Below are 144,179 nucleotides of genomic sequence, written 5' to 3'. Positions count from 1 at the left end.
TCTTATCATGGCGCAGCCTTACCGTGTATCAGTCCTGATTACAGTTGTCATGAAGCGCTTGCTCAATCGGATTGTGAGCAACAAAATACCTGTCCGGCTTTGCCAGAATAAAAGAAAAACGTGAGTAGCGGGTAACTAAAAATTGCGCTTCCGCTTCTTGTATGGAGAGCCCGAATGGCTGAATAACTAAGCATGTTTCTTGAAAACTGACGCCGTGTCTCTCGATCGCTGCGCTTTTCATAGAGCTGCTAGTGAAAAAAACAAAAACATGATTGCAAATTTTTGCTCTCCCGTGAAGCTCGCGCAATTCTTTAGCAGCTGCTGCGAACAGTAAGGCATATTCGGTTTTCTAATACCGCTCACCTGGCAAACGTACGCTGGAGACAAGCTATCAGCTTCTATGCATGGTATAACACCCGTGCGAACCAAATGAAATTCATTCACGCAGGGAGAGCACGCTGAAAAGAAAAAGGTAAATAAGACTAGGTTTTGTGTGACTTGAACGGGTACGGTGCTGACAGTAATTCGTGTGTCAACATCGCAAAAGTTTTTAGAAATGTGCGTGCGAGGGCTTTTACTTACATCGATTCTCAAGCACGCGGTAACTTCCAGCCTTACTAAGGAATCCACCAGAGCGTCATGAAGCCGCTTTCTTTTCAAAGGCGTGTGCTTTATAGAACCGGCGTTACCACCCCCTCCTCCTGCACAACATACTGCTGCAGTACCATGTGTAGAATAGGGAAGGACCGAACAACGTGCAATGCTGGGACGATAAGCACCGGGTTTGCCTGCACTCCGCGCATAGCGCATATAGCACCTGTTTCAGGAGGTGTACTTGAAAAACTTGCCATGACATCAGAAGAAATGCTAGTCGTTCGATTTATTAGGATCAGTCCCACTATAGTGCGGTAGCACCTATACTGTGCATTCCCCGTCTTTATCCGATGTGTTTTTGTTTGCCTGTTTCGTGAGATTATGGAAGTAGTTGACCACGATCCCGCGAGAGAAAAGTTTGTAACAGCTGTTTCTTACCGGCATTAACCTACGAGGCAAAAGCGTGCTGGATACCAAACAGGCTTGAAATTTAATTGAGGACAAGAGAGCTAGCTAGCGGAAGAGCGCAGAGTGGGTCATAAAACAAACCGGGGTGAATGATAATCTAGCCGAAGTGAAGAAGAAGAAATCGGCTTGGTCAGGGCATGCAATGTGACGGCGAGATAACCCGCGGTCATTAGGGAACGGCGTGGATAGCAAGAGAAGGCAGGCGTAGCAGGGCACGGCAGAAAGTTACGAAGGCGAGTGAAATAAAGAAGTTTGAGGGGATACGGTGGCACCAGCTGCGAAAGGACAGGGTTAAATGTACAGGTATTGGAGAGGCCTTTGTCCTGCAGTGAACGTAGTCTAGTTGACAATGATGATTTGTTTTTTGGCTTGTCTGTTTTTCAGGAGTCTGTCTTGTGTCAGGTTGCCAACCGTCCTTCTGAGTTATGGACCTCCCGCTAGACGTGTATATGGCGGGTGTTTCAGCGCACACTTTAAAAAATTCAAAAATAGGCTTTTTAGTGTAAAAATATGGATTTGCGGCATATTATTATCAGATTTGGCGGACGCTACAAAACCGATGAATATTCTGTCGTAGTAAGCTGGTTAACTAAGTATTGGTAATTAACTTATTAACTAGTAAAACTGGGCACCTAGTCGCAACTGTAGCCGGTTGTTTTGCAGACGGTCGTTGGTAAAAGCCCTATCACAGTGTAGAATTTCGAAAACGCGCTTACTCTTGGCGCTGTCGCTCGTGAAAATTTGGCTTTTTTACCTGCACTGGAGGGGTTGCTTCGAATACATGCTTTCGAAAGCGCGTGTATTCTCGCACTGTGAAGCGAAATTGGCTCTCTTTCTCATTCAAGAACACCAGTGGAGTGCTGACACAATTATCCACTCTCTGCCGCCGCGGTGGCTACGCGGTTATGGTGCTCGGCTGCTGACCCAAAAGATGCGGGTTCGATCCCGGCCGCGGCGGCTAGAATTTCTTTGGAGGAGAAATTTTAGAGGCCCGTGTACTGTGCGATGTCAGTGCACGTTAAAGAACCCCAGGTGGTCGAAATTTCCGGAGCCCTTCACTACGGCGTCTCTCATAGCCTTAGTGGCTTTGGGACGTTAAAACCCCATAAACCAAACCATAAACCATAAACCAATTGTCCACTCTCTCAGCAATTTCAGAAGCTTCCACCATCTCCCTCGCCACTTTGTTCAAGTATTTGTGAACTATTGGGGTTGTTCCGAAGAAGAGCGGCAATTTTTTAGGAATGTAACCTGCACTGAGTTACGGATAGGGGGGTTTAACCCTGGGCCTCTTGGGTTCGTGCGTGATAGTTTTTTAGCCTGCGTTTTGCTTGCCTGCTCGTGGGAGAGTCGGTTTTGGTGCAACGTGATGCCGGTGCCAGATAAAGCGTAACATCTCCTTTTTCCTTTCATTGCTGCACATGCGCGCAACAGGGTATTTGTTTACGCTGCAAGCGGCATTAAAGTTTTGGTGAAGTCAGCGCTTTGTGGTGTTTCCATACTTTTCCGGGTTTGTCTTTGCGCTGTGTAGTTGTAAGCTTGGTTTTCCAACACGCCCAGCAAGTGCTGTTTAACTGGTTATAGTATGCTGCAAAATACACATCTTTACCCTAAAAACCTTTTTTTAGAAAATTTTAATTAGTCCCTGAAACACCTTGTATATATTGTAAAAAAATTAGCTAAGGATTAGCTCTGGTTAAACGTGCAAGTTGCGTAAGCAGCGTCGAGAGCGCGCGACAAGTGGCGCGGCAGCGGCGGCGGCGCAGCGACGGTCCTGCCGCCTGGTGGAGCGCGGCTGAAACGGTTGCTATGGCAACGGCTCTCGACGCTGCTTACGATGGCAGGACCGCCGCCGCCGCGCGCCTAGTCAAGCGCTATCGACACTGCTCACGCAACTTGCCCGGTTTAACATGAGATAAACCTCAGCTAATTTTTCGTTTCTGTTCTTATATTTATTCTTTTATATATTTTATTTTATTTATTAAACCCTTGCATTCACTATATGCGCCTTTATTAATGCTAATATCTTGAGCCTTCATGGCGGAGTGGTAGCGTCTCCGCTTCAAGTGCCAAAGGCCCTGGTTCGATTCCCAGCCTCGACAGAGTTTCTTTATGTAATGACGCCGATACGCTGAAACGGTTGCTATGGCTACGGCGCTCCTTCTCTGTGACCTCACTGCGGTTAAAGGTCTACCGTGACCACGACCGGGAGGTACGCGACGGCTCGAAACCTGGCGCAGTATTGCTTACGCAATAAATGAAGACGCAGATTTGAGCGAAAGACGAAGATGAACCTGCGCTTGAGCGGCATTGACATCGCCTCGTGTTGCTGTGCTTAGCCTGGCTTCTTTCCTTCTTCTTTACGACTTTTGTCTGCCTGCTACAGTAGATACCACTCTCCATTTACCAACCCGGCGTCTGCGAAATATACTCGTGTTTGTTAAATCGCGCAAGGTGCTGAACACTGCCGAATGATCTCCAGCTGAACCATGACTGACACCCAGCATCGCCAGAAATGCGTTTCTACTGGCCCGCTTGTGTGACTTTGGATGCTATCAAGCACCCTTGGACTGTCCTATACGCAGTGCCCACCATGACGGGTGGCAGCTCAGTTAATGAATGCTGTTGAGAGGTGCTCAGGAAGAGCAGCCTAAGTCTCTCATTTTCCAACGTTGGCACACCTGCCAACGAAGGGCAGTGCCGCATCGCTTAACCAATGCACCAGTGGAACCAGTGAAATCAATCCAATGTGATTTCCACGAAACATACACTTATTCTGGCTGACCTTTCTATGTGTCTAACGACCTTGCGCCTATGTCTTTTTCATAAAACGTACTTCTTTAATCCATTCCTGAAAGAAAATCTTTTCACCGCATCCATCTGCACCTCATCACGCATCAATCATCAACACAAGATTGGAGTGCCAACTTGCCGTACTAATTCGCACCATTCTTCCGTTTGGCCAAGAACAGCTACTGAATGGAACCGCCTTCTCGCCCACACAGTCTCCATTTGTGATGCCATTCACTTAAAGATCGCGGTTAAAGGTGCTTTAAAGTGTTTTTTGTTGTTATTGTTCTGCAACTAATGTTACAAACTCAACACTCCTTTCTGTAGTGCCAATGGGTCTTGAAATTTTACGCAATAAATAATTAATTAATTAATAAACTGGTCTGTTTAGTCGTCGCCTGTGAACTGACCGCAGCAATGTCTCTCGATAGCCCTTTAGCGGTCGCCTAGTATTTCCCACGAAGCGTTTGCGATTTGCATAGTGTAGCCACCTGTCACAGAGATGCATTCGCAATAAGGCGACTGAAATAGAAACGAAATTCGGCCACTTTCTCCCAATGCTTGCCAATGACGTGACAAGAATATCGGCCTACCTACAAACACATAGCTTAAGCAAGCATTTCCTGACATTAGGAAGAGTTTAGTTTTCCAGAGCTCCTCCCCGATTTCCACCAGCTTAGGCATTACCATGTTGTGGTCCATGCGAGATACATTAAAAAATCATTTCTGTTCTGCTCTGGAAACGACTTGAATGTTCGCCACACACTGCAGAGACGGCCACGAAAGTCTGGAATATTCCGTCAATTCACAATCATGCACGATGCTGAAAGAGCTGTAGTAGCTAGTCCTTGATTAACTACACCGTAAAAAAGCGAGGACGGTCAGGTCAAGCCCTTCCCCCGCATGGTCCGGTGTCCAGAGGCACGCACAATGAGGCACACTGACGCGAAGAACAAGTCTCACGTAATTATTTGCCATCGATCACCAGCGTGGAGTACGAAGCACTTCTAGGGCCCCCAGGTATAGCTCGCTACCACATCACGAAATGTGAGCGTTCGGGTTCTGAATTGCGCGGATCTGAAACCTAATATGACCACTTTATCCACACCGATAGAAGATTGGTTGTGCTAATCGCTAACTATTTCTGACAACCTAATATTATCGTGGGTATTGATTACAGATCCTGGAGTTTCTGCGGTGGCAGCGCCTTTTGCACTCGGCTTGCGAATGTGTGTGGTTTATCCCAGCAGATCAAGGCTGTTGGTCCTTCCGAGCTTGTCCAAAGTTACCTCGTGTACAGAACTCAAGGTATAAAGTTTGCTACAGCTTGGACGTCTCCCGGCGACACCCATCGGCTGATCCTGGTTCATATCTGTCAATGCAATAATAGTTCAAATGCTTTAACAAAACATCAAATGACACTGGCCAAGCTATCGTGTGGGACGTGGTCCGTGTGGCTGCTTAGGGAATATCTATATCAGCACGCTTGCTCACGGAATTACTCTGCAGTCACACGACACAACATACGATCAACCAACACGACACAATCTTCCAGGGATACACATGTTCCAGAAAACTTGTCGCAACTTAAGGCAGTGGCGCATTTTCTCATTATGGTGTGATCAACGGACCGGCAGGGATGATTAAGCGTCAATAGATTTTTTTTTCCTTTTTTCTTCAACCTTTGTCGAGTGTATTCCTTTTGTCAATCGCTTTTTTTTCCATGTGTAGAATTCCGGGGAACGCTGCGTTTCACCGTGTTTTCTGTCCTCGTCCACGTGTCGTGTGCAGCGCTGAAGGCTGAAACGCTGGTTAATTTGTTTTTTTGTGCACGTGACGATGTATGTTATACCACAGCGTAAGCTTTAAGAAATATGTAAACTATCACGTAAAGTCTTTCTTTATATTGATGGTCTCGCTTCCTTCGCCACTCACATCTGAGATTGTGCTGGTGTGTGCCGTCAAGCCTCCATGTTTTGAACGGATGACCGTCTGTGAAAGATACTCTACCACTTTATATCTATCCTGTTCAGGCAGGTGTGCACTTTTTTTTTAGTCCTAACATAATCTATGTACATTTTTCCTGTGTGGGACTCTTTATTCTTAAATCTTTTTCTTAGTCCCAAAATAATTTTTATATCGATCTTTTGCTGTTCTTCACCGAAAGCAGCTGCCTAATTGTTGCGTCACGGCAAGCGGTTGAAAACACAACGGCCTCACGAATAGCGATGATATGAACTAATGGCCGCGGGTATAGTACGTCCATAGTACGTTCTTTCCTTACAGTACGTCTATCAGTTGTCACAAACTAGGAGGAGATCACCCCCACATAATTGGGCTGACAGAAAGCCTGAACACGACGCTCGCAGATATAATTTCTATTTAGGTGGATGCGGAACACAAAACGTTCGATCAGATACTCCCGTACTTTACCTTCGGGTTTAACACCGCAATTCAGGAAATATCCTGCTTTACCGCGTTCCGTATTGTCTACGAGAGAGAAGTATAGATGGTGCTGTACGAGGAGCTCTCGAGCGCGGATGACGACGTCGCACCAGACGCGGGCACAATCGTCGCCCAAGCCGAACAAATGCGTCACTTGGCTCGCTTACTCATGAAAAAGCCGCAGAAGATGGACTCCCGACATTACAACCTCGGCCATACAGAAATTCCTATATCCCGTCTGACCGTACCTGAGTGTCGACCACTTTCCGCAAAAAATGGTGAAATATTCCTGCACTACTAATTCACTCTATATGAAGTCCTCGGCCACGTCGGGAGCAAGAATTATGGTGTCGTTCCTTACGGAACTGTTGTCGTCGGCGAGCACGAATTAATGCTGTGCATGTGGTCCACTTGATCCCGCAACTCTCACATGACTGCAGGGCTCCTAAGGCTGTATATTGAACACTTCTCCCGCCTTCTGCACATTATTCTGTCCTTTGTTTGTCTCAGCTTCTCATCCTTGTGAAATATGTGTCAGCTTTACCCTCTAATTTTCTTGTCTACATTTCTTTTTTTTTTGTTTTTCTCGTCTTTTCTAATTGATCCGTTCCGCAACGGGATGACGCTTTTCTTTCACGAGGGTAGGCTAGACTAATGCCAAAAGCTTGTGCCGCGCCACCTCCACCCTGAGGAGAGAGGACGACGATGCGGACACAGTCGCGTCAGGAGCCCTCGTGCTGTTCAGGTTTGTAGGATTAAACTCGACCGCTATGAGATCTCCCTCTGCATATGTGGCCGCCCTCCTTCTAGTTTGTGACAGTATTATTATTTAAAGACACTGCTGTCTGGGTACTTGACATTGCAGGGGTACTTGACATTGCATAGAAATGAAAATCCCGGTACATAAGTCGGCATTTGTTTCAAAAACTGCTGAGGTGGTAGCTGTCGGAACGAACCATCAAGTTTATTGCACATCTGAACTGTGTTCGGGAAAAAAGAAAATTTATTGCAACCAAGCAAAGACCTGAACGGTGTAATATTCATAAGATCGGTCCGGCACGTCACACGTGCAGAATGACTAGTGAATAAAATGGGGGCAGCTAAAGAAACGGACTTGTGCATAGTTTTGTGCAGCATGATAAGCCATTCACTTGCCACATAGCGCTAAACATACAGGAACACAGAGAGACACACAGGACAGGCCCGTCCTGTGTGTCTCCCTGTGTTCCTGTATGTTTAGCGCTATGTGGCAAGTGAACCGTCGCCCAAGCCCAAGCTTCTACTATGATAAGCCGGTCACACTACCCTCGATGCTGGAGGAAATTCAAGGATAACACATGGCAGTGATTTGAAGAAGAGAAGTTGCGATCTGAACGGTTAAAAATGAATGTGGTTGATTTTCTCTGTACCAACTCAACTTTATCTCTGTCATGAATTAGATGAGGTGACCACACGCCTAACGCCTATACAAGGAGAGGCCTCACCAGGGATCTATAAGCTGCTAGCTTTGCATTCATTCGTTGCACCTTTAAAAGTTATTTTCAGGTAGCCTATCTTTTGTTATGTTTTTGCGCATAAGTATTGTTGCCCTCGCTTTTCCATTCACGTCCGACAACTCCCTGGCTTCCCTCCACAAGCCATCAAGCTTTGAACGTATGGCCTTCTATGAATGGCATGTTTCCACTATATACAGGTATTTACCTTTTCCTGGCCTTAACGAAAGCCACTGATCACAATGGTTGCTTTAGGAAACTGGAACGTGTGTGGAAGCCGATACAGCGATGGAATGCATCTGCGCTCAAAGAAAGCATCTCCCGCCTGTAGCTGCCGTCGTGAGCACGTGCCACTTCTTCCGCTACTATCCGCTTGGCAGAAAAGCAAAAGCTAGAGTCCCCAATTACTTTCTTTTTGTGCCCGGCCGACAAGCGTAATCGAGTATGAGGGCAGGTCCTTAGCTTGACAGCCTGAAAGTACTTAGGATTATGAGGACAATAAGCTAGGAACATTTTCTACAGAGGCTCGTAAGCTAAGATATGGTTCAGAGAATTGCGTCGCACACTGTAAAAAATTTCACACCTTTAAAGGGAACATACTGACTAACACACCCTCGCACCCGACAAAATAGGAGTTTCTGTTACTCGTGCACCCGTCCTGCACCCGTCCTGCAACGTAGCATTTTAGGGGCGGGTGCATTTGGCCAAAAAACCCCCCAGTGCAAGCAAGGGTGTTCCTTTAAAAAATGTAAAGCTGGCTTTACCTCAGTTATGCATGCCGGACTAATTGGGGAAGAGAAATGTAAAAAGCAAAATATAGCTGTAGCTCGTGTGTTGTATGGGACAAAATATGTTGGCGTGGTTCCTGTGACAACAACACGTGCACGTGTGAAGCAGTAACATGCGTTTTCGGCATTTTATCCACGTTTCACTGATGCATCGACGCGATTGTTACGGCAACATTCCACATGGCGATCCCAACTTAACTAATTATGAAAGCAGTACAAGCGCTCTGACGGGGGCGATAGAATGCGCTTTTGAGGATTGCACTTTGAGGCATGGTTTACATCTTTCGCAGCCGAGAACATACATGCAGTGGCGAGAAACGATTGGTTCACTCGCAGCTGAAAAAAAAAAGTTATTGATTTGATTACAAATGCCAATAAAAATTTCTGGAATAATATCTATGCCACGAATGGGGGTGCTCATTGCTTGTTTTGATAATAACGTGCTCCTGTACTGAATCCATATCAAGGTGAAGCTGTTACGACTGCATCGCAGTGAATAGAAAAATCATTACGTTAATGTCTTGGGATAATACAGGGTGTTCCACGTAACTTGAATCAAGTATTTAAAAAAAGTGGTTAACTGCAGCCCGCTAAAACCAACGATACATTGTTCGCCATCATGTGGCACTCCTCGGAATATTTTTTATTGCGCTTAATTAGTTAATTAACTCAGATTAATTATGCAAATTTTCAAATATTCATTTTAGTGCCAAGACCGTTACGTTAGGTTGTAGAGCAGGTTTATAAAAAACCATTCCAGTTTATTGTAGCATGGTATTTCATACAGGGTTCTTTTTTCCGGCATCTAAAGAAAGCCCGCGAAATATGAAAAAATACCATGTGACTACGCTCGTGCGCTACCAAATTGCAGCGCTCTCAACGGCGTTTCGAGCAAACGCAGCGTGCCCGCTGACCGTGGCGAAGTGAACGGACGCCGCGCCGCTGCAGAAAGTGCTGACGCGCGGGCTTTTTTTAGATGCCGGAAAAAAGGACCCCGTATGAGATACGATGCTACAATGAACTGGATTGGTTGTTTATAAATCTGCTCTACAACCTAACGTAACGGTCTTGGCACTAAAGTGAATATTTGAAAATTTTCATAATTCATCTTAGTTAATTAACAAATTAAGCGCAATAAAAGAATATTATGAGGAGCGCCACATAATGGCGAACAGTGCATCGTTGGTTTCAGCTGGCTGCGGTGTACCGCTTTTTTAAAATCCTTGGTTCAAGTTACGTGAAACACCCTGTATGTTTCAAACGGAGTACTGTCTACGCGAAATCATTCTACTTTACACACGAAACTACGCACAAACAACAAGACCCAAATTAGCAATTTCTTGAAGCAACCTCTGTGTCAACTGGAAGAAAGGTAACTATGGAGACCTGAAGTTAATTAGGTTCCCAGAAGAGCTTGAGAAGCTCAAAGATCAAAGGGAGGAGAACAAAAACTGAACGAGTAGCAGAAGGTACCTGTGCAAACCCATTACAAAAAAATGCTGTGGTATACGGCGTTTAATGTCTGAAAGCTAAACCTGAGCTATCGGAGACACCGTAGTGGAGGACTACATACTATTTTCGGCAATCGTGGGTGCTTTAACGAGCACTGACATTCGCACAACACACGGACAATTTAGGCATTTAGTGCTTCCGGTTTCCGTTCTGTACAAACTAGCGAACATCGTCTATGCACAGCAGCGCACAGGACATAGAACATGAGCTAGAACTTTTAGAACCTTAAGCGAACATTTCCATCCTCCCGCTGATCTTGTAACAGGCGCGCCGCGAGTGGAAGCACGCTGTGCGGGCCCATGAGAGCGCCAAGGGAGCCGAAGGTCTACTTGATCGCAGAAACATCTGTCGCGATCAGACCTTGCAGTACGCATTCGGCCTTATGCGTTCCTCTCAATCACCGCTGCGTTTTGTTGATTAATTTAATTTTATGAAGAGCAATGCCACAGGCCTAGGGGCATTATGCCTATCCATCATAACCTAGCGCCCTCCCGCCCATCTTCTACCTCTCTGAGCTACCTCACCACGAATGCCCTGGCACCGTCCCTGTGCGGCGCTTCGAAGGTGTCGCTTGACGGTGAGGCCGCCGTCCTAAAATGTGCTACGACCTGCCTGCCATACATTTCATGCTCCCTCCACTTTCGACGACGATATAGGCTACACTTTTTTAATATATATTTTGCCACCACCGAATTGCAGCCGCTGGAGTGAACGTAAAAGAAAAAAACGGCAAGGGGGCCAATTCATGGTAACTTTTGAATCCGAAGAAATATATCTAATTTAATCACTTCGCATTTTCCGTAGCTGGTAACTGTTGGCAATCGTTGCGTATGCTGTTCCGGTGCTGCAAATACATTTTAGCTTACGTACGCACTGTAAAAAGCCCAATAAACTGAATTCAAAACTGAAACTGAAACTGCATTTCCGCCGCTAGGTGGCCATCGGTACCTTCGGGCCTTTGTTGATTTATTCCCGCCCTTCTTTCCTTCCTCCATGTTCCCGCCTGTTGTGTGTCACGTGGTGTGGCCGCGGCCTCGTGGTGTGCGGGCTTCAGTGGTTGACGTGAACTGCGTTTTCGACCGCATTTTCCGAGGTATCGCATTGAACTGAAGTGTTTTTTGTGCATATATAACTGGAGTAGTGCGTAGGTTCGTTCACTGCTGTCCATGTACTCGTATCTCACGTATCGGAACAGAAGCAGCCTTTGGAGGCTCTGCCGAATGCGTTTCTTTGTTGTAGATTGGCAGAAAGGCCGACGCTCGCTCACGTTTTAAAGGTTTGATATCAGGAAGCAAGGGCGAAGTTATAATGTGAGCGTGTTTATGCACCACAATGCATTTGTAATGTAGAAACGTTCTCCTGAAGTCGGCGTTAATGAAAAACACGAGCGTTGCGGTGGTTTGGAGACGTACTTCAGCTCGGCACGGCTACGCACCTGCCTCGAATGGTAAGCAATCCTATGTCTTCATGCATGCTGGTTTGCATTATTCAAAGCATATTTTACGGAAGAGCGGCCTCAAGGCTTGCCGCTTCTATTACCAAAGTGCCGAGATCTGCAGACAGGCAGCTCTTTCCGTGTATCCAGGAAGAGAAGCAGCACTGAACAGAGTTCGCCGAGAATCATTCTACTCAGAGCTGTTTTTGTTTTGACGAAACGAATGTTGCAGAGTACTGCCTCATGGTACTTAAGAGCTCTAGTATGTGTGTTCTGTCAAATTTAAAGCCGTTTAACGCTATTTTGTCAAATTCGTTGTTCTACGGTTTATCTGCACATGGTAATTTTTCCGCCCGTGCATAAGGTCTATTCTGTATCTCTGCGTAAAATGCGTTGCGTCAGCGGGACGTCTGAGATAAGCTTTCTATTTTGTGTGCTGCAGGCGCTGCCCGCTGGTCGTTTTTGCATCAGGCCAGGTTTTTGGATAAATTTGTTGACGCTGCTATCTATTTTGGTTTTTAATTGTTTTTACAACGTCATCCAGATAAAAGAATCCTGTGCTGTGCCAGCTAGGTATATTTAGCTTGCTTTTTCAAGTTTTTAAAAGCTTCATTGTTTGGCCATAGTGACCTAATTTCTGAATTTTGGCGGTCTGTAATCGTGATGGTATTAAATGGATGTCTGCAGGGGGAAACATCTACATCCACATGGGAGTCCACAGCCACAGCTTGCACCTTGTTGCCACTGGGCAATATTCATGAGCAGTATGGAAGCAAAGGTGCGTTTTAGTTCTTGCTGCAAGCTTCTTTTACGTTGTATGCTTGGTTCTCTTTTGGGCCATTTTCCCTTCTTTCCTTCATCAAGCTGCTTCATGAAACAGGGTACATAACCTAACCATGCCCTCATTTATTTGTACATCCTTGCTAGTTCGTTGTCAGCATAGGGTTATTGCAAACCAGTTTGAGTGTTGTTGAACGTAGTTTTCTCTTCATCATCATCATCCTGATTACACCCACTGCAGGGCAAAGGACTGCCTTTGCCAGCTGCGGCCACCATATCCCTGCGAACTTGGTACTAGCATTTGGTGATAAAAAGTGTGCTACCGCATAGTGTCTTCACCTCATCCACCCACCTAACTTCCTGCCGCCCACTGCTACGTTTGCCTTCTCTTGGAATCCTCTCCGTTACACTTGAGGACCAACGGAGTGGATTCCAAGAGACGGCAAATGAAGTGCCAAATGTGTGGATTGGTTTGTTTTGTATGATGTGAATGGGATTAGGACAAAAACTAGAGCTTCTTGGTGCATCTTTATTTGTGTGTCATGAAGTTGGGAATTTCTAAACATTGTCGTTATCAGTTTTTGATAATGGAAAATGGGTTGTTACAAAAAGTGCTGCAAAATAAAATCCTGTGCTAAAACAAAACCCCTACTCACTGGGTGCTCACTTTAAGACCTGCTTTTGTAACTAAATATATGTGGGCATATGTAAGGGTCTCAGTATGACAAATATAATGCAGATACACTCATTTAAATAAGCCAGTCAGAAGCCCAATGCAGAAGCAGGTATGAATACTTAGACAATCAAGAGTGATAATTAAAAAACAAAAACTAGACCCTTACTGTAGCATCAGCATTCAAGTTAGTTAGCTGCAGCTAGAATCAACTAAAAGCCATTGATAACGGTGGCATAGAAAGCCTAGAGGGTTAGTTTGTGGGACATCTGGCACTAAGAGCACACTTACAGATGTAGGCAAGAGCAAGCTGAATGGCTTTTTGGATTTAATACATCTTCTATTTCCTGTACAGTCACTTATGCCAGTCCGGTCTATGTTAAAGCAGAATAGCTAACTGTGTGGCTCATAACCCCACTGTTCTTTTTTTTTTGAGGTAGCAGTAGCTGGCATCACAATTATTTCAACTGCGCAGAGCATGGGCAATAAATAGATGAAAAACGAGCACTACCGACATGTCGCACTGCATCAAAGATTGACTACATAAAGCAAAACAAACATTGGTGAATCAAAACAAAAGAATAAAAAATGTTGAAAAAATTACTATTCTGCCTTCTAAGCTGCTAAGGTAGCCTATAGTCTGGGACAGCTTTCTGTGGCTATGCAGTGGAAGGTACGAGCACGCACCGCCAGCTTAAACACCTATCTCTGTCCCTCGTGACGGTGTGATAAGAGGCACGCTTGTAAAAGCCTTGCCCTCATAGCTTCCACTGCATAGCCACAGAAAGCTGTCCCCAAGTATTGTTCTTTTCGTGTGAGCACAACAGAATGTTTGCTGACACACTTGTCTTGCTCCTGATGGATCAAACGCATCAACAACAATCTCGTCTCACACGTGTCTCACAACTTGAAAAGAATAGGAGCTAGGGCCGGTGTGCGAGTAGTATTCTCAGCTCCAAGCAAATTGCAACGTCTCTGCAAGAGTGTCAACTGTGAAGGGTTGGCACCTGCAGAATGCGAAAATAACCAAGAATTCTCTTATGTACAAGTGCCCCAAAAATGTGGTGCACAGAAGTGAGCTATCCCGCGGAACGGGCTGTATCAGTCAAACAGGAGATGCCTAAACGACTGTCTGAGCGAACACAAGAGCTCCTTAAAACCACCTCCCGAAAGCAATATGGTCATATATTGGCTGTTGTGTGAAAATTGTGCTTCTGCTTTCAGCCAACCATACTGTGCACTTACATAAGGACCAGCACACGCGGGAGATTGTTGTTGATGCGTTTGATCCGTCAGGAGCAAGACAAATGCATCAGCAAACCTACTGTTGTGCTCACATGCAAAGAACTAGGCTACCTCAGCAGTTTAGACGGCAGAGTAATGGTTTTTCTACATTTTTAAACACTTTTTTTGTTTTTATTCGCCAGCATTTTTGCCCTTTGCAGACAATCTTTAATGCAGTGCCACATGTTTTGCAAGCAGGCAAACTGTTGCAAAAAAAAATGTTGGTTGTGCCCTTTTTTCACTTGTTTATTTTGTGGCGATCTTTAGATCGTCAGTCAGCGCCGAGTCTGTCTAGTTCTTTCATCCCATTACTGTCATGCTGTGCCCTTCATGCTGACGAACATGTACCGACTAGTTCAAGAAAGTAACTTTTTACATTGTGAAGCCATTTTACCAATTGCATTCGCATGGTTTGAATGAATGACCGTTCAGATTGCTATTGCATCTTTTTGGAAACGAACAAGCTTAAATTTTGCAAGCTTACCAAACTCTTAGGATGCTTATGTTTGTTATTAGCAGCATTAAGTCTCTGCTGCTCACGTCTACAGAAGGCAGAATGCTCGACTCATTATGATATTGCGGGGACTATATTTGGTAGACTGGCAGGAACAATGCCACCATCTAAGTAGGGGAGTGCGAGTTCTCAGTGTCAGGGTTATACATCTGTACAATGTAAAGATTCAGATTGGTGTCCTCTTTGTAACTTGCAATTGTAATTTTTCTAGTGTTACAGAAGGCTCTTAAAGTCCAGCCAATATATTGACCTATATGGAAGCTGCTATATGCCTGGTGATAAGTAGGCTGTGTATTTTGTTGCTGTGCAATACTGAATAAGGTGATTCCACGCCACCTTATCCAGACTTTTGCACTCGACTGCACTTGATTTCTTAAAGAAACAAAAAAATCATGGCTTATTTTATTACCATGACAAAGACTTTTCCAGCATGTTCTTGGCGGAGAAAAAGAAGTTTCATGTCGTGGCTACCGTCCTATGTTTACAAGCAATAGCAAAGCTAAGTCTTGCAAAAAAACATGTTAAAAATAAACGCTTTACGCATGACTGAAACTTTTTCATGTAAATAAAGGATGTGCTTTCATATCCAATAAATTGGACTCATGTATAAAACATGAAAGAAGGTACAAAAATATTGGAAATTGATATTTTTTATCCAATTTATGTTCTCATAACAGTCATTTAAACCATTTTTCTGGGTTATCCAAAAGGCAAAGGATGGAATAAAAGTGTTTCACAGATGAAAAAAACGCGAGGAATGTCAGTCAGCTAAAAAAATTTCTGTTTTTGAGGCATATTCAGCCACCAGTTGCACAGTGGGGTTGGCCTCGTTTACTTTCTAATGGCTGTGACATTTATAAAATTTTAATTGGAGCAATTTTCGTTTTAGGCGAGAAAATAATTTCGCAATTTGAGTCTCTACCTTCAACCCCAGCATTGCTGGCTGCTTGCTCGACACTGCGGTGCATGCTAGAGCCGGCATCAAGAAGACACAAAGCTTTGCTGCACGGTGCTCCATGTGGATGCTCCTCATATTTTGGTTTTGAGAAGTCTGCTGGCATGTTCGCTCAAATTTTGTCAGTTTAAACTCGAGCATGACTTACGTCCCGCATGCACCATTGAGAGAAAGATAAAGGCTTGATGTGGTGAAAAATGCGTATTCCTTTTAATGGTAGCACTTTTGTAAACCGCCTAGTCAGTTCACCTTTATTTTCTTGAATCATTTGTTGGAGCACCCAGAGGGCTACGACACTCTTAATGGTTTTCTCCGCCCATGTAAACAGCTTATAGAGGATCAGTATTTGACCTTTCTATGGCCTCTGAATGCTTTCTGTTGCTGCAGGGGGCCTCACACTTCCACCAATGCCGTTAAAGTGCTTCCCGGCTGAGTACTGTTTGTGTCGAGGAACGAGAGCCGTCCTGCCATGTGGCCACTTCATTTTTACTTTTTGTAAATCTATCCTTTAGCAGGTTTCTTTATTGCTGAAGCTGGTGGCATCGAAGACCAGCACACCATTGTATTCGGGCAGCGGAGTGCTGGTTTTGTGTAATTTACAGCTGGTGGCAAAGTGTGCTGGAGTGAAAAGGAAGCACTGAGCAGTGTCGATGTTGAACGCAGGGACTCAACTTTTAAGATTGTTTTCTCGTTTAAAACAAAAAAAGAGCTCCAAATAAACTAAAAATAAATGCCATTAAATAGTACTGTTTAACTTTCTTTCATAATTTAATTAAGATCAGCTCATTATGTAGTAGACTACTGAATATGTCACAAAAAGCAAATTTTCTCGACTTTAGAATGCTTTCGCTGGCTTGCCTTACGTGTTTTGCTCTCTCAAACATTTTTATCGCCTTTGCCTTCTCGACAGCTTAGAAAATAGAATAACTACTGTGAGAACATGAAATTTGATAAAAGATTTCAAATTTTTATATTTTGTACTTATTACATGTTTTATTTAAAACAAAATAAGTTCAATTTACTGCATTGGATATGTAATACCTTTAATTTAAATAACAGAAACTTCATAGTCCTGCGTAAGATTGTTTCTTTTTACAAATTTTTTTGCAAGGTTACGTTTGGCTATCACTTTCAAACATGAGATGGCGGCCACGACGGGAAAAAATTACTCCGCCTAAAACAAGCTGGGAAAATGTTTGCCTAAGTAATGCAATAAGCCATGAATTTTTTTAAAGAAATCGAAGATTCAGTGCTAAGCCTGGAACAGTTGGCATGGAATGACCCAATTGCGTATAAATGCCAACTGTGCGCTGATTTGAAGAAGCCTTTATATTATTTTTGTAGCTCAATTAATATTGCAGTGTAGGTTGAATGCAATTTTTTCTGCTTGCATAATAGGAATGGTTCCATATCATGCCATTTATTTCGCATCTTGTATGCAAACTTGTATTGCGTTGCCAATATTTTATGCTGCTAGCGTTCACCCCATATGAATATTGCTGCTCCTGAGCAGCATACTCAACTGATCCACTGGAATGGTATCACTGTGTGTACCTTTAGTAAATTTCTGGGAAAAATGTATTCATTCACCTGGCTGCTTGGTAGTTTCATGTTTCATTTGTAATGACAGATGAAATGCAGATCTGTCCTAAGGATGAATGTGGCCATTTGTTAACACCATTTTACAGTACTGGTATTTGCAAGATGATCAATTCTATTTATCTACTTTGTACTTTTGTTCACTACGTAGTGCATGTATGCCTCCAAGGAAGGGAACGCGAACCAGAAAGGAAACAGCTTGGTACCCCTTGTGGTCTTTTTCCAGATGTAGACTTCATCTCTTAATGTGTGATAGTATATTAGTCTAGGCAAAGCAGCGTGCAGGGTAACAGGGCACTGACAGGAAGACACAGGTACTGCGCTGACTAACAATTGAGAAATTTATTGCTTTGCTCACTATAAATACAGGAAATATCATCCAAAATACAAAAGACGGAAAGTCGTATATCATCATTTGGTCACATCTGTCGGGATTATTTATCCAGATAGTCAATTTCTTTTTTCGTTGGTGTTAGTGATGATGTGCTTCCATAGGTTAAACAATTCTTATGTGTCATGCATGTCTCTTATATCTCGGCATGAGCTGTTAATTATATTTCCTAAGAATTTTACATCATCGAAAGTGTGGAGTGCACTCACAGTTTGGCACATGTCTTGCTAGTTTGCTACTATATCCTGTCTCAGTATTGCCGACTTGTTCTATTAGACAAATGTTGACACACTGACCTTATTTCCCAACGTACGACGCTCCGCATGAGAGAAGGATCTCGTAAGCTAAGCCACAGTCGCATGCTGTGAATTTGTTTCGGTGCTTCATCTTGTGTTGGGCTGTTTTTGAAGCACCTTTACTGGGCGTGTTGCATGCTAGGTTCAGCTACTTTCTGCAAAAAAGCAAATGAATCCATCGCAAAGAACTTCCGCAAGCTGCAAAAGAAGGTCAAGCGCCAAACAGTGAAGAACGAAACCTAGAAACTTGTGTCAAGCCAACAACTTGTCCAAATTAGTGCTGGCTATGAAGAAAAGTGATGGCCTATGCCTGAATACCTTCGCTATTGCAAAAACACGCAACAATAACTGACCTTTCGGAGTAATTGTCGCTGAAAAAGGATCAAGGCAGCAACCCTTAGGGCAGTAAGAATTGCTCTCCTTGTTCACATTGGGAGACCTCTTCCTGGTAAAGAAGCCAGAAGTGTCCCCATTCCTCTCGAACAGCTGTACAGAAGAATTGTCATCTCATTCTGATCAACGACTTACATTGCACGCTGCTAAATGCTGCCTTGTTTGAGACGATAAGAGAAGGCATTAATTCAATGGGAGCAGTACAATTCCAGAACCTGTGCAGAATTAATGCGGATAGATTCCTCGAGTTGCTAACCATCTACTTCCGTTCTACCTATGTAAAGTTTAATGATGTGTGCATACAGTGGCAGGGAGTATGCACCAGTTCCAGCGTTGCACTAATTCTCATTGTGCTGCTAGCCTGTCAAAATAGCCAACTATTAAAAAGCTGTGCATGGCACCAGTTTGATAACGACCTTCCGATTTGTGGACGACTTCTTAGTAATCCACAAGCTTCATTACCAAGGGTAACACAGTCATTGTTGACATCTTCAAGACCTTCTCCGAAGTTCTTGTTAACTTTGAGCTGACCAAAGAAATGCCACTGGAGGTACAGCTTCCCGATCTATGGCTGTACTTTGTAGAGACCCATATGTGCTGGCGTTACTTCCCAGGGTCGAAAGAAAGGCTGTTGCTACTGGCGCACTGAAAAATATCCTAAATAGCTCGTGTATTGACCGTCAGCAAGAATGCCTTGAGGCCCACCTGACATGGCTACCTGAAGCTGATTTCCCAGATGACCTCATCTGCAGCCTTGGCTTCAGTTTAAAGAAATTTGCCTATCTACCTCTAAAAGGCTTCAGAAAGAACGGAACGTAGCTGCCATAGCATATTATGGGGTTTAGCTCAGCAGCAGGCGCGACAGGTTGCACTCAGAAGGCACCCCAAACCAAGTCACCCCGAGCGCTAGCTGCAGCGTCTCTGTTGTCGTCAACTGCCCAGTGTCAAAACAACGTCCTCTTCGCCTTGCGACTTGCACTGTAGCACTACCCCCTCCGCCTCGCGGAAGGAAGCACAGCCCCTGGGCGCCCTAAGGTGGTGTGAATGGTAGGGCTTAGGACAGGTGACGTGCACGAGCTTTGTGGAGGGGGCCGGGAGAAGAGTGCGGGAGTGCAGGGACGGGATTTCATAGGTCACATTGCTCAGTTGCCTGAAGAGAAGACGCGGTAAGGAACCACGCAACGAAGCAGCAGCTTCTCACCCAGGCCCACATGGTGTGCGGGAGCCAGAGGAGTACGTGGAAGCCAGTAGGGTAGTGGGCAACACGGTGATTAAGGTCATAGGTGCATGGTATCAGCCACGCACTAAAGAAAGTGGTCAGGCAGGCTGATGTGAACTTAGTATGCAACACGCCCAGCTAGGGTGCTTCAAAGACAGCCTGGTATAAAAGAAGGCTGTCAAATCCGCAGCATGCGACAGTGACTTAGGCACCTTGTTTAGTAAGTTCACACCAGCTCGCCTGGCTACTTTCTCTTGCGCGTGGCTGATACCATGCACATATGCCGTCACAGCTAACTTCCATTCTTCTTTCTGAAGCCTCGTTGGGGTGGATCAGCAAATTTCTTTCATTATCTTCAAGCGAAGGCTGCAGACGAGGTCATCCGGGAAACTAGCTTCAGGTAACTATGTTAGTTGGGCCTCAACGCTTTCCTGCCGACAGTCAATACACAATCTGTTTGAGACATTTTTTAGTGTGCCAGTAGCAACAGTCTTTTTTTCGACTGTGGAACATAACACCAGCACATATGGGCCTCTCTGATGTGCAGCCATAGATCGAGAAGCTGTACCTCCAGCAAGGACTTCGGAGAAGGTCTTGAATATGTGAACAATGCCGTTGTGTTGCCCTTGGTTATGAAGCTTGTGGATTACTTGGAAGTCGTCCAAGAATTCGAAGGTCATTATCAAATTGGTGTCATGCAAAGCTTTTTAATAGTTGGCTATCTTGACAGGCTAGCAGGACAATGAGAATTAGTGCAACACAGGAACTGGTGCATACTCCTTGCCACTGTGTGTGCAGGTCATTAAACTAAAATAATAGATGGTTAGAAGCTCGAGGAATCTATCAGCATTAATTCTGCATTGGTTCTGGAATCGTGCTGCTCCCATTGAATCAATGCCTTCTCTTACCGTCTCAAACAAGGTGGTATGTGGCAGCGTGTAATGTTAGTCCGTGATGACAATGAGAAGACACTCCTTCTAGACGGCTGTTCAAGAGGAATGCGGACACTTCTGGCTTCTTTACCAGGAAAAGGTCATCCACGGTGAGCAAGGAGAGCAATTCTTGCAGATACTGCCCTAAGGGTTGCTGCCATGAGCCTTGTTCAGAGACAATTACTCTGAAAGGCCAGTTATCATTGCGTTGTTGCCATAAAGAAGGCATTCAGGCATAGGCCCTAACTCTTTTTCACAACCAGCCCTAGTTTGGTCAAGTTGTTGGCTTGACGTTCGTTTGCAGCTTGTGGAAGTTCTTTGCAGTGGCTTCATTTGCTTTTTCACAGAAAGTAGCTGAACGTAGTATGCAATGCTCCTAGCAAAGGTGCTTCAAAAACAGCCCAGCATAAGACGAAGCACAGAGACAAATTCATGGCATGCGACAGTGGCTTAGATTACAAGATCCCTCCGTCACGCGGAGCGTCCTGTGTTGGGAAATAAGGCCAGCATGTTAACATTTATCTAATGCAACATGTCGGAATACTGAGAAAGGATATGGTAGCAAGCTACCAAGACACGTATCGGACTTTGAGTGTATATCACTCTTTCGACAATGTAAAATTCTGAGGAAATGTAAGAGACGTGCATAGTACATAAGAATTGTTCAACCTGTTTAAGCACATCATCACTAACTCTAACGAAAAAGAAATCAACTACCTGGATAAATAATCACGACAGATTTGACAAAATGACGATTCCATGACTTTCCTTCTTTGTATTTTGGATGATGCTTCCTGTATTCATTGCAAGCTAAACAATGAATTCCGAAGTTGTTATCGCTGCACCTGTCTTGTCTGTGTCCTGTTATCCTCCGTGGTTTTGCAAAGATTCATGCACCAACTGGCCGAGCTCCTTTTCTTGTAGTAGTTTAGTGGCCTTGTGCAAATTTTTCTTGATGGATTTTTGAGTTTACTGGCTGCGGACATGAGAGATATGTTAACTTAGCACTGTTGCCTGCCTTTCAAGATGTCACTTGCTTGCTTGCTGTAATAATGAATGCATGCTTTGTGTTAGTTGCAGCCGACCACTCTCATAGAAGGGGTCGTATTGCTGACTTTGATCAGATACTGTGCTTTCTGTTAGAGTGAATGTTGCACATTACTTGTCGTTCGGTTTATTGTAAAGCATTTTGAAGTGCTCTATTTTCGCCTTTGTTGTCATGGTGTTTTGTGCCTTTTATAATCAGTTGACCCGCCAGGCAGGCCAGTGGTTTGCACTAGCTTGTAGCAGTTCGTGCAGAATTAATGGCATGGCCTGACCACCTTCATTCCATTTCATAACATCTAGCTTTTTAGCTAAAACATTGTTTATATAATGCCGTTTAGAGCTATTTTTTCTAAACCACAGTGGCCTCTTTGGAATGGTTCAAAAAATGACAGCTGGCGCCTGCTTGCCACTTGGACAGATTTTCTTCTTTCTGTTAGCGTTAGCATGCATTATAAAGCACATTGTTAATGAGCAATATGTTGGCATTTATAAGGACCATTGAGCAGTGTAAACTGATATGAAATATTTTACTGTTTTTGTCTGAAATGCAGACTCACACCATGTATGCTGTTCACCGAAGACAATCCTGAGGTGGCTGAGAACCTGTTCGTCGAGGGAGGATGACTACTCAGCAGGCTTACCACTGCGGCTCACTCCACAACTGCCATAATGTCAGGAATATGGGTGTTCAGCATAAGCTGCCTTAAGTTTGCTTTTTTGCTTTTTCTGGGAGTTAGCGTCACAGTCCAAGCCTTCTTCAGGCTGGTATAGAAGGCTGCACAGGCATGAATTTTTCATTCTGTTTGCTCTGAAAAATTAGGAGGTAGAGTAAGTGCAATGGAACCTTATTCTTGCAGCACCATAAACCCAATAACAGCAGGTATGGTGCTGTTGTACCTTAAATTTTTAAGTTCTTTGGATGGCAGTGAGGAATTCATTGGAGAAGCTTCTTGTGCATTGTTTTATGGATGTGTTTTGTTCTAATAAAAACATTCAACATTTCTGCAGTTTTGTGAGTTTTGTCAATAAACGTTTTTCTTAGGTGCATACAGCCTGTTTACTGCTATGAAGAGCTCCAGTAATACAGGTATATTGCAATACGTAGGCATTATAATGGTAAATTTAAAGAACGCTTAAGAAAAGTAATAAAAGTGGGAACAAATTATGAACCCATTGCATGCTTTTTCCTGAAGGGTGTAGGGGTGTAAGAAGCATAAAACTCCTGTGGCTCGGTGGTAATAGCGTGTGATACACCTCAACACCTTTGGGTCAAGTTGTATCATTTTCGGGTTGGTTCTTTCATGAAACACCCCACGTTAAAGGTGTATTGAAATCACAAAACACCCTTCTGGGCCGGGTGCAAGGGTGCGAGTTATAGACACCTGGAAACTCCTTTAGAGGTGTTTTATTTTTTACAGTGCAAGTATTTGTTATACCTGATAACTTTACACAACGCATTTTTTTTCTTTTGTTTCGGAAGCGCTTGAAAATGCTTCTTAGGACATAAATACTACCGTATCTTCCACAAAAGTAGTGTAGAATCTCAACATGAAGAATGATGAAATGTCCTTGCGCTATGTCATCAGGACATCGCGCCATGGCAAGGGTTTGAAGTGAGTCATTAGATCAAACTATTCGTACAAGCGACACATATGGAATGAGATTTATCAGCAGCAGCACTCGAGAGCGCTCGGAGCGCTCCTCTAATAGAAGCACGCGAAGACTCTCGCGTCTATATTATTACGGGGATGCTACTACGGTATTACCGTTACAGTAAGTCTATATTGGCGGCTGCTCTGAGATGGCCAGCACTCAGCTCAGACTCCAAGGGCCCAGCTACCCACTGTCAACGTCGTCGTCGTCCAGCGCACCGTCACTTCTTCGTTCACGATTTGTTCACTTATTGAGTGACCTGTTCACCGGTAACACTATCCGCCTTGGCTGAAGGCAACGTCCCGGTGCGTGTTAGGCGTGCGATGTCGAGGGTAGATGATAGGGCTTGAGGCGAGCCACATGAACGACTTCGGATGTCAGTGGAGCGGGCGGGGACTTTGTGTGGAGCGGGGTGATCTCGTACGTTACGTCGCTCACTGCCCGTAATACACGATAAGGACCTGTGTAGCGCGGCAGAAGTTTTTCACATAACCCCACACAACGGGATGGTAGCCACAGCAAGACGAGAGATCCGGCAATGTAGCGCACATCACGGTGCAGGCCATCGTAGCGGTGTTTTTGAGCTTCTTGAGAGGCTGAGAGCTTGTGACGAGCAACCTGGCGGACGGCGTCTACTCGGGCGATAGCGTCTCGCGCATATTTAGTGACAGGGCCGGCTGTGGGCAGCAGAGTGTCGAATGGCAGTAAGGGATCTCGTCCAAAGAAAAGATAGAAGGGCGAGTGACCAGCAGTATTATGGCGCGAAGAGTTGTACGAGAAGGTGACCAAATGCAAGCTGATGTCCCAGCCTCGGTGATTGTCGGATACATACATGGCGAGCATATCTGTCTGCGTACAGCTGAGACGCTCCGTAAGGCGCAAGGTGTATTCTTGCAATCGCAGTTCCCACCGGCCAAGACGGGCAGTAGGTTCCTTGAGAGAGGAGAGCCAGCACAGGGCGTAGTGGTCGGTTATAACAGTGAATGGTCGACCGAACAAGTATGTGCCGAATTTTCCAATGGTCCAAACAAGAGCCAGGCCTTCGCGTTCTGTGATGGAGTAATTCTTCTGAGCGGAAGAAAGAAGACGGCTTGCGTACGCAATCACGCAGTGCTGGCCGCGTTGTCGCTGAGCAAGGATGGCGCCAATTCCGTGACCACTTGCATCGGTGCGAAGTTCAGTCGGGGCAGACGGGTTGAAACGGGCGAATACAGGAGGGTTGGTGAGGACGGCGATAAGGCTGGAGAATGCAGTAGCCTGCTCTGGTCCCCAGGAAAATAGAACGCCTTTCTGCGACAGATTGGTGAGAGGGCGAGCGACGGCTGCGAAGTTCGGGACGAACCGGCGAAAGTAGGAACAGAGACCGATGAAACTGCGGACATCTCTGGGCGAGCGGGGACAGGGAAAAGCACTGACGGCACGAACTTTACCAGGGTTAGGTTGTATGCCACTCGCAGTCACCAAATGGCCGAGGACTTAAAGTTCACGGCGGCCGAAAGTGCATTTTTTCGAGTTGAGTTGAAGACCTGCGCGGCGGAAAAGTGCCAAGATGGACGCAAGGCGAAGCAGGTGGGTTTCAAAAGAGGGCGAGAAAACAATTACATCATCTGAGTAACAAAGAGAGGTCGTTCACTTGAAGCCGCGGAGTAACGAGTCCATTATCGGTTCAAATGTGGCAAGGGTGTTACAAAGGCCGAAGGGCATGACCTTAAATTGGTAAAGGCCATCAGGGGTGACAAAGGCTGTTTTCTCGCTGTCTCTTGCGCCAACAGAGATTTGCCAATACCCGCTACGAAGGTCGATGGAAGAAAAGTAGCGGGCGCCATGTAAACAGTCCAGAGCATCATCTATGCGCGGAAGGGGATAGACGTCTTTCTTCGTGACCTTGTTGAGATGACGATAGTCGACGCAAAACCGCCAACTTTGGTCTTTCTTTTTCACGAGCACGACAGGAGATGCCCAAGGGCTGTTGGAAGGCTCGATGATATCGTTGGCCAACATCTTATCAGCCTCCCGGTGGATGAGCTGGCGTTATGGTAGCGACACACGATAAGGCCTCCGGTCTATAGGTCTTGCATCGCCGGTGTCAATGCGGTGAGTCACTGCCGATGTTTGACCCAGGGGAGCAGAAGCAAAGTAAAAAATGTCAGTGTAGGACACCAAAAGGTTGTGAAGATACTGTGCATGCTCGGGGCTCAGGTCAGAAGCAATCATCGCAGAAATGGATTGAGGAACGTTGGCCGGGATGTCGGGTGCTTTAGAGACAGTAGAAGGCGGTCCAGGTGAGAGAGCAGTGACGGTACAGTCGGTGAGAGAAGACAAAGTAGCAAGCGATATGCCTGCAGGAAGAACTTGTGGTGACAAGATGAAGTTGAGGACAGGAAGGTAGGTGCTATTCTTGGTAACGCTCACGATGAGGTGCGGAAGAACAACATTGCGGGAGAGAACGACATCGGCAAGTGGGCAGGCTAGATAGTCCCCATCAGGAACCGCAGGAAGTGGTGACATAAGCCGATAAACGGCAGAGTCGGGGGGCAGGCGAGCGTACTCGGTGGAGCGAAGGCGGGGCGTGGAGCTTGAGGGTGGGTAGGCTGAGCTGAAAGGCAGGTCCAATCTTAGAAGGCCGCTGGAGCAGTCGATAAGGGTACAGTGAGCGGTTAGAAAGTCTAGACCAAGGATCACATTGTGAGGGCAGTGTTCGAGGATGGTAAACAAAACTGGGATATGATGATCGGCAAGAGTGACACGGGCAGTGCACAGGCCAGTGACGGCAGCAGTGCTGCCATCGGCAACGCGAACGGTGGGCGAAGCGGCAGGGGTCTGGACTTTTTTGAGGTGACGGCAAAAGGATGAGCTAAGAACTGAGACTTGGGCACCAGTATGAATGAGGGCAGAAACAGGAACACCGTCCACAAAAACATCGAGCAGATTACAGGGCGAAGGCTGGGTCAGTAGAGGATTTTCAGGTCGAGGCACCAATGCAGCATCACCTCCGGAGCTGCACTGGCTAGTTTCCCGCGAAGCGGCCGGCAGAGGACGGTGAGTAACTGCAGTGCGGAAGAGGTGAGGGGAAACGGTGGGCTGTCGGGGAGGGAGAGCGGCTGGTTCCACGAGGAGGCGGTGGGGACTCGGCGCTGGGTGGGTCATTCCGAGGCGTGAATCGACGGGGTCCATAGTCATAACGGCTGTCGACGTAGGGCAAAGGTCGGGGAGGTGCGGACCAACGGCTGCGGCAGTGGCGAGAGATGTGGCCTACGCGAGAGCACGTGAAGCAGATCGGCCTGTCATCAGGGGTACGCCACTCATCTGGATTGCGATATCTTGGGTAACTTGGGGCGAAGGTGTTGCGGACCGTAGCGGTAGCAACCACGGGAGAGATGGGGCTCGCACTCCGAGGTTCCACGGGACGATGGCTGGAGGGCATGTCCCAGTTGGCGACCTCCTGACGGACGACAGCTTGAATAAGGGATATTGTGGCCAGGGTGTTGTCCGACAAGGGAGCGTTTGTCGTACAGGAGCCAGGGCCTCCAGTTCATGGCGCACGATGCGAGTCACGTTGTCTGGGTTTGAAGGCTGCCTCAGTGTCGGCAGATCCTCGCACGTGGAACTTGCAGCTGTGTTAGGCAGGCGGTCAAAGCGGTGTGCAATGCGCCGGTGCTTGGCCTGCTAGAAGCGTCGACAGACCTGCAGAACTGAGTCACCCGTAGAGAAGTCCCGGCATAGAAGAAGGTGGAAGGCATCGTCGGCAATGCCTTTAAGAATGTGGCCTACCTTATCTTCTTCGGTCATGTTGTGATCGACCTTTCGGCAAAATGCCAAGACGTCTTGGATGTATGTAATATAAGATTAAGTGGCCGGTTGGGCGTGAGCTGGAAGTTCTTTTTTGGCAGCAAGCTGACGGCCAGCTGGTTTCCCAAAGAGGTCACGGAGCTTCTGTTTGCAGACAACCCACGTGGCAATTTCTTCTTCGTGGGTTTCGAACGAGACGCGTGCGGTGCCGGAAAGATAAAATATCACATTGGCTAGCATCAGCGTGGCGTCTCACCTGTTGTGCTGGCTAGAGCACTGCACGGGCCTCAATTTGAGGCCCAAGCCCGGCCCGGGCCCGAGTCCTGAAGCCCGAGCCCGGCCCAGGCCCGCGGCTTCAAGCCCGGGCCCGGCCCAGGCCCGCTAAATTATCGCTCTAGCAAGCCCGGCCCGGCCCGTGAATCCCGGAGTAAAGCCCAGCCCGGGCCCGGCCCGGCCCGTTTCACAGTATCGCTTGAGGTGCTCACTCTGAGCAAGTAGACTGCTGCTAGACCGATAAACTGGCCGACAAAGGTTCTGAAACCACAGTTTGGCTTGCAAAAAGTTGGTTCTTTTTAACCCAGAAAGAAATGATTAAGAGTAGTGCTCGCCAGGATCATCTTTTGGACAGTGATCTCGTGTAGGTGCGCAAAGATAAACTCGGAAGTTCCGAGAGACAAATAAAAAGGGCCGCATACGCGCGTAATGGACTACTTCGCATTCCATCAAGAGTTTAATCAGTTTTATTTTGCCGCCCGCGAAGTATAAGCATTAAAGCTGCCTAGCAAGCAGTGGGATGACATTTTTTTAGTGAACGCGATCTCACAGGTTGAACTCATAGGCGAACTGGTCGCCTTTTAGCAGAAACGAAAAGCTAAAAGGCTTGAGTATTTCACGGTGTGTGTTTGAAGACTATAACCGTCCTAAACTAATATGCTCTTCCCGAATGCATTTCCAATAGTGTATAGATATGTTTTGGGATGACGAGCGATCAATAGCCAATTAAGACCGGTTGAATTTTACTCTTACTCGTGGAGCAGAAGATAACGCGCGAACCACGTGATAACTTACAGGGCTAAACACTTGTCATGACAACCAGGCGGAAGAAGCGAGGAGCGATAGATGTGGTTATGAGATGAGATTTACAAACTCTCGCGAGCTTTTGTGGCTATTTCATTTAGGTGACGTTCCCGTCAGCTGATCAAAAAGAAAACCAAACGCGCTTTAGTTTGTCAATTTTTCCACTTGAGGAACATATAAAATCTATGTTTTTGGGGCTTAAGGGCCTAAGGGGAGTCAGGCTGTGAGAGACACCGAAGCAGAGTGCTCCGGACCATTCCGACCCCCTGGCTTTGTTTAACGAGCAATGATACTACAAAGTACATGGTGTCATGCTTGCCGCCTAAATAGAAATACGGCCGCCGAGGCTAGGAGCACACCTTGGTTCCCCGGCTCAGTAATCAAGCGCCTTGACCACTAAGCCACCGCGGCATGGAAATAAGGAAATATATAAGTCAATGAATAAAGCTTAGTTGTTTTCTCAGCGCGTTCTATAACCCATAGCTCATCCGTGTCGCTGCTCCAATGCTGCAGTAGTGTACTTCACTCTGCAATAGTGAAGGAATAGTCGGACACCAGCCGTTTCTGTACGAACCCAAGCCCGGCTCGGGTCCGCAGCTTTAAGCCCGAGCCCGGCCCGGGCCCGCAACTTCAGGCCCGGGCCCGGCCCAGGCCCGGCAAAACAGATCATGTCCCGGCCCGGCCCGGCCCGCGGGCCGGGCCGGGCCCGGGCTTTTGGGCCGGCCCGAGCCCGTGCAGTGCACTAGTGCTGGCTAACACGCTCATAAAGCGAGAGCCAGTCCTCGACGGCCACGCCATCTGTACCGCAGAATGTGCCCGGGTCGCGAGGGTGGGCCACGACGACAGTTGGCATGGCAGGCGCAGATAGGGGGGTCGGATCGGTAGTGAGCTCGACGGTTCGGCTCGTCGGCTCGTCGGGTCGTCGGCATGTCAGCTCGAACCCGCGACCTCCACCAAAAGATGTTACGGGGATGCTACGATATTATCGTTACGGTAAGTCTATATTGGCGGCTGCTCTGAGATGGCCAGCACTCAGCTCAGACTCCAAGGGCCCAGCTACTCACTGTCAACGTTGTCGTCGTCCAGCGCACCGCCACTTCTTCGTTCACGATTCGTTCACTTATTGAGTAACCAGTTCACCGGTAACAATATGTATGTAGTGAAAAAAAAATGGTGCCAGTGAACTGATTACGTTTCTTACCTCATTGAGAAGCGCACTTCCAAACATTGACGAACGCTGGCTAAAGAGCTGCGCATACGCATCGAGAAGCGGCTCTTCAATGGTGGCTTTGCACATGTCAAATCTTCAATTTATGCTGCGTAGTTTCAAAGCAGCGCATCTCTGCCTTCTGGCCGAAGAGAACTTGTGGCGGCTGCCGCGGCTCCGGGAACTGCCGCCGTACCACACTCACCGTGCCGTATGCGAAGGCGTCCAAGCTGTTGAGCGCGACGAATTCCGTCTCCGGCGGATAGCATGGCTGCGCTGCTGGATGGCGCATCGCCAGTGCATATACGTGTGGCGGGTCCATTGCCTTGGGATTTCACCTGCTTATGATGAGTGTCCCGCACAGCTGATGTGCATTGCAGCTGCCTTGTGAATTGGGCATCGCGAAGCAACACTTGGCTGGACAGTGCACAGAACTGTGGTAACCGCCTGCTTGCGGACCGAAGAGCCCGACACAAAGTGCCGTGCATGTAGCTCTGTGGCAGGGGCAGCCCTTACTGGCCATCGACTATTCCGGCAACACCATTCAGCAGCGAGGGATGGTAGCTCTGCGCACGGCGATAGGATACTGTCCTTGGATGCTGCTCTGCGTGCATAAGAACAACATCGAGGACGTATACGGCGTCGCCTACCGTGCCCTGCGTGAGTGCCTATCGCAACCAGACGTCGGCTTGCCACTCCAAGAACCACGTAATTCTACGGTGGATTCCCGCACTGGAAATTCTGCAGCCTCTTCGATTGATGAAGGCAAGTATACGCAACCATTCAGGGATTTTTTTCTCCCCGATAACTTTTATATCTTTACAATATATTTGTAAAACTGACATTGCATTTGATATTGTTACGTGGCAGGAGGCGTTCACGCCACGAAGAACACTGGTGCACTCACGCTAAACAGAACACAAGCACAGGGCGCACCGGATGCCAAAACACAGGCCACCGTCCAGAATTCGGAGCCCGAGCACGCGCCAAGCGCCCTCTCACTTCGTCGGCCTCATCTTCTTGGAGTCGACCCGTAGCATGACCCCCGGGCGCAAAAGCACCGTCGCGGTGCTGCTTAGCGAGTGTCAGAAGAAGGTAGGTGGTAGGGCTTGAGGCGCGACACGTGCACAATATCGGAGGGTGGAGTACGGGAAGTGCACTCGGGGAAGGCAGGCTCAATCTCGTATGTGACGGCTGTGACTTGGCGCAGCACACGATACGGGCCCACATATCGAGAAAGAAGCTTTTCCGAGAGCCCTACACGGCGAGAAGGCACCCAGAGCAATACAAGGGACCCAGGCAAGAAGGCACTGTCCAGGTGGCGGTGGTTATAGTGCTGTTGCTGAGAAGCTTGGGAGGCTTGCAAGCGGGAACGGGCGACTTGGCGAGCATGGTCGGCATGGGCAATGGCTTCACGGGCGTATTCAGAATGTGGGGGACGAGATGTTCGATACAATGTGTCAAGCGGCAGTTGAGGCTCGCGGCCGTACAGGAGGTAAAACGGAGAGTAGCCGGCAGGGTCGTGGCGGGATGAATTATATGCAAATGTAACGTATGGGAGTGCGACGTCCCAGTCTCGGTGATCAGAGGAGACGTACATGGCGAGCATGTCGGTAAGCGTGCGATTGAGTCGCTCAGTGAGGCCATTAGTTTGGGGGTGGTAAGCGGTCGTCAACTTGTGCTTAGTTGAGCACGCGCGAAGAATGTCGTTTACCACTGCTGAAAGGAAGGTGCGGCCTCGGTCCGTGAGCAGTTGGTGGGGTGCTCCATGATGAAGAATGACTTCCTGAAGAAGAAAGTCGGCGACATCAGCGGCAGTACGCGTGGGGAGCGCACGTGTTATCGCGTACCGGGTGGCATAGTCTGTGGCTACTGCAACCCATCTGTTCCCAGAAGTGGACTCAGGAAAGGGGCCGAGAAGATCCAAGCCGACACGGTAGAACGGCTCCGGAGGGATGTCAATGGGCTGAAGATAGCCAGCGGGAGCAGATGCAGGGCGCTTGCGACGCTGACACTCATCGCAAGAACCAACGTAACGGCGCACTGAGCGGTAGAGGCCAGGCCAGAAGAACCGACGGCGGATGCGGTCGTACGTGCGAGTAACGCCTAGATGGCCAGCAGTCGGGAGGTCATGGAGTTCGTGGAGAACGACTGTTCGTAAGTGCTTCGGGACGACGAGGAGAAGGTCAGGACCAGTTGGTTGAAGATTCCGGCGGTATAAAATACCATCAACGAGAGCAAAGCGGTTCAGTGAAGGGTCGGTGTGGGCGGACGTTAGGCGATCGATGATGGAGAGAAGCTCCGCATCCCGACGCTGTTCTTCGCCGATAGTTGTAAACGGCGATAGAGAGAACAGGTCAATAGCGCTTGCGCTCGTCACAGTATTAGTGTGGGCAACAGGGTAACGAGAGAGGCAGTCGGCATCTTTGTGCAACCGTCCGGACTTGTAGATCACAACGTAGTCATATTCTTGGAGTCGTAGCGCCCAACGACCGAGGCGACCGATAGGATCCTTCAGAGAAGAGAGCCAGCACAGTGCGTGATGATCTGTAACAACTGTGAATGGCCTGCCATATAGGTAGGGTCGAAATTTGCCAACAGCCCAGACGAGGGCCAAGCACTCTCTTTCGGTAATGGAGTAGTTCTTCTCGGAAGGGGATAGGAGGCGGCTAGCATAGGCAATTACGCGATGTGTGCCGGATTGACGCTGGGAAAGGATTGCCCCGATTCCATGGCCACTAGCATCAGTACGGACTTCCGTAGGAGCTGACACATCAAAGTGTGCCAATACCGGTGCAGTGGTAAGCTTCCTTATAAGGTGGGCAAAGGCGTGGTCTTGAGAGGACCCCCAGGAAAAACTGACATCCTTTTTAAGAAGATCGGTGAGCGGCTGAGCAATGTCGGCAAAATCTTGAATAAATCTACGAAAGTAAGAACAAAGACCCAAAAAACTTCGAACGTCGTTGCTCGTACGGGGTACTGGGAAGTCCATTACTGCTCGGATCTTGTCTGGATCGGGACGAACCCCTGTAGCATCGACGACATGGCCTAGTATAGTGAGCTGACGACGCGCGAAACGGCATTTTGAAGAGTTGAGCTGCAGCCCGGCATGACGGAAGAGGGAAAGAACTTGTGAGAGGTGGTCCATGTGAGACGAAAACGAGGGAGAAAACACAATTACATCGTCTAAATAGCAGAGGCAAGTGGACCACTTAAATCCTTGCAGCAAGGAGTCCATCATGCGCTGGAAAGTCGCTGGGGCGTTACATAAGCCGAAAGGCATAACCTTAAACTGATATAATCCATCAGGAGTAACAAAAGCAGTCTTCTCCCGATCCTGGTCATCCACAGCAATTTGCCAATAGCCAGAGCGTAGGTCTATGGAGGAGAAGAATTTGGCTCCGTAGAGGCAGTCTAAGGCATCGTCGATTCGAGGAAGCGGATAGACATCTTTTTTAGTGATCTTATTCAGGTGACGGTAATCCACACAGAAGCGCCACGAGCCATCTTTCTTCTTGACCAAGACGACGGGCGAAGCCCAAGGACTGTGAGAGGGCTCAATGATGTTCTTCTCCAGCATTTTTGCCACTTCCGCCTGGATTACCTGTCGTTCTGCATGGGAGACCCGGTATGGTCGGCGGCGGATCGGAGGAGCGTCGCCGGTGTCGATGCGGTGCGTAACGGTAAGAGCTTGGCCAAGGGCACTGTTATGGAGGTCGAAGATGTCGGAATAGGACTCGAGAAGCGCACGCAACTGACAAGATTGAGCAGGGAGCAAATCGGAGGGCATCATTGCCGTGATCGCGTCAGTCGAAGTAGGAGCGTGAACAGGATCTGCAGGAGCTGATGCATGGGCAGGGTCCAATGGGGCAACTGGGCAGGAGCCAAGAGGGGAGAACGTTGCCACGCATATGCCAGGTGGAAGGACTTGGGCTGAATAGCTGAAATTAACGGTAGTGACACGCTGTTTCCCCTGATTGTAGCGACCGTATGGGGCAGTGCAACGTTGCGGTGCAGCAAGACATCTGAAATAGGGGCGACTAAGTAGTCACCATCGGCCACTGATGAGGTAGGACGTAGGGTAACGAATAAGGCGGCTAGTGAGGGCAGAGAAACTTGGTCGGGCGAATACAGTCGGGGAGAATGCAAGGGTTCAGGATCGATGGTTGGGAGATCGAGGTGTAGGACGCCTTGCGAGCAGTCGATCAGGGCGGAGTGTTCTGACAGGAAATCGAGGCCGAGGATGAGGTCATGAGCACAAGGGTTCAAAACAGTGAACTGCACCGGAAGGTCATGGCCAGCAACACTAACGCGTGCAGTGCAGAGTCCGTCAACACTAACTGTTCCACCGTCCGCGACACGCACTCGAGACCGAGCCGGCGTGAGAACTTTACGTAAACGACGACGAAGTTGGGCACTCATGACAGAGATATGCGCACCAGTGTCGATAAGCGCACGCACGGGGACACCATCAACACAAACGTCTAGTTGGTTCAAGTGGGAGGTCTGTAGAGGATTTGTGGGCCTGGTCGTGGATGCAGCGTCACCTCCGGGAGCTGCATCAGCTAGTTTTCCAAGTCAGAGCGGTCGTATGAGGCTGCCGAGGATCGAAGGTGCTGCGGGGATCGGAATCGCCGGCCTCGGGGAGATGGAGAGCGGGAAGAACGACGTGGTCGGGAGCTGGCGAGATCATTGGCCGAATCTGATTGGTCATGAGGTGGTCGGGGCGGAAAACGGGGGGGCATATCTGAACGGTTGGCATAGGAAAGCTCGGTGCGAGGAGTCGGAAACCATCTATTGCGGCAGTGCCGGGAAATGTGGCCGACACAGGAACAATTGAAACATATTGGGCGATCATCAGGCGTCCGCCACTCTGCTGGATTACGGTAGCGACGAAAGTACGGAGCCCTTGGACGGAAAACATTCCTGGTTGGTGGTCGGACGCTAGAGTTCCCGATGGAACAGATAGCATGTGAGAGGTCCAAATTTGCGAGTTCCTCTCGCACGACGGCTTGAATGAGGGAGACATCGGGCAAGGGGTGACTGGGGGTGGTAGGTTGAGGGGCCGCAGGTGCACAGGCCTCCATTTCGCGGCGAACGATCCGGGTGACTGCGTCGGTGATATTGAGAGGCGAAGTGGGAGGTGGGCTAGGTGGTGGCTGCTGCAAAGCACACGTAGATGTGGCGGCCGTATGGGGAAGTCGTGCAAACTGTGGAAATATGCGCCGGCTCTTGACTTGCTCGAAGAGACGGCACTCCTTAATAACGGCATCCACGGTATCACATCCTTTGCACAGAAGCAAATGGAAAGCGTCGTCCGCGATCCCCTTCAGGATGTGGCCCACCTTTTTGTTTTCCGACATGGAGGTGTCAACCTGGTGGCATAAGGCAAGGACGTCTTGTATGTACGTGACGTAACCTTCACTGGAGGACTGAGCACGCGACTCAAGGTGTTTTTGGGTTGCGAGCTTCGAAGCATCCGGAGGTCCGAACAGAGCGCGAAGCTTTTCCTTGAAGATGTCCCAACTCGTTAGTTCGTCCTCGTTGGTGTCGTACCATTGCCTTGCTGTGCCAGATAAATAGAAAATTACGTTTGCCAGCATGACGGTGGGGTCCCACCTGTTATGGGTGCTGACACGTTCGTACATGGAGATCCATCTCTCGACGTTTTCAGTTGACGCACCGGAAAAGATGTCGGGGTCACGGGGATGAGCCATGACCATGAATGTAGGGGCAGTGGCACTTGGCGAGTCGCCGGGCTTCGTCATTGAAGCGGTCCCGGTGTAGCGACCGCTGCGAAGCTCCGTGTTGGGATAGTCCAGAACGAGAGGAAGGGGAAAGTCCTCACCTCCACCAAGATGTTACGTGGCAGGAGGCGTTCACGCCACGAAGAACACTGGTGCACTCACGCTAAACAGAACACAAGCACAGGGCGCACCGGATGCCAAAACACAGGCCACCGTCCAGAATTCGGAGCCCGAGCACGCGCCAAGCGCCCTCTCACTTCGTCGGCCTCATCTTCTTGGAGTCGACCCGTAGCAATATATTTGTATCAGCATAACAATTATAATAGAATGTCCATATACAAATTATCAGCTGCTTAAGCAGTGTCCGCAGTAAATTATTCTCGGCCGCCGCGGTGGCGCAGTGGTTATGGTGCTCGGCTGCTGACCCGAAAGACGCGGGTTCGATCGCAGCGGCGGCGGTTGAATTTCTTTGGAGGAGAAATTCTACAGGCCCGTGTACTGTGCGATGTCAGTGCACGTTAAAGAACCCCAGGTGGTCGAAATTTCCGGAGCCCTGCACTACGGCGTCTCTCATAGCCTTAGTCGCTTTCGGACGTTAAACCCCATAACCCAACCAACCAAATTATTGTAGAATAAAAAAAATGGAAATGACACGAAAGCTACGCCTTAAAGGTATGACATGATAGCGTAAAGAGTTGATTGCGATATATGCGGGTCATTCACTAGTTTGCGTTCATTGATCCCTGCTAGCCTTCATACCACTCCTGGCTAAGTGGTGCAGCGTTTAGGCGATGCGGCACGGCCCTGTGATGGCGGTGCTCCAAACAATGGGCATTGTGCGACTGAGCTTGTCTTCTGCTCCTTCATGTTGCTTCTTCAGACCAAACCAAATGCAGTGCCGTGCTTGTGTGGAACCGCAGGCGCTGCTCGCGATAGAGGTGGTAGGGAGTCACGTTCAAGTCGGAAGTGGACAACACTGTACAATGATGATCCGCCCAAAAGATAAACGGCTTAAAGCAGATTGGTTTTAAAAAAGTACTTTTATCCGTATATTTGTCATGGTGCTTAAACCCTTGCAGCCACTTTCACTATATTTTATATACGGCGGCCTAAATATCGGTCTTAATTCTTAGTTGCCATTTCAAAAATAATAATGCCTGTAGCAACTCCAGGTCCTCCTGAGTCATCCTCATTGAACTTTCGCAATCTTTTGGTAAACGAGCCACATTTATTTTATTTATTGAATACTGCGGACATGCTGTATGTCCAAGCACGAGAGGGAAATACATACAGGAGGGAAAAGCAAAACAGGTGCGATAGTAACGAACGAAATAAATACAACAAAACAAGCAACGCAAAAGTAAAATTCCGAACGCGGTTACAGCACAGCTACTAAACCAGCAGTGAAAATCAAGAATGATTACAAAACAACGGAGAGTTCTCCGGTAGAGCATTCCATTGAGAAACTGTTCTCGGAAAAAAAGAAAACTTGTAGGCATCTGTGCGTGCAAAAATAGGTTTCAGGCTAAGGGCATGCTTATGGAGCGAGGCTCGTGTGGAATCATTAACGATGTAATTTTCAGGTCGGATACCAAGTCGAGAAAAGTATAATGAATGAAGGAAGTTGAGACGGGCTTTCTTCCTTCTATCTGCCAGTGGTTCTAAGTCTGCGAGTTTCAACATGGCGGAAGGAGAGTCTAGGCGCCTGTAACGGTTGTAAATGAATCGTGCCGCAAGACGTTGCATTTTTTCTAGTTTTTGGATATCGTCTACCGTGTAGGGGTCCCATACAATGCAGGCATATTCGAGACTGGGCCTTAGAATAGATTTATATGATTTCAGTCTTAAGGCACTAGGGCAACCGCTCATCCGAAGCTTCAGAAAAGAAAGTCGATCACTGCCTGCAATTCACAAAACAATTATGGTGCAATTTCTTGGTCAAGAATTGCGCGAACAGGAATTCGTTTTTCAAAGTTCAGAAGGTCAGAAGAACGTCTCTGCTTTCATATCTTTCGCTCTGATAGGGCGGACAAACCATTCCGGCCAGCAATGGTTCGATCATCATCATCGCACACAAAGATTGGTTCCGATTATTAACAGTAGAAGCCGGACAGCCCAACAAGTGCCACTGGGATTTGTGCCACACCCGTCTCGGTGGCTCCATTAGAGCGCTTGACTCCTGACCCGGCGTTCCCGGGTTCCAACCAGACTTCGGCGGCAGCGTTTTGGGGGCGAAACGCAAAAAGACACCCAAGTGCTATGCGATGTCGGTAGACGTTAAAGATCCTCAGGTGATCGAAATCATTCCGGAGCCTTTCACTACGGCACCTGTTTCATCCAGCCACCGCGATGGCTCAGTGGTTATGACACTCGGCTGCTGACCCATAAGACGCGGGTACGATCCTGGCCGCGTTGCTCGAATTTCGATGGAGGCGAAATTCTAGAGGCCCGTGTGCTGTGCAATGTCAGTGCACTTTAAAGACCCCCAAATGGTCGTAATTTCCGGCGCCCTTCATGGCGGCGTCCTTCATAGCCTGAGTAGCTTTGGGAAGATAAACCCACATAAACCAAACCAAGCCTCTTTCATCATTTCTTCTTTCACTCTCTTCCGTTTCGTTTCGTTTATGGGGTTTAACGTCCTACAGCAACTCAGACTATGAGGGACACCCTAGTGAAGGACTCGGGAAATTTCGACCGCCTGGGTTTTATGCGAAGCATATTAACGTAGGTTTCGGGCCTTCGCGCGACGCCCGGTGGCGGCCACCATTGACCTTGAAGTGAGATCACATGATGTGACGTCACGTGATGACGTCACACCGGCTGCAGATGGGGCCTCAAATCGCGCCGACGGACGTCGCTCGGCGGAGGCCTCCACGCTTCGGTTCGCGCCGTCGCGCGCGACGCGGCGGCGGCACCACCATCGCTGCATCACGTGATATGTGACGTCACGCCAGGGATGAAGCGGCGCGCGCCCGCCGTCGCGTCAGTCTCTGTGCCCGCAACCGCGCGTTCGTGTTTGCGCCGGGCGTGTATGCGGTCAAGATGCCTCCAAACGCTAAGGACGTTAATAATAAGAATGCAAAACGAAGGCTGCTTCGCATCCACTGGGCTTAACCTTGATAAGCCTCCAACTTTTTTTTTAACGTTCACTGGCATCGCACAGTACACGTGATTCTAAAATTTCGCCTCGATCGAAATTCGACCGCCTTCCACTGCAGTTCGCGTGGCCAACGATATACACGCGAGTTCCTTTCCTCAAAACCATTTTTTTAATCTCTGCCACGAATGCGCGGAATCAGTGGCTGGCTGTGTCGGTTCAAGTTTTAGTGAGGGGCGGAGAGAAACAATAGTGCGCACTAAAGGACAAATTCTAATACTTTCGCAAATATATCTTTACGGAACGGCACATATACTGCCCAGTAATGCCCCATGCGAAGTAGCGGTTTGCTCTTGTTTTAATGTGGAGTGTGCTTGGTTACGGTATGCACATTTTTTTCATTTCATGTTTCACATGCGCGTATTACTATGCGCCTTGTATGCAGAGTGTTGCGTGTTTTCCACAACATCACGTAAGAGTGGACTGTTCCCTTCATCAGCGTCCTACGACGGAGTGAATAGACCAACGCGGCGAGAGTTGCCGTGATGCGCATAACGCACAGGCAAGGGTGGAAATCGCCTGCTAGGTTGTTCCTAACGCTGCGCGCATCCCGAATTCCTTCCATTGCCTATCGCTTTGTTTTGCCTACCCGGCACGAAAACCCCGATATTACCGGAAGCCTTTCGTTCCGTTCATTTACAGATGAACTTTGTTATTCCCGTTTATATTCCCGGTGAGAAGAATTGCAGGTCTGCCTAATGTGCTATCGTAACCGTTTGGAAACGTACACATGCACTGGATTTGGACAGACAAAACCGCGAAGTGGCAGAATCACCACAGAAGACAGCTATATTAGTTCTTTTCCATACATTTCCTTTTCTATTTGTCCTTTTTCATTGACGTTGTAGCTCAGGTGATCTCTGCCGCTGCGCACAGCGAAAAAATGCCAGAAGGCTGTTGGATACAGATTTAATTCGTTTGATTGAAGACTGTGGAGAACTCGAGTTGACCATGAAGAGACTGTCACAACAACTTCGGCGCCCTCCTCCAGCGACCGCTCCGTCGTGTCGCTTGTGTACTGGCACTGAGCCGAGATTAGTTGCAACTGCCCGAGTTACCGAGGGTGCACAACTGCACTCACAGGAATGTAACAACGCATTGAGGCACTCTTAGCAGAAGCGAACGCTCGGAAAAAGCATTACGAGTGTTGTAGCGCCCGATTTAGACCAGCATGATGTGCTAGGTGGCGCCTCTCATAGTGCACAAAGCCTTCTTATATGAACAGCCTAAGGTAGAAAAAGCTTTTCTACTATTGTAATAAGCAAAAAGTTGACTGCGAAATTCGCCAGAGACGTTGAGCATGCTGCAAGTAGTAAACGCCGCGTGAGTCACCCTGAACATGCCAAACATTGCGATTATTCAATAACGGGAATCGCAGGCTGCGCGCAGCTTAAGCAAGATGCTATGAGGCTACGGGCATCCAGCCGTGTGCTTTGTTCGCATGCAGCCGCTCTTGCTAAGTTTGGCGATTCGATCCATCATAGAGCACCCATGAAGCGAACAGTCGAAGTCCGAGTGATATTACTAAAAAACAGCAATCGCGTACATCTTCCTCCCTGCAAACCGATATAACCACAGATGGCTTTTCGTTTCACCATCTAAGGAGAGGTGCGTGATCACTGCCAGAAAGAAAAAAATCATCGAGGCGCACCATGAAAAAAGCATTCAGTGGCCCGACTGCACATTTGCCCGTGGCCAATGAGCAACACGTTCAGCGCAACAGCGTATAGTATAAGCACTGTGGTCTAACTTGTGCAATGGTAACTGGAATAGACTGGCACTTTGTTCACCTGTCTTCCGGCGCGACGAGAACGCCTTGTGTCATCGCGTTCACCTACTACCAAGGCTTCTGCTGGTCTACTTTCTTTTCGCTAGCACTGCACTTCGCGCACCACATGAATAGCTTGACCAATCCTATGGCACCATTGGAACCGCTCGCCTGGAACGGAGTGCGTTACGTAAAAGTCACCGGTGTTTTAGCTTTGGTTAAACGGAGTGAGAAGCGCTAGCTTCACGATGGTTTAGAGTGGCGAAGTCTTGTTGGGATCTTCGTTGAGCCTTTTTTTTGGTATTTTCTAGGCTAAACGATCGTGAAGCTACCCCTTCTCACTCGGTTTAACCAAAGCTAAAGCACCGTTAATTTTTTATTATGTTCGCCTGAACGCATGGTGTTACTGCCTAACACGTGAATACCACACGTGCACTACGTGGCAGGCGTGCCGATGCTACTCCCGTTCTGTACTCCTCTACTTCTCCCGTACTCACGTTATGTACTACATCTGGCGGGCAACCATTCGGTCACGCGCAGTTGCGCAGCCTTGTGCGCGCACTTAGATGACTGGGTGAGAGCGCGCGAAGTTCAAATGAATAAAAAGGGGCGGTAGAGCCCTAGAAAGTATAAAAATAATTCTGGCGTGTAAGCATTGATATCTAATAGAAAAATTGAAAGCAAGGTAACGTATCAACCACTGGTCTTGGAAATAATTCAGGCTTCTATAAGCTCCCTCCCGCGCTTTTGTTGGGACGGCCTGTAGCATTATATTTGCCACCTCCGGTGCATTGGAGTGGCAAGCTGGGCTAGTTCATGCTTGTTTGTCTTGAAAATGGGAGTATTGCTTCAGAAAACACGCACAAAAGAAACAGAAGTGCATAGCAGGCGCGAAGACTCACGACTGAATTTTATTGAATGAGGGATGACATATATACAGTGAGTAGAAACACACGTGAAACACACAGGACTATCCTTTCGCTGCTGTCACAAACTCTCGTCCAGAAACAACTCACAATCAGCAAGTACAACTTAATGATCCCATACGTATACACTTTTTATAATTGTTTTTTTTTGTAATTTTTTAGGACAGGAAATGCCGCAGTATCAGTCACAAATACCTTAATGGACACCTGAACCGCGCCGTAAGGGAGGGAGGAAGGTTGCAGTGAAAGAAGAAAGAAAAAGAGGGGCCGTAGTGGAGTCCTCCGGAATAATTTCGACCACCTGGTGGTGGTGGTGAAAACATTTATTAAATCATAGGGAGAGGTGTTGGGGGTCGTGACTTGAAGGGTCACGCCCTTAGAACCACTAGGTGGGATGCCTAGTCAGGTACCCCATTGGCGTTTGCCGCAGCCCGGGAGCGCTGCGTTAAGGCCCTTTGGGCCTCGAGGGTGCAGCAACCGGACAGGGTCGCCTCCCAGGCCTCACGGGTGGGGTTTGGGATAGGGGGTAGGGATGGGTTCTGCTGGCAGGCCCACACCATGTGGTAATTGTCAGACACCTCCCCACAGTGTGAGCACCGCCCGTCGAATTGAAGATCGAAATGTTGTAGAGTTGCCGGGCACAACATCGTGTTAGTGAGCAGGCGCAGGAGTACCCGCTCATTGACCTTCCCCAGCCCTTTGCACGGGGTGGGAAGAGTTTGGTGCGTGGATTTGTAATACTCGCATATTTCTTTAAAAGTATAAATCGGATTGAAATCAGTGTCCTGGTCGGCGTCGGGTCCCGTTGGAAATGCCCGGAGAGGGAGCGCGCGGGCGGCGGCGTCGGCTGCCTCATTTCCGTGGACGCCTTGGTGACCTGGAGCCCAAACGAGAGATCGGTGCGCGCGATCCGAGTCTCGGCTACAATTTTGGTAAATGCGATGAGCTAGGGGAGTAACCCACCCTTGCGTGACGTTACGGCAAGCCCCTCGCGAGTCGGTGATTATGTATTTGGAGGATGTGTGAGAGGCTGCCAAAGCGATGGCAACCTCTTCTGCGTGAATTGCTGACTGGGCCTTGAAAGTAAGGGCGTATACTGTTTCACCCTCGTGGACGACCGCGGCCGTGTACCATCCCCTGTGGTCCGGGCCGGACGCGTCCACGTAGCAGACTCCTGGTTTGCTCCGAAAATGGCGGTCCACGGCTTCCGCCCGCGCCAGGCGCCTGCCATTATGATCCTCTTTGGACATATTGGTGGGGAGAGGCCACACGTGGAGGGCGCGTCTCCAGTGTACGGGAAGGCGGCATCTCTCCTCTGTGAATTGAGTGTGCTGGATGTGAAGTCGGGCTAAAAGGCGGCGACCCGACCATGTCTTTGTGAGACGAGTGTATTGGTTGTTGAGGTGGGCCTCCCGAAGCTCCCTAAAAGTGTTAACCATCCCCATTGCCAAAAGGCGGCTGGTAGAGGTAGAGACCGTGAGGTCAGGCGCTCGTTTCATGATTTTGCGGAGGATGACCTCGAGGGCATCCTCCTCCTGTTTCCGCAGGTGGAGATAGGGAGTCGAATGCAAGATTCGACTGGTCACGAATGCGTTCGCCAGCCGCAAGGCGTCTTTGCATCGTAACCCACCGCGCTTGTTGGAAACCCGGCGGACCATGCGGCCCACCTGGTCCCCCACCTGCCGGAGCTTGGCGAGTGTTGTGTCGCAGCGTCGCTGGTTGTGTATGAAAAGTCCGAGGACTCTGATTTCCTTGGATTCGCGAATGGGACCGCTTTGCAACGAGAGATTGATTTGGGTCGAGCATGTGCGCGAGGGACGCAAATGCACGAATTCCGATTTCTGCGGGGAGCATTGCAGACCACAGTCTCGAGCATAGCGGTCCACTATGCTGGCGGCCGTTTGCAGGCTGGTCTCCATATCCCCCAGGCGCCCTTGCATAGCCCAGATGGTGATGTCGTCGGCGTACCGCGCGTGCTGGACCCCTTCGACCGCACCCAGTAGGGCGGGTAGGCGCATCATGGCAATGTTGAATAGCAGAGGGGACAGCACCGCGCCTTGTGGAGTCCGCCTCGTGCCGAGCAAGAAAGGTCCGTCTTCTTCGTCCTGTATTCTGATGTAGGACAGTGTGTCCGTGAGAAATTGTTTAACGTAATTGAAGGTATTGGTGCCGCAGTGAGTTTGACTCAAATGTGTGAGTACGATCTCGTGAGTTACGTTATCGAACGCACCTTTCAGGTCGAGCGCAAGGAATATTTTGTCGTTTTGGAGGTGTGTAATGGGGTTCAAGATTTCGCGGTCGAGTTGGAGCAGGACATCCTGTGCGGATCTATGTGGGCGAAATCCGAACATTGTGTCCGCGAAGGTGTTGTGTTGTTCGAGGTACTCGGACAGCCGATCCCGCACCATCGTCTCCATCAATTTGCCCACACACGAGGTGAGAGAGATGGGGCGGAGATTGTCCGTGTCGATCGGTTTTCCGGCCTTCGGGATGAAGGTGACAAGGGCCGTTCTCCAGTCAATGGGGAGCGGGGTTTCCCCAGTCCATATCGCGTTGATGTATTCTAGAAGACACTGGTACGCTGAATCAGGAAGGTTCGCCAAAAGTTTGACGGTGACCTTGTCCCGGCCCGGCGTGGTGCCCCTCTTCATTTTGGCCAGACCCGCCTGCAGATCGTGAAGCTGGAAAGGCTTATCCAACTCTGAGTTTTCTCTGCCAGCGTAGGAGTAGGCCGATCTGCGGGCGTCCTGAGTTGCGCACAGGTAGCGATCCCGGAGCGCCTGTGCCAACTGCGTTGTATTTCCTTGGAATGAGTGCATGGCTTTGTGTAGTTGCTTTTGCGTTTCTGTGCGGGTATGTGTTGGGTTGATGAGGGCTCGGAAGAGCCGCCACGTGTTGCGGCTCGACATCTGCCTCGCCGCCGTGTTGCAGCGGTCTACCCAGTTTGAGTCAGCGAGTTGGGCCGCGTACTCTGCTGCCTGCCGGGTGAGGTCCGCAATGCGCGCTTTGGGCTTCTTGTTGTGTTTCTGGCGCTTCCAGCGGCGCGTGAGGCCGCGGCGCGCTTCCCAGAGGTGGAGGAGGTGGTTGTCCACGTCCGTGACCACCTCGGTGAGCTGTATCTGCTTCTCGTGGGAGCGAAGGTGCGATATGACTGACCGGGACCAGTTTCCGTATCCCTGCTCTGTGATGTTCGTGTTGGTGTCGGACGGGAAATTTTGGCGAAAGGTGGTCCAATTGGGGATGCGTGCTAGTGTGTTAGGGCGCTTTAGGGGGCGTGTATAAACAGTAGTGTTGATAATGGAGTGGTCGCTGCCGAGGGTATCCTCGGTGTTTATCCAGTCTGCGTGTCTTATGTTGCGAGTGAAGGTCAGGTCCGGGCATGTGTCTCGGGTCACCGAGTTGCCTACTCGATTAGGAAATGCCGGGTCGGTGTGGAGGGTGAGGCCCAGTGTGGACGCCAACTCCGCCAGCATGCGTCCGCGCACTTCCTCCTTACGATAGCCTCATAGCTGGCTAGGGGTGTTGAAATCGCCCACAATCAGCAGGGGGTCGCGACCCGCCTCTTTAAGTGCACGGCTAAAGAGGTCCGCGAAGGTCACTCGCTTCAGTTTCGGGGAGCAGCATACATTAAGTACGTGCAAGGGAGGATCCGATCGGCGAAAGGGAAGGATCCTTCCCATGGCGTACGAGTACGGTATGTTGAGATCGAGGTCGATTTCGGTGGCTGTGTACGACTTGTGTACGAGGAGACACGACGAGGGGTCTCGCTGGAACGTCACATAGTCAGTCTATTTCGCCGCCGCTCCTGGATCCTGCAGGGCGACCACGGCGGGTAAAACCTCGAAAGTTTCTAAGTAGAGGCGCAGGTTCGCGCGTTTCTGGCGAGCCTTGAAGCCTCTGCAATTCCATTGCGTTACGGTTACCAACGTGTGTGTTTTCGGAGGTGGGGAACGCTTGTTAGGCCGTGCCGCCATCATTAAGATTGGAGGTGAGAGACGGGGGCTGATTGGACTCTGGCCTACAACTAGCACTGGGTGGGGGTGCGGGGTTGGAGTCCTGCGATGCCGCGTCTCCGGGATTGCAGATAATTTTCTTGTGCGTATTGAAGGCTCGGATCCCCTCGAACCGCCGACTGATTCGGGTGGTTTTCGATTTCATGCAGCGGCTTATGGCTGCAGGGACCGATGACGAGCATTTGGACTCCATGCAGTTCATAGCCGTTTCTACCATTTTCTGAAGCTGGGTGGTGAGGCGCGCCTCCATCGCGGCCATTGCCGACGCGAACGCGGGCGGCAGTTCGGGCTCACTCTCCATGGCGTCGGGACTCGCGATAGCCGTCGCGGCAGCTAGCTTTTCTTCCAAATTTTGAATTTTGGCGAGCAGTTGCCCGATCTGTGCTCTAAGCTGCTCATTTTGTGTGCGGCTTTCGACATCTACGCCGTAAACGATGTTTAACGTGCACCGACATCGCACAGCACACGGACGCCTTTTGCGTTACGCCTCGATCGAAACGCGGCCGCCGAGAACGGGTTAATGCCGGGTACTGCGGCTCTGTAGACGAGCCGGAATGGCTATGGCGCTCATCTCCTGAACAGAAAGACGCCGTTCGTTCCCGGCTGTGGTGGTCGAATTTCGATAGAGGCGAAATTCTAGAGGCCCGAGTAGTGTGCAATGCCAGTGCACGTTAAAGAACTCCAGATGGTCGAATTTTCTGGAGCCATTCACTGTGGCGTTCCTCATAGCCTCAGTCGCTCGGGACGTAAAAGCCGCATAAGCCAAGGCAGCTGCGTGGTGCATTCCTTCAGCATGCGGTGTTAGCCACAACCTGGAGCTCATATTTCCTTTCCTTTTTAACTGGTGCGCACGACAAATCCGATAAAGTTATTGAAATGAAGGCATATAGGTCGGCTAAAATTCTTCAGGGAAGAGCTGCCTTAAACCTGAGAGCAGTTGCCGATCGTTGCCGCTTGAAAGGGTGATTACAAAGAAAAGTTCTGAATACTTTATTTTCATCAGCCTGTGAAAGACGTTAACACACAGAACCCTAGCCTTTTTGGCTGCCTAGCTATTTGTAATAAATGTGCGATCTGCTGCAACGTAGCCTGCAGTTGGCCACCCACTAGTACCATTCTGAACCCAAGGTGGACTGCTACCATGACATTTAGACTGTCTCAACCAGACTGTACCATGACTCAACCTAGACCAAAAAAAGATCATATTATAATACCTGATTTAAACAGTTAGGCATAAGACTCCTGAATTTCCAGATGCTCCTAGTTATTAACGCGAATTCATCTTTTAATTTATTAATATACGTAGTCTATTAAAGCTCTTCGCTGAACCATACGCCCTAAAATTTCGTTCTTTGACCTATTCTAGGAGAATTTCATTACACGCTATGTTTATGGTTGTATAGTCGAGCCTATTTATGGGCTTCAATATTGTGCACTCTCTTTAAATGTATTTAGATTAAAGTTCTTTTTTAGAAGCCATCCTGATAATTTAAGTAAGTATTCATTAGCAGATTTTTCCAAGCTTGCTTTGTTTGCTAGAGTGAAGAAGAGATAGGTGTCGCGGAATATAAAGCTACGTCAGTAAAGCCAGCATGGAGGTGGTATAAATTATGTATAATATGAATAAAAATGGCCCTAAAATCGATACCTGCGGTGCACCGTATAGAATTTACATTTTACTGGAGGATATGCTATTAATGTCAACATGGTCGTAACGGCCACATACACAACTTCAAATTAAATTGAGTGCTATTCCTCGTACGCCATACAATTAAAGTTTTGTATCGAAATGTTGTGGTGTACAGTGTCGAACGCTTTTCTACGCCTGAAAATAAAAGTAGGGTGAAAAGATTATGTTCAATAATTTCTACAATATTTTATTTACAATGAATCACAGCCATTTTCGTTGATATTTTCTTTTGGAACCCGTACTGGGCAGGTGTAATAATCCAAAGCTCCTCAAAAAAAATTACGAGTAACTTTAGCGGCTAAAGTGGTGAAAGGCGAAAGCCTGAGAGCTGCATTCTTGTATGCAATTGTTCACGGCACATTTTTTTGGTTCATTAATTAACTGCCAATTAATGACGCTTAAGCTTCGCCTTTAGGAGTGGAACGCGACAGCGTGTTGTAGCGCTGCCACAGAGTCCAAAGAACGCCACCACCCGTTCGGCGCGATGCGTTGCCCTTTGAACGCAATGCTTTTTGAGGAAAGGAAATGGGCCAGTAATTCTCTGTCATCTCGGTGGACACCTGAGCCGCACCGTACAGGAAGGCAGGTAGTGAAAGTGAAAGAAGAAAGAGGGGCCGTAATGAAGAAAATAAAATTGTATTTGAGGAAAGAAAATTACGCATTAACTGTCTCACATATCTCAGTAGACACTAGTCGAAAATTGTATTTGAGGAAAGGAAGTTGCGCCGTAACTGTCTCACATATTTCGGTGGACAGCCGTCAAAATTCGCGCGCGGCGACGTCACGACAATTTGGACCAATCTGAAACGCGGACAAATACGCCTTGCTCGTTGGTAATTTGGTTTTTGGGGAAAGGAAATGTATCTGTCTCTCATATTTCGGTGGACACCTAAACCTCGCCGTAACGGGAAAGGAGGAAGAAGGGAGTGAACGAAGATACCGTATTCACTAGACGCACCTTTGTTTATTCCAAACCATCGAGCTGGCATGGCGGAGTGGTAGCGTGCTCGACTCGCACTCTGGAGACCGGGGTTCGATTCCCAAGCTCGGCCAATTTCTTATTCGGTTTTATTTATTTATCTGGTCTGACTAGAAAGGTCAATTAGACTAACTGGTTAGGTAAGCAATTAACTAAACTCAGTCAAAATTACTTGGAGCATCACTATACGATCCCTTTAATTGGTTGCATGGTTAGTAGCCAAAGTACAGTTGGCCCCGTTTGAAATTCGCGCACTGTGACGTCACGACTGTTTCGACCAATTGAAAAGCGTGAAATTTCTGTCGACAACTCCTGCTTACAACAATAAGGTATTAAAGGCTTCCACCTTAAAAAGGACACGAGCCGATCACTTATAGCTCTTTCAAATATCTTCGAAAACGCTGGAAGGATAGAAATCGACCGATAGGTATTGATGTGTAATACACCCGCACCTACATACACGGGTGTGACTTTGGCAACATTTCGTTCTTCAGGAGAATCTCCAGACTGAATCATCGCATTATTAATATGCGCTAGTATTAGGCTAACAATAGGTGCCATGTATTTCAGTTGCAATTCTTTTATTTCATCCTCTCCACCTGTTTCATCATATTTAGTTACCCAATTTCTGTCTCAGTTTCAGCAGAAGTTGATGGCAAAAGCATAATAGATTCCAGCAGGGTATGTCCTTGCGGGCAGTTTTCCTTGCGGGCAGTTTTCGGTGCACATATTTTGCCCGAAGTGAACATTCATTTTATCGGCCAGTTCCTGCCCATTCCTATGCTTGTTGTCATTTGTTATTTCTTGCACAGCATCACAATCCTGCTTTCTGCTCATAAGGCAGTTAATCATGTACCATGTTTTTTCTCTTCTGCGTTGGTCTGGATAAACTTGTTCTCATAAAATTCAGATTTTGCTTTTTAAGGTCCGAGTTCAGTCTACAGTCTATTCCTGATCTTTTTGTACTCCACAAGCAAAGCGGGATCACTATTTTTTCTAGCATTAAAGATTTTATTCCTTTCTTTCATTCTTTTGTATAGATGTTCGGTTACCCATGGCTTGGGTAACCCAGCGCGATCAAAACGCACGACAGAATTTTGTGCCGCGCATCCCTCGCGCCACGATCTTTTGTGTCGCGAGACAGGCTTTTTTGTCGTGTATTGTGTCGTGCGAGAGGTTCGTTTCGTGGGTTCTTCCGCGCAACAAAGGTGTTTGCAGTGGGTCCTGTCGCGCGACAGATACCTTTCCTGTGTTTTGTCGTGCGAAGGACGCGCCCGTCGCAAGATTTATCGCGCGACAGCATTCTGTCGCAGGTATTGTTGTGCGACAGAAATAGTCGTGTCGCGCGACAAAGACTGCGCGCCTCGACAGAGTTGCCTGTCGTGGGATTAGTCCCGCGAGAGACTTCAAAACGCCTATCTTCACGCGTCAACAGTGCCTGGCGTGCTGTCTGTCACACGACGCAACAGCCTCTCGTGGCCTCTGTCGCGCGACAGATTTATGTCTAGGGATGGTCGTGCGATAGATCCCTTTCACGGGTAATTCTGTTTTACTACATAATTTTTGGTAATACCGCCGCGCCGTCGTGTTTAAGCGATTGACTTAAATTGGACAATGGCGTGTTAAAGCGCGTTCACACCGGCCGCGGAGACGATGCGTGTTGTGTCTTGGGAGACACTGTAACCGAGGTGTAACAAGACCTCGGGTTTATTGTCAGCCGGCCGTCAGACCGCGCGTCCCGCTGGTAGAACGACTGCCCGTGCAAACCAACACGCATGTGCTTATATCGAGATACAGACAGGCGCAGGGGCGGTGCCCAAATACCGGCACGTGGCCGTGAGTTCGCTGTTTGCTTATCGTGATACAAACACTACATTTCCTCTTCCCTAGACGATGCATGCTCTCATTACACATGGCTGACATTTATTAGAAACGGTTAGTTGTTATACAGAAATAACCGAAACAAGTTAACGGTTCAAACTCTAGTTCCAAATGTTGGTTGGCAAAATCACGGCGCTGGTGTGTACCGATCTCGGGGACATCTTTCCCTTGTCGGATACCGATGTCGTGTTGAGGCTTCATGGCCCCTGTCGCCAGGAGAAGACCCCGAGTCGTGATCGATGTCTTCGGAACGGAGGGCTTCCGTCGATACTCCTCCTCCTGCGGCAACCGCCCCTAGATCTTCCTCAGCTGTGCCCGCTGGTTGTTTCGTGGCTGCATGGCACTCTGTTCATCAATACCCGTCGATTATCCAGATGGTTGCCACGGCTGCCAGGAGTCCTCGCCATGGCGCCACAACCATGGTCGGCGGACGTTGCCTCCGGGTCTTCCTGCCATGTGGGTATGTGGTCTTGATGCCTTTTCCATTCCATGACCCCACGTGGTGTTGTCACTTGTAGCACATAAGACACTGGCCCTGAGCGTGACGTCACCGTTGCCTTTAACCATTTTCGACCTTCTCTACAGTTCCTCACAAACACTTTGTCCCCAACGACAAAGCTTCTCTGAAGTTCTCTTCGACTGCGAGTTTGTCGTAACTGCTTTTGTTCGACCACTGAACGCGTACTAGGCTTAAGTAAATCGAGTCGCGTTCTGAGAGGTCACCCGATCAAAAGCGAAGCCGGAGATTGCTGGGTGGTTGCGTGTGGTGTATTCCTGTACGCTAGAAGGAAACCAGCACGCATGTGCTTATATCGAGATACAGACAGGCGAGGGGACGGTGCCCATATACAGGCACGTGGCCTTTTAGTTCGCCGTTTGCCTATCGTGAAACAAACACTATATATACCAAGACTCATTCCAGTGTCATACTAACTCCTATAATTCGGCAATCACTTTCAACAGTACAGATACCATACGGGTAGAACATTGGAAAAGTTATCCCAATTTTCATATCCGGTGACCGAACTGTTGTTCCTAGCTATCGGGTAATGTCGCTGGTATGTATATCTTGCAAACTTCTCGAACACATCATTGCATCTAACACGGCACTACATTTAGAAGGCAACGGTTTCTTCTTTTCAAAGCAACACGGGTTGAGAAAACGGTTACCATGTGAGACGAACTACTTGCGTTTACTAATGAGCTGCTTCAAGGTATGGACCCTAATCTTCAAATCGACTGTATATTCCTCGACTATGCTAAAGCCTTCGACCGCGTTCCACGCTGTCGTTGAATAGCGGAACTCTCATCGTTGCGTCTCGATTCATTAACAATTTTTTGGACAAGAATCTTTTTATAATTTCGCAAACAAAACACATCTACTGATAACCATTCATCCCCTTTAATTGATGTAACATCAGGCGTACCGCAAAATCGTGTAATAGGCACGTTACTGTTTCTCATTTCCATCAATGAGCTAAAGTTAAGCATTACCTCAACACTCAGAATGTTTGCTGAAGATTGCGTTATGTATCGCTCAATCCGCTGTGTTAATGACCACATCGCTCTTCAAGAAGATCTACACCGCAATAATAAATGGTGCGCATCATGGAAAATGTCCCTCAACAATGATAAATGTCAGTTAATGACATTTAGCTGTAAACGGTCCAATTACCTTTTCACTTACTCGCTTAACCAGAGTCCAGTCCCCCTTGTGTCGTCATACAAGTACCTTGGCGTCCACTTTTTACCTAATATCTAATGGAAAACCGCATAGAAAAAAATACTGCCAAAGCTAACGGTACATTGGGTTATTTAGAACGTAACCTCAGAGGTACACATTCTACCACACGGCAGCTCGCATATTAAATATTTGTCCGCCCACAACCTAAATACGCATCTTCGATTTCGTCACCCCACCAACCCAACTTCATTTCATAGAGCGTGTATACAGTCGCGCCGCTCGCATTATTGCCCGAAACTATTGCCGACATTCCCGCATAACTAACGATAAGGCGTCATTATCGCTTCCATCTTTAGAATCTCGCAGAATAATTTCACTTATCAGCCTCTTCCATGAAATTGTGCACAGCCATCACTCCTTCACACTACCTCTTAGAAAACCGGTACGCAGATCTCACCGATTCATTAATAACCTCCGTTTTAAACGCACTTCGGAATGGACCACCGCATTCGACTCATCAGCCCTAACCAATGCAATCAGTTATTGGAAGAGGCTTCCTCACAATATTGTTCGCATCTAAGATTTTGCTATTTTCAAAATAAAAAAACAAAAATATGCAGCCTTTTCTTCTGAAATGTTTTGTGTAGTGTGTCAATTTAGTTCTATTTTCTGGTTGGTTGCCTGCTCTCGCATAATGACGTTAAAAGAACCATCTTCTACTTGCTTCTGTTTCGCAGCCCAGTTATGTATCCTCCCTCACATAATAATCCAGTCAGGGTCCATGAGTATGTGAACAAATAAATAAGTATTGCTAAATCGCGAAATCAAACTTATGTTATTATCTATCTGTAAGTAAAGCTCGAACGTTTACAGGTTAAGTAAAAAGGAGACACGTATTGCAATGTAAAAACCACATGGCACTACGCTTCTGCTTTTTGTTCCTGTTTTTGCTGTCCTCTGCTTCCTCTAGTTTAACACAGAATTCATCACACCGTGGCTCTCATTGCAAGCGGAGTCAACCCCTTTTGTTGCATTTAGAGAGGGTTCATTCATAGTGCAAACGGTGTCATAGTATCGGGTTCTTTTTGCCCCTCCCGTTCAGAATTATCGCACTCCAATTGTAAATATGAGGCAACAGTAAAGTATTGTGACATAAAGTTATCGAAATATTGTATGAAATAGTTCATTCTTCCGATCCGTTGCAATATCATTTCTTTAAAGATATGTGCATTGATTGAGTCGAGTAGTTAAAGCTGGCATTTAAAAGCAATGCGGAACGTGAGAAGCTGGGCTAAATTGTACGTATTCATGGCTCTAAAGCTAAAAAAAAACGAAGAGGCCGAGAAGAAGACGATAACACAAAACAGGCGTTCGTGTTGGGCTTCCTCCTTCTTATCTGCTGCCTTCGTCTTTTTTGTGCTGGTCACGATTTCGATGATAGCAGGAACGTTAATAGCGAACAGAATGCATGCCTGCCGAGGGGGAAATCAAATCTGCGGAGATATTGACTGCCGCCGTGAAAGCTTAATGTTATACTTGATGCGAAACATTTAATAGCAAAAAAAAAGCCACTCTTTCTTCAGTAACACATTATTCAGCATCTATTCAATAAAAGAAAAGTAGTGGAGCGGCATAAAAACAATGCATTTTTGCTTACTCGTGCTCATGTATGTTGCACTGCTGCGGTCTTCCTGTTTTTCAAAAACATATGCAGCGCGTCAAGTCGCTGCTGATTTGTGGGATGACTCGAGGTCACTTCAATTCTCGGGCATAGCATTTATGGCTTCCGTTAACTCTTACCTCCTTCCTCTTGCAGGGCTAAAGGGAAAATATAAATATCTATTATATTTAACTGCAACGTCGCTGGTGTCGCAAGTAGTTATCTCGGGCACCGGAGCTGGTCTTCGGCGTTTAAGGGCAGTCTGTGCTCCTTTTATCGCCATTATTCTTGATGGAACGTAACATTGTAACGTCTGTAAGTAAAATGATACGGGAAAAACTGTGCTTTTTGAAAGATGCAATACCACTGGAACGCATGCGGAGCACGTCTTGGTTGATTGAATATTTCCTGCAGGAAACCAAAATGTCTTCGTCACAGCTATTCAATGCGCAGATTCCGTTTCCCTTACTACGGCGGATATTGGCGCAAGTCTCCCATTAGCTGGAGATGGAGCCGTGGTGCTGCCGCGAGCACTGAGTGGCAGTTAGCGGGTGTCGTTAGCATGATAGTGCTTGTTCTTCAAATAATTAAAGCAGCTGTCCTAAATTTGGAATCGCCAACAGGAATGCTTTTTCAAGTACTGTGGTATCTTGCAAGCACTCTTAATACTTATGTTCATATAAAAACATAACAAAACATGCCTTCGATAGCAGCTTTTAATTTGCCTCACCGTGCTTGCTCTATCCGTAGCATCTGAAGTCGGAGCTTACTTTAGTAGTGTTGTCTCTCGAAAATAAAACCTGAAAACTGGACTTGTGGGTGTTGCCTTCGACTTATACTTTTATTCTACACCGTCGCGATATCCGTTCCGCTTAGTCTTCATGGCCTTACCTTAAAGGCAAAACATCATGTCTCAGTATGCCTTCACCGAATCCTGTGGTACTAAAGCATTTACCGTAATACATTTCTCTTTAATCGATGCTTATCCGGAACTACATTATAAAGATCAAATAACACTTCTCTAGAGCTCTATGCTCTGCGGTACAACTAATAGTGAATTCTTTGTGCAGCTGCTATCTTAAGGGTATTGTGCTCGTGGCTTTCTTGTTTTTTGATGAAGTCTGGTTCGATCTAAAGGCTTTTTCATAAAAGGCTGCAGCGGTAGTAGTAGAAGACCTTTATTCGACCGTAATTTACAGGCCGAGCATGTCGACCGCCTGGGCGACCAGAAGTCGCTGTTCTTCCCCTTCAGCGCAAAGTCAGTCGAGCCAGGTGGTGATGTATAGAGAAAGTGGGGGCAAGGAACCCGGCTGCTGAGCAGCCAGGCAATACAGGAGGTAATTGGCCAGGTCCGCATAGAAACAGGGCAGTTGGGACAGGAAGTGTCCGATTGATAGTGGGCGAGAAAGAGGCGGGACAGGATGATTGCTGCATTAATCCGGATGTGCCGAAGAATCGCTTTCTTTGGCACATCCAGATGAATGCAGCAGATGAATGCAGCCTCTGACACCGTGAATGATGAATGAGCGGGAGGGTAAAGGCGTTTGTCGAGGCGGAGCTCGAGGTAGACCTCTTTTATGGTGCGGCGAAGGGCGAGTATTCCACCGTCCTCCGACTGCTTGGACCAGGGGATCAACGGTGCCCGGAAAAGTGTGTCGCAGGCTAGCTGATGGGCCAGCTATTTGCCGTCGATCCCTTAATGCCGAAGTACCCAGGGGAGGAAAACAATGGAAGGCTGCAGTGCGGAAACCGCTCGTTCGACCTCCTGTTGGAGAGAAGGGGTTAGGGTGTGTTTCTGTAAGTGGTGTATAGAGGCTTGTTAGTGTCAGTAGAGTGTGTACTTTTAGAGATAGGGAAAGGGGGCAAATGACAGGAGGGCATGCGCAATGGCGAGGACCTCGAAAGAGAATGCATCCGGAGGGCGTAGACACGGCCCGCTGGTGTGGGTTTCAGGAGCAGGGAGGTGGGGATGGTGCAGGGCGTACCCACAAGAACCTGGAGGAGCCACAGAGTCATCCGTGTAGCCTACACCCTGGGTATCGAAGAGAGGGGAATGGTGCTGCGCGGCCGCATGACGACAGCCGGCGTGCAGCACGGGAGACATGTTGGTCGGGAGGGAAAGGATACGAAGATTGGGAGACGAAGTGGGAATAGGAGAGGTAAACGGATAGACGAATGGGCGAGATACCCGCTTGAGTCAATAACCACTGACCCTGATGGATAAGCGAAAACCGATCTGCATCATATATTTTACGCTGATGACCTCACTCTCTGGTGTTCGTCTGGCTCTTCCTGTCACCTACAGGACACCCTGCAACGTGGCCTAGATTTCATCGACTCCTTTTATGCGAAGCATATTACTAGAGCTACACTACAGCCCGTCGAGCGCGGCGGTGTAGCTACCATTGACCTTTAGCGTGACCACGTGACACCACGTGACACCATGACGTCACAGCAGAGGAGAGATGGGCTGCCGGCTCGCGCGGTCGGCCGCGGCGGTGAAGGCTACACATCAGAGGCGCGGCGGCTGACCACGTGACAACATGACGTCACAGCAGAGGAGAGATGGGCTTCCGGCTCGCGCGGTCGGCCGCGGCGGTGGAGGCTCCACATCAGAGGCGCTGCAGCTGACCACGTGACGCTAGAGCAGCGGTATAAAGCTTAGCTTGCCTCAGCTTTCCAATGTACTTTCCATGGGTGCCAAGAATGCTGTTGTAGCCGGTGCTGGGGCAGCGGTTGTACACTCTGCATTGAATTCACCGATGATCCCGTATATAGCTGCCACGGCAATCCTTGCTACACTTCTAGTGGTTGTATTAAAATGACCAAGTATTCAACTAAGGAAAGCCATATATTACCAAGCCTAGCCATCAATATGCTTCGCATCTGACTAGGCTTAACCTTAGCTAAGCCTCAGCCATTTTCTCACCACCGCTGGCCTCTCTCCTGCTCCTGAGAAATCCGAGCTTCTCCTTCTCAATGAGTCCTCCTACCAGCGCTCACAAAATCACTTCGTCTCTCTCCACCTTTCTGGTTCTCCCATTCCTGTCGTCACGCAGTGCAAAAATTCTTGGCTTCCCTTTGCATGCGGCGAAGAATGTGCAAGCCCTCCACCATGCTGTCACCACCTGCCATTCGGTAGCTCATCTCTTGCGGCCCGTGGTCGCTCGACGCTCAGGTCTGCACGAGGCTCATGCGTGCCAAGTTGCCCACGCGCTGGCCCTCAACAAGGCCTTGTACATTGTACCCTAGGCTACCTTCACTCAGACTAAACGCTCTCGAGACTGCCCTTGTGGGCCTCTACAAGGCAGATCTGAACCTCCCTATACCTACATCTACCGCTAATCTCTTTGCCACAGGCTTCTTTCATCATCTCCGTTCTCTTCTCACTCTCCATCGTGACTCACAAAGGCTATATATTTTATACATTTTCGCATTAGTTTATCCCTAGTCGTACCGCTCGAGCGCTATATTGAAAGCTGCTCCCGTCCGTTCACCTCGAGGGAACACACAGGGTGAGCATTTAAATTGTATTTGCAAACTACTACTTAAAACAGAGCAAAAGAACGAGACGCAGACCGAAGAGACAAACACAGCGCTTACTAGCGCGCACGTTTATTCTATCAATTTGCATGTATATATACAAATGAGTGATTCGCGAAAGGTCGAGATTGATACAAGGCGCAAAAGGAAGTCGAAATGCTATTTACATGTATCGCGTTGCAAGTACTTCGGTTCTTTAGAGATAACGCACGACAATGGGTTTTAAGAACGATGGACGATCAAGTAGCCTTCATAACTTCCCTTGTAAGTTACAAAGTTTTTATAAACGCTAACATTTCTCCTAATTTCACCTGACGAGACTCGCGAATCCGTCCAAAATGTATCCGAACAGCTCGAAGTCGTACATGTATATGGCGTACAACATAAGCACCTCTTGTAGCGAGAGCTCCGCGAAATAACGCATGGATGTCCCTCTCGAGTCGTGCGTTCTGCTTTTGGCGTTCATCCTCGGAAACGACCAGCCGCCCAGTCCAATTTCGGGCAGCAGGTGCTGCAGGTCAGCAGCCAATGTCTCCACTTTTCCGATGATATCGTACCTGCAACATGAGCATTTTTTTTTTAATACAGCCCATCTGTTTTGTATCCAGATTGCTAAAATATGAGCACAGAAAAACATAGACATACGCAATTTTACCTATATGCTCTTTTTGTTTGCCAGTTGAACCATTACGTAATATGCCATCAAATATGCTTTTCCTTGAATTTAATATCTTACAGTGCTTCCCTGGCCTTTGCAGAGCTGTCATGCTTGGATTCAATTCACAATGAGTATTTAACAATTGGCTGATAAAGTACACTTCTGCAATGTACGTAAAATGAATAACTTCTTCCTACGGGAAGAAAAATAGTTAAGCATAAAGTAGAAAAGAACGCGCTGCTTTTGATAACGAAATCCTTCACCGAACAGCATGTTCGGTGCGCTAACACGATGATCATATACGCATACACATTGGGGAAATGAATTGATGTCCGCGCGCTGTGCGACCTCTGTGCACGTAAAGAAATGGTCTTTAGTAACCCGCAGCCATCAACTTCGTGGTATTCCATAGCACCCTACAGCTTACTGGCGCTAAACACACTTTCCATAACACACCGCGCCCTGCCTTGCGGGCGAGCTATGCTTACCATATTATAGCGGGTGCTGACAACCAGTAAGGTTACGCGTTACTTAAAATTCAGCTTTAGAAGCTCTACAAGTGGTCGTGCTGCAGCAAAAAAATAGCCATAAAGTTACGCTATGTTCTAAATTGGATTAATATGGAAGCCGTCTAAAGGTGTAAATATTTAGGAATGCACCCAAGTTCTAGCGAAAAAATTTTACTTCCTAATGATAAAGTATTATAAGGTTCAGTGAAGGAAAACCCGTCACCGGAAGTTGTCCTCAGACGTTCTCCACAAAATGTGTCCACAGGAAGTAGCACCTCTCACGTGACCACATTTGAAGAAGAAATTACCCCGCACTGGTTTCCAACCGAGACCCTCTGCGTGCCAGGTGGGCAAGCAACGCATTTACCACGAAGGGGTTTTTTGTTTTATTTATTTCATGGAAGTCAACCTCGCTGACTTATCTGATTCTTTACTTACACACGCACACTATTCCGCAATGCAGTAGCACATTATCATACACTGCATTCCACCAAGGTATCAAAATTGCGGGAGACATACACATGCGTGAAGACCGGGGCAACCATTCAGGCGGCCAGTCCAATTCGCCACAAACACCCGCACCAAGGCGCCCTGTTCACTGAAGAGGGACTTAAATGAACGAGGTGGATATCTGTGTTCGTTCGAGTGTGTAACAATGGCACGAGGTGAAGGCCTTGTGATTTGTATGACGGTAAATCATACTGGGGATATGTAGTGATGTTAGACAACGATGTCTTGCAGAAAAAGTGTCTTACGTTCCAATGCAACACAGCGCAGTGCTCGGTAATTTTTTTCTTTCCTGTAGACGTCCCTCCCTTGTGGTCTAATGCTGACGTCATAGGAAAGCATGGTGACATCACTGAGGAATTTCTTGCCTTGGACGGCGACGGGCGCCGGTTTTCGTGCTAACGAGACGTATAATGCTTTCGCACTGAAGGTTAGAATGTTCAGTGGCAGCTAAGGGCGCTGCAATTTGGTATGTTACCATTTGACTGGTGTCGTATTGTATTTGCACGCATTTGAAGGCAATACTGAAAAAGAAAGATTCTTCAGTGGTCAAGCGCCCGGCTCACGACTCATGGGACAGCGTTTCCAGCTGCGTTTCGACATTTTTTTCTTTTCAGAACAATCGCTTTTCTTTCGGAGACAACAAGAAATGGTGCCTGAGTGACGCCCCTACCATGTAGACCACTGAAAAATTCTGCTGTTAAGTCATGATTGTTTTACTATGTCACTTTTTTGGGTTGTTTTAATTACTTGCGCGAGGAAGTTGTGACGTCACAGCCTCCTCGGGCAATAGTGATTTTCTCGACATGCCAAGAACTACGCCGGTTTCTATACTGAAAGAGACCCGTAATGCTGGAGCAATAAATGCAACCTTCATGAAATACAACGGGGCAAACAGCGCGTGTTCTCTGTATACAAATTATTTCTTCATTTGTTTCGTTGAAAGAAGAGTGGATCACCGTGGCTGTTTCTGATCGATGATTTGAGAAAAGGCTGTAATCACTGTTAGTTACAAAAGTCTAAACTACAGAGATTATCTAGACGTGCTTCGCCTACTGAAAACTTTCAGTCCTTTCTTTTTCTGCTGATAACAAATAACGTTCAACTGCAAACATCCGGTAAACATACTGCTGGGAGAAAAACTGTTACGCCTTCACAATTGCACGGAGCATGCACCTTTTAGAGCAGGGAAAGACAGAGGCAACCTGTAAAAATTGCTGTAACTAGCGAAGAGCATCACAAACACTTTCAAATTTATTCATATGTAGTGAAATGTTGAGGGACCAGTCCACATGCAGAACATTAGCAGTAAAAGATTTTTCTAGGCTGCGTATGGAAGTGGTCGTATAAACGGCACCATGGCTGTATTTTAGCACTGAAATTTTAACGACACCAGGTGCGCCGACAGTGGAGCTTAAATATATTAGAGACATCTGTGCGGCCGGATTCGTTCAAGCTCTTTCAAGAACAGTGCGCTATACATCATACCAGGTGTTTCATCTCACGCTTTGCACGATTTATAAATAGGCTTTTTGAGTTACAAGAGCACTTCTTTGGGCATACCTTTTTCAGCGGTATAATGCATCGGAATACAGTTAAGATGTACTACCTAGCAAGCTGGCTAAGTGATATTCAATAGTTAACATATGAAGACATGAAAGTGAGTGTCTGCATTGCCCCCAAGGTGGCTCGGTCGTTATGGCACCCGGTTATGGGGCTGCCCTAGATTCGCAACGTGTTTTATTAAGCCGCTACTGTCAGGCTCCTTATTCTAGAGAGGCGTGAGCCCACCATAAGTAATATACATATCGTCTGCTGGAATTTCAAAAACACCGACACCCTCGGCGATGTGGCCCAGCAAATGCTGGCTACATCATGCAGAAATACAGTGCTTTAGAGAAGCTTCAAGGAAAAGCAACCTATCCAGTGCACGTAACGCGCCGAAATAACCAAAATTTATTGGGCCGCAGCGCCGAGAGTAAGCACATTTTGGAAACTGAAAGACGGATATGAACATTAAGCACGCAGAGCTGCACGACTCTGAATAATTAAGAAGCCTAGCCGCATTAGTTGTTAGGTTAATTACTCAATATTAGTCAATATTAGCCTCCTAAATAGCACGCCTCAGTTGTATTCAAATTTGCTACATCGCTGACAATGGCATTCCTAAAAAGCGCCCTCATAGCTCAAAAAGCGTATTTTTAAAATTTTGTAGAATTTTCGGTGCCACGCCATGCATATTAAACTATGTATATTAAACTTAGCAAACCATATTGCTAGACTTATAATCTTGGGGATTTCAGATGTGTATCGATGATACCATCGAGTATCTCTGTCGCAAATCAGTTTTAGTTTGCTATCTTGTATCAGTATCGGCAGTACAATCTTTAGGTTATCGGCATTCAAGTATTGCGCGCAGCCCTCCAAAGCTACACCGGCTGCTAATAGAGTAAATGTCGTGACAGCAGGCCACTGTGCTCTGTTCCCGAACTGCACGTACAGGACACTGTGAGATTGCTGGCGAATGAAAATTTCCCTTAACGCGCAAATTTTGCTTGCTTTCTTTTAACGAGGCCTTCGTTGTGGCCCATTGGTTATGCCGCTCGGCTGCTGATTTGAAAGAAATGGGTTCGAACCCGGTCGCAGCTGTAGAACTTCTATGGAGGCGAAATTTCAGAGGCTAGTGTATTGTGCGATGTCCGTGCGCCTTAAAGGAACCCAGGCGTTGGGAAATTTCCGGGGCCCTTCACTGGGGCGTCCCCCATACCCTGAGTCGCTTTGGGACGTTAAACCCCGATAAACAAAACCAAATAACTATTTCTTTTACTGAGCTGCGCGTGCTCTGACTTGGGTCTAAGATTTAGTCAGTGCTCATTGGAGTCTTTGCGTTGGCACATTTTATTGAGGAAAGAGCCACTCGACTGGAACTACATTGTAAACTCATAATCAGAAAGTAATGTAATTAGTCGAACATAGAGTCAAGACGCAGCCTTTTAGACTCCTACTCAATGGTACCGCTGTTCCATTCTTCCCGTGGCTACTGCTTCCGCAATAGAAGGATTGTATTCACTGCAGGAGAGGGTGCGTACGCAACTCTGGAATCACTGTGGTGATTCAGGAAAGTTCACGACAAATGAGTGAAATATGACATAAGCATTAACTCCATCAGAAGGCGCTCCTAGCATTTCTTCAATTCTAAGAATGTAATATTTAAACGGCTCCTTCAATTTTAATTTTGTAGAGCGGCCCGGCGGTCGGGGTTATGATGACGAAAGGATTGTTTTTAGATGCTGCAGGCAAAACTTTACCCGTGCAGCAATGTTTTTCGCTTCTCAGCTCCATCATAGTCAAACAATGCAGGAGAACAAATTGACTTTAATTCAACATGCAAAATTTGCTTGGAAGCTGTTCCAAGAAAAAAAAATAGAAAATTTAAAATAGTTATGCGAGGCAAGTTTTAATTCAGATTGTAAGCCGTTGCAACAAAACGAATGAAAGATGCAATTTTTACTGCTACTCCCAGAGCGTTAGGCATCTCGCTTCCTATAGAGGACATGCGCCGAATTTGATCGTGCAAAGCTTGCTACGCTATCATCTTGCAGTTTTCGTGCTATGTGTAATAGAAGCGTTCGCCTCAGGCCGCTTGCGAGGACGTGGTGCAGCAGTGCCTAGCTCTAGCCTCGCGTTGATGCCAGCACCTCGCACCGCTCCATCCTGACCGCTCAAAAGTCGCGGACCGCGCAGAACGCTTGTTTACTCAAAATTATATCTCCTCTGTTGCTCACAGGTGCTCAAATTTACTAATGGTGAACATCAATTTTTAAAAATCGTAAATTGCGATCTCCTTGCTTAATATTATAAGAGAAGTAGAAATGTTTGCGTGCGGTCCCTTAACTGTGCCTGATACATAAAATTATACACAAAATATCGCATTCGTTTAATGAAGTAAGAAAAGGAAACGATTGAAATCCAAAAGTTGTAAGGGAAAATGTTAGTTTCCAGTAAAATTTTGTGGCGCTTTGACACACTATGTGCTAAATGTTAAGGTGGTTTAAATTTTTACAATTGAATGGTGCCACCAAATGAAGCGCATTTTGAAACTAAGAAACAAAAACAGCTCCTCGCGGACGCATCTCGCCAGCGCGGGTCGTAAAACGGGGGAGAAGGCAACCACGGAGAGCTAGCCTTGTGTGTGTGGCTGCCCCCTCCACCAGCACTCGCCGACGGGGCGCGCGGGGGGATTGCGTCAGCCATGCCGTCGATTGTTCGAGAACGTCGGCGACGCTTCTACCCGAAACCAGCGGAGAGTGTGTAGCCTTGTCTTAGCCTTGCGTGCGCTAAGACATGCCCTCTTCCTCTTCACTCGCGTGTAGGCGGCGGCGACATGACAGAAAAATCCAGGTGCACCTCGAAGCCACTCCCGGCGTTTGACCAATCAGGGACGCGCGCCAGGCGCGAGAAAGAGAAGGAGAAGGAGACGGCGCCGGCCGATACTGTTGGTATGTCCGCGCCTACTTTGGCGCGTACAACAAACAGACGCGGACCCAGTCTATATAAGAGGGGCGTTGACCTCTGTCAGTGCAGTCTGAGGCACCGTATAAGCTGCAGTGAAGCACGCCCGCTCGACTCCCGGGACACCGCTCGCCAAGCCGCGGTTCAACGAGGCAGCGCGCACCAGCCTGCGGGATGGCATCATCGTGGACCTCTGGTCGTTGGACTGTCGCAGCGCCCGGTAAAGAAATTGTGTTTTGTTTCTTTGCCTCTCTCTTGTGTTAGTGCACTTTAGGTGCAATATCCTTTTTCTAGTGTAGTCTCTCTCGAGTTTAACCTTGCACATATTGCACTGGTTTGTTAATAACTTTGTACGTGCTTGTGCTAGTGATTGTGAAACCCTCTCCATCGACTTATTGCTGTATAAACTTTGTTTTGTTTGTAAATCTTTGGCTCCAACCCATTCTCTGGCTTGCGACCGCCGAAAGCTGGGCACCAAGCGGCCAAAAACCTCTTGTCACGTGGCAGCTGGTCTCCACTGAGCTTGCCACGCTGATTCGGGGGCACCTCATTTGAGTCCGAGACCACTATCCCCCCTCAGTCTAAGGGATTTCTGGGACCGCACGCTAAAGTGCGTGAAGTTCTGTGAAATTTGTTCTGGCGTCCACGACAGGACGTTTGGTGTTTGTAAAGAGTCGGGAGGAGTTTACGAAGAGGTCGTAAACGAGTGATAGCAGCAGAGCGATATTGTGGGGTGCCGCGCCGAAGCGGGTAGTGAGGTTCACCGTGTAGAGGTATTCATTGCTTTGAAGAGTTCGGTCTCCAATTATGAGCCCAAAGGAGCTAAACGAGCTAGTAGAGGCCGGCATCCAGATGGGGATGACCGGAGCCGAACTGCGGAAATGGGTGGACCAGGAAAAAGAGAGGGCTCGAGAAGCAGCAGAAAGAGAATGGAAGAGGAGGGAGGAAGAGGCCGAAAGGGCTTTTCAAAGAGATATGACAATCGTTCAAAGGAAGCTTGCTGAAATTCGGCGTTTAAACGACGTCAGGAAGCCAGTAGAGCTTAACCCCGGAGAGGCCGGGTTCGAGACTAACGAGTATGATTTGTTAGCAACCATGGAGGAGGTTGTAAGTAGCTCCATAAGTCAGAGCTTGGCTTTGGAACAGCCTGTTCCTGCAGCTGAAACCACAGAAAGTGAAGAACCGACCGCAGTGTCGCTTCCTCAGGAAATTGAAAGTGCAGCCACTGCTGAGGTAGCAGGCACTGAGGAGAAGGCCAACCTGACGTTTCAGTCAGAATGCACCTTAATGAAGTCGCCTGAAGGGGACGAAAGGCGGAGCTCCAGCGAAAAATCACAGTCCTGCACACCATAGAGTTGCGGTAGGTACAGTAAGGAAGAGCGGTAAATTTTCAAAGAGAACCAGAGCTCCGATGTAGTAATAGCTGAAGAGAGCACACTCAGGGAAAACCCGGAAATCATTCCGAGTGAACCCTCGGGCAACGAGGAAGGGTTTTCCTGCAAGGAAGGGGAGGAAATCTGCACCTATGACGAAGGCGAGGAAATTTTTGCCTCTGAGGAAGAAGACTGCGCAGTGGAAGGAAAGGGGCAGACTAGAGAAAGGTCGGTTTGCGACTGCGCTGAAAGTAACCAACTGACGAAGGGAATTGAGGAAGTAGTACTGACCACAACTGAGGAGAATGATTCTTCAATGAGTCCTGAGCCATGCTTCGAGCACTGCGCTCGAGCAAGAGTCAGAAAGAAGAAAAAGAACAAAACACCGGTCCGAAGACAAAAATCTGTCGATGAAGAACAAAAAACGACTGAAACAGTGGATTAAACGCGGGAACACATCTCGAATAAGGCAGCTGGGAATGAACCCGGTGTGGCCCATAGAAGAGCTTTAAAGAAAGCATTAAGAAAGAGAAGCAAATGGAGCACCGCCGATAAACGTGGAATCTCACCGGACAAAGCCTCAGAGAAAGGTCAGGAGAAGAATGGAAAGAAACAGACCCAAGCTAGAGACAGCTGCGACGGATACAAGTAAGCTGCCCGAACATCACAGCAAAGTCAGAAAGAAGTTCAGAGGATCAGTGTAGTGACAGTGTAGCGGCAAGGGCAAGGTCTCATGGTTAGCGCATGTGCACCTTCCAGGTTACGCATGTCCAGCTTCCTCAGGGAAAAAGTTTGAAAATTATTAAATTGTAGGATACTGTTATGGCAGTACTGAAGGTAGTGATCCGTTGTTTTGACGTGCAGCCACATCTTTCTTTTGAAGTGTTTCCACCGATCGCTTTGAACAGTTAAGTATGCCATAGACAGTCGATGAGGGATGCTTTTGACGATGGCAAATGTGAATAAAAAAATTACAAGATGGCGTCGGGTCACCTGCAAATATATTGTCACGCGCTACCTATGGACCCTGAAAGAACAAGGAAGTGCGCACGCCGGACAATAAGTTTTGGTATCGTCCCGCTGACGCATCAAGCTCGGGTCGACCTGCCTGTTTAAATAGGCTTTGTAAATAAAATCAGCAACAATTTTGGGTGCTAAAGCCAAATATTAGATTATATGAAAGAGGTGCGCCCATAAACGGTTTCTCGCTCAAAAATGGTCCGGTCCAGAATTTCTGGGTACGGCACAATGTTCGCTCCACAGTATCGCCACGTTGCTGACAGAGCTCCTGCATTTCTCAATCAGGCGTTTAACTTCCTCAGCGATGAAAGGCTTCAGAAACTAGCGAAGCACGTTACTCACAACGAATGGCTTGTTCAGTGACGGTAACAGATTTGCCAACATTCCACAAATCATGTAGTGGAGACTCCTACCTGGAAATGCATCTGTTGATTGAGGAACCTCTGGGCTCTCTTTCATATCGATTAGTGAATCATAAAGGCAGTCCTAGACCATAAATGTCGTCCGCCTGTGAAATCTATTGCAATAAAAATTTTTGCAAAACCTACTTCTTCCGTTTCTTCCCTAATGACTTCAAAACTGTGCACTTTTAGTGAGCACTCAAGATTATTGAAACACCTCAAAGCAGAGTGTCATTTGTCATATGCAGCTTTTTTAAAACCTACGAATACTAGTTAATGTTTGAGGACGGTAAAAATCGGTCTTGTTGCGCATACCCAATTTTTTAAACCTGCACGTGCCGTGAAAAAACTACTAGGTAGTTACCCCGCTACTATTGAAGATAATCAGCACTAGTTGGTCACTACTGCTCTGAACGGGTGCTCCGCCTCGGCGCCATGCGCGTACTTTCCACAAAGCGACTGATGCACAGCGTAGCCGCTGACGACTTTTTATAACTGCCGCGGCTGCAATTGAGCTGGTCCGAAAGATGTTGCTGCGCTACGCAGTTAAATCTTCCTATTTCACTAACTTCGCCATCAAACAACATGGCGAAATTTGCCCAAGGTGTGACGCGCTTGCTATGTGCGCGTGGCCACGACGTAGCAGTGATCCCTTCAGTACTGATCCCCTGTCTACGTAGCAGTAATTAAGGTTCTGACTATTGCGCACATTCCGATTGGTCAATGCTACAGCTGCTGCTACGTGTATGCCACTTCACGATCGATTTCACAATTAGCACAATCAAAAGTTTCGTTCCGTTCCTTCGAGCACATAAAGTACTCACACAAACGCTAAGAGCCCCCCACCCCCACTCTCCCACACTATTCATTTATTTATTTGCTTACATTATGTGCCACAAATAGCATTCCTATCTGGTGTGTGGCGCACCACTGCACATTCAATCATGCATGATGTGTAGGCAAAATAGGAAGTCCTATGAGCACGAGGACGCTAGATCACACATATTTAACTGTTAAAGGTGAAAATGTCCACGGTTGTATCTTTCGGCACTCTAGATGTAGTAAACATGGACTGAATGCACAGTGATGGAGAGCGACATCTGTGCTTTTCAGCATAAAATACCCTATGGCTTCTTGCAAAATGCCTGGGCACTGTCGGTTTAAGTGCTGATGCTGGTTCAGGGCGAATTATTTATCCTTGCAAGTATTTTTGTACGAATGAACAATCATTAAGTTTATGACTTGTTAACATGCAGTGGAAGAAGAATCAGTTTAGCCAGCAATCGACCATATTAGAAGTAGTATTGTCGCCCCATTTCTCGGTCATATCGGATACGGACCGACCTCCGTTTGACGCGTTCCGTCATTGTGCACTGTACAGATATCACAGCTCCATAGAGCGCTTGAGAACTGCAATTTTGGCAGAATGAGTGACTTGTAGAGAATGAGAAAACAGTCTGAATTTAAATTGCTTAGTGAAGCGTCCGACGGTCCCCTAAATTACGAACAATCGAGCGTGTTAAATAATTAACGTGGCTAATGTTGACTTCACTCTCAATATATACTCCTAGGTCGCGAACAATATTACCACGCTGTATTGTATCAGTATGAACGGTGTATTCAAAGAGAATTGGTTCTTTCTGACGTGTTAAAGAGATTCGCATATTCTGTTAGGAATCAGTGTTACAGCACGTCGCGTGCATCACTCTTTTATGCAGGTGATATTTTTTGTGCAGCTCTTCGCAGTCAGGCATTGAACGGACCGTCCCGAGAGATTTAAATCATCAGAGAATTTTATTATCTTAGAGTGATTGATACAGTCTTTAACATCGTTCACAAACACATAGAATACTAACGGGACAAATTTTACCCCTGCAGTACACTAGAGCTCAAAGGGTGACATGATGATATGTGCTATATCATGTATTCATTCATCATGTGTTCCGCAGGAGTGGTCTGTGCTATCCCCTTAACGTGTGGGAAGACCTATGTTGGCCAGACTGGGCGCTGCATCAACGAGCGCTTTGGGGAACATGCCCGAAATTTATCAGATTTAAAGGATAAATATGCACATTTCGTAGCGCATATTATGGGTTGCGACGGATGCGAGGCATGATTGAGTCAGACTAAGATTCTCGGCAAAAGCGCAGATAAGAAGGCACGTGAATGTCTGGAGGTTTTTCACATAAGGAAACTTGGCAATAGGAGTGTCAGCACCCCATCTCTCACTTTTTTCGACCGAGTTCGAATTTTTAGATGCCGCCTTTAAATAATCTTTTTCAACTTTTTTGTTTTTGTTTTGGCTACCGCTTGCTCATGTGTGCTCGCTGTGATGGTCGCTTCGATATCTTTACCTTTCCTGCCCTCCTCCTTCTTTTTCAGTGAAACTTCGCTATATAAAGGCGCTGCCTGGTTTCAATAAAATTAGTTGTGAGTTAGCGCTTTGTGTCTCGTCCTTGTCTTTTCGTGGTTTGCATGCTCTGGCACTATTTTCTTCAAATCAATTATGCACCAACTCGCCCAAAAAGAAGTGCGATAGTTTGTAGAATCGCTGTTTTTCTAGTAGCAACGAATGGCTAACTAGGTGAATTGCTTTCCTAACATATTCCTAAATTGCTTTCCTAAAACTATATAGCGTGGGCCTCTTTCTTCATTCAAATAAGTTGGCGCAACATAATTTAGAAAATAAACCAGATTACTATCTAAAAGGCGGCCAGGTAAAAAGCCGTGTTGCTCATTGTTTAGCTTATTCTTGAAAAAGAAGCGTGAACAGGTATGAGAAACACGGTCGACAGAGATGACAGCAGAGAAACTGGACTATAGTTTAACACTCGTCGGTCAAGCTTCCTTTTTAGTGTATTGGCAAAACTAGTGATGGCTTCTAGCAGAATGGAAATTCTCAAAGGTGCAAGGTTAAGTTAAAAACGTGGGCTAAAACATGTGTATGACCGCCGACGCAGCCTACTATAACAAACATCGCGATTTCGTCAGAACACCAATATTTTTTTTGTTTAGCAGGGAGCGTACAGCTGCTTCTCCCTGGCTAGAACAAACGTTCTCAACAGGAAGGAAAAAGTCGTTTTGTTCTGGAAGGACTAACTTTTTGGGGCGACTGGAGCTTCGGCATAAACGTTAGCTAAATAATCGGCAAATTTATTACAGACGGCCTCACGGTTGCAAACAGTTTCGGAAACGCATGACTATTTCTTGTTTAAGGCTTTTTTGCCCTCTTCCGTATCGAGGTAAAGGCGTTTTTCCTCATGTCGATAAGCAGTGTTCTTGTATACCACTCATGAAGTGACTTCAGATGATACCATCGATGACAACGCAGTTTTTCTGCGAATTTCTTTCCTCGAATAGGCGGGGAACCAGTGCGGATACCTTGAGCCTTTTAACACATTTCTAAGAATGTATGAGGCCATTGCAGTTGCAATTCTTCTTTTGTGCAGCTCTAGGGGCGCACGTTTCTGAAAAGAAACTGCGTTTTCCCAATCAGCATTTCCCAAGTATCTATACCGTCCTAAGTAGACCCCACTGACTTAGTCCCCCGTAATTTCCCATTGACGTAGCCAGGTTAAGTACAGTTGAAGATTCAACAACATCCTCACATGGACGGTGTCAACAGAGATCGGCGCCAGCACTGGTAGAGGTTCCGAGATAGTGGAATTGATGGCGTTTGTCAGAAAAAGGTCTAGCAGGCTTCTTTTTGAGTGGGGAAGGCAATTTTTTTTAGTTGGAGCTGCGCAAAGCTTGAGAATTCGAGCAGGTGGTTTGCTTTTACCCGAACCTCACAGCTTTTTGGAACGCAGATCCTAGTCAACCAGGTTAACCCTGGGAGGTTAAAATAACCCATCATATGCACAGTATATTTGATGCAATTAACACGATCATAATGAAGGCATAGACATTTTCGGAAAGTAAAAAGAGGGGAATAATAAAAGAAATTCAAAGAACTGAAAATAAAAGAAGACGAAAGAAAGAAATGCGTTTATGAAACCATGCCTACTCTATCACCTTACGCATACATCTGTGACCATATCAGTGGAAGAAAAAAAACCCTGCAGACACTAAATAGTCGTGGTAACTAAATATATTATTATTGATGACAATATTAACTGGTTTTTGAGGAAATGAGATCGCGCAGTGTGTCTCACATCTCTGCGGATGCCTGAGCCGCGCCGTAAGGGAAGGGATAGAACTGCAGTGAAAGTACAAGAGAAGAATGTAGTACCGTAACGGAGGGCTTGTGAATAATTTCGACCACCTGGTGATCTTTAACTGCTCTGATATTGTAAAGCACTCGGGCGCCTTTTGCGTGTCCCCTCCATCGAAACGCGGCCGCCGCGGTCGGGATCGCAACAGGAAACTCCGGCTTATTAGCCAAGAGCGCTAATCACTGGGGCACCACGGGGCGTTCATTATGCATGAAGGCCTTTCAATTACTCTGTCATGCTAGGAAGCAATCTCGATTCTGTAAGTGGACTTTATGAATTGATCTCAAGGTAACCTTAGTTTTAAAACCCACTTTACAATTTTACTTAAAAGGTGAAGGTAAACAGGAATATCTTTCATTAGACGCTGGTTTCTAACAGTGCTAATTACCATGTAAACGCTAGCATATTTTTCCTGCGCAGGCAAGGAACGAGTTACCTCATGGTGCAGGGCTGGCATCGGGTCGTGTAGGGTGTCCAGTGAGGGTCCCAGTATGTGACGGGCTCGTTCAATATCCTCTCCACAAACTCTGCGAACGTGAATGTTCCATTTGGTCCCCTGCCTACGAATCCTCGTTGGTACAACAGCTTGGCTCCCCACACGTAGGGATTGGTAGTCCTGACTTTATTCAAGTACGCAGAGACCAGTCTTTCAAACGGATGCCGCACTATGATCACCTTGGTGCAATTGGACTTGTCTCTCCAGTAGGTCCCGGGAAGGACGGCGCGATATATTCTCCGGAATGACATGAAAATGATGTCAGCGGTTTGATTCGGACTCAGGGCCTTGTCGGCTTTCAAGACGAGTACCTTGAGACTGGATGTGGCTGCCTTCGGAACCGAACAAAACGCGAAGTGATGTGGCCTCACCACATAGAGGGAACACGTTCTCCACGTGCAATTCGGTTCCTTTGAGACCCCTTGGCGACCTCCAGTATGACGTAAACGGAGAGATTCGCCGTATGTTTTGCAGGCTGAGTCCATTCTGGTGAGCCTTGACGCCAGATCGTGCGCAGTCTTTTCCGAGAGGGCCTCCAAAATCCGGATGGAGCGGTCCCTCGAAGCGCTGCAGTTGCACACTGAATGCTGCAGCATGAAAATGAAAACATTTTGCGTGTGAACGAAAATGCCTTGAATCCTTCAGTTACTGCAGTCGTGTTATTTCCAGGCACACCTGCATATGACATTGCAACCCTTCTCTGTTCATGACATGGAGAGAGTTTTACAGACGAAAGAAACAATTCAATAATTATTTCCAATCCTTGAAGTCTCCTTATGAAGAAATGCAATTCCGCGGCGCCTTACCAGAAATTGAACCTTTAGGCAAAGCACTGTGCATAGACTACATGTTAAGTGAAATTCTATTAGCGTTTATCGCGTCTCAAGTGCTGACACGTTAACGCTTCTCATGCGAGAAAACTTTACTGTGAGTTCCACTTTAGCAGGAGCAAGCGGCGGCGATTAAAACTAGCAAATAACTGTGGTATTTAGTAACATTAGTTACTCATTTTGTCGTTTTATTTTTTCCGCTAGGCTCCTTGTGAAACACCGTCACGGGCAAAAATGACCAACGCGTAAAGATCACCTGTCCTGCGCCTGTCCCAGCGAGTCTTGTCACCCCTCGCCTCTTAGGCCACCTTTTTAACAGTGCGTACACATGGCGGTTGAGCCTTCAGCACATGCACAAGAGAACACAGGACTATTACTCCAATATACGACGTAACACTAAGTGTGACGACTTCAATAACGGTCAGCATTATTCAGTAACGTCTAGCAGATTGACACAGCGTTTCCCAGAATGAGATAAATTAGGTGGCATTCTTTATTCACAATTGTCGAACACCAGTCACGATGATTTGTTACCGTTCCTGTCAACAGATTGTGTAAGTGCAACCAGCCACAGCAGGGCCCCGACTGAAATCGAGACGCTTTACTAAGAACGGAAAAACCTTGAACTGAAGAGCGGCAGTATATTTACGTTTTAAAAAGCACTGTGTGCTTGATTCCACTCTCTAGCTACAAAGGAATCGAGCGCAGTTCACGAATCGCAGTTGCCTTAATCTCTCTGTTAAACAGGGAGCCACGATGGACACAGGTGGGTCACGATATCCTTTTCAAGGAAGAAAAAGCAATCAGTAATCAGCGTGAAAGTAAGCCCCTGGCTTTTCAGGCGGAAATCTTGCAATTCGTATTAACCAGTCGCGCTCAAAGTTCTCACGTTTCTGCTAAACATTTCATTCAAGGTTTCCATCGCGCCGTCCGCTAACTCGCTCTTTTCGCGCACATGTCGCTTCTTCGCTGGGGAGTTCGTACAAATTTAGCATCGAAACAATTTCATAAATGCGATGGCAGATTTTTTCCAAGTGCCATTCGACCCATGTACTCATGGCTCAGCAGCCTTTTCCAGAAGTAGCACCTTCACTGTGCGAGTAACTTCCTTGTTATTCTCACGGAAAAAAACTCTATCAACGCCATTTGAGTTATTGTGATTCATAACATAGCGGGAGCAGAGATTGCCACTGCAAATGGATAATATTTCTGTGCTGGCCACCACTGAAAGTGAAGGGGCAACCAACTGTGGGTCTGAGTCACTGGCAGGATGTGCATGGCTGCGCCTATGGCATTCTTATCCAATCACAGCCGTGTTTCAAGAAGCGTGCAAATGTTGTTGCAGCTTCGAATTATGCTTCTTCTCTCAGAGATGATCGCCGAGCATAAGGGACACGCGCAGACTGATAGTAAACCTGCGACTCCTTGTACCAAACTGAGAGGCTGTAGGCACGAAAGGTCGACGTCGTCTAAATACGCGCAGAGTATACATGGGAGCTCGCTCAGAAACACCCATACTCCCTTGATCTAGTGGCTTGCGAACCCAAAGTTTTCTGATACATCGCTGTTAAAATGAGAAGGTAATGTTTGATGCAGCCTAATTTTGAAGCCTTCTGCATTCAAAAGAAATCTGACATGACTGTCAATACATCTATTATACTAGTATTGAAGGAAAGGGTACCGGTTTTTTAACCTTTTCATCCCTCTTTTCTTCGCGCTTAATAGTCTGCATGAATTTTTTCTTGACACGTATAGCCGTATCATTTATTTATCTGATGTTTTTTCTGCGTTTTCCTCAATTGATTCTTTGTCTCCATGTGCATTTCTGGTGCCGCAGTAAGGGGTTTAGTAGCACTCAATGCTTCATTATGCGCCCTTTCGTCGATGCTCTCTGCCGGCAGGGCTAAGGCATGATGCAAGTGGCACGCCTTAGCCATTAGTAGCGCTACACTCTACACGATGGTAGCGCAACGCCGGCAGTAATAAAACGCAGCTCCAGCTTGGCTTAGTAGAATTACAACTGTCCGAGAATAGCGAAACACAATGCCCATTATATATTTGCACGCAAGATAGTTTGAAAGGAGCCACAAGTGGCTGGAAAGAAAAAGTGCAAACAAGTGAGAAGAAAACAGCGCAGGAACAGGGACACAAGAAAAGAAGACGACGGGACAGGCGTCTTCTTCTTTTCTTGTGTCCCTGTTCCTGCGCTGTTTTTTTCTCAAGATGTACCAACTCGCTCAACTCGCCGTTTTACTGCAAAGTGCCTTGCGCACGTGAAATATAGTTACTCCCGCCCTTTTGAATAGCCAGCCGAGAGAGCTGCGAGATTGGCGACCAGGTAAAATGCACTAAATTTCCCGCTGAGCTTGAACCGCCAGCAAACATTTTAGAAAAGACTTTGTGAAGATGAGCGCCATGTGGAAAGTGCACTGTGCTGCGAAGTCGTGCCACAACTCTGGCTACAAAGGAATACAAGTGTAGTTTAACTGTCCCTGGCTATCCACGCGTATTTATCTCATTTTGCCGAATATTGTTTAGGACATCGTTTGAAAACGTTGGCGATCATAAGGCAAATGATAGTTGTAATTTGAAGCCCATGCGGCAAAGCGCCATCATCCCGGAAGTAACGAAGGAGGAAGTAAACAAAGTTTTAGGAGTAATGCAAAGGGAGAAAGCAGCTGGTAGCATCAGTTAACACGGGATTTGTTGAGCGTACCTAGAGCTTGGAAAATCGCTAACATTATCTTAATTCATCAGAAAGAAGACGTCAAGAACCTGAAGAATTACAGACAGACCAGCTTATTGTCTGTTGCCTACAAGGTATTTACGAAGGTAATCGTTAATAGTGTCAGGACAACCTTAGACTTCAAACAACCAAATGATCAGGCAGGTTTCGCAAAGAATACTCGACAACAGACCCTATTCACGCTATCAATCAGGCGATAGAGAAATTCGCAGAATAAAACCAGCCTCAGTATATAGCGTTCATTGATTACGAGACAGAATTCGACTCAGTACAGACCTCAGCAGTCATGCAGGCATTGCGGAATCAGGGTGTAGAAGAGTTTTATGGGAAAATATTGGAAGATATTTACAACGATTCCACAGCTACCACAGTTCTCCATAAAATCAGCAATAAAGTTCCAATAAGGAAAGGTGTCAGGCAGGAAGACACGTTCTCGCGTATGCTATTCACCGCCTGTTTACAGGACGTATTCCGGGGCCTCAAATGGGAACAGTTGGGGATAAGAATTAATGCAGAATACCTAAGTAATCTGTGATTCGCTGATGACATTGCCTTGCTAAGTCACTCAGGACATGAACTGCAAAGCATGATCAATGAGTTAGACAGGCAGACCAGAAAGGTGGAGCTAACAATTAACATACAGAAAACCAAAGAAATTTTCAACACTCTAGCAAGCGAACGGCAGTTCGTAATTGGTGGCCGGTTACTGGAAGCAGTAACAGAATATGTCTATTTAAGGCTGGTAGCGACAGCTGATCAAGATCATGAGAGAGAAATAACTAGAAGAATAAAAATGGGGTGGAGCGCATATGGCAGGTTCTGTTAGATCATGAACGGCAGTTTACCAATATCCCTCAAGAGATAAGTATACAAGACCTATATCTTACCGGTACTCACTTATGGGGCAGAAACATGGAGGCTAACAAAGAGTGTTCAGCATAAGTTAAGGACAAAGCAGCGAGCTATGGAAAGAAAAATGATAGGTGTTACGTTGGCAGATTGGAAGCTGGCGATGTGGGTGAGGGAACAAACGGGGGTTAAATACATTGCAGTCGAAATCAAGAGGAAGAAATAGGCTAGGTCAGGGCATGTAGTGTCAAGGCAAGATAACCGCTGGTCCTTAACGTTAACGGAGTTGATTCGAAGCTGAGGCAAACGTAGCAGAGTGCGGCAGAAAGTTAGGTGGGTGGATGAGGTTAAGCAATTTGCTTGCATACGGTGGCCGCAACTGGCAAATGACAGGGTTAATTGGAGAAACATGGCAGAGGCCTTAGCCCTGCAGTGGGCGTAGTCAGGATGACGATGACTCGGACGGGGCCTCTCGGTACGGTTTCTAGCGAAGAGGGTGCGTATATCCAGTGTCAGTGCGATGAGTGGTGCGGAACACGGGAATGGGGCGTGCACTATCGGGCTGCGAGAAGTCAAACAATTTTATTCTGACACCGACGCATGGCGGAGCCTCCGGAAGAGATGAAGGAATACGCACGCGATGTTGCTACTGAAAAAAATATCCCGAGGTGCTACGTGGAGATATTAGGCGACAAAAGGTGTATCTACAGAACCAGCACACCAGCGCTCGCGCAATGGCGGACTGTATTAGATAGCTGCTCGTTGCGGGGCGAGTGGAAAGCAAGCTTTGAGGCCGGAGTCAGTGCGCTTTAGTAACACTATACAGTTCTTAATGGTGTTGTGAACGTGAATTTCCAACACCGGAACGCCCCCAAAGATGGCGTCCAGGCCTGCGTCTCTGTGAGCCCGCGCGCCGTCATCGTGGAGCGCGTTGTGCTTTCGGGCCGGACAGCTACCGGAACGCTACCGGGGTTAGCGTTCAAGCCTTGCAAGCCAATCAGCCACCAGGACGCTCCTGATTGGACGAAAAGGGGCGGGAGTCTGTGCCGACTCTATATAAGGGCTCCCGTCTCCTTTCTCTCTGTCATTTCCTGTTGTGTTACATCGTGCCACGTATCGTGCTTCTCTTTGCTTGTAAATATGTGAATACATTAATCTTTTTTCATGCTGCTTCAGATCAGTTCCCCGTGTCATCAGTGCTCCGGCCGGTCGGCGACAATGGATCCGCGTCCCGACGACAACTGAGAACCCGCGTCTGAACAACTGGATGGCAGCGCGGGGATCGAAGTCATCTCTTCACATCGCCTAGCAGCATTGGCAGTTGCAAGAGCTCCCACGTTGGTGGACCCCATGATCGCGGCTCTGTGAGTGTCCGACCTTTCTTCCCTGACGTATTTTGCCAGGCTTTTGAATTTAGCGTCAATGCTGGCAGACTTTCTCCGGCAGTGTTGTGAGTACTGATTGTTGTACGCATTGCTAAGGAGAGATAGGGGATCGGTCGAGTGTCTGAGCGCATCACGGACCTGAAATCTTTGCAAAAGCCGGATCAAATTTTGATCAGCAAAGAATTAGGGCTTGAACTTGGAAAAATTTGCGGAAACTGCAAATCATAGAGGCAATAATATCTTGCGGAGCGGACGATGAAGAGTGTATGGAGACATGGGAATTGATTAAGGAAAGGAAAGCAGCTGAAGAGAAAAGGGAAGCGGCTGAAAGGGAACAGAGGGAGCTGGAACAGAAGCAACGCGATCGCGAGTTTCAGCTTCGAGAGAAGAAGCTCGAGTTAGCACGCCGGCAGCAGGAAATTGATCAGAGGAAACTGGACGCGGAGTCGAAGAGAGCCGAGGCTGGCGTTGCTCATCCACCATCCTCCAACAGAAGAGGGAGAGAAACAAAATCAAAGACTTCATGCAACCCTTCCAGCTAGGCGAGGAAATTGGTATTTTTTTGGGGAACTTCGAAAGGACCTGCCAAAAAATCAATCTTGGGAAAGATGGATGGCTACAGCAGCTATTGAGCATGTTGGCGTGTAAGGTAGCGGACGCGATCGGGAGAATGAGTACGGAAGATTTGGAGGACTATGAGACCGTGAAGGCAAGCCTCCTGAAGAAGTACCGCCTGTCTGCCGAGGCTTTTCGCCAGCGTTTCAGAAAAGCGACTAAGTCTAAAGGAGAATCTTACCTCGAGTTTGGCTATAACTTGAAAACAAACTTAGTGGAGTGGCTAAAGAGCGCAGGCGTTCACGCGGACGCAAGAAAGATCGTGGAATGCACGTGTCTAGAGCAGTTTTATGACACATTTCCGGATCGAATGCGTTGGTGGATTCTCGACAGGGCCGAGGTAAACACTGTTGAGAAGGCTGCTGAACTCACGGAAAAGTATGCGTCACGCCGCGTGTTGCTTGAAAGTCGTGGTACAAGCAACAGGTACAAGCAACGGTACAAGTGGTACAAGCAACGGTACCCCGCTAGGCATAGAGCAGACGAAACAGGCGCGAAGCCGGTTTTTAAGAATGCCAGAGCAGTAGAAGCGGACGACCGTCCAAAAGGAGAGGCGGACGCTAAAGTCCGAAGTGATGGAAGCGGGAAGCGCTCCCATCTGTGTGTCAGCGACCAGCCTAGGAACCCCGCTTGGTCAGCTGGGGACACAACCGTTGCTCAGGGAAGTAACGGCAGGGTAGGTTTAAGCCCAGAAGCAGATGCTGTTTTTATAAGTGAGTCAGTTATCTCTCAGGAAGAGAGTAGTGAAGGAATCAAAGTGGAACCTCCTTCGATACGGCAGGTGAGCAATAGTACCCAATTATTGGAGACGCCTTGGTGTAATCAGAGTGACCATGAGTCACCTGAGTGCGTCGCTGAAACGCCAGGCCAGAACGCAACGTTAGCCAAAGAGTGTGGTTCAGATATAGTTGCGGGCCAGTTAGTTATTTTCATGGGGTCGGATAGCAATCCTCAGGAGAGCAGGTTGCTAGACTTCGTGGAAATCAAAGTGCAGTCGGAACAATTCGAGGTTACGACGTGCAGTGGCTCATCGAAAGTGCGAGCCGATAGTTCAAATGAGAAAGGCGGCTCGGTGCTGAGTCAAAAAGGAGATGTGAAGGGTGAGGGCACCACGAGAAAGGGAGGTGTGCAAGACAGAACAGCTAGGGCAGTTTCCGGAAAGAGGCCGTATGCAAGGAGAGCCAAGCCCCTTGGTAGTCCACAGAGAAAGGACAAAGGACGGGCCAAAAACGTCATAAGGGTGAAGGCACGTCAACAATGTAATCGTGCAAGACTTTCACTACGGCACTCCAGATGCGATAGGTACCGCACACAGGCCAAACTGACTATACGGTTTCAAAGAAAGCGGAAGCCACCTGCCCCATTGTGGCTGCACTGCAGAAGTTATTGCACGAGGAGTGAAACGCGCAGTCAGCCCCAAAGAAGCGCGCAATGCTACCGCGTGAAAGAATGCAGCAGAACGCGCGCCTGGAAAATAAAGGAAAGGAATGGTGTTCAGGAACTGAGAAAGGAATGCACCCAGGCATTTTTCTGATATTCGATCTTTGCCCCTTCGCATTCAACTTTTAAAGTGCTGCTCAGGTGTTGGAGACGCGCGACCGAGGGCGCAACGAATCATTGTCGCGCGGCGTCTTGAGCTCGCAGGGGTCAACGCGCACTTAAGACCTTCGGTTTTTGTCGTGTACCGCCTGCTAAAGCTACTGTCGGTCTGCGACCGCGCAGGGCACGGCTGAAGAGTGTCGCGCTGCTAAAAGAAATGGGCTTTTGTTTTGTCGCTATCAGGATAAGCATAGGTATCGCGATAGAAAGCCCCGAGCTAAGACAACTCTATTTAGTAGACGTAAAATCAAAAGTCCGGATAAATGCGAACCCCACACCGAGCGAAAGGGAAGGGTGCGCAGGGGATTACACACTTCTGAAAGGTCTCACTTGCCACCACGAATAAACAGAAATAAAGACAGGTCCCACCGGATTTGTTGCGCACTCGCAATGGAATGTCGCGACTGGCGTGCGAAACGTAAGGAAAGGGACAAGTCGTCAGCAAGAGAAAGCAAATCGTTCTGGTCTTGTACCTCCCGTAGAAACTGGAGAGACGAACGCAGAGAGAACTACATGCGTAGCACTGAGGTAAAGCTGCTCGCTATTTCAACTTACCCCCCACCGAAAACAAACAAAGATGCCAGAGCCTTTCTCTGTCTTGTAGGGTACTACCGGCAATACATACCGCGGTACTCGGACATCGCTAGCGCTCTCACCGATGCTTTGCGCAAAACTGAACTAGAGCGCCTCGCCTGGAACCCCGCGAAAGAAAAGTCCTTTCTCACCCTAAAGGAAGCCCTGATGAAGTATCCTGTGTTAAAGTCCCCGGATTATACAAAACAGTTCATAATCCAGTGTGACGCGAGCAACAGGGGAATGGGTGCTGTGCTTTGCCAGACAGCTGATCAAGGGAACGAACACCCAATCCTTTATGTAAGCAGGAAGCTCTCTGCCAGGGAAGAAGCATACTACGCTTCTGCAATGGAATGCGCGTGCCTGGTGTGGGCGGTACAAAAACTTGCCTGCTATCTGTCTGGTACGAAGTTCATCGTACAAACGGACCACTGTCCTCTAACCTGGCTAGAACGCATGTCGGGCAAAACTGGTCGCCTCCTGCGCTGGAGCCTTGCTCTGCAGCAATTCAGCTTCGAGGTTCATTACAAAAATGGAAAGTCAAATGCCAACGCAGATGGCTAAAGCCGATGCTTCTGAAAAGGAAAAGGGAAAGAAGGGATTTGGACGGGCTCTTAGTTTTTCTTGCTGTTTTGTAATCTTCGGTTTCTTTTTTTTCTACTCGCGAAGAAAATGGTCTTTGATGCGACGGTGCACTCGCGATTGAACCTGTCGCCTGTCAGCGAAATTATTGGTAGGATAGAAGCCTGGCAGATCTCTGGGCAGATGGAAGGGTGTTTGCTGGCTGTTGTTGTGTCCGGTCCAGACCACCTTCCTTCCAGACCTGAAGAGACCGGTTGGCGAGCCGTTGATGGCCGGCAGACAAAGACAGTGCCCCGACCTCGGCACTTCGAGAAGTGGCTGCGGACCTCTTCTCTTCGTGCACGATTTTCCGGGCGGGGGCGAGCTGTTGTGAATGCGAATTTACAACACCGGAACGCTCCCAAGGATGGCGTCCAGGCCTGCGTCTCTCCGAGCCCGCGCATCGTCATCGTGGAGCGCGTTCTGCGTTCGGGCCGGACAGCTACCGGAACGCTACCGGGGTTAGCGTTCAAGCCTTGCAAGCCAATCAGCCACCAGGACGCTCCTGATTGGACGAAAAGGGACGGGAGTCTGTGCCGACTCTATATAAGGGCTCCCGTCTCCTTTCTCTCTGTCATTTCCTGTTGTGTTACATCGTGCCATGTATCGTGCTTCTCGTTGCTTGTAAATATGTGAATACATTTAACTTTTTTCATGCTACTTCAGATCAGTTCCCCGTCTCATCAGTGCTCCGGCCGGTCGGCGACAGCGGACCCGCGTCCCGACGTCAACTGAGAACCCGCGTCTCAACAATTCCGATTTCCCGTACGAGAGTTTTTGATGCTCTATTCAAGTGTACCATTTTTTTTCGCATAAAACCGTCATGGTGCGGACAACCCCGTGATGAGATGACGCCGCAAGCATAGTCATACAATGTTTAAGCATTACTTATCTGGAGCCGACACTGTCGTAAAAAACTGTTTCGGCCCGATTGTGCCTATGGCTATCTCTTTGCTCTGTCCTCGCCTCCTACCACTCAGAAAGATTCATCACAAATGCCTTTGACATGAACCATAATTTAGTAGTCCCCACCTCCCACACCCATGAGGATAAAAAATTTCCTCGGTCGCATTTTAGTAACAACTCTGCCATATCCAGCGGAGCTTCTGTTCCCTTTTCGACCATCCAGTATCTAATATCCAAATCATACGCATCCTCCAAAAGCACTTCTAAGTGGCACCAAGTATATCACAAAGCCCGAAGTCAACATCGCTCTTTAGTCCACACAACTCTGTGGAATTTTCATTATAGAGGCGATAAATTTACTTTCCGTTCGTGATTCTCCATAAACCTTATTTAAATTAGTTTTATTGAAGTTTTCTCGACAAAATTGTGTACGCTTCTAGTGAATTTTTATTTTTTAAGTTAGGCTAAGCAGGCTGCCTTCAAGGCTATGCCTGCACTGGGCGATAGCCGTAGCTTCTGTGTAATCGTTGTTTGCATCTAGGCATGCCGCAGCTTAAATCATCTGTGTTCAGCAGCTTGCGGACAAAAATCCTCTCTTGAAGTTTACGAGTATTCTCACTGCCTAAAATGGCTGGAGCTGGCAAATGTTCCCCTGGTCCGTTTTTCCGCCGGTCTGCCAAGGGGTATCGAGAAGAGAGCTCGGAACAACATAGTAAAGGGATATGCGTTCAAAGGGAATAAGCTCTCCGCTAGCGCACTCCCTATTATAAAAGAGAGTGTGCTGGAGGACAGCTACATCCCTTTTTGCTCACACATAGGTCCACAAATGTTTAAAATCAACGCTCCTTATCAATTCTGAGGAGAAGAAAATATATTAGTGTGTTTTTGTGGTTTGTGTTGATCCAGTTTTGAAAACATTCTCCAGGAATAAGAATATCACACTGGCGTTGTCTTACTCTGCAATGACCAGCTTTGAGAAAACTCAGATATATAGTGTGGAGATGGAAAATTCTTAATGCTTTTCTAGGGTTCAACAGGGCTGGCTGTTTTTGTCGTAAATCTCTCGTATCTGCCTTTAGAATAATCCGCAGCGGTAACTATCCAACCCTCCCCTTAGCGAAAACTAATACCTTTGGAATACACGGTGGGCTATTCAAATTGTATTTTAATCATATTTTGTCTTCATGAATGCGCTAAAGATACGTAGGAAAGACGTTGCTGAAATTTCATGCTTGGTATTCGAAATATATACTTAAAATATGCCAAAAATAGCTCACCTGAAGCACACTTCGAGAATATTTCAAATACGTGAAAAATATGTATGCAGTTTTAGCATATTGTCAGTGTATTAAAAGTGCACTTTCGTAAATATGAAATTAATTCATCCGAAGTATACCTCAATTCTAACAAACGGGCAGTCCTTTTAAGCGTATTTGCAGCACACTTCTAGTTGTCGTTGAACAGTCGAGTGCTGAAAATGGCGTTTCGGGAAATGGCATTTGCGTGTTGTCAATGTATTTGAAGCGTACTTCCGTAAATACGCAATTAATTTATCCAAAGAATACTTAAATTCTAGCAAATTGAAAGTCCTCCTTAGCATATTTGCAGCACACTCCAAGTTGCCGTTGAACAACCCAATGCTCGAAATGAAGTTTCGGGAAATCACATTTTGGTGTTGTCAATGTATTTAAAGTCTTCTTTCATAAATATGCCATTAATCCGTCCAAGTATACTTAAATTCTAACAAAGGGGCAGTCCGCGTACGCATATTTTCTTTACACCTCAAGCTACCGTGGAGCCATCTAGAGCTCGAATTGACTTTTCAGGGAATAGTGAAAACTCTCCCTTTCCTGTCGTCCTTTCGTTGCAACAGCGTAATCATAGCGCGGGAACTACACAGGACAAAGACGAGACAGAACGAGAACGCCTGCGTTGTTCCCGAGCTATGATAACTGTGTTGCAATGAATTACCAACCTGACCAAGCCTTTTCTGTTCCGAAGTGCTTTCGTTTATGGTAACTTCTAGCAGAAAGGTAATCACCCCTTATTTACACTACGTACGGAGAGCGTGATAGCATGATACCGGCAAAGGCGCCTTGGGTATTTCCGGGCCCGAATATGCCACTGAAAAGGACCACGACCGGACAGCCGACCGCGTATGTAAGAGATTTCTTGTCTAATCGCCAGGCCTTTCTTCGGATTGAGGGCGAGGAATACGGCCCTTACATGATGGGAACAAGGGGTACCCCTCAGTGAGCAGTGTTATCACCGCTCCTGTTCAACATTGCTATGATGCGCCTCCCAAGCCAATTGGCCCGGGTGGAAGGCATTCAACACGCGTTATATGCAGATGATATTACAATTTGGACCACTCGGGGAGCCTTGGGGACATGGAGGACCGCCTTCAGCAGGCTGCTTTCATAGTCGATGCGTATGCTAATGACTGTGGGCTCCAATGTGCTCCAGCGAAATGAGAGCTTCTGCATGTCAGAGCGAACCCAAAGGATAGGACAGCAATACACATCTCTCTGTCAGGAGGTCCTATTAGAGAGGTGGAGGAGCTCCGTATTCTTGGCCTTTTCATTCACTAGAGACTCAGACCGGACTCCACTATTGCGAAATTAAAGAGAGTAGGCGAACAGGTAGGGCGCATGATCCGCCGCGTTTCCAACAAGCGGGGTGGTCTGCGGGGCAGGGACGCGCTTCGGCTCGTCTATGCCTTCGTGACTAGCCGGATCCTCTACGCCGTGCCATATCTCCGCACTACTAAGCAAGACGAGGCGCGAATAGAGGCCATCATCTGCAAGGCAACTAAGCGAGCCCTGCATCTCCCGGTGGCTACCTCTAATGCCAAACTCAAGGAATTGGGGTGCTAAACTCCTACCAGGAGCTGCGGGAGGCCCACCTCGTGAACCAATACACGCCGCTCACGCAGACGGCTCCTGGGCGCCGCCTGCTAAACCGCTTACACATCCAACACGACTGCACTCTAGAGGAGGCCGAGCGTCCCAGTACTATGGCGCCATATGCTCTGGGTCTCCCCGCTCCCCCGTAACATGGACACCGACATGCATGAAAACAGACGACAAGCGCGGGCTCGGGCTCTTGAGAGACAACACGGCTCCCGACCCGGTGTATATTATGTAGACGTAGCAGGGCCATCGCCCACGGGATTTTACTCGGCCGCTGTCGTTCACCAGGAAATGCACGTTGATGGACTCTCCTTTCGAGCCCCGAATTCAATGCGGGCCGAAGAAGTAGCGATAGCGCTTGCTGCCGCCCACGCCAAATCGAGAATAATCATCACGGACTCCCGAAAAGCATGTGAACATTACTTGGCAGGGGAGATCTCCCCCTTAGCTGCTTGTATTCTACGACGGACTGCCACTGATCCAACACCCAAACGAATCATTTGGGCTCCTGGCCACCAGGGCTTACGAGGTAATGAGGCCGCTGACGCGGCTGCCCGAGCGCTTACTCACCGGGTTCCTCATCCCAGCTCTTCTGGCTCGGAGACTAACCAGCCGCTGCTGCGATTCAGGGAAATATTAACACATTATAGCGACAACCACCGCCTTTTCCCGGCCCCTGCAAAAGGGCTGAGTAAGACGGAGGAGCGAACTTTAAGGCGCCTGCAGACAGGTACTCTACTCTGTCCTGCAATAATAAAGCATTATGATCCTAACACGGATGGGCGATGCCCACACTGTGGGGAGACCTGTGATATCTTCCACATGGTGTGGGCATGTACTCAAAATCCCCACCTCCCCCCTTCTCCTACCCCTTCCAGAGAGGCATGGGAGACTGCCCTACTCAACTTCTCCTCGCTTGAGTCCCAAAGGGCTCTGGTGAAACGGGCGAGAGACGGGGCCTCGTCATGCGGTATCCCGGACTAGGGACGCCGACCATGTAGCGGGGCCACTCTGTGGCTCCCAAACTCTTTTTCACAAAATAAAAGTTTTCACCACCACCCAAGCTATTCAGCCACCACCACAGGCAGTAAAAACTGAAAAAAAATGCAAATTAGTTTGAGGAAGGCAATGACACAACAGTCTCACATATCTTGGTGGTCACACGAGCCGCACCGTAAGGGAAGGGATAAAGGGGGAGGGAAAGAAGAAGAAAGGAAGAAAAATTGGAAGAAGCTTAAGCTTCGCCTTTAGGCGTACAACGCGACAGCGTGTTGCACCGCTGCCGGGAGTCTACGGAACGCCATCGCCCGTTCGGCGCGACGCCTTGCCCGTTTGAAACAACTTTGAACGCAGTGCATTTTTGAGGAGAGGAAATATCTCGGTAATTCACTCATCTCGTTAGACACCCGAACCCCACCTTAAGGAAAGGGAGGTAGGTGGGAGTAAAAGGAGAGAGAGAGAAAAAGAGGTGCCGTAATGAAGGAAAAGAAAATTGGATTTGAGGAAATAAAGTTACAGTAACTGTCTTACACATCTCGGTGGACACCCGCACCCCAGGTAGGTCGCTGGTTCCAATTCCTGCCGCAAGTTTCTGCTGCTCGAAAGGCTGAATGGTAGTGCACTATCAGGTGGTGGTGGTGAAAAACATTTATAATGCAATAAATATTTACAGAGAGGTGATTGGGGTAGGCCCTATTGGCCCTTTCCCCTAACAATACTAGGTGGAGCCGCCATGAAAGGGGGACATGGCGAGGTACAATGAAAACTTCACGCTTGAGCAGCGTGTAGCCCGCACAATGACACAGCGGCCGATACAACACTTCTTCCTCCTAAAATCGGTCAACTGGTTTCCTCGTCCTCGTCGAGCGTCGTAAGGCTTGAGCGGGTTCGCTTGGCACTACTGCTCCGGATGACGGAAGTGCCGGAAATGCGCCGTCAGCATGATGATCCCAACTGCAGGCGGCAAAGTAGATCCTTCCAGTCTCATATCGAGCTGTGATGCGGATTCCTCTGGCCTGAATGTATCGCCGTCCGGTCGCGCGTCTTCCGCAGTGTCGGGTGACTGTGTTTCTGTAGCGCCGTCCGGGCGTGCCTCTTCCACAGTGTCGGGTGACTGCGTTTTTGCATGCCGAAGACGTACCTGGTCCACGTGCCGCCGGACAATTGCTCCAGGTGTTTCTACTGTAACCATTCTGGGGCCCGATTCTCGATATTCGCCAATCCGCCATGAGCGGGGCGTACCCGTGACGTGTGAATCGGGGCGGTCCGAAAATGCGTAACAGCAGAATGTAATGACGACATTGAAGAATAAAGAAAAAAGTATGACAAAAAAATAAACGGTGTCGTCTGCTACTTGGCGCCAAGTACAAAAAACACCGCCGAGTTGCGGCGCGAAGGTGAGTTAGCAAAGTAGCGCCGTAGAGATGGACGGTGGATTGCGTTGCGGCGGCGGTCTCGGCGTACTCGCCGCACAGTGATGGTGCTGAATGCGACGCTAAAGACCCTGTGGCCGGTCGTCACGGAAATAAGAGTTTAGCGGTAATTGTGCTGCATGAAGCGAACGCTTATTGCCCGAAGCCATCGTCGCGTCTCCGTACTTGTGAGATGCGATCAGCGTCACGGGGAGAGGAATTGGCGGAGAAACGGCTGGCTCTCGATCGTAACCTCAACGCGTCAGTGGCGTTGGAAAGCTTTACCTCACCGTGTCACTTCTTCAGGTGCATAGACCTTAACACTACCCTTGGTTACGTTTGCAAGCGGCCGCGCACGAAACGCGACTGCGAATCGCGTCAAGTGCAACGCTATGAGCGCGTACGTCTTATTATCAAAAGCGTCAAATGCGAAAGCAAAATAGGGAGATATTGTTTCCCGCCAGTACTTAAAGAAAAACAGACAAAGCTAAAAGTCCACTGTCAACAGAAGCATGTATTTCAGTGTTGGCGTTTCACTTAATCTCAATAGGACATGGCACTCATCTTTTGCTTTGTGAACATTAACTAAGCCTGCCTGCAAGCAGACTTCACGGACTTTATATAAAAGCACCTCACGAATGCATGGCATAGAGTGGCAGGTACATAATTTCATTCAAATAAAAAAAGGCTTTCAATAATGCTATTTGATTTCAATGTTTGAAAAGGCCCTCAATCTCGTTAATTCTGTCTAACAATGGGCACACAGCACTTACCAAGGGCATATAGGCAGGTACACCACTCGTGTGATGCAAGTACGCACCAAAATGTGAGAGGTGAAACAAAATTTGTCATGCCCATCCCTACAATTCCTTTGCTGTAGGACAACAGTAATGCATCCACAGCAGCACCAGGCAGCTCCTTTCAATGCAGCAAGATTCCTTGTAAGAGGGCAATGTGTGATGTCAAGAAAGGTGAAGTCGGCTGGAAAAAGATATCTTCACATATGCTACTCAACATTGGGGAACGGGACGAATATAGAGGGGGATAATGAAGGTGGAGGGTGATGCCACATCACAAACAGGTAATGCAGTGTGCAAGACACTTGCTTTATTTGCTTCATGCAAGTTATCGGTTTGGTTTATTGGGGTTTAACGTCCCAAAGCGACTCAGGCTATGAGAGACGCCGTTGTGAAGGGCTCCGGAAATTTCGACCACCTGGGGTTCTTTAACGTGCATGCAAGTTATTATCATATCATGCACATACACGCGTATTATCTAGTGCGCATGTCATATTAAGCCTGAACATGGCTCTGGGTCAGGTCAAGGAGCTGAAGGATAATAAAAACAACGGTGAGTTAAGAAGGAAGAACAGCAACACAACAAGAAAAGCACAAGCATGCACAGCAGCAAGATAACACACAAATGGGGCAAGAAATGCAAGGCTAACATGACCCACAGTATTTGAGGGAGGCAGCATCACAGACAAGCAGTGGTATTCTAGCAAAAGGTCTCTTAATGCAGCATGATAACACTGGATGATGTGGATTGGTTTTGGCAAGCCCTGTGCACTCCACGAGCAATCTACAAGAGGCCTCAGTCATGTTTCTAGCCTGATGTGCAAGTGCATGACTTTCCCTCTGTGCACACTCCTGACCACATACATATCAGGACCATTGTTGGTTTTCTTTGAGGGGTGGATCACAATGCCGTTAGGCAACATTTACACCATACACTGATGCAATAAAGACCCTGTGATGCCACTATTGCGCACTGCAGGAGAGTAATGCTCAATGAAATGCGTTCACTCTCAAAGTACCTTCCTTTACTGTGAACTAAAATAGACAACCCTCTATGTACACTCAAAATATGATATCTACAGTTCAGTGAAGGGCACCATACCAGATGTAGGTGCTGAAATGTCGGCAAATGTCTGAAAGGACACTGAGGACTAATCGAAGTTGCTCTGCAACAGTAGATTACCACATTCCAATAACAAAGGGCCTACCTGTACTGAGAACACAGCTTGTGTACAGCTCAGAGATTATTTGTTCTGTAAGATGGGTACTGGGATGGTTAGAGTACTGTGCGCCGGCGGTAGACACAGAGACACAGGCCTCGTACACACAGAGGTCGAGCACCACGAGCACACACACAAAGCGATGGCAATGCCGCTCAACACAACGGTAAGAAGTTCGTCGTCGTCTTCGCTTGAACAGGAACTTCTTCGTCGTTACAGTTCAAAGAAGCAGTTCAAAATTACCATGGTGAAGTGCGTTGGCAGGAAGGCTATTACAGCCCTTGGTTGGTAATAACTTTATTAGTCCCACTTCAGTGGATCAGGTGAGGGTTAGTGAAGGGGTGTTGAAGAGGTCGGCGACGGCCCTCAGGCCACTTTAGGTGACCAGGCACTGTTTGGCTGCAGCAACCTTCAAGGCCCAGGCCATGATGCAAAGCTGAAGCTCTGCCTGTGAGCTGCGCAGAGAAGCCTCCCATCGCTCCTGTGATTCCAACCCTTGGAAAGGAGGTTTCGGTTTGTTTGGGCAAGCCTGATATGAGCGTTTAAAATCCGCTCTGGTGCTCGAGCATAAGTGACAGGTTGGAGATTTCTCCCCTCTATGTATGTATTACACTCCACTGCATGAAAAAAAAAAAAAAAAAAAAACAGAACACTTAAAATGCCTAGTGGTGTGTGCACATGGAGGGTAAATTGTTTTTTTGAGCATGATTAAGGCAGCTTGAAAAATGGTAAGCAAGTCTGATTCAGAGTTTCCACGAGGAGAGTGTTAAATAAATGAACAGAAGCTATTCACCACCAACATAATGATAGAACAGGTTGCAAAATGTTGATGAAATTGGAGTCATTGCAAGTGCCTGTGCATAAAATTTAAGCTCCCTGAAAAATTACCGTCTTGTACAGCTTTGCTGGCTAATTTCTCTGAAAGTTCTAGCAGAAGTATGAAACCAAACCAAGTCAGGTGGAAACAGGCTGCTATTCTTTTTTCACACTATAAGAATAATTTTTTTTTCCGACTACCACCAGGTAATATTATTAGTGCTGTATGGTATGTGATGGCATCGCAATTAGTGCTAAGAAGTTATTGGGTGCCATGTGCAGCCAGAAAAGAAAGGTACGGAAAGCCTGCACACACCACTGTCAAGGAGAAAGGCTGCCATTCAGCAGAAAACCCAGTGTTATCCAGCCGGCATTGCGTCAAAAGACAAGCTTCACGCGTGGATGTCCACAGTGAAAGTCACTGAAAAGAGGATTTGTAATCTGAATCAAACGTCAGCACACATCTGAAACTACTTCACTTTATAAAATAATAGATTTTACGTACAGAAAATTAATAAATTTCTTTCTGCCTTGAAACCCATGACCCCTGGATCGCCAGCCAGGCACGCTACCAACTAGACCGTGTAGGCACATTGACTTTGCTGAGGTACAAAGGGGGGGGGGGGGAGTGATGTGTGGGTGCTGTTGGCTTAATTTGAAGCCTAGCAATGTAATTACTGCAGTGAACTAGAGATGTGCCAATTAGTGAGAAACTAATTACAATAACATTACATAGGTGAACTGCAGTGTGGAAGAGTTCAAAGACAAGAATTGGGAACCTGTGCTGAGGCAACTCTGATAAATGTGTGAACATGAATGAAGAACAGTGACTGTGTGTGTGAAGAGAAACCGCTGCAGGGAGCCATGAACACTGTTGTGTGATACCCATGAATGCTGAGCTTAAGTGTGCCCCTACATTTTTGGGGAGCGAGACAAGTTGCATTGCCTCTTAGGTGTTGCAATTTGCTCAAAAAAAGTGAGGTGTCTTTTACATGCAGAGTGAAAAGTTTCTGGAAGCCATTATTGGCAAAATAATTTATTTCCATCACTGAACTTCATGCATCCTAGAATTCATTATGCAGCCTAACTGCGAATCATTACCTAGTGCAACAATACACATTGACGAATATGTCTCGTCTACAAAGATAAGAATTTTTTTGGGACAGACTCATCTTTCATAACCGTTTGACAGTGGTGTACATGCACATTAGTGTTACCTAGTTTGCAAACTTAAGTAGCCAGCTGAAGTAGCCACCTTTGCTAAACAGAAAAATGGCAGCACGGACACTGATACGGTCCAGTCACACTAAGGGTGCAGAGGGTAAACAGGTTGTCTAGGATTTGTCTTAAAATGACCAAACAGCAACCCCAACTTATATGAATGAAAAGTGCAAGGGGATGAGTCAATGAAAATGGGATCTAACACAGTTTCACTGGGAGGATAGGTGGGCAGTGACCTTCCATTCAAGGTTGCATTCAAGGTTGATAGCCCAGCACAGAAAAAGATCTTGGACCTCAAATCCTGGAAAGAGAAAAAGATCCCGAACCTGGGAAGACCGGCTGTGTAACCCAGAAAAATCAATAGCGTTTACTACTACTACTACTATTATGATCCATTTCCAGCTAACTTATTGAACCGAATCATGCCCTTCAAGCTACAAAATGCCATTTGGAGTTCCAGAAGAGGGCAAATATGGGCTGGTTGATACATGTTTTACGAATTGGAAAAACAGCGCAGTGAAAGACAACACAAAAGAAGGACAAAATGCCAGCGCTTAGAGCTTTATTATTGAAACACAAATTATGTCCAGCTGCATAATTTATACTTCCAGTTACCTTCAACTGAATTAATGTACAATTTGTAGGTTTTCGTCAGGGGTACAAATTTCAGCTAGAAGATGGGAATGGGTACACGTGTCAGAATGCTGGCCAGGCCTTGCATTTTCATCTGGGAAATTGACCGTGAAACAATTACATGACTTTTCCTTCAGGAAAAATAGTTCACTGCTGTATAACTACGTGCAGCATGTGAAAGAAGCAGTCAAAAGCAAGCAGACAGAGGCAACCAAATGCCATGAGGCAAAGCATGTTGTGATCTCATCACACAAACAGTTCCACACAAGACGTATTGCACCCTGAAGAACAGATGTTGTAAATGACTAGAGACACAGCGACCATGCTGTATGTTGAGCATGTTGTGGACTGCTGGCTCTCAACAAACACCAAAGCAAACAATGCATTGGTGAAAGCATGTCCAGTCAACACCCAGGTGCTGGAAGGAAAACATTTTGGTGCTTTCCTGTCCTTCACTGAACTTAAGCACCAAATAAAATGTGCGTTGTGTACAAGCAGAACACGTAGGGAGGCGCCACACGAAGGGATGGCACTTCTTCACAATCACCAAAGCATGTGTTGAAGCATGCACTCAGCAAGTTGGCAGACGGTAGGCTGAAAACACTTGGGGCACTTCCTGACTCACACAAAACTGCAGCACCAGACAAAAATGATTTCTACTGTCATGGATATCACCAATATGGTCCTATTCAAAGAACAGCACCAAAATGATGAAGACTTCATCAGCTTCCTGGCAGTATACTATCAAACTTGAAGCAGAGCAAATGTATGCTGATTACTTGTGGCATAGCTACACATGACAATCACGGCAGTGAGTGCAATTCTCGAAAGCAGCTGCTGATCATGCACTTCCTGTCTGTCAGGTAGAATCCAAATGGTGCTGTGTCCTCCTCCCTGCTGTAGATGTTGGTGCTCCTTCTGTTATCACCACCTGCCAGTGGTGTCATGGTCCTGCAGCTGAGTGTGGATGAATATGTTGTGTTGCACAGTGCAAGCTCCGCTGACCTTTGCAGAGAACTCTTGACCATGGCGTACCATGACCATGACACCTTTGCAGACACCTCATGTAATCGTTCAGGAACCCGGTATCACCACCCAGCTAGGAAGCCAGTCCAGCCGAGGGGTGAGCGAAGATGAATCTGGCATCATGGCTCCCGAGCACACGAGACCCCACGGTGAGAGTAGTCCACCACATCTGCATAAGATGCAAACCATCACCTGCACATTAATCAACGCTGTGCACTGAAATCTTCCAACGAGCTAGACATTGCGTTTCCAAATATGAGAAATTGTTGAAGCCTCAAGTTCAACTATTGTCTAGTTTTACGCACAAATGTAAAATACGCTGACTGCAAAATCAATCATTAGTATCAAAACGAAGTGTTGCCATATAGCTAGAGGTACTTGATGACACATTTCCCAAACTGATGGATAAAAATAATTAATACACACTTTTTATACTCAAGAAAACCACCACAGAATGCACTGCAAGGAAGGGCACAAGTTCAACTGTTTATGACTACCATGAGTTTTTTAGTATATGCATGCTTTTTCATTTTGCACCAATTGAAATGAGGCTACCTTGACATTGCGGTCACTAAGAGAAATCCAAAGCCAGAGAACAACACTGCGTGTCACCCACACCTATCTCCACTGTCACCTGAAAAGTACAGACATGATTAATTTACATGTGGTTCTATTTACACTGTTCTTCCTTGCTCAATAAACTATATATAGATATCATTAGCCGCATGCAATCTTACTGCAGGCAAACATGCTATCCCTTCATGCCTGCCACAACACACTAAGCGCGTGCTCACCAGCTTGACGATTTCCATGCGGGCAGCACATGAAGAGAGATTGCACACAAACGGGTCATGGATGGATCCCGCACAGACTTCATGTGAGCTGGAACCTTCACCGGCAGGAACACCACACCTGTAAATAAAATGTACAAGACTCATATATATTTGTTTTCCGTGTGCCCTTAGAGAAATAATTTTTTCCACCCTCCTACGGTAATTTCCACGTGACTGCTGCGTAACTGATGATGTAACACTGTTATGAAAATTTCAGCTTGAATAGCGCAATCACTTTAGTGTGCTTCATTAATAATGCTTAAGACAGGTTATAGTATTCTTTTACAATGTCACGCATTTTTTTTTTTTTCACACTTAAGGAAACGACGCCTTTCAGCTGATTTCACCGATGCTGCCTTTCACATTCATCAACACCAAACACAAAGAAATCGATCAACGTACTAGCATGCTAGGCTTTGTTTTCTCAACTTGGCGCTGTGTGCAAAAACTGAAACACAGTATGAAAAAAGCAACGCGAAGTGCCGAATACAAATTTCGGATTCTTGTTTTAAAGTCATCTCCAGCATGCATGCGAAAGGAATGAGAATGACGCTACACACACACGGATGTCTCGACGAGAAGCCGGACACATTCCTGGAGTTTGTTGCTCGGCCGCGCGAACACCTGTCGTGTCATCCGCTCATCACGCGCGCAAAGCCCATCCGTTCTGCGACGTTTCACAGCTGGCGATCGCCCCTCGTAGCTCGACAGTTCGGCACTGCTTCTCGCCGCAATGCATCCTTGCACAGCCACCACACCATATGCCTCGTCAGGTGATTGCACAGACGAGCTGTCTAGTCAGAGACAACTCGAAAGCATCGCGGTGACCTCGAAAGTCGCTCACCTTTCCCACTTCTAGGGTTTAACAAACGACGAATGAATGCAACGAGCAGCAAATCGCAGCGCCGGCACCGCCATTCGAGCAACTTTCGCGCTTCACTAACCGCACGGATGGATGATTTCTCACTGCGAGGGAAGGGTTTGCAACGGGAGAGCAGTTAGCGCCCCTATGCGGCTGTACGCTTAAGCCTTCACTATTAACGCTCTCGAGGGTTGCTTATTTCAGATGTGCTCTTATAACGCCACACCATTACATTGTGCAATCAAAACAAGACTTTTGTAAGCTTAGTTTTGTCTTGAAATAAATACCCGTTAAAGTGCGGCTACCTAACGCCGTATAAATCAGCATTTCACTTACTCATTTGCATGATTCGGGTACCTTTCGCCGGGCGAAATGATGGCGGCGAATTTCAGCCATTTTTTGCAATGGCGGCACAACGTAAACGTGATGAAACGTCATTCTGACATCACTCCAACTTGTGTGCCTATCACGTGATTTACGTGATATTGTTCCAACCAATCAGATTTTAGGAAGTTGCCATTTCCGGTGTGCAGCTATTTTCTCCGAATTGGCAAGTCGAGCGCAAGAGCTCTCGCACGGACCGCTTGTAGCTTCTTTTCCCTTCACAATCACATATATGTACCAGCCGGGCACCAAGAATAGCGCTACGAAAATGCATTTTCAATGCCACGTCAAATCGACGTCACCGCGAAAAGTGCTCGCGTAACCGACCCTGATTGACACGCCCATTGACGGCGATTGACACTTCTGACAGCCAATCAGAGAGGCAATATGGCGCCGACAGGCGAATGTGAATATCGAGAATAGGGCCCCTGGTCCCAGAAGTAGATGTCACATGCCCTGGTATCCATTTGTCTCCTGTCCCATAGTTGCGAACGTGCACACGGCTCTTCAGTTGCGGCAGCCACTCCTGGTTGTCCAACGGTGCGTCTCCACTACCTTTCGGGAAACACGTATCCAGGCGCGATCTAATCTGGTATCCTAGAAGCATCTCTGATGGCGACTTGCCGCTCTTCTGGGGCGTCCTTCTGTAATTGAGCAGTAGACGCATAAGTTTGTGCTCCAATTTGCCAGGCCTCAACTTCCGGAGACCATCTTTCACCGTTCGGACTGCTCTTTCGGCAGCCCCGTTAGATTTCGGGTGGAAGGGGGCGGTCCTAACGTGGGATATGTTGTTGTTCTCGACAAATGTTGCAAATTCACGACTAGTGAATTGTGTTCCGTTATCGGAAACGATCATCCTTGGCACGCCAAATCGGCTGAATATGTCGCGCAAACAGTGGATTGTAGCTGTCGTGGTAGCGTGCTTCAGAGGGATTGCTTCTATCCACTTGGTGTGCGAATCGATTAGCACAAGCACCATCTTGCCTTCTATCGGTCCGGCAAAATCCACATGGATGCGCGACCACTTCTCAAACGTTTGTGGCCAGCTTGCTGGTGGAGCGGCTGGCGGCATGGGCAAATTGTCGATGCAATTCTTGCACTGAGCCGACATTTCCTCAATCTCTCGGTCAAGGCCCGGCCACCAAAACAACGATCGCGCAGTGGATTTCATCGGCGAAGACCCTTGGTGGGTTTCATGCAGCAGCTGCAGCAATCGTTTTCGTGCACCGGCAGGTATAACCACTCGATGTCCCCAATAAATTAACCCATGTGCCAGGGACAACTCAAGTCGACGGTCAAAAAATACCGCCAGGCACGGCTCAAGGCCTTTAAAGCTTCTCGGCCAACCATGTAGCACGTAATATTTGACGCGATCTAGTGTCGAGTCGACAGCTGTGAGTTCCTTCAGTTCTCGTGTCGTAACGGTGCCTTCGTCCAGGCTTTCCAAAGAAAAAACGTACTCTTGCGGCTCTTGGGGCTCCATACTAGGACCGGGTGACTGCAGAGGAAGCCTGCTGAGGGCGTCCGAGTTCAGCAGTTGTCTTCCGGGAGTGTACTGAAGTTTGTACCGATATCCTCCGAGATAGAGTGCCCAACGCTGAATGCGGGCTGCAGCCATAGAGGGTGTCGGGCGGTCGGGTCTTAGCAATCCGAGGAGAGGCTGGTGATCTGTAACCAAGGTGAATTCCCGGCCCAACAGATAGTCTCGGAATCTGGTGACCCCAAAAACTAGTGCCAGCGCCTCACGCTCCAGTTGCGAGTAATTCCGCTCGGCTTTAGTAAGAGTCCTTGAACGGAATCCGATGGGTCTGTGGACGCTGCCTACTGTGTGAAACAGAACTGCGCCAATGCCGTGTGGCGAAGCGTCGCACTCTAGCTTCAGCTCCTTTAACGGGTCAAAATGGGCAAGCACTTCGGCATCCTTGAGGCACTGTTTGGCCTTGACGAACGCAGTTTCCTGGGGGTCGTTCCACTGCCATCGCGTATTCTTTTCCAGTAACTGGTATAACGGGGACAACACGGTTGACATGTTCGGCAGAAACCTTGAATAAAATGCTATCATTCCGACGAACGAACGCAACTCGCTCACGTTACGAGGGCTCGGTGCTTTCATGATAGCTTCCACGTTCTTTTCCGTCGGGTGAATACCGAGACGATCGATACGGTGTCCCAGATAAGTAACCGATGGCTGGCTGAAATTGCATTTGTCGTATCGCAGCTTTACGCCGTGCTCTCGAAATCGCTGCAACACAGTTTTCAGCCGAGCTCCGTTGTCTGCCGCCTTTTCAGACCCAAGCACGTCATCTAAGTATGCCTGAACTCCAGGAAGGCCCGCTAGAATGGTGTCCATCTTCCTTTGAAATATAGCAGGGGCAGAGGAAATGCCGAACGGCAACCTGTTGTAACAGAAGAGCCCTTGGTGCGTATTAATCACGCACAGCTTGCGTGAAGCTTCGTCTAGTGGCACCTGGTTGTAGGCGTCTTTCAGGTCGAGTGTACTAAAAACTTCACCACCGCTTAACGACGCGAACATGTCTTCAATCACCGGAAGGGGATACTGCTCAAGTGCACAAGCCTGATTCAAGGTGGCTTTAAAATCCCCGCAAATCCGCACTGTGCCATCTTTTTTAAGCACTGGTACTATGGGGGTCGCCCAGTCCGAATATTTTATTCCGTTTTGGGTCATAGTATTCATTCAGGGCTTTGATAACTTCATCATAACTCAAAGAGTTCGGCGCCTGAGGAGCCACCCTTCCGGCAAGGATCTGAATAGTCTGCGTCCTCAATGCAGCCACAAGAAGTGCTCTCTTCTTACTTGACTCAGCGATGCCATTTGCTTCGAAATACGCCTCTACTTTGATCAAGTACGGCTTCCACTTATCTGTGCTTTCGTCGAAGCTCGGGAGCATCTGGAAGGCCATGGAAGTCGCTGCCAGTGCTGTCTTCAGGGCCGGAGTGTCTGGGTCTGCCTTGACAGCGTGGGTGTCGTTTTGACTCGTCGCCACTGTAACATAGCCGCGGCCGATAGGCCACGGCAGGAACGGAACGAGCGTACACGCCTGGGAACGAGGCAAGCGAAAACCAACGTTTATTGCAACAGAGGGTGATTATATAGTATTCCAGGGGAGAGGGGAAATGGAAAGGGGGACATGGCGAGGTACAAAGAAAACTTCACGCTTGCGCAGTGTGTAGCCCGCACAATGACACAGCGGCCGATACAACAAGACCCTTACAAGGGGCCGGGTAGCGCCGGTGCTCCTCCTTGTAGTAATCGGTGATTTGTTTGAATGTAATGGCCAGATTGTCTGATTGGGAGTACCCTTCCAAGGACAGGGAGAGAGCCCGGGGAGAGAGTGCGCGGGCGGCCTGATCGGCCTGTTCGTTTCCCTGGAGTCCCTGGTGACCGGGGGCCCAAATCAGGTTGCGTGGAGTTGGATCTTCAGATCGACAGCTATATTCCAGTATGCGCCAGGCAAGCGGGGGAGCCCAGCCCAACTCGTAGTTCCGACAGGCCCCTTGCGAGTCGGTGATGATGTGTTTCGACTTGGGAGTAGTGAGAGCAAGAGCAATGGCAATCTCCTCCGCGTGTGTTGCGCTGTAGGCTTTGAAAGCGAGCCCGTTGACTGTGTTTGTGTTGTGTACGACTGCGGCCGTGTACCACACCCCGTGGTGTGGGCCGGCAACGTCCACGTAATACACATGTTGTTGGTTAACATAGTATCGCGCCAACGCTTCCGCGCGCGCCTGGCGACGACCGCTATGGTCTTCTCTGGACATGTTGCGGGTAAGGGGTCGGACCCGGAGGGCGCGTCTCCAGGGTTCTGGCCCTCTCTCCCTTTCCTCAATATGGTAGTCATGTTTGATGTGTAGCCGGTCCAAGAGGCGGCGACCGGACGTGGTGTGTGCAAGACGCGTGTATTGGTTGACTAAGTGGGCCTCTCGAAGCTCCCGAAATGTGTTCACCACGCCCAAGGCCAGAAGTCGCTGGTTGGACGTGGTGACCGGGAGGTCGAGAGCCCGCTTGATGACTTTCCGGTGGATGACCTCCAGTTGGTCATCATCATGTTTGCGCAGGTTCAAGTAGGGGGTTGAGTAGAGGATTCTACTCGTTACGAAAGCATGGGCAAGCCGCAGTGCATCCTTGCTTCGTAATCCGCCCCGCTTGTTGGAGACCCGGCGGACCATGCGGCCCACCTGGTCTCCCACCGTGCGAAGTTTGGCTAGGGTGGTGTCGACTCTGCGTTGGTGGTGTATGAAGAGACCAAGGACGCGGATCTCCTTGGACTCCCGGATCGGTCCCGAGGGGAGACTGATGCAAAGCGGGGTTGTGTCCCGAGGGGAGGGACGTATGTGCACAAATTCTGATTTAGACGGGGCGCACTGGAGTCCGCAGTAGGCCGCGTAGTCGTCGACTAGGGTCGCCGCTGCTTGCAGGCAGGATTCCATGTGGCCCAGGTTACCTTGCGTGGCCCAGATTGTAATGTCGTCCGCATAAAGAGCGTGATGTATCCCGGGCAAAGAGGACAATTTGGAGGGAAGATGAAGCATTGCCAAATTGAAGAGGAGGGGAGACAGGACCGCGCCTTGAGGTGTTCCCCTCGAGCCGATGGTGTATGGCCCGTGTTCCGCATCTTGTATGCGTATGTAGGCTTGACGGTCTGTAAGAAATTGTTTTATGTAGTTGAATGTTATGTGGCCACAGTTGGTGTTACTGAGGTGGTCCAGGATTACTTCGTGTTTGACGTTGTCGAATGCGCCTTTAAGATCCAAGGCCAGGACCACCTTGTCGTTGTGGGGACATTCGACAGGATCTAAGATGTCGTGGTGAAGCTGCAGAAGTATATCCTGTGCAGACTTGTGAGGGCGAAAACCGAACATGGTGTCCGCGAAAGTGTGCTGTGTTTCGAGAAAATCGGAGAGTCTGTCGCGCACCATCGTCTCCATCAGCTTGCCGACACAAGACGTGAGGGAGATGGGGCGAAGGTTCTCCACATCAATAGGTTTGCCGGCCTTCGGAATAAAGGTCATACGAGCCGATTTCCAATCGAGAGGGAGAGGAGTCTCTCCGTCCCAAATGCTATTGATGTATTTGAGGAGCGCGGCGTAGGGTGCGTCGGGAAGGTTGGCCAAGAGCTTGACCGTAACCTTGTCGCTCCCGGGTGCAGTGCTCCGCTTCATTTTGCTCAAGGCCGCCCGGAGGTCGTGGAGCTGGAACGGCTTGTCCAGCTCCGTGTTCTCTTCGCCTGCATACGAGTACGCCGCCTGCCGGGGGTCCTTAGTGGTGCACAGGTAGCGATCCCTGAGCGTGTGCGCTGGTTGTTTTGTCGTTCCTGTAAAGTTGTGCAAGGCCCTATGTAATTGGCGTTGGGTTTCCGTGCGTGTTTCTATTGGATCGATGAGAGCGCGGAACAGGCGCCACGTGTTGCGGCCAGACATCTGGCGAGCAGCCGCGTTGCACCGGTCCACCCAGTTAGTGTAGGCTAGCTGAGTAGCATATTCCGCTGCCTGTTGTGTGAGTTCGAGGATGCGGTTCTTTAGGCGTCTGTTATGTTTCTGTTTCTTCCATCGCTTCGTGAGGCTGCGACGGGCCTCCCAAAGGTGGGGAAGGTGGTTGTCCACGTCTGTTTGTGTTTCTGTAAGCTGTATCTGCTGTTCGTGTTGTGTGAGTGTAGACGTGAGCGATCAGGACCAGGAGTCGTATCCCGACTGGAGGGGGTCTACAATAGGTAGAGAGGTGCGGAAAGTCGTCCAGTCAGGGATACGAGCTTGTTTTAGTGGGCGTTTCAGGGGACGCATGTAAATGGTTGTGTTGATTATACAGTGATCACTACCTAGAGTGTCCTCTGTATTCAACCAGTCGGCATGTCGTATGTTGCGTGTAAATGTGAGGTCCGGCAAGTATCTCGTTGAATGGAATTGCCGACACGTGTTGGGTTGGCGGGGTCAGTGTGCAGGGTGAGTCCAAGTGTGGAAAGAAGTTCCGCAAGCTTCCTCCCACGCCTGTCCTCCCGGGGGTATCCCCATAGCCTGCTCGGGGCGTTGAAATCGCCGACGATTAGGAGGGTATCCCTACCCGCCACCTGCATAGCTTGAGTGAAAATTTCATTGAACGTGACGTTCTTAAGTTTCGGTTGGCAGTAAATATTTAGAATGTGTACAGGTGGGTCAGACCGCTTTAGGGGCAGCACTGAAACCATCGTGTATGGGAAAGACGGTGTTGTGGGAAGTGTGACCTCCTGCGCTGTGTATCGCTTGTGAACAAGTATACATGTCTGCGGGTTGTGTTGAAATGTAGTGTAGTTTCTTAGTTTGGCACCGGCGCCGGGTTCCTGAAGGGCAACCACGGCGACGAGGAACTCAAGGTTCTCAAGATAGAGGCGGAGATGAGTCCGCTTCTTGTGGTCCTTGAGACCTCGACAGTTCCACTGCGTTAGTGTAAGCGGCTGAGTTGTTCTTGCTCGCGACTTAGGGTTGGGGGCCATGGTCGGAGGCGGAGGGTGGGGTCACGTTGTTAAGACTCCCCAGTCCGCTAGTGCCCGGCGAAGACGTGCAGGAGTCTTCCGAAGAGTCAAACTCATCGGGAATAGCTCTATTGAATTTTGAGGGGCGGTTAGCGTCCCTGATGGGTCCTACGCGTTTAAGGACGCGCGGATTATCTTTTATCCATTTTTGGATAATGTGCGTTACGGCTTGTGTCGCCTGTGCGATGACACTCTCCACCCGACGCGCGATGGTGTCATGGATAATTTTGGGGAGGTCAGCCAATTGTGTTTCAATTGCGGTCACCCGGGTCTCCAGGGCCGCGGCGCGACTCTCCACAGGAGGAGGGATCTCCCTGTCTGGTATGTTTTCTGCCTCGTCGCTCGACGCGGGCGGAGTATGGAATTGGGATTTGAGCGAGTTAAGCTCGCTGGCTAGTTTTTCGTTTTGAGCTCGCAAGAGGGCGAGCTCGCGCTTGAGTTCCTGTGTCTCGGCGGTGCTGGTGGGGGAGGAGGGAGGAGGGGAAGGAGAGGAGGCGACCCTCGCCCAGCTGCCTACCTTGGGTTGGTTGCAGGCGGCGCCGCCAGATAAAGCGCTGAGGGCTGGGAACTCCGCTGCTCCGGGTGGTGGCGTTACTGTTGCTGTCTTGCCAGGGGGAGGCATCACGCCACGCCGTGGCGTCTTCTGGTTGTTTCGCTGCCGCCCTCCCCGTGTAGCGCCGGCATTGGCTCCCTTGGGTGGCGTCCTGGGCCCTGGCTGCGGCAACATGATGAATTTCGCGGTGCATTCGCGGGAGCTGGTGAGGTGCGGGCCCCCGCAGATTAAAGAGATAGGATTGCAGACGTGGGGGGCCATCCCCTCAGTACCAAGCCCCACGTTTTGGCCACAAAGGCCGCATCTTTCCTTGACCGGGGTGGGACAGTTGTCCACCCGGTGCCCCAGTGTGCCGCAACGGTAGCACGCTGGCACTGTCGTCGGGGCGTCGGCCTCGTAACCAGCTCCGCCCCTAATGTCACGCTTCTCAATTGGTCGAAATGCTCGTGACGTCACAGTGCGCGAATTTCAAATGGGGCCAATTGTACTTTGGCTAGTAACCATGCAACCAATCAAAGGGATCGTATAGTGATGCTGCAACTAAGTTGGACTTAGTTTAGTTAATTGCTTAATTAATCAATTAGCCTAATTAATATAGAGCAGAATGAAGAGGTCAGAAGAAAAGAAAAGAAAAGAAAGAAAGAAAGAAAGACGCGCGCCGCAGCGACAACAGCGTCAGCGGAAGGAAACGCTGCTGAAAAAAAAAAACAGATAAGTACGAAGCCGCGTTCCCTCCACCACCACGCACTTCCCCACTCAGTAAGACGTTGCTCGTTTCATATACGTTGTGTCGAACATCCTAGACAGTTCCAACAATTGACAGGTTAATGACAGAACACGATGGATAGAAATACAAGAATATAAATATGAAATAGCCTAATTAACCTTTCTATTAGACCGCATAAATCAATAAAACCGAAAACGAAATTGGTCGAGTTGGGGAATCGAACCAGGGTCTCCGGAGTGCGATACGAGCACGCTAGCCACTCCGTAATGCCAGCTGAATGGTTTGGAATGAACAAAGGCGCGTCTATCTAATACGGCGTCTTCGTTCACTCCCATCTTCCCCCTTTCCCTTACGGCGAGGTGCAGGTGTCCACCCAGATATGCGAGAGAGATACATTTCCTTTCCTCAAAAAATAAATTTACCGTCCAGCAAGGCGTACAGCCGAATTGGCGATGGCGTTCTGTGGACTCCCTGGCAGCCTTGCAAGACGCTGTCGCGTTCCACTCTTACAGGCGAAGCTTAACATGTTAACCACACATCAGTAACACACGCAGACAGCCAATGGACGCGTCATTCGCTGGCAGCACTTGATTCATCATTCACAACCACATTCTTAACGTACGCTCCCTTGCCGCACATGCCAAGGACGTACACCACGATCACATTCTGCGCCATTCCTCTGTACTTTGCTTTGCTGAAACCTGGATGGATCCCGAAGAGCCTCTCGAAATCATAGATTTCCTATACTGCTGTGGTGCTCGCAGAGACCACAACAGAGCGGCGGGAGTCGCTATCTACTTGCGCACAGGTCTCTCTGCAATACCAGTCGAAATGTTTGGCACGTCACATGAAGTTGGCGAACTGTGCGCCGCAAAGTTGCCCAACGGCTTGCTGGTAGTAGCTGCCTACTTCGCCCCTACCGCACTCACGAAAGACGTCGTGCACTTCCTGCAACTCGCATTAACCGTCCATCGATCCACACCGATGTTAGTAGTGGGGGACTTTAATGTTGACATAAAGACAAACAGCAATTTCCTAACACTTATGCGGGAGAACATCCCGTTCCTCTCGCTCGTAACGCGTCCCACGGCTGTGACAACCTCGCGAGGCACTTGTATAGATCTCGTCTATGAGAATCAAGCATTGGTGTACCAAGTCGAACATATATCAGTCTATTTCTCCGACCACAAAGCTTCCTTCATGACTGTCAAGAACTGTTAGTGGAGTCTTTGTTAAAGGAATACGTGTGAACAATAAAAAAAAAATTCTGTGATAGCGCATACATGTGTTGCTCGATTTCTTTGCCTCAATCTATCGAAAAGGTGAAACAGCTTATTTGCTGCGCTCAAATTTCGCATTAGGAAGTAACGTAATCGTCGGTAATTTTTTTGGTACTCCTTGACTATCAGGAAGATTCTGCGGCAAACGGTTGGCATGATACGATTTTTTACGATGAGTGGTGCCGGCAACTACAACTACGACGCCGAGGGCTTTTCGACCGAACGAGCTCTATTCGCTATTGCGCGAACGACTATGTAAGGGATACTGAAAAGAGCGCCATACAGCTACAGAGATGTTTATCATCATCATCATCATCGTCGTCGTAAAAACTTTATTTTATGCATAGAGTTTGGGGCTCACAGACCACTGGGCCCCCGCACGACCCCACTACACTCAAACATTCGTGTTCCTGCGGACCATGACGTCGGCAGCCCGGCTGGTCGCGATGGCTTGCTTGGCCGGGTCCGCGGAGCGCAGCCGCGTCTCCCATGCCTCCCAAGCGGTGAGGTGATCCAGGCCCCGCGGGGGAGGGTCCGCCGGGCAGAGGAAGAGGATGTGGATACTGAGTAAAAGGAGAGAGTAGTATGCATTTTTCAGTATGCATATCAACCAACTTGCCCAACTTTCTGCTCTCCGAAGAGGATGTGGGACAGGGTAGCGGAGGGATGCTGGCAGAAGAGACAGGAAGGGCTAGTGGAGTGATATCGGTATTGCAGATAGGGGGACGGGAGGGTGCGCGTCTGAAGGCGTCGCCAGAGCGTCTGGTGGTAGTTGTCTAGGCAGGGGTGGGGTGGCGGGTAGAGCAGGCGCGCGGTCCGAAAGGCCTCTGTCAGATCGCTGAAGTAGTGCATGCGATACCGCGTGAATCCCAGATCGTAGGCCGACGGCGCCCGGTTTAAAGAATCTCGGGCTAACGCATTAGCGGCCTCGTTACCAGGATTCCCGGAGTGCGCAGGCACCCATATTTAACGTGGCGGCCAGCCGAAGAATGAGACGTGGTGAACCATGAACGAGAGATGATTTAATGGCCGCTGGCCTAGCGCGAGCGCTCCGTCCCGCGCCACTGCCAGCTTCATCGTCTTCGTCACACTACCCGGGGCCTCCGAGCGATCGTCCCGATCGGTGACAAACATACGTGCAAAATGGCGATGGTCTTGAGTGGAGGGTTGAACAGTACGTAGAAGATGGTGTAGTGCTGGCCGCCACAGTGGATGAGATGATCGAAGGATGAGTCCCGGTCCACGAAGCATCCGGGCCGCAGGGTGCCAGGAGCTGACGGCCGAGGTCCTTGGACGCACCGGACGGCAGTGGCAGGGGGGCGGTGTCTTCACGTGTGGGTCTTGGGTCGGTCGGGTCTTGGGTCGGTGGGGTCTCGGGTCGGTCGGGTCTTGGGTCGTCGTGTCTTGTGGTCCGGGCGGGGGACGGGGCTGGGGTGAGCGGCGAGGTCGGTTCAGGTCGGGCGGGCTGGGGCATGGCCGGGCGGCGCGGACCAGGCGCTCACGGCCGACGTCCACGGCAGGCGCAGGACACCGAAGCTCCGGGACCAGGATGGCGATGAAGGGACCCCAGCACCTCACACCAAATGTAACGTGGCGGCCAGCCGAAGAATGAGACGTGGTGAACCATGAACGAGAAATGAATTAATGGCCGCTGGCCTAGCGCGAGCGCTCCGTCCCGCGCCACTGCCAGCTTTATCGTCTTCGTCACAATATCAGCTCCACATGGCGGGGCTGGTGGGCTGCAGGCGAGCTCAGTATGCTAAACGCAGGGACGTGAACTCGCCCTCGCGCGAAATGTAGTATCGCTGTTTTGGAGTCCGATATTATGTAGCGTGCTTCCGTGTGTGGAAGTGCGTAGGCGATGGCTGCTTCCTCGGCTGCCTCCGAGGAGGTGACCGAGGGGAGGGGAACAGTAGCAAGAGGCTGTAGGGAGGAATTGGCGACGGCCACCGCCGTCTTCTCACCCGTGTATGCGGCGTCCACCCGTACGGCATCCGATTCGGAGCCGTAATATTTGAGGAGCGCCTTTTCTCTTTCTTCTGATCTTTTAACTTTCCTCTATCTGCACGTGGCAGTGGTGGTGGCTCGGCTGGAACCATTTGGCAGGCCCGTGCACTCTCCTTTTCATTCTTCTCTCAGTCGCAACAACAACGACTCGGCGGCGCGACTCAAGATGCGGGGGGTGCACAGATGTCCATGTTCTCAACCACAACATATAGCATTAACAGCTGTCGCTGAATATCGCATTTACACGCGGTGACCGTCATGTCATTCGTTATTCTCCACCGAAAAGTGGGGGTGTCACTGCACCTTGCGTTTTCTCAGAAATAATTTTCGTTTTTGAAGTCAACAGCGCGTTTCGCGTGAGCTGGCACATGCAAGAGCACAAGTGACGTCACGCAAAGCGCAGGATACTGCGCATCTGCGCCACCATTTCTCCTCCTCGCCACCGTTTTACCTTTCGCCGCAGCCGTGCGAAGTGCGCATTTGAAAGGAGGGGCATATAAGGCGAGCTTGCCCATAGCGTCCGTTTCGTCGGACGCGGTTGTTGCGACGCGCGTCTTTTCTCCCTTTTTCTTCTTGCTCTTATCTTTCAACTCTCTTCTATCTGCACGTGGCAGCGGTGGTGGCGCGGCTGGAGCCAGTTGGCAGGCCTGTGCACTTTCCTATTCATCCTTCTCTCAGTCACAACAACAACAGAACAGGCGCACGCTGCCGCGCGCTATGCGTCATCGTTTGACGTTCGCCGCAAGCGCTTGTTTATCGCGGATCACCGCAGCCTTTCGCTTCGAGATATCCATGCTTAAGCTTAGCTAAGCCCCAGCCAATTTTTTTTCTCTTACCAGCCGCGATGCCTCAGTAGTTAAGGCGCTCGTGTACTGAGCCGGAGAACCCGGATTCAAACCCGACCGCGGCGGCGGCCGCGTTTCGGTTGAAGTGAAACGGAAAAAACTTCCTGTCTGCTGTTGCTGTTGTTGCGACTGACAGAAGGTTGAAAAGGAAGGTGCACGGGCCTGCCGACTGGCTCGAGCCGAGCCACCACCGCTGCCACGTTCAGATAGAGGAGAGTTAAAAGATAAAAAAAAAAGAGTGAAAGAAGAGATGCGCGTCGCTACAACCGCGTCCACCGAAATGAAGACGCTGGCTGAAACAACAGATACCCCCTGCGATGTCAATGCATCACGGTAAATATCCCCAAGCCGTCGAAATTATTCCGGAGACCTCCGCTTTGTGATCTCTTTCTTCCTTTCTTCTTTCACTCCCTCCTTTATCCCTTCCTTTACGACACGGTTCGGGTGTCCGCCGAGATACGCGAGACGTTTACTTCGCCATTTCTTTCCTCGAAAGCAATACTCAATTTTTACATTCAAAGGAACCATTTCTGATTTATATGGTGTTTAATGCCTCGAACTGACTCAGGCTATGAGTTCGCCGTTGTGGAGGACTCCGGATAATATCGACTACCTGAGGTTCTCTAACATGCGCCGACATCGGACATTACACGGGTCTCTGGTATTTGAAGAAGGAAGCTCATGAGGGGCATGGATGGAAGTTGTAAGCGAAGTCTGTGCACAAAAGTTGTGCGCACGAACTGTCAATCATAAGTTATATGGTATATAAATGAAATGCGAAAATTGATTAAGCAAAAGCTGATAAGCAATGTATATGTATTAAACAAAAACAGAAGAAAATAAAAAGAAACACAAAACAATAAGAAACTATAATCACACAGAAAAAAGAACAAACGAAAATTACAAAAATCAAAAACGGAGGGAGAAAGGGAGGACAGGGAAAGGCGTTCGCATTATCGCTATTCGGCAGACAAGTGCAATCCTGTAATTTTTTTAATTCCTTCCACCTTTGCCTCCATCGACATGCGGCCGCCGCGGTCGGGAAAGAACCAGCGTCTTTCAGTGGTGGTAGTGGCGAAAACTTTATTTGGAACAGGGGAGTTTGGGACACGTAGGTCCTTGGGCCCCCATATGGCCCCACTGCACTCAAACGTTCATGTCCCGGAGGCGACAACACTTATTAGGAAGGGGCAGGAGGTACGCTTGGATCAGCCCGTAGCGGACCGGTCCTTACAAGCACTAGGTGGAGGGCCCAACTTTGGGAACCCAGTAGCGGTGGCCGCTGCCCGGACGCGCCCGACTAAAGCGTTGTTGGGAACGTAAGTCGTGTCAGCCGAACAGGATCACCTCTCAGTCCTGCGGGGTTGGGTTGTAGCTGAGCACCGCAAACACTGTGCCACCTGGGGCAGACAGAAACAACTTTATCTTACATGAACATGACCATCTTTCCAGGTAGGGCGAGATAAAATTCAGCACATACAGAAAAGGAAAATATGCAGCGAAAAACGCACGGAAAACACAAAAAAAGACAAACCCAAGCGCTTACACTAGGAACTGAAAACGGTTTTACTTTTCATATGCAATAAATACCAGGGAAGTAAGGACCAAAGACCACGTAATCGAGTAGGAAGTATAAGAAAAAGGGAAAACAACAAAGAAGGCAGGAGAAAGAAGTGGGGAAGCACGTTCAGTATTTTAATTTTAAAAGTTCCTTCTTGAGGAGCGCGATCTAATGTGTGCTGACGCACGTCTCTCCCCTTTTGTCGAAGGCGAGTGCCTGGAAGATTTCTCGTACACACCACCCCAGGTACAGACACAGAGCTGATGAAAAAGTTCAAGACTAGTAATCTGTGCACGGACCAAGTCGTGAAACTGCAAGAGTATTCTTGGTTGCCGAATCGCAAGCTGGACATCCCACTTACTAAATAAGAAATCAAAGCAGAAATGGCGGCTATGAGAAAAAAATGCTGCTCCAGGACCAGATCAAATAACAGCGAAGCTCTTATTTAACCTCAGCAATGACGCCATCACCTCGCTGGTGGAATGCTTCTACGAGCAGCATAGGGCTAGTGGAACGTTACCAATATCATAGAAGACGGACGAGGTTCGGCTTATTCCGAAGCCGAACAAACCCCCTAAACTGGATAATCTAAGACCGCTATCGCTGACTTCGTCTTCGGGGAAGCTCATAGAGAGGTTCATCAACACGAGGCTGTCTAGATACTCAGAAAAGAATAACCTCGTACCTAACATTCAATTCGGCTTTCGCCTTCACCTATCGACGCAGGACCCCTCTTGTACGTGTACAAATACCTCCTTGAGACACCTCCCAAGTCACAGAGAAGGGCCATCCTGGCACTTGATTTCAAAGGAGCGTTGGACAACGTTCTGCATAAAAATATCCTTCAAACCTTCGCCCATAACAACTGTGGCGCAAGAAACTAAAACTATATCAAAAACTTCTTATCAACTAGGCAAGCCACTATAAACTTCGGTGGGATCAAATCAGACCCCATCACTCTAGGCCCGAAAGGAACTCCGAAAGGGGCTGTGTTGTCACCTCTCTTGTTTAATTTGGCTATGCAAGATCTACCAGGCCTTCCCTCCGAAATCCCGGGCATCAAACATACATTCCATGCTGCTGATATCACTGCCTCGTGCTACTCGGGGAGTGGAGCTGAGATCGAGGAGCGTCTTCAAGCAGCATCGGACACGGTGGACCGGTACGCCAGGGAGAGAGGCCTCCCGTGTGCACCAGAAAAGTCCGAGTTGCTCGTCCTGAAGAACCCGAGGACACCCCTAGCGCAGAACATCACGGTGTACAAAGAAAACCACCCTGTACAGGAACCCACTGAGATCAAGATCCTCGGGCAGTATATCCCGCTGGGGTGACAGAGCACCACCACTATGAAGAAGCTTGCGACATCCAGCGAGCAAATCCTCCAGATGATACATCGTATCCGAAATAAACATCGTGGCATGAAGGAAAGGGACGCCATCCGCTTAGTGCAAGCTTTCGTGATCTCTCGGATAATGTACGGGACGGCATTCCTTAATCTCTTCATGCTGGAAACTAAAAGTTGAAGACACTGATTAGAAAAGCCTGCAAGACGGCACTTGGGCTACCAAACTCCGCGCCAAGGGCAAAGCTCAAGGATCTAGGAGTACATAGTACCCTCAAAGAGATGTGGGAAATACAATGGCTCTGACAACTCAATAAGCTTGCACTCACAAAGCCCGATAGAGAACTGCTCGAAAGGGTCCATATTAATCTGCCCTCTACGATAGACCAAAGAGAAGATGTACCACGCGATGCGAGGAGACGCATCAACGTGCTCTGCGGAATGTGCATCCCGTAATAACATCGAAAGGAGAAAGGGGAAGCCCTGCAGAAGAACTGGGACGAGCAACCTAACACCCTTTACGTGAACGCAGCAGGCCCAAAATGAAGTGATGACTATTGTGGTCTCGACGCCTTCAGTATCGATGGTGAACCGCGCCTCGATGAAAACATGCAACCCCACTCACGCAGAGGAGGCAGCTGTCGCATTAGCTGTAGCATACAACCCCATCTCCGTTGTGCTCACTGATTCCCAGAACGCCTGTCGCAACTTCATTAACCGATTAAATGACAGGTCACGAGTGTGTCCACTCAGTGCGAACAGGAAAGGCAAACGAGCACTGAGGCTCCTAATATTCGCAGTTATTATGAAAGAGTGGTTTGCCGATTTGAAAAAAAAAGCGCGAGACAAGCTGATGCACGAATAAGTGAACAAGGCCTATTCCACCAGACTCTAGAGAAACAGGTTATCCAGACGCATGGGTTCCCACTGGGAACGCCATACGAAGGTAGCAAATATTCTGTGCATCACCTGCACTTTATTTCTCGCACAGTGGGCAACATGTAGCACATAGGCAAGCTTTGCAAATAAAACAAATGTCGCAGACTCGAGACCAATCAAACACTGACAGTTTTCTACCCAGCCAAGCCTGGGTTTGTCGCCTCATGGAGATTATCTGTGAATCCCAGTAGGCTCCACTGTTGCGAATTTGGTGAAGAGGAAGCCCTAGGTAGCGCAGGGTCCCACAGTTCCAGGTTATGTACCATAATGATTTGGCGTTATACCCGTATAGCCCAACCAAAACACTTTGGATTGATCTAAATTAAGAGCCGCAGTACCTGACACCTCGAAAAACTGTTCATACCAATGTAATGGCTTAAGCACACTGGTTTTGTCAGAACAAAAGAGGGTGACATAATCTACATAGGCTAAAATCCTAATTCTACTTTGTGCCATGGAGTAGCATTTTCCTCTTGCCTCGCGTCTATCTTCATGGAGGTTTTCCAGGCTTCTTACGATTTTGGTTTTTGGCCCACCACTTTCTATTCAGGGCTTACTATATTAATTCTAAAAAGCACAGAAAGAAATTGGTTGAAAACAGATGAAGTCTATTGGCCCTTTCCCTCTTTAATGTAGATAACAAAGTTTGTGCAAAGGTTCTTTGCAATCGTCTCCAGGTAGTTGTCGCTCACTTAATTGACACGAATCAGGTCCGCGGTGTTAGATGCCGCAGCACCTAAGCCAATATTCATATTGCACACAAGTAGCTCTACTTCAGATTGACCTTGCCGAGGCTTTTCATAAAGTCCGTCGGGATTTCTTGTTTGCGGTCGTAGAGCATGCAAATATTGGAAATGTTTTGCTTCCCTTACAAAAAAAGTTTTAGACAGTCTACTGAGTGTCTATAGTGTTCTGTCTATAAAGTCTATAGATTGTCCATAGACAAATCCTTGACAACAGCCTATAGGCAATACAAACGCCATAGACAGTCTATAGACAATTTATAGATTTATGGCCATACACTTCTAGTCGACTTTCGTCTACAGACTATGTGTAGACAAAAAGCAACATATATAGGAATTCAATAGAGTAAATAAGAAGTCTATAGACTTCTTATTTACCGCAACGTATTTACCGGTGGGGCCGCAACTGCAGATCAATGATTATTCTTGAAAAAGCCTACGTTGAAGGAACCTTGCGCTATTGTCTGCTGCCAGTGCTTCAAACATTATCTCCAACAACCAAGAAGACTCTCGTGGCCATGAGCAGCAAATGCATACGGATATTCGTTTGCCTCCCAAAGGGGTCCTCTTCCTCAAGAACAGCAGCGGAAGCAGGCTGTCATCCCGCTAGATGTGACTGCCGTCCAGGAGAATATGCGTACATATCAACGCCACGTTCTCCAAGGGAAGAGGGACTTCCTAAACCGTTTCCACTTAACTGCTCTAATTCTCGCCTTGGCCAAGCAGCTATGCAGCTCTTGACACTCTCTACTATTAATCACCCACAGAAACAACTATCTCTGACCTTTCCCCCTTGGATACTCCCCTCTAAAGGAGCAGCAGTTTGTTTCAGGTGTGAATTCAAAGAGCCGCATACCAAAAACAGCGGTTCTATAGTCTACTGAAGCGTAGTCAACCGACGGATATAAGCAGCATACCAGCATACCTTAAGAGAAAAGTATACAACAGGTGTATGTTACCGTTACTCACCTATGGGGCAGAAACGTGCAGGCTAATAAAGAGGGTTTAGCTTAGCTTAAGGACAACGCCGCGAGTTATGGAAAGAAAAATAATAGGTGTAAACGTTAAGAGATCGGAAGCGGGCGGAGTAGGTGAGAGAATAAACGCAGGTTTATTCATCCTAGCTGAAATTAATAGGAAGAAGTGGGCTTGGGCATGGCCATGTAATGCGAAGGCAAGAAAACCGCTGGTCCTTAAGGGCAACGGAGTGGATTCCACGAGAAGGCACGCGTTGTAGGGGGAGGCAGAAAGCTAGGTTGGCGGATGAGATTATGAAATATGCGGGAATACGGTTGCCGCTACCAGCCAACTACAGGCTTAATGGGAGAGACATGGGAGAGGCCTTTGCCCTGCAGTGGGCGTAGTCTGGCTGATGATGATGATGAATATCTGCACCGAAGGTTCAACTAAGCATGCAGCTTCTCCTTGTGGCCTTTATGTGCCGTCAACAAGTTATGCTGTTTCTAACCAGCTGAAGCGGAATACATCCTCTACGACAGCTGAGCAGAAGCGGTTTTCTATATCTTGCATCAAACTCCCGGCTGATGGGTTATCGTTACCGACTTCAAAGTACCTGTGCAGATCCTGTTCAATCTGCTGAAGAAAACCAACCGTTAGCTCGTTTCGCTCAACATCGGGTATCCACACCGATTCGCTATTGCCTGAGGCCACCGCATAATATTTCAGTGGATATCAGCACACTGTGGCATTCTGGAAAATGAAAAGCAGATAGCGCGGCCCGCAAATGCCGCCAACATCGAAGATACATCCGGACTTTCATCGTGAAATGGGATGCTTCTGAAATGGCTAAAATATTTGCATCCGACGAAATGTGTAGGGTCTGGATCTTACCGACACATCACTGCCTGTTTCTTTACACCATCGACCCATATCTCGGATCAAGGCTCGCACCCAGAATTCCTCGCCATCCGGAAACACTTTACCACCGACTTCGCCTGAACGCTATATTTACAAATGGCTTACGATACCACTTCGGACAAATGAACAGTCCGCTCTGTGACAACTACCGCTCGATAGAACCTGCGGAGCATACACTGATTAACTGGCCTCCGTATCCTGACGACTGTGCGCACTATGAACACTGCATGGAGAAGCTCTCTCGAGTGCCTCGAACACTGAACAGTGTTCCAGGTCGATTAGCCTGCCTGAGGCAACAAAGACATGGAACGAACTCTTTGTTTGCTTATTTAATTGACACTGGACATATTGAAAAACTCCAACTTCGCCTTGCATGTTACCCTCACTCATTCTTCATGCAGTGAACTTTGTTCGACCATTTTTCGGACTCTGCACTTGATCGGCACTTGAGTTCGGCAGCGGCAGTGGCGAGCTACGGATGAGCGTTTTTTACAACTCCCTGTGCTCTGTTTCCAAGTTTGTGGTACTTTTTCCACACTTTTCTTCGCTGCGTGTGCTCAAACCACTGCTGCTGCCAAGCTTGCTAGTTTGTTTTTGTTTTCTTTTTTTTCTGTTCTTTCCTACGGAGTGTGCTACATTATAGCTTGCCCTGAGTGACTCAGAGAAGGAAATTTGTTTGGCCTGCAATCTTGAGATTGCACCTGCTGATAATATTCTTAAAGTAAGCAATGCGCGTACCCATATCACGCGGAAAATTGTTATGGATTAACAGATGCGTCTGCGAGGACCTGAAGTGGGAACTGCCGCAAAAATGTTGTTTGTCCGACATCCAAAAAAGCGGCCTCCCGTAGTGGCGCGGCGAATACAAAAGACGTGTCTTAGGACTTCAATGTAGCTGCCGCGTTCGCTGAACTGAATCGCAAGCTCCACGCCATCTTGCCACTTAAGGAGCAGGTCGACAACATCGAACACTCAATTCAAACTATGTCTGATCACTTTCGTGCTAAATCGTCCTAAATCATCTTGACAACCAGGATAAAGAGATCGTACAGATTAAGAAAAGGCTCGAACATGTAGAAAACGCCAATAATGCTGAAGAAATACGCCAGCTGCATGCTGATATAAATGACCTTGAGTTTAGGAGCAGAAAAACGAATCTGCAGATACATAGCCTGCCGGTAACTTACCAGGAAAACATCCTCCATAAAGTCAATGAAGTGGCTAAACTAGTTGATTTAGCAGAGGTCGAAGATAGCGATGTTGAGGCTTGTCATAGGCTCCGATTCTAAGCCAAGTAAAGTGCCTGCTATTTTAGTGTGGTTTGAAAGGCAAACACTCAAAAATGAGTGGATGAAAAAGTGTGCTTTGCTCCGAGAGAAGGACAGTAATATGTACTTCTGTGACATCCTGACACGCCGAGCAAAGCTTCTGCTCTCAACAACTAAAGAATGGGCCAAAAGCAATAGCTACCGATTTGTTTGGTATTCAAACGGCAAAGTCCTCATCCGCAAAAAGGAAGGCGACTTCGTGCAGGTGGTCACCGATGCACGCGATCTAGCTAATTTTGTCGACTGGTAATTTCCTCTTCATTGCAATGCCATACCACTACTTCTGTCATGGCTGCAAGCGTACGTTATCTGTTACCCAGTGCTATATGCCGCACGTTGCTCCCCCAGTGGCTATGTTCGTCTGTATTGAAATGCTTCCATCTCAATGTGTGATCTTTAAACAACGAACTAGATGAGTTTCAAATTTTACTCCAGGCAATTGGCTTTTCGTTTGACCTTGTTATGATTTCAGAATCATGGCTGAATACGAATAACTTCCATCTGCCGTCATTTTTAACTTTTTCTATGAACCGTGATTGTTGTCGAGGTGGAGAAGTGTGTATTCTTGTTAACAACCGAATCGAGTGTGACATGGCGGAAGACCTATGTTTTATGTCTTCAGATGTGAAAGTTGTTTCTGTAATAACCAATAATACCGTGTTTTCTGTGTTTCATAGACCATCGAGCGGTGGCATTTCTTTGTTTTTTGAATACATCGAGTCTTTTGTTACTTTTATAAGCGAACATAAATATGAGTTATTCATAAGCGGTGATTTTAACATAGACATGTTTTCCAACGCAGCAAACAGTGTCAACTTCGGTATAATTCTGCGCAGCTTCGGTTTGGCGATTACTGCCAAAGATCCGACCCGTATAGCCTCAAGTTCCGAAACACTTCTTCATCTATTTATCACCAATATCAATCCTTCATCCGTAATATCCGGGGTAACTTGTTGTGATTTCAGTGACCACATGGGAATCTATTTATTCTGTCAGACTGTGAAACCCTAATTTAGAAAGCAGAATGCATCTTTAATCCAAGTCATAACAGCAGCATCCCTCGACGCTTTTCGTGCGGAGATGTGCGGTGTAAACTGGAACGACATATATAATAAAAGCAACGCGAATGACGCTTATCGAGCCTTTGCAGAAAAGTTTAACTCTATATATGGCAAGCATTCCCCTCTTAAAAACAAACGAAAGGGTAGGAACGTGCGGAAACCATGGATATCACTAGAGCTACTTGTGCGTATAAAACAGAAGAACAAACTGTACAGTTCTATTGTTGCATCAAAAAATATTTATATTCTTGGACAATTCAAGAAATACAGAAATAAGTAACAATGACATCCGCAATGCAAGGAGACATTATTACGAGAATTACTTTGGCTCAGTCGACCGTCCTGACATACTCTGGAAAAAGCTGCGATCCCTTGATGCCAAGTATGTCAACGCTGCCATTGATAAGGTGACTCATGACGGAAAAGATTATGCAGGAGAAAACTTGGCCGAAGATATTAACACTCATTTCACACAATTTGTTCAACCTGCATCTGAACTGCACCATAGATCTATCTCTAGGTGCCCTGCCACCCTTTTCCTTGCACCTGTTGATGAAAGAGAACTTATACGAACATTCCATGAATTATCAATCTCCACTTCTTGTGACGTCAAAACAGCATCCAGATTCGCCTTGTGAAATATATCATTGACTACATCACTACTTCTCTTGCTTATATATACAACCTATGTCTTGAAACCGCAACCTTCCCCTCAGATATGCTAATAGCAAAGGTGACTGTCCTTTATAAAATGAGTACTAAGAATGACTTTGGTAATTACAGACCAATTATTATTCTTCCTGTACTTTCTAAAGGTCTAGAAAAAATCATGCTATTACGAATGGAAAAATTTCTGCAATCACATAACATAATTACTAGTTCACAGTATGGATTCAGACAGAATAAATCGACAGAGCTTACCCTTCTCAACGAAAAGAAATATATATTAGAACATTTTTAAAACAAAATGTTAGTACTAAGCATATTTCTGGATTTCACGAAGGCGTTCGAAAGAATTAGTCACAGTATTCCTCTAGAAAAGCTTGAACTACACGGGATACGAGGACAAGCTTTGCATCTCTTGAAATCTTATTTATTATCTCGAAAACAATATGTTCAGATTAGAAACTTCAAATCATCACAACGCTCAGTCAATACCGCTGTCCCTAAGGGCAGCATCATTGGCCCTCTACTGTTGAATCTCTTTATTAATCATATTGTAACTACTGACTCTTCCTCCCACTTTATAATTTATGCCGATGACACTACTATCCTTATACCTGGTGATACCTGTGACGATCTAAACATGCATGCTAATGGCATATTAAACAATCTAGAGCAATGGTCAGAATCAAAGTTTCTTTCTATAAATGTGTCAAAATCCAAATCAGTAATTTTCCGTCCGAAGAATAAAACTTGTAGTGCAGAAATAGCTCTCTCTTATAAATCACAATTGAAATAGTAAAATCATTCAAATCACTTGGTGTTTACTTTCACGAAAATATGCTGTGGGATGACCATGCCAGTCATGTCATGTTGGAGACATCCAAGGTTCTAGGTTTTCTATCACGCCAAAGACATATTTTACCACAGACAATCAAACTTGTCTTATATAATTCCCTTTTCTGTTCACACCTAAATTACTGCACATTAGTGTGAGCAACAACAACACATACTAACTTACACAAAATATTGGTGCTTCAGAAAAAATCCTTCGTATAGTTTGTGACTTGCGCGTTAGACACACAACTCAGGATTTGATAATTAACCTCAACATTATTACCATATTAAACCTCTATGCTTACAGGCAGTTTGATTTTGCTCAACTGTAAGTTGAGCAAAAGCGCCATATGGACACCATTTCCTCTCTGGCTCCTTTGCATCAGACCGATTCACCATATGCGCATCGCCAAAAAACCACAATGGGTTTTACCATTTACAAGAACTAGCTACGGTCGTCAAAGAATTAATTACCAACTGCCGTATTTACAAAACAATTTAATTGTTGCAGGCGTAAGCCTCCACGAAATCACCATCTCCTCTGTGCGTAGTATGATTGTTCATTTGGTTAAATGCTAATACATCAACTCCTGTTTTATGAATTGCTCTCCACCTTTTTTGTTATTTGATGACAGGGCGTTTACTGTGCTAATACCCTTTATTCGTTGCTGATTCCCCGTGTTGATTTCTGCTTATTCTGTTCGGCTATAGACATTGCTTATATTGATGTTTTTATTCATGTATGACTTGATGTTCAATTTAATTCCTGGTTTTCTGTCACTTCCGTCTGAACAGGACAGAACTCCGTCAAGCGGATAGCGGCTTTTTTTCTCCCCTCCTCCATCAAATTGTATTTGATTTGGTGGAAATAAAGTATTATTATTGTTATCACTTCATACGTTACACAATTACTCCCAGATGCACCATAATATTGTTGTGGCGGCCAGCCGAAGAATGAGGCGTGATGAACGATGGACAAGAGATGATTGAATGGCCGCTGGCCTAGCGCGAGCGCTCCGTCCTGCGCCACTACCAGCTTCGTCGTCTTCGTAACAATGTGTATTTAATGGCCGCGGTTCATATTCTCCCCTTATTCTTTTTCTGCACCGCTCTCCTTCCGTCTTTGTTTCCCAATTTCGCTTCCCCATGCAAAGTAGCAAGCCAGCAAATTTTAAACACAAACTGAATTCCCAGTTTTTCGTTAAAATATTTCTGCTTTCAGATGCTTAAAATGAGTATCTTTCGATATCGAAAGCATCTGCACACGGTAATCACTCTACAAAAGTACATATAAATTGGAGCATAACATTTTTCCAGTGAATAGTTCAAAAAGCTTTTTTAGGAAATAAGTATCCGAACAACTGGAGAATACTCTCTATGAAGTTGTCGCTCTAGGTGCCAAGGCTTACTAAATTCCTCCAGTTTTTTTTGTTTATGTAAATTCCTTCTTACAGAGTTTGTTTAATTTCTAATTTTCTTTTGTGCTTCCAACGATGTTGCCGCGTATTCGATTGTGTAAAACTCGTGTGAGTAATAGCGATAAGTGCGGGTGTTCTTTAAACAATATTCCACCATTTCTATTCCAGTAAGGGTACGGCATTTTCGTATTTTACTTTTGCTCTGTGTTTCAGTGAGAACAACATCGACTGGTGACACCTGTAAATGTGCAGCGCGCCATTTTTATCCACGACTTGTTTGGTGGCCACAAGTCCGGAGTTCATTCAAGGCCACGGATAATTCCAACTTTCTAGCACCGTAAATTATCTGCTGTCCCATTTCTGCTTTATTTTTTTGTTATTATCTTTGTCTCCTTTCATTTACATTAGTGACTTTGTTCGATCTAGTTGTTTTATTAAAGCCGTGATCTCAAGACAATCAGTACGGGGCGTTTGTGTGAGGCTCCGCCTTGCCTGTTTTTAATTTATACACTGCGAATCTTGGTGTGGGCTGATTTTGACGCACACATGTCTGATTCTTTGGCGACATCATCTGATGAAACAGATAGTGTCCAAGGAGACAGACATGTCACAAAAGCGTCAAGCTCCACCATTTATTACATGAGTATGAATAACTGAGCTACCTCCCCTCTAAACATTTGGGCTGGAGAGATGTTACTTTCTTCTAAGAGAAAGTTACCAAAGTTGCAGTTAAGACAAGAAGCTGATTACGAGCTATTCCTGCCTTCAGCATGTTTTGGAGTTCTCATGTAATCTGCGGTGGTGCTGTAAGTTTTTTTTTGTGTTAATTCAATCGGCCACCAAGTTCTTTAGTGCTCGATGTAGTGACCGCGTCAAGCCCATCGGGTGCAAGTGCTGACCTGGCTTAAGCTACTTTGTTCAAGGATATTATCCAAGAATGCATTCAAGGTCTTCTGAAATTTTCAGGTCGTGAGGTCCTTCCTTTCATAAGAGCTCAGAGCTTGACTGAAAAATGCCTGATATAGCTACATGATATCAATGACTCCCGGTTGTAAGCACGCTTAGTATTCATACCCTAGTGCGGGGTGACAGCGATAGGCCCCACTTGCGGTGATTCAGGAGGCGGCATCTTCCAGGTCCGGAGTGAGCTTGGAAGCTGTCCCGATTCCCTCCGTACTTTACACACGGACGCACGCACGAATACACGCACGCGCGCACAAACGCACACACGCACACACACGACAGTTTTTCCCAAAATAAAAATTCAAAAATAAAAAGCTTTAAAAATACCAACCATCGCCATCACACCCTGTGATGACTTTCTCACATTGTATGCAGACCTCTCAGGCTAGACCGCATGTCCATTTTCTTCCAGTTTGTGTCAGTGCATCACGAGTTTGATTCTTGAGGCAGGCGAATGTAGTTTTATTTAACTCTGTACTTGTTGGCATTAAACATATTTTTGCTACTCTGTGAACGTAAACACGGCCTAAAGAGCCAAATAATGAAATTTCACGCAGATGTAAGAATGGCCGGAGTTACGCTAAGTTTCCATTTAAAGATAGGTCGACTGACCTCCATTCTACCCGTAGCCCTAGGATTGCCGCGATAACGTGACCACAGGGGCTCATCTTCGTAAAATCTCACTTGACGCCCTTAAGTCCCAGTCAAAACGCACTACAGGAATTTACTAAAGAAAAATTCTGTAGTCTGTCGTATTTTGGGCATGCAGTATTTCTGTAGTCTGTCCTCTGTAGTCTGTAGTGTCGTACTTCTGTAGTCTGTCTTCTGTAGTGTAGTATTTCTGTAGTCTGTCTTCTGTAGTGTAGTATTTCTGTAGTCTTTCTGTAGTGTAGTATTTCTGTAGTCTGTCTTCTGTAGTGACGTAATTCTGTAGTGTCGTATCTCTGTAGTCTGCCTTCTGTAGTGCATTTGTCTAGTGTGTTGTATTCCTGTAGTCATTACCAAGTACGCTTTATTTGTCAATTAATATGCAGCTACAGAGCAGCAGTCTGACTCTGAACATTCGATGCATTCCTGCAGTACAGCCAGGTATAAAAACGCCTCACTTGGAGCAAATCGACTATTTATTTACATATATACAGAATTTTTCTTCAGCAGGTCTCTCTTGTTCAGACTGTCCTAGGTGAAGAAAAAGAACAGTGATATATATAGTATGCATACACAACAAATGCATGCAAATGTTACAAAAGTCATAAAGTGGAATCTTGATTATGCATTCCCCTTTCATGCAACATCAAATTAACATCAATTCAACATCAAATCAACAACTCAAATCAAATCAAATCAAATCAAATCAAATCAAATCAAAACAAATCAAATCAAAACAAATCAAATCAACATCAATTTAACATCAAATTGGCACGGGCCCGACGTAAACCCATAGGAATAATGCATTAAAGCCTCAATTATACAACTGAAGAATATGCACACGCCGCTTCATACGATGGCTGGCGGGAACCGTCCGGAATGGGAGAGACATTGGCATGCAGAGCACTTTACTGACAGAAGTGACGTCATCCAAGCTGTTTCCAGATAGAAATCAAGATGCAGACGTGCATGCAACGTGTGACCAAGTGCATCATGGCCTGTAATGACTGTTCTGCCAACGGCTCAGAATGAGTCCGTGCATGCAACCCGCATCTATCAGTGCGAGGCGGTCCGCCTGGCCCGTTTTTCCGCGCGCTTCACTTACGAAGACGTTGCGGGAATAAAAACTGCACGTTCATACCACCATAAAGTTATTGTAGAGGCGGTAAAAAGAGTAGACATTTCTGTGACCGCTGGTGGCTAGTTCAAAAGCGCTTCTCGCTACACCTTGAGTAAAGCACATGTTAGGCCTACAACACCAAGCAAGCGGTGTACTGTCAGCCGGCAGAACGCACATCACTGCAGAAATCGTGCCAAAGGTGGACATTGCGCTTTCTTTTTTCCTTTAAGATACGAATTCTTAGTACAACATGAACTGGTGGGCGAGTTGGTCTGACATATCTTAGTGAAGCAGCGCAACGGCACAAGGCCAAGGGAAGAAGGGGACAAACAGCGCTGAACTGACAACAAATGTTTATTCCGGATGCTAACAGCATATATATACTCTTTTGCACCTTAGAAAAAACAAAGAAACAGAGAGCAGCAGAAAGTATCAATCCCAGTCATTGTGCGCATGCAGCTGTATCGCGTGTACATCGATCATTTGAAATCAGGAAGTTGTGCTCTTTCACCGAGATGGCAACGGAAGGAGTGCTGATACAATTCACACCCAGCTTCATGATCTCAGATGCCTCAATAATCTCTCGTGTAAGCTTATCCTTGTGTTTGGTAACAACTTGGCTGTTTTTGAATTCTGGGTAACATGAACAGTCACGACAGTGAGTACCCATGTGGCGGGCCGCGTTCTTGACATTGTTTGCGTGCTCTTTAAGTCTTTCATTAAGACAGCGGCCAGTTTGGCCGATGTATGACCCACCACACTTCAACGGGACTGAGTACACCACGTTGTCTTGGCATGGCACATACTTCATCCTGTGGTTTTTCTTGCAATTATGACCAGATTCCGATCTTTTATCCGGGCGATTAACTCTCGCACACAAGCCACTCAGTCTGACAGGAGCCGAAAAAACAACATCTACTCCAGCCTTTTTGCCTATTCTCTTCAAATTGTGGGACACAACATGAACATAATGTATTACTGCCAGATTTTTTTGCTTGGAATGGGGGACAGCTTTGCCCTCCTTCAGCTTTTTCAATATCCCTTCTGCTACTGATGCCAGAATATGAAGGGGGGTGCCCCTTCGGCAACGTCACATCAATGGCGTCCCCATAGGCACGACCTGAACCCTCCGGTCGGTTACGCACACCGCTCGCTCTGATGGACACAGGTATTATTGAGCGGACGGCCGTCCGGTTCAAATGCGAGAAAACGAATGAAAAGGAAGAAAAAACAAAACACACTCTCAATGCTCATGATTTATAATTCTGGTGTGGGATGGGACGCTATGCTGGAAGGCCCGAGTTTGCTGAAACTCGGAATCTTCCCGAGCTCTGGCGACGCCCTCAGATGAGTGAACTAATGGTAGCAAGACAAAATCCCACCCTCGTCACGCCTCCAACTTCATTGGGTTATCTGGATATACTCCGTGCTTTATCATCACATCGGCGCCACCTCATGGGCTTCTTGGGCGGTCTACAAAGAACGGGTCACGTGAGCCAACCGCCGGTGCACTTTTCATTTGTGTGTCGCTCCACCAAGTGCATTGCGTGTGCAATTAGACAAACGAGGTTTGTTTAATTTTATAATGCACTTAGTACACCTTTATAAGCGTTTTATAGTGTGCAAGATTTGGATTTAAAGCGCTTTAGAGTGATTCATGCATTATTAAATTTTGCTTTGTACCGCGAGGGAACGCTGCCAACGCTGTGAAGGCTACGGAAGTAGTCCGCAAAAAAAAATACAGAGAGCTGTATCACTCCGCGCTGTTCTGTGGCCGTGTGGTCTAACGCTTCCCTCCGGAGAGTCGACAGGCAATGGGAGTGCGTGGGTTAAAATCCCGGATGATGAAACTTTTTTTTTTCGCACATTTTTTTCTTCATCGCAAGTTGAATTTCGCGTGACTTGAATGAGAAAACTCGTTTTGTTCAGAATCGCTTGAATATTATGCCGTGTTCTGAAATCAACTGCATGCATCTGTTCATTTGATGCATACCGCGTTAATGTGAGCTGTCGGAAATTCGTCTGAAATTGTGAAAATATGAGCTGTCTGAAATTGAAAGCTCGCACCGGCTTTTGGTCAGCAGTGGCAGTTTTCTTCCCGATTCTGCAGCATTGTGACTATACTTTTTAGATGCAAGCGAGAGTTTTGTGCGAAAAATACCATTCATTCGTCGGGTTTACTTAATTAGCACAGTGGTGAGTCCTCTGCAGTGGCCCGATTAACAAGTGGCCGTCTGCAACTTTCGATTTCGCCGTTGCCAAGAAGCCCACTTTTTTGTGGGCCTCCATTAAGGTACCTGGCATGTTATGAATTGTTCTGTGCCACCGGTTAGCGGCTGATCCAGTCTTCGCAAAAAAGTCTGGGACCGACTATGGCATTGTGCTGTAGAGTAGCCCAAAGGACTTGGCGAGAACAATTATTTTTTGCTGATTGCAAAGTTCAGAAGCAAGATGTCTGGTAATTTAGAATGCTGGTTTATCATGCAGGAGCGCAGAACACATGTTCTAGACTTCTTAATCGCCTATGTTCTGACTGTATATGTGTCACATTCTTATGCATATCTGCAATTCTTTTGTTTTTGTTAAGATATCTTTCGTTCTTAAGCAAACCGCGTTTTCCTTTGTCATTGAAGAGAGCTCTATAACTTGGCTATTATATGCGGCAAAAGAGCAGTATATTTAAACTGAGTGGTGAAATTATTTTTACACACACCACCCCGATATGGCCTGTTTTCCCGTGTTAAGTGTCAAATTTTGAACATAGTGTTGATTCACACAGTGACAGAAAATAGTACTGCCTCAAGAGTCAGCTTGGCTCGATTTCCCTGCTCTCCTAGAAGAGCAGAAGCTGCTCAGCTAGGATTTTCATGCAGCCAGGTAAAAAGAGTTCCAAGCTGTGGGAGCATCAAGTAAGAATGCAGAAAAAGTTGTACAACGCTAGGAAAAAATATTTCGAAAGAGCAAACAATAAATGGGACAGGACAATAAAGAATGCTGACCCCGCAGTGTTTGCGAGAAATGGTTTATTCTGGAAACAGCCAGTGGCATGGAACACAATGCATACAAAATAAAGGACATGTGCAGTGGATGTACACCAACACACTATCAGTCAAGTGCTCCAAAATTGGAAAAAAAAATGTGAAGCCATCGAACAACACTATTTTATAAAACGAAAACCTGACCAATGTACTAACAAAGACATGACTCGAAACAAATTCACACTCAACTGAGCAAGAGCCAGCTTGAAATCATTCACACCTCCGAACAATTAAGGACAAAACATACAGTACTGGCTACCTCAACACTGGCACTGCATAGCATGTCAAAACGACCAGAGATTGACAGTAATGCAAGACAACACCAAACCAGGAATCCCTTTTGAGGACATGAAGATCAGACACCCATACAAAGCATTCCCAACCCTCACACACAAAATGAGGACAATTCCTAGGGGTTTGTGAATGTTCCAACTTTTTGGACAGCATAACTGAATAAATTTCTGTTCAGTTAGTCGAACGAATCATACAGTATATGTTCAAAATAATTTTAAATGAATCCAATTTGCTCTCAAATTTTCAGATACTTTTCGAATAATCGACACAACCCTTGATTAAGCTCCACCGTATTTTTCTGCATTTAATCTTCCAAAAACTGCACACATTGACGACGTGTACCAGTATACATATTCTAATTGGAAAAAGTATACATATATTTATTGGAAAAAGTACTATTTGCACTCCCTTACAAATTCTACTTCTATACAGACACTATTAACACGACCACCTGACAACCTACACTGCAAGTTACTGCCCGATACAATTTGATGCATTGAATAGCAATGATGCAATGATTTCATGGAAATGTTACAATTTTTGATGGAAATGTTACAATTTCCTTGGTAGGCTGATCAACACACACGCCCACATGCACACATATTTCACATTTCCACCCACATACGCACAAAGGTGATCACAACAAGCCGATGAGTTCTCTCTCTTTCCTCGGTAGCATGTGTATTACGCATCAATTCGATTACACATCAATTATTACACATTATTTCACATCAATTACACATAAATTACACAAATTGCTCGATTCCACTCAAATCTTCATCACTGGAATCAGTCCTCGACTCATCAGAGGAGGAGTTGCACGAGTCAAAAATGCTGAAGACAACCGGTTCAATTTCAGCGTCAACAATCATATCCCGTTGCCATGCTTCAGCCTCAACTTGCTCCACATGAACACAACAGTTTTGCCAGTTTTCCTGGCTTGCAGACGCCAGTGCTTCCGGCAGGAGCTTTTCCACTTCAGCCAAAGTGAAACACTTGTTGCGACTTTGAATATTGCATAAGAATGCAGTCTGCCAAGTGACACAAATGCTACCGTTTAAAAACCCATTAAAATGCATGCATGAGATACCTGAAAAAATCCATGCACTTATTACATGCACAAACATGAGGCAAAACAAAAAATTATCTACACTGTGTTTGAAACTGCTCAGTTACTGATAAACGGAAGCGGTTTAGAGGTTTAATACCCCAAAGTAACTCAAACGATGAGGCATGCCATAGTGAAGGGCTGCCAATAACTTCGACCATATGGGGTTCCTTAACATCCACTGACACTGCACAGCCCACGGACCACTATCACTAATAAATGGGAGAACATTCCATTGACCATGACATGCATGAAAGCAAAAACAGAGCATTCTTACAACCATTGTGTTCAATGCATAATGTGCCTTCCTCGTGAAATAGTTGGCCTTCACCATGTCAGGGCTGGACTTCGAAGGGGCCTTTAAGCCAATCTAGGTCCCGTCGACGCATACCACGACGCATGTGATGCCGCCGCGCAGAAGGAAACGTTCCTTAACATACGCACGCTCGGCCGCAGTCGTGGGGAAAGCGAGCCCCGCTTCTGCACAGCCACGTCGATAAGAGCGTCGGAGACGTCTCTCACACAGTGGCTCACAGTGCTTTGGTGGAGTCCAATAAAGCGGTCGGCGCCGACGCTCCCCTGGAAGCTCCCGGTCGCGAAGAACCGGAGGGCGCAGAGGACTTGCTCTTCGACCGAAAGCGAATGAGGCCCGATACGCACTCTCCGCAGGCGTGGGTCGTCGCCTAACTCTTTACACAACCATCGTACCGATGTTTTGGACAGGCGAAAATGTCGCTGGAATTCGTCGTCGGCCATGGCAGTAAACGGGTCCAGCCGGCCGTACTGACATTTGCCATCAGAGGAAGCGATTACCCAGGCTGCTGCTGCGGCCGCCATGACAGTCCCGAGATGAATTCGGGGCACTACACCGTTCACGAGTTTAGCTGCGAGTTCACCTGTCAATCAAAACCATTGGTCACGCCCCCGGCGTGCCGTACATAAATTATAGGCGTACGCGCTATGGGTGGTCCACTCCCAACATCCCTGCCGGCTACAGGTATGCTGGGCGGCTGTGCTGATTGCTGGCAGATATCGACGATGTTGACCATCGAAATATAACAGGCAAAACGAACGTCATCGCTGACTAATCTAAGCACCTCTGCGAAGGACACGTAACGTGGCGAGAGCCTCCGATTTCTTCGCTCGCATACCAAGATTGCACAACACTACAGCCTGTTGCAACCACGTAAGACACAGCACAACGCTGACGGCGCGTCACACCTGCTTGCAAGGCGTCAAACACGGAGCACGACGACGAAACGGTGCTTGCTCCAACAACATCGCATCACAGGTGTTTGGCTTGGCCGTCCTTTCATCGGTGATAAACCTCAGCATCAATGTGTCAAACACATCCAGGATCGACAAACGGTCGCTGCTCCAGACCCAGTGCAATAAAGAGTTTGTAATTTCCAGTACGCAAGCACTGCGTACTTCACAACCGTAACACCTTTTTCTGTTATAAGTCCGATTCCATTATTAAAAACCGGATCCCTCATCTGCCCGAACGATAATTTTGTGATGTCACTGCGGTATACAACGGCGATCGACGTTAGCGACAAAACCAGTCCGCAAAACCTTGAAGTGCGCGCCGTCAACAAATACTACGCAAATACGCGCGCCGCCACCTTCACAGCTTTTAGTCAGCGTCTGATGACATAGGATGAGTTGTATCGCTGGGTAGCACGCTCTTCGCATCCGCAGTGCACTAAACAGGCGTCACACACAACAGGCATACGTAATGAATCATTGAATAGAGCCAAACAGCAATTCTTTTTTCTCACACCGCATCACAGCCGCTCGCACGGCCAATTTCTACCGCTGAGATTCGCCAAGAGCGTACTAAAGGCAATGGTTGGCCATAGCGGGGTGCGGCAGTGGCCGTAGCATCGGAGAACTCCACCTGAGGTCACTGCAGAGAGCAGCAGTGACGCGGGGGTGCAGTGCAGTCAAGTGTTTTGCTTTTGTGTATTATGCAAGCCAGAAGATGCATGACTGTTATATTTTTATACATGACACAATAAAATATATTATCGCAATGGCCGAAAAATAAGACAGATTCAGTGTGTAGTAGTTGCCCAGTCTTTCCAGTCGAAGGCAGCGCTACCGGCGGCGTGTCAGCGCAGGAGCTCTCTCGTTTTCGGCACGGTGGGCTGCCGCTCTAGTTTGTATGCAAGCCACGCTGCAAGCAATGGCCTCACTATCGCCACTAGCGGCAGAAAGTGTCAAATCTTTGTTAATTTCCTAACGCTATGCTTTTCAACAATGCTTCATTGAATTCAAATTTTACAATACATTTGGAAATGAACAAAATGTTCATAATATTATCTGTTGCCTTTTAACGTATTCGAGAGAAGAGAAAGGGTTGATACAAGAGTGCACCTAGTGCGCACTGTTCGTCTTCGGAAATGGAGAGACAGATAGAGCCTGAAAGAGAAGACACGCCTTTGACGCGCCCGAAAAGGCGTGTCAAACAGCTAGCGGCGAGTGTGCAGATAGATAGCAGAGAAGTCACAATTTCGCGATTGCTGATATGGCGCTGATAACTTCAGGTAGCGCTGCGGCCTGGTATTGCACAGTGTATTGTGTTTGAAGTGTGAAACAGGCGCGCAGGGTGCGCTTTTATCACCTTTAAGTAGCTTTATCTCTACATTTTATTGTCCGCTGCCTGCGCACGTTCCGCGCTATCTTCTTTCACTGACTGCCGTCATCGCAAACTCGCATGAAACTCGGGCGAGCGCCGAACTCGGGTCTTCCGGCATAGCGCCCATGGTTTGTATCTGTATTTTCGTCTTCACTAACAGTGCCTCCTCTCCGTGGGGCATATTCTGCTTTTTAATTACTTCAAGCTTTTTGTGTATAGTTACACAAAGTGAAGGTTGTCATGGACATAACGAGGAATACCGTCAGATATTTGCATTCTAGTGATATTTTTTGAGTGCACAGAAGGCGAGTTTTAGACGAGGTTATTTCAGTCATCGGATTTCGCATTTTTTCGGAAAAACTAGTGAACTTTAGATGACTTCCAGGAATGCTTTCAGATTAATGTTTGCGGGCTTTAAATAGGCAGCGCATATTGAGTACGATGCAGCCGCATCTGCAGGTTTGAATGGTTTGAACGTCGACGCGCTATTTGGAAATTATCGTTAGTGTGATAATTATCATTTCAAGTTTTGCACTGGCCTGTTCGGTACCGCTCACTGCTCGCACAGCTGCCTGAGCCAGTTGCCAAGAAGTGGTTGCCTTAAACGCGTGGTGTCAAAGGCGATATCAAGAACTAATCATGTAAAGGAACTAACTAGAAAAAAAAAACAAAGTGACCCTGGGCTGAAAATAAATTAATGCTCTACAATGTCTTTCCAGCTACCAGCACCGCCGTGTACTGCTGGCCATCGCAGAAGGGGAAGTGGCTGTACCTCGCCCAAAACGAGTTGTTCTTGACAGCACGCAGGAGGTCGCAGTAGCAGAGCCGTTTCATTTGTACATTGCCCCTTATCTGGCTGGCTGCGTCATCTCATTCGCACTGGCGGGAGAGATCATTTTCCGTTGGCGTCTCAAGAGACAGCTCCATGATGGGTAGTGAAGGCTAGTAGTTTAGTTCATCAAGACAATACTACCTCAATGATTTTAGACAACACGTGCGATCGTCTCGAGTTCCGGAGTGAAACCGCCGAGAAATGAGCCTTGTGTTTAATGCGTACCCGACACCTCATAGACAAGCTTAAGAAACAAAATGCCTGAAATAAGGCCCGAAAACAGGTAACACAAAAATAGGCAGCTGCTAAGTTAAGAATGTAAATGAAGAGCAGATCAAAATCTCAGTCCCACATTAAGCCTAATCAATGACACGTGCAATTAAACTGAACCACTCTGCCCACAGAACAGGACGTACTACAGCGCTACCTGCATCATCTGGCGCGTCTAATTGCGACGTCATCTTTCATGTCACGTTGAGATACGGTTACAGGCTACAAGGTCCCGCTTTTGAAGTACTATTTGGTCTAAGTAAGAGAAGAAAAAGGCTGCAGTTATGTTGTTCGAAGGAAAACTGGATATACCCGCCCGCCAACGGCGAAACTCGCTTTAATGCGAAAGCACTGCTTTACGGGGTTTCACCCAACCAAGAATCTTGTAGCGTCCATGACAACGATGGTGCAGCAACAAAATTAACATTTCCGCGACTGTGTTTCGAAGCTATAGCGGCGCGAACAGATCAGCTGCGGTGGCCACTGAACGAGAGCACTATGCTATCGCAGCCGATCACGACTCTTGTTAAAATGCAACACAGACACACACGCTGTGCTTTGCACATCGTCATCTTCATTAACTTCCACCTGCGGCGCGAACAGGTAAGACCAGCTTAACGGCTACCTGCACTTAATGTTAGTCTAATATTGTTGCCAGGCATACCGGCGACCGCCCAGCAAAGGAAAACAATGAACCAATCAGGGTCAACACATGTACTCGCTCTTCTACTCGGGTTGACTACGTTAAAAAGGTACCACTTTTCTTGACGCCGCGGAGCAGAAACGCACTTCTTTGAAAAAGGCCGCACGTTCTACTGTTTGCCGTGATCTGAGACGACGGCAGCGGCAAAGTCGTCAAGTGCGTTTTGCGTTACTCATCATGAATCCGCGTAATGCATTTGTTACGAACATACACCATTTTAATTTTTCAATGCTCGTCGCTATGGGATGTGAACCGAAAGCGCAAGCGCCGTCGCATTTCTTCAGCTGCTTCCGCCTTGACCGTCGCCTCAGGTGCCGCACACTACGAGCGCACGGATATCTAGCGCCGTTTGTCATTAATACGGCCAATGTGCCCGTCACCAAACTGAGTCGCCTACTATCACGTCGCGCGGGCTTACCTACGAGATTTGAAGTAAAGCTTAAAAACGGCCCCGAGCTAAGAAATGACTGCGTCGCTCCACCTCAAAACAAGCAGTCGCGTGCTCGTAGGTTGCGTAGTTGGTTTCCCATCGCTGCGCGTGCTTTGGGCTCGCTTTGGCTGACCGCATACGGTTGCCGCCCTGCTCCTTTAATAAGGTCCCAGTGCCTTTAACAAACCCCCGTCTTACATTTGGTGGAGTCACCGGGTAACGATATCGGCTCTGGAGCTCCGTAACCGCACTCTTCCAACACCTGCTATGCCTGTGGACACCCAAAATCAAGCAGTGCAAGCAGGCCCACCGACTGTCATCTGTGCCGGAAACTTCGCCAGCGGGACCCGGCTGTCTTCAGCGGAACAGATGAACACGACGTGGAAGATTGGATCGCGTCTTACGAACGTGTGAGCCTCTAAAACAAATAGGACGACGAGACTAAGCTCAAGAATGTCATATTTTAAGCATGAAATGCTTTTAGCCCCCGTTGTCGGCAGTGTGGTGACGTCACGCCGAGACCTAGAGCCATCATCCGGGCACTGAAATCCACTCATCCGGGCACTGAAATCCACTCATCCGGGCACTGAAATCCACTCATCCGGGCACTGAAATCCACTCATCCGGGCTCTGAAACGAGAACATCCGGGCACCGTACGAGACTTAACGAGATTTAACGAGACTCTCTAAGCCCTCCTACGCGACCGGCATGCAAGCACCGGTTGGTCTCCAAACGAGACAAAAAATAACTGCTGCCAGTGCCTTCTCAACGTTTATCAAGATATCAGTGGAGCTGTGGGTTTGATAATGCACGGAATTATAATTTCCGATTTCTAATAAGGCGTGCAAAAAGCACATAAATGCCACGTTACACTTCGTTGTCATACGTGATCCGGGGGAGAAGCGCTGCGTTCAAAGGGCAAGGCATCGCGCCGAACGGGTGGTGGCGTTCCTCCCTTCCTTTACGGTGCGGTTCGGGTGTCCACCGAGATGGCAGAGAATTACTGCGCCATTTCCTTTCCTCAAAAAGCCTTGCGTTCAAATGGCAAGGCATCGCGCTGAACGGGTGGTGGCGTTCCTCCCTTCCTGTACGGTGCGGTTCGGGTATCCACCGAGATGACATTAGGCCCGTAAACATTTCATGCTTACTCTACTCTCGTTTACGGGAGAGACAGAGTTTTAGAAACCTCCCTGTAGATTCCAGATACAGCAGCTTCACCATAAGAAGCGCTTCGCATCGCGTGCTTCTGTGCTTCAAACGCACCTCCTTGAGAGCATCGCAAAATCAACGAGGCGATTTAAAGGATCGATTTTTATCTTACCGGTGTCGCCAATTTATGGTACCGCAACCATGAAGGGGACGTTGCGACTTGGTCAGCCTTCAAGACGAAGTTCCCCGAAGTGATTGGTCGCCCAGCCGTCAGACAACTCCGCGCCGAACAGCGCTTGCGTGAACGGTCGCAGCAGGTCGGCGAAAGCTTCACTAGCTACATAGAAGATGTAATCGCCCTCTGCAACCGAGTGAACGTCAGCATGCCGGAAGCTGACAAGATAAAGCAGATCCTGAAAGGTATTGACGATGACGCCTTTCAAATGCTGTTAGAGCGGGACTTGCGCGCCGTTTCAGAAGTCATCACGCTATGCCAGAGCTTCGAGGAGCTGCGTAGGCAGCGGGTCCTGACTCGTCAGCACTCAGCTCATGTAGAGTCACTTGCTGGACTGACACCCGCAGCTGATAACTCCTCTCTGCTGCAGCAAATCAAAGACTTTGTGCCTGAGGAGGTGTCCCGTCAGCTTTCTCTTCTGCCTAGCCCTCAGGGGTCGCCACCATATTTGGCCCCGGCACTCCAACATGCTATTCGAGAGCAGGTTGCTGAGGCGCTTCCGTCCGCCCATTCACCATCACATGTCGCTGCTCCGCTGACGTACGCTGACACCGCTCCCAGACCGGTCGCCACCCCTCTGAGTTATGCCAACGTCGTCCCAAGACCTGTCGCCCGTCTACTTACTTACGCCGAAGTCGTTGCTCAAACTCCGCCGCCTACGTACCCTACAGTGTCAGTGCCCGTACCAGTACCGGAACCTTATATGCGACCCTCTCCACGAGACCGAGATCCCTGGCGCACGAAGGATAACCGGCCTATTTGCTACTCCTGCGGATTGCCTGGGCACGTAGCACGCGATTGTCGTCGCCGTCTCCCAGTTTCGGCACCGCCGGTCGGCTACTGGCCTCCAGCGCGTCAGTACTCTGCGTCTGCTGAGCCCCGTCCGTCGACTCGACCGTTCTCCCCCGACCGTTCACCGCTTACCGATCGCCGTCCCCTTCGCCGCGACGCCGCTCCATCTCTCCGATGCGTCGCCGTCCTAATATTTCGCAATAGGAAAACTAGATGCCGCAGTTCCTGAGGCAAGAACTGCGTCCCCGTCGAACTACCAAATACCTCAGCTGTCACCTGCGAACCTTATTGACGTTTCGGTCGAGGGAATTTCTGTCATGGCCCTTGTCGACACTGGCGCCGCAATTTCAGTAATAGACGCACAACTTTGTCGCCGCTTGAAGAAAGTTAAGACGCCAATTGCCGGTCTCTCGCTGCGCACGGCCAGCGCTCAGTACATCAAGCCGTCAGCAGCTTGCACCGCTCGAGTCTTAATTCAGGACGTCTTACATACGATCGAGTTCGTCGTCCTGCCGTTTTGTTCCCACGATGTTATTTTGGGCTGGGATTTCCTGTCTCGTCATGCTGCGGTCATAGATTGCGCTCGCGCTGAAGTCGGATTCTCTGCCTTTCCCCAATCGCTGCCGGACGCTGCTCTCTCGTCGCCATGTACTAAAACCCTCGTCGCCGAAGACATCGACTTGCCTCCGTGCTCTTCCGTTCTTGTGCGCCTCTGTTGTGACCCTCTCCGTGATGACACTGTACTTTTCACGCCCGCTCATACTTTTCTCCGCCGGAAGTGTCTTCCCCTGCTTTACGCCGTATTGACTATTTCTGCTGGCCTATCCGTACGGTGGGTCTGTAACCCGTTCTCCTGCCCTAGTGCTTTGCGCCGTGGCGAATGTGTCGGAAGTGTCAGACCCATCGTGTCTATTATAACGCGTGAGGAGACTGACGATGCATCGCACATCAATCTCACTGCGCTCAGCCCACCATCTTCTACGCCCACTCCTTCCACTACAAAACTGTTTCTCCGCTACATCGACGCAGATCTGCCTCCGCCGCAGCGCACGCAGCTTCTCCACTTGCTCCACCAGTTCAGCGCCTCCTTCGACTGCCATCACAGCTCCCTTGCCCGAACCTCGACTATCACACATCGTATCGACATAGGTGCCCACGCTCATCTACGGCAGCGCCCCTATAGTGTGTCGACAGCCGAGCGCCAAGTCATTGAAGATCAAGTCGACCAAATGCTCAAGAGCGGCGTCATCCAGCCTTCAAGCATTCCTTGGGCTTCGCCAGTTGTGCTTGTCAAAAAAAAAGACGGCTCCATCCGTTTCTGTGTAGACCACCGCCGCCTTAACAAGATCACGCGCAAGGACGTATATCCCGTGCCACGCATTGATGATGCGCTAGACTGCTTGCAAGGTGCCGAAATATTTGCTTCTTTAGATTTACGCTCCGGGTACTGGCAGGTACCCATGGAAGAGACCGATCGCCCCAAAACAGCCTTTGTAACCCCTGACGGCCTATATGAATTTACTGTGATGCCTTTCGGCCTTTGTAATGCTCCTGCCACCTTTGAGCGGATGATGGATACCATTCTGCGTGGGCTGAAGTGGAAGACCTGCCTCTGTTACCTCGACGACATCGTCGTGTTTTCGCCTGACTTTGGCACTCACCTCTCCCGACTGAAGCACGTTTTGACCTGCCTCTCTGACGCCGGCGTTCAGCTCAACTTAAAGAAGTGTCATTTTTCCGCCCACCAATTTACCATTTTAGGCCACGTTGTTTCCAAGCAGGTTGTCCGTCCGGACCCGGCTAAGCTTTGTGCTGTGGCTGCGTTCCCTCAACCTACTTCTATCAAAGAACTGCGCAGGTTCCTAGGTTTGTGCTCCTACTTCGGTAGGTTTATGCGCAACTTTGCCTCAATTGCTGCACCTTTGACACAACTTCTGTCCGGCAGTTCCGATCTTTCTCAGTGGTCCCAAGTTTGTGACGACGCCTTCGATCTTTGCGCCGTATCCCGATACTGCGCCATTTCGACCCAAACGCACCTACCTGGGTCATACTGACGCCAGTGGGGTAGGCATTGGCGCCGTACTCGCACAACGCAAATCTGGCTTCATCGAGTACGTCGTTGCCTATGCCAGCCGCACGATAACAAGGGCTGAATCTAACTACTCGGTCACTGAAAGAGTGTCTGGCGATAATTTGGGCCCTTACCAAGTTCCGCCCTTACCTCTATGGCCGCCTGTTTGAAGTCGTGACCGACCACCATGCGCTATGCTGGCTTTCCTCTCTGAAAGATCCATGCGGTCGCCTCGCGAGGTGGGCCCTTCGCCTCCAGGAGTACGATATCCGCGTCGTATATCGCACTGGCCGCAAACTTCAAGACGCCGATGCTCTATCCCGCTGCCCACTTCCAGCCAATATTTCCAGCCTTTCCACCTTCGACGCCTCCTCACCGATGCTTCACATCAGCGCCATGCTTCCTCGCAGCGTGCCGACCCATCGATCTCTTCTCTTATTGACTTCCTCACCAACCTTACGGCTGCTTCTCCTTCGCGCACTCTTCGCCGCAATGCTTCCCATTTCTCAATACGTGATAACCTCCTTTATCGCCGCAACTACACCTCCGACGGCCGCAAGTGGTTGCTAGTTATTCCCCGCCACCTTCGCTCGGAAGTCTGCGCCCATTGTCATGCTGACCCGCAGTGTGGTCAAGTTGGAGTGGTCAAGACCTACGATCGCATCCGACTACGATATTATTGGCGTAGCATGTACACATTCATCCGCAAATACGTGCGGTCATGGCTTACCTTTCAACGTCGCAAGCCACCTCCTCATCGTTCTGCTGGAGAATTGCAGCCGCTACCTACCCCGCCACGCCTATTTGACCGCGTCGGCAGTGACTTATACGGTCTCCTCCCGTACACTTCGGCCGGCAACCGTCTAACAATATATATATATATATATATATAAGAAGGGGTCACTACCTTGCAATTATCTTAATTTAATACCGACAGTTTCGGACGGAGGACCGTCCTTCCTCAGGGTATACACAAGAATGAACACAATTTCTCATTTTGTACGCAGCGTGCGCAAAGGGTGAGGTGAAACCACTCTCTCTCCCGTTAGTGGAAAGGGACGCAAAGTCAGTATAAGACGCAAGTGCCCCAGTCCACTTAGGGGGAAGAGGGTGAGGGGAAAAACACATATGTGCACAAAAATATAAAAATAAAGGAAGCAAAAGTAACATTAAAAAATAAAAATAAATATAGGAAGGCAACGGCGGAGGCTTGGGTAACAAAGCTATAGAAATAGATAGGGAGGGAACTAGTTGCTTCTCAGAAGGAATGTTTCGAGAGAAGCTCCCTTCGGTGTGGGCGGTAAACCCAGCAGAATTGACACAAACAATATTCTAACAAGGAAAATACAAAGCAAAACCACAAATAAAACAAAAAAAGAAACACAAAAAGAAGAAAGAAACAAGCGCACGCATGCATGTGTACAGTGCATAACATCACAGAACGGACCGCTCCCCAGCGGTGCAGGTGTTTTGGACCGTTGTAACGTGAGTTACGAGTCAGCCACAACATTTAGAGCTGTTTAAGACAAGCCCGTTATCGCCACGGCGGAAGCGCGGCGCCGCGGTCGAGGGAGGCAGGGCGGCCGGCCAGACGCCGTGCGGGAACCCGATCCCGCAGCCGAGTGCCGCGGCGTCCGACCCACAGTAGGCCATTCCCTTCGTGCTTTTCGTCGCGAAGGCATTCGAGTACAGACTGGTTTTTCAAAAGAAGGGGCCGAAAGGACGGGTGAGAAGGAACCTAAAGAGTAAATACGTTCAGAAAAAAAATTAAGAAAAGTAAGAATGGGGACGTGGGACCCCGCAGAGGGCAGGCTTCATGGAAGAGGAGGGATTCCAGACGTTCAAATTGTTCTAGCTAGTTAGGCTTTTGAGGAAGGTAAAACTGCCCAAGTTTTCATTAATTCCATGTGTTAGTGTCCGAAATTTGTGTATGAAATACGACTCTCTTTGTTCTCTTTGGCGACTTGTTTGGAAACCCGATTGGAGAAGGATGACGTGAATGTTTTCGAATGCATGCTGGGGCAGGCACAGGTGCTTAGAAAAAGGAAGATTTGGCAGCGCGTGAGTATGGGCCTTGCGGTTGTTAAAACGCAACCTGAACGGTGTTTCCGTTTGACCGATGTATTCCATGCCACACACACTGCAGTGTAGCATATACACTACGTTCGCGCTGTCGCAATTCAGGGTTTCCCTAATCCTGAAGGTGAAATCGGAGAATGTTCCTTTAGCGATGGTTGTAGTCTGCATATGACTGCAAACCTTGCAACGTGGCTTACGGCACGGTTGACATCCAGGACTCGGGTTGGAGTTGGGCGTTGTTTTGGACTTAACTAAAATGTCCCTCAGGTTCCTACTGCGCCGGTATACTGCTCTTGGTGGTTGTTTAAAAATGAGAGACAAGTGACTGCTTTGCTGGATAATATTAAAATGTTTTGATAGGATACTATTAACACGTGGAATGTTAGATGAATGCGTGAGAATAAGGTTGCTTGACCTTTCACTATCCCGCGATTGTGGGGAATTTATTATTTTATTCCTGTCTAAACCACGAGCTTTCAGGATAGCGTCATCGACGATGGACGCTGGATATTCCTTAAGTAAAAGATTTGTTTTTAGCTGCTCAGCATGGCGGTCAAAGTCTTCGAGCTCAGAGCAAATCCGTCGGTATCTGTGAGCCTGTGAGTAGGGTATGCCAGTTTTGCAGTGCCGTGGGTGGCTGCTCTTAAAATGTAGGTACTGCTGGCGGTCAGTGGGTTTTTTGTAGAGAGTTGTCCTAAGCACGCTGCCTTTTTTCTCTATTTGAACGTCCAAAAAGTTTATAAATTTTGTGGAGATGCTGTGGGTGAACGATATGGAAGGATGAAATGCGTTATACCTCGCTATGAATGCCAAGAGGCTGGCTTCGTCGTGCGGCCAAATGAAAAAAATATCGTCCAGGAAACGTTTATAAAGGAGTGGTTTCAAGGACTGAGTGTCAAGGAATTCTGTTTCCAGTGCTGCCATGAATAAGTTAGCGTAGGCCGGAGCCATCTTTGTTCCCATCGCCGTGCCGTTGACCTGAAGATAGTGTCTTCCCTCAAATTCAAAGTTGTTGTAGTTCAGTACTAAGCCTAGGATTGCAGAAAGAGTTTCCTCATCAAGATGAACGGGGGGATCTGTCCTCAAGTATGCATCCACTGTCGCGCGTATGCCGTCTGGGTGGGGGATATTTGTATATAAAGATGTCACATCCATTGTAACCAAGAAGCTTCGGTTGGGAATTTTGAGGTTAGATATCACTCTGAGAAAGTGATTTGTGTCCTTAATGTAGGCCGGGATAGTTGGTATAATGTCCTTCAAAAGGAAGTCGAGGACGCTAGATATTTTTTCGGTGAATGTGCCGTTGCTTGACACAATGGGACGGCCCGGACGGTTGGGTTTGTGTATTTTCGGGAGTAGGTAGAACCGTCCAGGGACTGGTCTGACTGGAGTCATTGCTTTAAGAATTTCCCCGGATATCTTTTGATCTTGATGAAGTGATTTTAACTTATTGTTAATTTCGATTTCCAATTGACCTGTGGGATCACTGGTTAGCTCCGTGTAAAATTGTTCGTTTTCCAATTGCCGGAAACCTTCTGTTATGTATTCGGACTTGTCCATAACAACAACAGCACCGCCTTTGTCCGCCGGCTTGATGACAATGTCAGATCGCTGATTTAAAGAGTCGAGGGCTCGGCGTTCCTCGGATGAGAGGTTGTTCGGGACTTTTTTTGATTTTGATTTTGAATATGAGGCGATGATATCCTTTTGAACGGCGGCGATGTACATATCTAGATGTTTATCTCTGTGTTCGTTTGGAGTCCATGATTGGTTTGATATCCCGGGTATGTTGATTTCACGGTTGCTTTCGCGGTTTCGGAAGTACTCGCGCAGACGTAGATTCCTTGCAAAGTTATCCAGATCCTGATATAATTGGAATTCGTTGAATTTTCCCGTTGTCGGGCAGAAAGTTAAACCCTTGGAGAGCAACTTTCGTTCCGAAGGAGAGAGTGGATGGCTCGATACGTTCACAACGTTGTCAGCCTCGATGGAAGACCGGCTAGTATTAGGTTGCTCAGGGCCTAGCGTGCTTTTAGTAGAAGGCGGAATTGGTGAACGTGGCGCCGGGGTCACACCGTCTCGCCGGAGTTTGCTAAGTTTCTGCATATTTGTGTCTTTTTTCTTTCGTTCTTCGAATTCTTTTAGCTGAGTTATTTCTCTCGGCGTAAGGTCCGGTTCACGACGTAAGGATTGCTCGACATGCTCGAATTCGAGAGCTTTTCGTTGGCTGTGCCGTATAATTAGGTCCACAAGACGTAATGAACTGTCATGTAGAATCTGTTTCCATTCCGCGTCCTCATCTGCGTTAAGGGTTGTCATCGCCGGGGTAAGCTGCAGTCGCAAACCTTTTGGTATGGCTTCCGATTCTGAATAGCTAGTTAGAGTGGTCGCGTGGGATTCATATCTAATTCGTTTTTCGATAGTTTTCCGGATTTTTAGAAATGACGGTGAGTGAGTTTCTGGGGAGCGGGCCGTACCTGTGGCGGCAGCGAGTCAGTCGCTGCGCTGCGTTGGGTTGTGTCGTGCCGCCTCGGTGCAGGCTTGTCTCGTCATGTAGCGGCGGCGTGGCGGTACGGGGGGTGTCTCGGCCTTTTGGGTTCTCGGACGAGCCAGTGATGGCGCTGTTCTTGCGCCGCTGCCTCCCTGGGTCGTCGCCATCGATTGTCCACGAACGCTCCATCCCGTAGCGGGGGGTCTGGCACCGAGGGCGCGTTTCAGGTGCTCGCACACGATAGCCACGCCCTCGAAGCTCAGATGATGTCCATCGGCCGCGAGCACTCTCCATGGTGGCAACTCTTCAAGTGCGTGATTGATATATACCACGTCCCTGCCAAGCCGCCGTTGGTGACATAGCCTCCGCACCTGTTCCACAAAGACTTTCGCCTGAGCGTTGAACCAGTGGACGAACCTTCTGTTGGCTCCTCGGCGTCGGCGGTTCAGGGCGCGTGGAACAGGAAGACTCAGGCACACTTTCAACGAGGGGTGCTCACGGCCGATTCTCCCCACGATCTCCCTCAGGCCTGACAGAGCGGCAGCGGCGCCCGTGGCCGCGATGTCGGCTGTCCCAACGTGAAGGATCACTCTACGGATGGTGGCAGGCAGGTACTCCAAGAGTGCCGGAATATCCGCGAACTTGGCTGATCTGTATACCACGAAGCCAGGGGTGTTTTGTTGCGCCGGGTCGAAATACTCGTACACGTGTTTGAAAAGTTCGTCGCCAATTATAGCAGTGGTGATGGGGTTCCGTGGGAGGTGAATAGATAATCGCTCGGTTGTGTGAGCGCTGGCAGCCATTGTAGTAGAAGTAGTTGCAGGAAGTCTTGTCGTTCAATGGGCCAGGAAGACTTGTAGAAGAAGGGGTCACAACCTTGCAATTATCTTAATTTAATACCGACAGTTTCGGACGGAGGACCGTCCTTCCTCAGGGTATACACAAGAATGAACACAATTTCTCATTTTGTACGCAGCGTGCGCAAAGGGTGAGGTGAAACCACTCTCTCTCCCGTTAGTGGAAAGGGACGCAAAGTCAGTATAAGACGCAAGTGCCCCAGTCCACTTAGGGGGAAGAGGGTGAGGGGAAAAACACATATGTGCACAAAAATATAAAAATAAAGGAAGCAAAAGTAACATTAAAAAATAAAAATAAATATAGGAAGGCAACGGCGGAGGCTTGGGTAACAAAGCTATAGAAATAGATAGGGAGGGAACTAGTTGCTTCTCAGAAGGAATGTTTCGAGAGAAGCTCCCTTCGGTGTGGGCGGTGAACCCAGCAGAATTGACACAAACAATATTCTAACAAGGAAAGTACAAAGCAAAACCACAAATAAAACAAAAAAAGAAACACAAAAAGAAGAAAGAAACAAGCGCACGCATGCATGTGTACAGTGCATAACATCACAGAACGGACCGCTCCCCAGCGGTGCAGGTGTTTTGGACCGTTGTAACGTGAGTTACGGGTCAGCCACAACATTTAGAGCTGTTTAAGACAAGCCCGTTATCGCCACGGCGGAAGCGCGGCGCCGCGGTCGAGGGAGGCAGGGCGGCCGGCGAGACGCCGTGCGGGAACCCGATCCCGCAGCCGAGTGCCGCGGCGTCCGACCCACAGTAGGCCATTCCCTTCGTGCTTTTCGTCGCGAAGGCATTCGAGTACAGACTGGTTTTTCAAAAGAAGGGGCCGAAAGGACGGGTGAGAAGGAACCTAAAGAGTAAATACGTTCAGAAAAAAAATTAAGAAAAGTAAGAATGGGGACGTGGGACCCCGCAGAGGGCAGGCTTCATGGAAGAGGAGGGATTCCAGACGTTCAAATTGTTCTAGCTAGTTAGGCTTTTGAGGAAGGTAAAACTGCCCAAGTTTTCATTAATTCCATGTGTTAGTGTCCGAAATTTGTGTATGAAATACGACTCTCTTTGTTCTCTTTGGCGACTTGTTTGGAAACCCGATTGGAGAAGGATGACGTGAATGTTTTCGAATGCATGCTGGGGCAGGCACAGGTGCTTAGAAAAAGGAAGATTTGGCAGCGCGTGAGTATGGGCCTTGTGGTTGTTAAAACGCAACCTGAACGGTGTTTCCGTTTGACCGATGTATTCCATGCCACACACACTGCAGTGTAGCATATACACTACGTTCGCGCTGTCGCAATTCAGGGTTTCCCTAATCCTGAAGGTGAAATCGGAGAATGTTCCTTTAGCGATGGTTGTAGTCTGCATATGACTGCAAACCTTGCAACGTGGCTTACGGCACGGTTGACATCCAGGACTCGGGTTGGAGTTGGGCGTTGTTTTGGACTTAACTAAAATGTCCCTCAGGTTCCTACTGCGCCGGTATACTGCTCTTGGTGGTTGTTTAAAAATGAGAGACAAGTGACTGCTTTGCTGGATAATATTAAAATGTTTTGATAGGATACTATTAACACGTGGAATGTTAGATGAATGCGTGAGAATAAGGTTGCTTGACCTTTCACTATCCCGCGATTGTGGGGAATTTATTATTTTATTCCTGTCTAAACCACGAGCTTTCAGGATAGCGTCATCGACGATGGACGCTGGATATTCCTTAAGTAAAAGATTTGTTTTTATCTGCTCAGCATGGCGGTCAAAGTCTTCGAGCTCAGAGCAAATCCGTCGGTATCTGTGAGCCTGTGAGTAGGGTATGCCAGTCTTGCAGTGCCGTGGGTGGCTGCTCTTAAAATGTAGGTACTGCTGGCGGTCAGTGGGTTTTTTGTAGAGAGTTGTCCTAAGCACGCTGCCTTTTTTCTCTATTTGAACGTCCAAAAAGTTTATAAATTTTGTGGAGATGCTGTGGGTGAACGATATGGAAGGATGAAATGCGTTATACCTCGCTATGAATGCCAAGAGGCTGGCTTCGTCGTGCGGCCAAATGAAAAAAATATCGTCCAGGAAACGTTTATAAAGGAGTGGTTTCAAGGACTGAGTGTCAAGGAATTCTGTTTCCAGTGCTGCCATGAATAAGTTAGCATAGGCCGGAGCCATCTTTGTTCCCATCGCCGTGCCGTTGACCTGAAGATAGTGTCTTCCCTCAAATTCAAAGTTGTTGTAGTTCAGTACTAAGCCTAGGATTGCAGAAAGAGTTTCCTCATCAAGATGAACGGGGGGATCTGTCCTCAAGTATGCATCCACTGTCGCGCGTATGCCGTCTGGGTGGGGGATATTTGTATATAAAGATGTCACATCCATTGTAACCAAGAAGCTTCGGTTGGGAATTTTGAGGTTAGATATCACTCTGAGAAAGTGATTTGTGTCCTTAATGTAGGCCGGGATAGTTGGTATAATGTCCTTCAAAAGGAAGTCGAGGACGCTAGATATTTTTTCGGTGAGTGTGCCGTTGCTTGACACAATGGGACGGCCCGGACGGTTGGGTTTGTCTATTTTCGGGAGTAGGTAGAACCGTCCAGGGACTGGTCTGACTGGAGTCATTGCTTTAAGAATTTCCCCGGATATCTTTTGATCTTGATGAAGTGATTTTAACTTATTGTTAATTTCGATTTCCAATTGACCTGTGGGATCACTGGTTAGCTCCGTGTAAAATTGTTCGTTTTCCAATTGCCGGAAACCTTCTGTTATGTATTCGGACTTGTCCATAACAACAACAGCACCGCCTTTGTCCGCCGGCTTGATGACAATGTCAGATCGCTGATTTAAAGAGTCGAGGGCTCGCCGTTCCTCGGATGAGAGGTTGTTCGGGACTTTTTTTTATTTTGATTTTGAATATGAGGCGATGATATCCTTTTGAACGGCGGCGATGTACATATCTAGATGTTTATCTCTGTGTTCGTTTGGAGTCCATGATTGGTTTGATGTCCCGGGTATGTTGATTTCACGGTTGCTTTCGCGGTTTCGGAAGTACTCGGAAGTATATATATATATATATATATATATATATATATATATATATATATATATATATATATATATATATATATATATATATATATATATATATATATATATATATATATATATATTTATATATATATATATATATATATATACGGGAAGGGAAATGAGGGGCTCGTTATAAATATGAAAGAAGCCAAAAGCCACAGAAACCAATGGGCACACGGGATTTTTAATTAATTTATTTATTTGGTGGTGTTGATCAATTTAGAATATTACTGAATGTGTTATCGCTTAAAGATAATTGATTAGAAAAGCAGAAGAAAAAACAACCACATGCCGCCCGTGGGATCCACCGGCAGCATGTGGTTGTTTTTTCTCTCATCGCTTCTGGTGGCTTATATGCCTTATATTTCAGTTGCTTCGCCTTTTTGGCTTCCGATGCATGACCAAGCGTCGAATACTACTCACTGCATAACGCGCCGTTGCCCTGACCTGCTTTTATACGGTCTTAACGACAAATCAGGACGCCTTAGTTGCCCGGTTACCTTGGTGTGCACTGCATAAAGGTGTCTTAGGCGCTATAAGTGAGCTGTCCGATGAGTTTGCATGCCTACCTTCATTCAGTGGCTGCGGCTTCAAAACTGCTTCTACAAAGTATTCAGGAGCGGAAAGTCTACGGAGAAACTCTGGCGATGATGACAGTTTAGCCACTATGAAATGCTATATACAAATTACAACATGCGGCGGTGGAGCAACACACAATAATAGGCGGAGCAAAGAGTGCTGATCTTCGGCACAGAGAACATGTAAATACCCAAACTAGAACTGCATCCCATTATCAGTAGGAGTTAATAACTCATGCTCATTCGGGCACTCAACAATTTCACTTAACATTCGACTGGCACAACCCATTTGACTCAACTCTTTCTTCTCTCTTCCGAGGACTTCTCCCTCCATTATGCTTTGGTTAATCTGTTATTGTCTGATTTGTTATTAGTGCATTAAAAAAACTGCACTTCCATATCTTGCATGCATGCGCCGAATATCTAGAAGCAGATTCAGTACTTGCATCGACATCAGACTTATAGCTTTGTTAAGGAAAGTACCGCTTATGCTAAGTGCCTTCTTTCTCTACGTGATACTGCGCTAGTACTTGCGCGTCTCATTAGCTGTAAGCATTTTTCCATACTGTTGCTGGCGCATCCGCGAAGCAGTGTCTTAGGCGATGTCATTTCTTGCCAGTATCGAGGGCACAGAAGTGGGTTCTACACCATACTGCTATGCCTGTTGTAATCAACTACCTTCTTGACTAACCCTCCCTACCTCCTTCCATCCCGGACGTAGCAAACAGGGGTGATTTTTGGGTCACACCTGGAGGGGCAGTTGGAGGGTTCTTCCATTTGTACTATATATTTCTTGGGGTTTGTTTGGTCGCAAAAATTGAGATCAGTATAATGTTCTTTTGCGAAATTTCTCACGGGGAAGGGGGGGGTCTCTCCTCCCTCCCCTTAAATCCGCCCCTGGTGCCCAAAAAGAAACATTTTCACCACCATCACCAGCAAAAGAAAGCCAGCGAAGTTCAAAAGCTTTCAAGTGACAGCTTCTCGCGAAGAACTGTGGCCCAGTTCACATGGAAAGGCCTGTCTACGAGACTGCTGTGCAGAAAACTGTATTTTGTTCTGTTAGACACTTGGCACGCTCAATAGTACTGCTGTCACATGGCTGCTTTGGTATCTTGTGGATTTTCTTTTAAAGCCAGTAAAAAGCTTGGGATCGGGTGGGACGGTCTTCAATGGAAGTTAAGAGTTGCGTACTTAGTATTTGAAGACATGAACCGTATTTAGCACCAGATTTATATGTTGCATGCTATCAATACTGCTAAGAATATATATCGCTTCTTCGCGTTGTGATCGCTGCCCTTTCCTTCAAACATTGGAGGCACCGATATGGTCCAGTGTCCTCTGATTGGATATTCTAGTGGGTGCTCCAATTTTCTCAAAATGGCCCTCTTGCCCCTTAATAAAACATATTAGATACCGTGAGAAGAGGGGTACTACGCATTAGGTTATAGCCTACCCTATATATATTGCTACGAATGCACAGGCTTTGTTCAACACGAAGCAGCCTTCACAAGCATATTTCTGGCGCGGCAAACGCGACGCAGCTGCCCTTCCGTTAGCGCTTCATTCATCATAACCTGACATGGAAACTACGCGGAAAAATGACTATTAATTCATTTGGGCGTGCTCTGCTCGAGAGTACGTGCAACGTGCAGAGTACGTGTACGTGCAGCACAGTTGCTGCAGCCACAGCTTTGGTAGCTCGTTAGAACGCGGAATCAGCCCATAATTGACAATGTGAGAGTCCTGAAGATATCCGTAGAGTTTATATTGCTGCCATTCGTGGACGCCTGAAACGACGCCTGGAACTTCGT

The 144,179-nt window shown here is 47.7% G+C and overlaps 1 protein-coding gene and 1 long non-coding RNA gene across 2 annotated transcripts; one reads left to right on the top strand and one right to left on the bottom strand.

Annotated features, from left to right (window-relative positions):
• Positions 1-11,199: 11,199 nt before the first annotated feature.
• LOC149326488 (uncharacterized) lies at positions 11,200-22,329 on the top strand. Its single transcript, XR_016286192.1, has 3 exons — positions 11,200-11,537; positions 12,213-12,303; positions 22,160-22,329. It is a non-coding gene; the product is annotated as an uncharacterized LOC149326488 (long non-coding RNA).
• A 27,460-nt stretch (positions 22,330-49,789) lies between these two features.
• Positions 49,790-138,682, bottom strand: LOC149326487 (carbohydrate sulfotransferase 10-like). Its single transcript, XM_089564590.1, has 5 exons — positions 138,251-138,682; positions 70,013-70,659; positions 56,704-56,939; positions 55,393-55,460; positions 49,790-49,840 (listed from the first exon to the last, which is right to left on the bottom strand). The coding sequence occupies exons 1-5, from the start codon at positions 138,680-138,682 to the stop codon at positions 49,790-49,792; spliced, it is 1,434 nt and encodes a 477-aa protein (XP_089420716.1).
• Between the last annotated feature and the right edge of the window lie 5,497 nt (positions 138,683-144,179).

Source organism: Amblyomma mixtum, chromosome 10 (assembly GCF_055824585.1).
Source record: "Amblyomma mixtum isolate Tamu chromosome 10, ASM5582458v1, whole genome shotgun sequence".
Lineage (NCBI taxonomy): Eukaryota > Metazoa > Arthropoda > Arachnida > Ixodida > Ixodidae > Amblyomma > Amblyomma mixtum.
This window is presented reverse-complemented; position numbering and strand designations above follow the sequence as displayed.

Coding starts and splice junctions, on each gene's coding strand:
- LOC149326487 (XM_089564590.1), bottom strand. CDS start 138,682: ATGGCTGCCAGCGCTCACACAACCGAGCGATTATCTATTCACCTCCCA. Junction 70,660..138,250: donor CGAAAGTCTTTGTGGAACAG/GTGCGGAGGCTA, acceptor TTCATGCTGCAG/CATTCAGTGTGCAACTGCAG. Junction 56,940..70,012: donor TGCCAGCCCTGCACCATGAG/GTAACTCGTTCC, acceptor CTCATGTTGCAG/GTACGATATCATCGGAAAAG.